The following is a 144,179-nucleotide window of genomic DNA, read 5'->3' on the forward strand; positions in this document are numbered from 1 at the left end:
TTAGTAAAAACTGAAGCTCACTGAATTGTCACACTCAAAAAGATTACAAAATAACAGAATGTATGACTTGAATCTCACATCTGGATTTTTTTTTCTTTTTTAACCACAGTCAAAGGGGAAAATAATCCTATTCTCTTCAGTTTTTCTTGGACATAAATTGAAATTCTAGGTTCTGTAAGGTAACATAAAAGATTAAGTAATAAAAACTTATTCTTTTCAAAGACAGTTTTACAATATCCATTCCATTTTAAACTGAAAATATTGTAAGTTTATGTGTATGCAGTAAAATATGTTCCAAAACATATATTTTGGGGAAAAGTTTAACCAAAAAAGAGTAAAAGTCAAATTATGGCTTTAGGACCTATGTCATTGCTCTGGTTTGCCAAAGGGTTTCACCAAAAATCACCAAAGCTGTGGATAATTCTCAAGTGGGAATATCATAATATAGGATGTTTAAATAGTGATTTTAGAGGGAGAAATAAGGTCAGTATCATCAAGCTCAGGGAACAAGAGAAATTTCAGTCCTGCTGCTTAAGAAAACAATGCAGATTTCAGCTCTAAGTTTCAGCAGGTGAAATGAAATACTTAAGTTCTTAAGACAAAAACTTGATTTATTTAATTTTATAATTTTCACAACTTGGAGATTTTTGTCTTAAGAACTTAAGTATTTCATTTCACCTGCGGAAAATTACAGCTGAAATCTACATTGTTTTCTTAAGCAGCAACAGATTAACTTTTGATCGTATTGTACACTTTATGCTCAGCATCTTAAACAATATGTTATTGGAAGGTTACACTCAGATCTTTACAAAAGTTGCTTCATCTTTTTCTGTTTATGAGAACCAATACTTCAAATGAAGTGCTATTTCAAATGAGAAGTGGGAGAATTTTTCCTTCTAAATCTTTATTTTCTAAATATTTTCCAAAATTAAGAATGATCATTTAGTTCTTTCTTTTTGGTAAATGTGCTTTTCTTGCACAAAAATTAGAAATAGGCAGTTTTCTTGCACGAAAGTTAGAAACAGAGAAGAAGAGGTAAAAGATGAAGCCAGTTTAAATTACAACCTATACAAATGTCTAAAACTTTGCCAAACAATTGGGCAGCCACTCACCACATGTGGCAGCTGGGCACTTGAATTGGGGCCAGTCTGAATTGACTTCAGTATGAAAAAAGAATGTAAAATATTTCATTTTTTTTATATTGATTACATGAAGAAATGACAATATTTTGGATATATTAGGTTAAATAAAATGTATTATTAAAATTAATTCTACCTGTTTTATTTTTTAATGTGGCTACTAGTAAATTTTAAATTACAAATTTGGCTCACATTATATTTCTGTTGGATGATACTGCCCTAAAATAAGAACGTCAACACTAGTCTGAAATCTGAAACTAGTTTAGGATGGAAACAGCCAGTCACTTGCATTCTACTAGAATTTGCTTTTACTCTTTAAGGACTCATCTGATTATTAAGATTAAATAATTCTAAGGAAAAATATGTTTATCTTAGGAAATTGTAGTTTACTTGTTTTGAACACAAAAGTTTATGGTACTGAGATAGTTAATGCTATAGCTATTTTGATAGAAAGGAAACTTTAATAGAAATACTTATATCTTTAAGTATTCTTTATACTTTTAGACAGTTGGACAATGTAAAGCGATAACATCATCTTTCCAATATTCCCTGTGGAATAAACCAACAGGGTAGATAGTTGGTAATGCTGTGCATACCTCTGTAGCTTTGGTGAGCACCACATGGAACCAGCCTAATCCAAACCTGCATTCCAGATCACAACGCATTAACAAGCACGCCAGTGTAAAGCTAAATGGCTAATTCATGGGAAGAAAAAATCTTACGGGGTAAATACATTTATGCATTTAACTTACCCAAAACAAAAATCTATTCAGAGAATGTTTTTTAAAAGTTTGATTACAGTTCATCTCCTCCAAGTGATGCCTACTAATGTACTTTTGATGTTATTGTAACTTTATTAACAGATGATGTAACTGTTATTTGGGTTATGCCGAGGTTTTCTTCTTTGTTTTGTGGGGTTTTGGGATTTTTCGTTTGGTTAGTTGGGTTTGGTCTTTTGGGAGAGTTTTTGTATTTTTAAATAATGAGGTGCTCTGCTGCAGTAGCTTGAACAGTTATCTCTCAGCCCTTCTTACTGTGTTAGGTGATTCTGAAGCAGTGAATGAATGCTGTCTTTTTTTTTTTTTGCTCTGTTTAACTATTGGTTTGCTCTGTTGCCTGTTCAGATGCTCTTACAGATGCAACTAATTCATGAAATTTCCAACTTAAAGAATTTAGTTAAGCATGCAGAAGTGTATAATCAAGATCTTGAGGTGAGCTTTTATGTTGATATTTCTGTTGATAAGGGACTAGAGCTATAAAATATACATCATATGTAATTGAACATGATTTCAGAAAAGAGAAGGAATTATATTTTTTAAGTATCAACTTTTAAATTTTACTGTCTAAACTATTAAATGTAAATTCTTTTTAATCCCTTAGAATTTAGATCCAATTAAATTGTGTTTCACTCTCCTTTGATTCTTTTAGAATGAACTAAGTTCAAAAGTAGAGCTGCTTAGAGAAAAGGAAGACCAGATTAAAAAGCTACAGAAATACATAGACACTCAAAAATCAGAAAATGTGAACATGGACTTGTCATACTCATCGGTAAAAATCAGGTTTATTTTGTTGTGTAATCATGTTGGCATTTATAGTGTACCATCACCATCATCATAGCAAATGCTTACGTTGAGCCTACTGTGTGCCGAGCGTTGTTGTAGTTGTTTTACATTTAGTATTTTATTTAATCCTATCAGTAACCCTATGGGAAAGGGACTGTTGGTATCATTGCCATTCTACAGATAAAGAATCGCTCAGAGAGTTGAGGACATCATTCTTTGAGTGCATGTAAGTAAGTTAGGAGTGAGCTTCCATTAAAAACCAGTAATTCAAAAAACATTTTAATTTTTTTCAATTGTTTTATACAAATGCATGAAGAAGTATGTAGTTGATCTCAGCCAAGATATCAGATCTTGGCATTAAGTAACATTTGAATCTCATGGTGAAATTGTTAAATTTTTTTATTTGCTTTCAATCCACCTGATTACTTCAAGAAAGTATCTGTTTGATTCTAGTTTTTAACACCCTTTTTTAAAAGGCAACAGTTTCTAGCTAGAATTTTTTTCTTTTTTTAAAGATTGGCACTTGAGCTCACATCTGTTGCCACTCGTCGTCATCATTTTTTTTTTCTTCTTCTTCTCCCCAAAGCCCCCCAGTACATAGTTGTATGTTCTAGTTGTGGGTCCTTCTGTCTGTGGCATGTGTGATGCTGCCTCAGCATGGCCTGATGAGTGATGCCATGTCCGCACCCAGGGTCCGAACCAGCAAAACCCCGGGCCACTGAAGTGGAGCTCGTGAACTTAACCACTCGGCCACGGGGCTGTCCACTAGCTAGAATTTTTTTAATCTTAGTTTCTGTTGTTCTTTTGTTTTCATTTGAACTTGTCAGAGTACTTTTTGTTACCTTCTATTAATCACAAATGATTCTTTTTAAAAGTGTTGTTACTGTTTGGAGGCCCTGGGAAGAAAGGTACTTTCATATAATCTTCGAGTGTCTACTGACAGAGTGGCAAGCAGAATTGCCCACTTTTTAAAAGTTGTTCTTTATTTCTTTCTCTTTATTCATTCATTCATTCATTCATGCATTAATGTTTTCCCAAGGACATATGGTTGAATTCATGTCAGCTAAAGTCATGTTAAAATGCTACTTCTCTTTAAAAATGACACAGTGGATCTTTTTATGTATTTATCAGTTATATTTTCTCTTCTGTGAGTTGCCTGTTCGTATCTTTTCTCTCTTTTTCTTTTGGATTGTTTGTCTTTTTTTTTTCAGTTTGTGATTTAATATTCTTAATTTTAACTATTAATTGCTCACCTGTCATGTTTTGGAGAGAATAATTTAAAAATACGTAGGAAACTTTAACAGGCTAGCTGAGCAACAATTGTGTTAATCTTTTTTAAACAATAACAGATTTCTTAAATTACAGTACTTCTATATATATAGTGCTTTTATAATTTGGAAAAAGATAACCAGAATTTTTAAAAATATTTTTATTTTCAAAAATGTCATTTCTTTTCATCTATCCTAAAAAAAATTTGGTGATTAACGTATTTTCACCATTTTTGATTTGTTAGGAATGACATCTGTGTGTGTGTTCTCTAAAGTCTTTTCCAACTCTAAGAAAGTTAGCTTTCAGGAAATCCTTTTTGTTGTGTGTATAGGAAAACATTCAAGACCTCAAACAGATGAAACAGACTCTGTTCGATGCTGAGGCTGTAGCCCTCGATGCCAAGAAAGAAGCAGCCTGTCTCAGGAGTGAAAATCTGGAGCTGAAAGAGAAAATGGTAAGTGATTTTTGTTATATTTATAATAAAGCAGTTGTAATGATCACTACATTTTTGTGAATTTGTATTGTTTCTCTCATAGAAAGAACTTGCAAGTGCATGCAAGCAAATGGAAAATGATATTCAGTTATATCAAAGGCAGTTGGAGGCAAAGAAGAAAATGCAAGTTGATCTGGAGAAAGAATTACAATCTTCTTTTAATGAAATAGCAAAACTCACCTGCCTTATAGATGGAAAAGTTCCAAAAGGTATTTTATAATTTCAGACTTACCTCTTTGCAAATCCAACTGCCTAAAGGATTTTGCACCTCCATTCCAATGATTAAAAGTCCATTGTTCTCTGATGTTTGTAAGTAGCCTAATATTAAATTTCAATATCATTTGGTGTCAGTATTTATAAGTGTTTCCATGGACTTCAAATTATAAAGGTTTAAGAATTATTTTTCAAATGAATTGGACCCGATCTTGAAAAAGGCGATTCAAGAACTTTTAACAATTGGATTACCTGTTGACCAACACTGGTTCTTTCTTTAATAAATTTTATATAATCTGATTAAGTAATCTAAGTTTGTATGTAATTTAAATTGTCCCAATAACTGCAAACTGTTTAATTTACCAAAAATATCCTAGATTTGCTCTGTAATTTGGAATCAGGAAGAAAGATTACTGATCTCCAGAAAGAACTGAATAAAGAAGTTGAAGAAAATGAAGCTTTGCATAAAGAAGTTAATTTGCTCTCAGAGTTGAAATCTTTACCCTCAGAAGTAGAAATGCTAAGGAAAGAGGTAAATATGTTTTTAAGCAAATAACTCTTACTTTGAAATAAAAACCCTTGCAATATTGCCTTAAATATTTTGCCATAGTTTGTTTTAAAGTAACAGTGAAGAGACTGTAAACATTTGACCCTGCTTGTTAGGAACATTTTCAAAGAATATGTAACAGTATACTTAGTAATGAGATCCATGTAGGGGCCATTTCTATAGTCCTCAGATGTAGTGCTTTTCAACAGAGATTGATGGCCCACCCTTAGTCTTTATCTTTTTTGGTGCTGTTGCTGTGGTCATATCACTATGTTGAATAAAGGAGAGTAAGGAGGTAAAGAGGGTGGCATTGATGAAGTTTTAGAGGTTGACGTAAATATTGCAGCCTAGTGAGCAATTCCGGAAACCTTCTGCCAGCCTTTCCTTTTTCTGCCTTTCTGAAAGAAATAAAAAGGACAAGAATTTGAGTACTTACTACATGGTGAGCATCATGCTAAACAACTTTAGCAACGTTATTTAGTCATCCTAAAAACTCTTTAAAGTACATGCTGTTTTTTAGCCCAACACATAGTTATGGATCTAAAAGCTGAGTTACACAGACCTGCCTCCTACCCTGAGCCTGTGGTTACAAGAGCTCTACTGTCTCGCTCCCTCTCCTTTGTCTCAACTTTGGCTCTCCTCTCTTTTTCCCACTTCCTTCTCCTTTATCTTTCACAATGATTAAACTATTTATAAGCTGGATATTGTTGGTTTAAATTAATTACTTAAATAATAGTTTCAATTTAAGTTATTTAAAATTTAAATTATTCATGGATTAAGTTTTTGGAAATCTGAGCTGCATTCAAAGCCTTTAGAAAGAAAATAATAAGTCAAATTCTAAGAAAAACCATAAGATGCCTGAAACACCATAAAGTTAGAAAACACTTTAGAATGATAGATAAGGAAATAAAGACATCCTAATTAAGTGTTTCTTCTCCACTCAATCCTTACTAGAACCCAAACAAAACTTTGATGGTAAAGTTAAGCAGGATAATATATTGTTATAAAGATGTGACAATAAAAATATTACCTTTCCTCAGTCAAATCTGTGCTTAATTTCAATGTCTTTTTTCTTTTTTGCAGATAAAGCTTTTCTTTTCCTGATAACTGCTGTAGTGGATCTTATATTGCTAACATAGCTAAATTTTATTTCTTTTCCGTAGATAAATGACAAATCTGAAGAGCTCTGTAAAATAACATCAGAAAAAGACAAATTGTTTTCTGAAGTAGTTCATAAAGAGAGTAGAATTCAAGATTTACTTGAAGAAGTTGGGAAAACTAAAAGTGACCTAGCAGCTAGCCAGTTGAATTATAAAAGAACTGATCAAGAATTCCAAGATTTTAAAAATCAACATGTTGAAACTGAGCAAAAGTATAAGATGGTCCTTGAGGAGAATGCAAGAATGAGTCAGAACATAGGAAATCTCTCTAAAGAAGCTCAAACACTTGGTTTAAGCTTGGATGCTTTGAACATGGAGGTTGGTACAACACACCCTCTATGGAAATGGTCTTTAGTTTTCTGGGGTTTGGCTTCTATATAGATGCCACAGAATGCTCTGCTTCTCACAGTAACTTTTTCTTATTTTAAAGCTTTCTTACAAAACCCAGGAACTTCAGCAGAAAACAGCTGAGAGTCAAGAAAGGTTAAATGAAGTGAAAGAGCTGAAGCAACAATTAGAAAGTAGAGATTCTAGGCTGCAAACTGTCGAAAGGGAGAAAGCACTGATTACTGAGAAACTTCAACAAACCTTAGCAGAAGTAAGAACCTTAACCCAAGAAAAAGATGGCCTGAAACAGCTCCAAGAGAGCCTGCAGATTGAGAGGGACCAGCTCAGAAGTGACATTCAGGACACTGTGACCATGGTGAGGCTTTGACAGAGTAAACTGAAAACTCAGAGCCTCTTCAAGACGTTCAGGAGCCATCAGTTATTATTTATGATCAAGCAGTAACTATAAAGTTATTTTCATTGTTTCACATTATTCTAATTGAAATTGTGTTCCCTTTCTCTGACAAAGAACATAGATACCCAAGAACAATTACGAAATGCTCTTGAGTCTTTAAAACAACACCAAGAAACAGTTAACACACTGAAAATGAAAATTTCTGAGGAAACTTCCAGGAATTTGCGTATAGAGGAAAACATAGGAGAAAATTCGGATGAATTTCAGGAAAAGGTAAAGGGTATTTCTGTTCGAGTTTTCATATACTATATGTGAGCTTTCTCCTTAACTTCAGACACTTAAGTACATAATGGTGACCTCAATCTTATTGATTATTCACAGTGAATAACTAACAACAGTTTACAAGATTAGCCCTAGTGTCTTTGAAATAACTTCAGATATAACTGCTTACAATCAGTTGGAAAAGGAAAAGGCAAAAATGTTAGTTCAAACTTTGAGCTGATATTTTCCGAGGCCTGGTGTATTTTAAACATCTTTAAAAGCCCCTCTGAATTCTAAGAATGTAAGAAAGATTGAGTGCTTATTATTACTTATGGGTAAAATATTTGTTTTATATCAGATTTTGTGTACTAGTTGAGAGTTCACTATCGATGTGTGTGTCGTGTTCATGTCTGTTTCTAGAGCTGTGCTGTGCTTAAATCTCAGCTTATTCTAGGCAGCATGGTTCGTTTTGTCCTGAAACCTGGGGAGAAGAGCTGCTTTGTTATTTAATTATATACAAGAAAGGCTAGGATGCTAATGATGATTTTTTAAAAGGGAGGTATATTAGTCTGCCATCACAAAATATCATAGACTAAGTAGCTTAAACAACAGAAATTTACTTTTTCCCAGTTGTAGAAGCTAGAGGTCCAAGGTTAAGGAGCTAGAAAATTCAGTTTCTTGTGAGCCCTCTTCCTATCATGCAGATGGCACCTCTCCTCACATGGCCCTTCTGTGTGTGAGCCGAGAGAGCTCTGGTTCTCTTCTGCTTCTGGAGTGGACACCAGTTCTATGGGGTTAGGGCCCCAGCCATATGATCTCATTTAACCCTAATTACTCTCCTTAAAGGCCCTCTCTCCAAATACAGTCATTTTGGGGCTTAGAGCTTCAACATGTGGATTTTGGGAGGACATAATTCAGTCCATAACGGGATTGCCTGTAATTTTATATAACTGATTTATTTACAATGCATTTCTACTTTTCAAAAATGCCTTTTATATGTCAGAATTTTTTATACTATTTTTCATTGTTATTATACTTAATACTATTTAATCCAGAATAATTACTACTGGGAATTTAAAACGTTCACCAATAGGAGAATGGTGAAATAATCTTTCATACATCCATAGCTTGGAGTAGTAGTCATTCATATATATATATATATATATATATATATATGTATAAATTTATTTTTGTTTGTTTTGTATCTTTAATTGTGGTAAAATATACATAGCATAAAATTTACCATCTTTATCATTTTTAAGCAAACAGTTCAGTAGTGTTAGGTACGTTCACGTTGTTGTGCCACCAATCTCCAGAATTCTTTTTATCTTGTGAAGCTGAAACTCTATACCCACTAAACAATTCCTCATTCCCTCCCTCCTCTAGCCCCTAGCAACCACTTTTCCACTTTCTATCTCTCTTAATTTGGCTACTCTAGGTACCTCACATAAGCGGAATCATGCAGTATGTTGTCTTTTTTTGACTGGCTTATTTCATTTAGCATAGTGTCCTCAAGGTTCCTCTATGTTGCAGCATACATCAGAAATTCCTTCCTTTTTAGGGCTGAATAATATTCCATTGTATGTATATACTACATTTTGTTTAACCATTCACCCATTAATGGGCACTGAAGATTGCTTTCACCTTTTTGCTGTTGGGAATAATGCTGCTATGAACATGGTGTACAAATATCTCTCTGAGACCCTGCTTTCAATTCTTTTGGATGTCAGATTTACTGGATCATGTTTTTTATCTTTTGAGGAACTGTCATACTGTTTTCCATCATGGCTGTACCATTTTACATTCCCACCAGCAGTGCATAAGGGTTCCAATTTCTCCAAGTTCTCACCAACACGTATTATTTTCTCCTTTTTTCACAGTAGCTATCCTAATAAGTGTGAGATGATATCTCATTGTGGTTTTTATTTGCATTTCCCTAATGACTAGTAATGTTGAGCATCTTTTCATGTGCTTGTAGGCTATTTGTATATCTTTACAGAAATGTCTGTTCAAGTCTTTACTCATTTTTAAATTGGATTGTTTGGTTTTTGTTGTTGAATTTTAGACATTCTTTATATAGTCTGGATATTAACCCTTTATCAATTGTGTGACTTGCATATATTTTCTCCCATTCCTAGGTTGCCTTTTCACTCTGTTGATTGTGTCCTTTGGTGCACAGAAATTTGTAGTTTTTATGTAGTCCAGTTTATCTCTTTTTGCTTTTGTTGTCTGTGCTTTTGGTGTCATATCCAAGAAATCATTGGCAAGATCCACTTTATGAAGTTTTTCTCCCATGTTTTCTTCTAAGCATCTTACAGTTTTAGTTCTTATGGTTAGGTCTTTGATCTACTTTGAGTTAACTTTTTTATATGATGTAAAGTAAGGGCCCAACTTCTTTCTTCTGCATGAGATATCCAGTTTTCCCAACACCATTTGTTGAAGATACCATCCTTTATGATTGAATGGTCTTGACATCCTTGTTAAAGATCATTTGACCATATGCAAAGGTTTATTTCTGGGCTCTGTTTTCTATTTCATTGGTCTATACATCTGTCTTTATGCCAGTACTGAGCTGTTTTGATTACTATAACTTTGTAGTAAGTTTTGAAATCAGGGTGTGTGAGACCCTCAGCTCTGTTCTTTTTTCAAGATTGTTTTGCCTGTTTGGAGTCCCTTGAGATTCCATATGAATTTCAGGGTGGATTTTTCTATTTCTGCAAAACACTATTAGGATTTTATAGGGATTGCATTAAATTTGTAGATCGCTTTGGGTAGCATTGACTTCTTAACAATATTAAGTCTTCCAATCTGTGAACATGAGACGTCTTTCCATTTATTTGTGTCTTTAATGTATTTCAGATACATTTTGTAGTTTTCATTGTACAAGCCTTTGCCATCTTGGTTAAGTTTATTCCTTAATATTTTATTCTTTTTGATGCTTTTGTAAATGGATTGTTTTCTCTATTTCCTTTTTTAATTGTTTATTGTTAATGTATAGAAATGTAATAGAGTTTTGTATAGTCATGGAATTTCTTTAAAGTAGACATTATCTACAATTGGAAAATTTCCAGGATACATTATTAAATAAAAACAGATACATACTAAAGAACAATTCAGTAAGATCCAACTTATGTAAAGAAACCTCTATATACCTTTATATACTATTACTCTATATAATGAGCTTCTTTTTTCCCATTTACTCTGGGGTACAATATTCCTGCCTTGGAAAAGGAGCTTTCTCTTCCTCTCTCCCTATGCTTCAGTCATTCTTTCCTAGAAAGCATTTTCACTTGCTCTATATCTTGTATTCTCAGTTTATCTATATTTTGGGTCAACTATGGGCCAAAGGCACTTGACCTTGATTTAAAATTTATAACTTCCACTTTTATAAGGGGAAAGGTTTTTCAATAGTTTTTTGAAAATAAATGCACAGTCAGTAGCCGCTTTTAAACAAATGCAAAATGCAGTCACAGGGCCCCATGAGAAGGAGCAGTAGAGGCGGAGTGAGGGAAAAGGAAAGTTACACTCACTGGACCAGCCAGTCTGTGGTATTAAGTTCATGCTGGAATCATCTGTGTTGATAAAAGGGTCTAACTGGAAATTCTCCTGGGCCATTCTGTTCATCAGGGTTTCTGAAATCTGGGATGCAATGCTGAGGTGAGCTTGGTCTTGTGAAATCGTGTTCATGCTGGAATCACCCATGAGGATAATGCAGTGGGTCTAGGGATTTCCAGATAAACCTGTTTATCAGAGCACCAGAGGGCAGCCTATGATAGCCTAGTAGGTCTATCATGAAGCCTCTAGGAGTGCCCGTTTTCAATCCTGCTTGATGTGTCTCTCTCTGGAAATGAGTTTCTCTAGTGTGTCTCAACAGAAATTTTAAACTTTGTGATTAGTAGGCTTATTCTCATATAAAGGACACAATTTTTTTCCTTATTTAATAATTAGACCTATTAGATTTGCTCATAACCATGGTAGCTGGAATACTTTCTAGGCTGAGTTCAGTTTTGCACTTTGTCTCAATCTGCTTTGTTTTGTGTACATTTCCATATTTAGGAGTAAAGATGCAAGATTCTGAATTATAGTAGCTGACTGACTAATCCCAAAGACTCTGTGTTCCTGCCTTAATTTCTCCTGTAGTTGTAGTTAGCTCTCTGCTCATCCTTGTAGAAGCTCATGCAGATTGCCAAAAAGAAGGGGCTAACCAAATGAAATATGGTTTGTCTGTATCCACTCTAGAGAATTGAGCAACTACTAAAAATTATAATTTGGAGATTATGTAACAGCATGGGAAAATGCATATCATCTAATCTAAGTGGGAAAGAAAAACTAAAAAGGATCTTATATGTAAAGTAGTCATAATTGCAATGTTAAAAAAATTCTTTTAATAGAAGAAACTCTGGAAGGAAATATTCCCAAATTCTAATAGTGGTTGTGTGAAGTTGGTGTCATTGGATGATTTTTTTTCTTTTTCTTTTTTTTCTAATTAAATATAGATTATTATAAAAACTTTTTAAACATCTGTGACCAATATTCAGCTGAGTGTTTTTACTGGGCTAGTATAGGATTATATGGTGATACCCTAATTTCATACTGGTAACATCAATCTTTGTCTCCTTTTACCAAGGAGTCCATGTATCAGGTTACCTTTGGTTAAGACTTATTTATGGATAAATGGATTTATATAACATGCTTTTCTTAAGCAGTATATGAAAAATATGAAAAGGTGAATTATGCTACTATAATATGAAATATGTTTCTAACAAAACTCTTTTGCCCTCTTATCTATAATAAAACTCTGAAAATAAAGATTTGTTAGTAGTAGGGCATAAGTTATGGTTTCCAGCTTTTGAAGGAAAGAAATAAAGAGGGAGAGTTTAAGCTGGCTTACTCCTTCATAAAGCCAGGTTAACCCATCGTACATGAAGATAGTTGTGAATTATCTATAGCTGTCCACATAGCTCTTACCAGTGAACAGGCACAAGAGCACGAGCTCTGGAACCAGACCACTTGGATTCAAAGTCTGATAACTTCTCTGAGTGACCTTGGGCAAGTGACCTACCCTCTCTGGGATTCAGTTTCCTTGCCTGTCAAACGGAGATAGTAATAGTGCCTACCTTGTAAGGTTATGGGGAAGATTAAATGTGTCACTGTGTGAAAATAGTGCCTGGTACATAATAAGTAATAGAAGTTTGGCTATTTTTATTATTAAAACTGTTACTAAGAAATTCTTCTCTAATGTATTAATATTTTAGATGGTTGGCATAGATAAAAAGCAGAGTTTGGAAGCCAAAAAAACCCAAGTGCTGATTGCAGATGTTGATAATGAGCTAACTGAACAACAGAGAAAGATATTTTCTTTAATACAGGAGAAAACAGCACTGCGACAAATGTTAGAGAGGGTTACTGCAGAAAAGGAGCAACTGAAGACTGACCTGAGGGACAGTATTGGAATGGTGAGATTCAGCAATGTGTTTTTGTCTTTGTATGTTTTAGATTTTTACAACTTTATTGAGGTATAATTTACATGCAATAAATGTATCTGAAGTGAGTGTCCAGTGTGATGACTTTTGACAAATGTCTCTACTTGTGTTCTCTCCACCCCAGCAAGTTCCCTCCCACCTCCACCCAGGCAATCCTGATCTCATCCTCTGCCCCACATAGTCACTGTCCTGATGTTTTCCACCTCAGCTCACTGTCTCTTCTAGAACTTCACACAAATAGAATCACACTGCATGTGCTCTTTTGTCTCACTTCTTTCTACACTCCTTTTTACTGCTTGGTAGTCTTCCAGTGTATGAATAGGCCACAATTTGTTTAGCCTTTCTCCTGTATTGATGGAAATTTGAGTTATCTCTACTATTTGGGTATTTTGAATAAAGCTGCTATAAACATTCTCATACAAATGTTTTTATGAACATATATTTTTTATTTCTCTAGAGTATGGATCTAAGTGAAATAGCTGGGTCATAGGGAGATGTATGTTTAGCTTGGTAAGAATTTACTAGGCTGATTTCCAAAGTATAGTTGCACCGTTTTACATTCTCATCAGCACATTAAGAGAATTCTGATGGCTCCACATCCCCACCAACACTTCATATTATTGGTGTTTTTAATTTTAGCCATTTCTATTGGGTGTAACCTTGTTTTGATTTGCCTTTCCCTAATGACTAAAGATGTTGAGCATCTTTTTATGTGCTTATTGTGTATCTTTCTATAAACTGTTCTCTCAGTGATGTGTTGTATAGATTTCAATGTACAGATCTTGGACATATTTTGTTAATTGGTTCCTAAGTGTTTCTATTTTATTTATGCTGTTGTAATTTTTCTTAAATTTCATGTTTAATTGTTAATGTTTGCCAATATTTTCAAACCTACTTTAGTTTTTGTTTCTATATGTGGGGGCAATCTAATGTGTAATAGATTGAAATTAATATTTTCAGAAGTTTGCTATGGATCACAGTAGACCCTGACCTTTTGTGTAATTTTCCATGTTTCTTAGGATTGTCTGTTTGGTCAAAGAGCTGAATGTAAATAAGAGTACAGACAAAAGTTGTATTTTCTTCTCGGTATCTGTCTTGTAATGTTTTTTGGTCTTGATACTTGAGAATGTCACTCTTTAAGCATAATAACTAAGATTAGTCCAATTCATGCTAGCAAAGGACGGCTGCTGTTTTGAGCTTGCTCAAAATCAAAGCCATCCCAGCATATGAAAAGCCTATAACCTGCAGTCTCATCGTCTATCGATGAAAGCTTAGAAACAGTCTCTTTTGGCTTCAGGGTAGAAAACAAGCAAACCTCTTATGATGGAATACTAAATCCAGTTCTAATTCTCGTGGTAGGAATGTAAGTTGAGCAATAAAGAAACAGCATAAGAAAGCAGATTCTTGGCATTTACATGATCAAAATAGACTCACTTTCTTTTTAAGTTAGTCTTTTCCAATATAGTTTGCCATGATTTCTCCATTTTCAGGCTGAGGTAAATGCTGATTTTTACCTGATTTCCTAAATGTAAGCTAGTGTCATTTAATCTCAACTTTTTAAAAATTCTAGACCATTGAAAACCAGGGAGAATTAAGAATTCTTAGAGGTGAACTTAAAAAGCAACAAGAGATAGTTGCACAAGAAAAGAACTGTACCATAAAGAAAGAGAAAGAGCTTTCTAGGACCTGTGAGAAACTGGCAGAAGTTGAAGAAAAGCTAAAGGAAAAGGTGAATTTTTAAAGTTATCTTCCTGGCCATATTTCCTGACTAAACTTTTTTTTTTTTGGTGATAAATTTTGGTTCTAATAGACCTAAATTCCAGAAATAGAATGTACCTCCCAAATGAACAGCTCTCAATGCTAATATTTTGGACAGTTTGAACTCACACTAGGATCTTAGCTAACCTCTTTTGTGTGTATTATATTATCCTAGAGTCTTTCAATGAGAGGGGGCCTTGGTTCATCTAAACTACTCATGATGTATTCATTCATTCATCAAATATTTATTGAGCATTACCGTGGGCCAGGCACTGTTCTGGGCACTTGATATACATTAGTCAGTAAAACAAAGCTCCTGCCCTTATATAGAGCTATATTAGTCATTCTCTAAACTCTAAGATTTGTCACTATTACCATCTCTTAGATGTTTGCAAGTTCCTGAATTATTTCTTTTTTAGAAGTAAGGTGCTGTTGTAATATAATTGTGTAAGAGCTAAGACTGTTAGAACAATTGTACTGCTCTAGTAATTCTAAAATGGACCCACTGATATCTTTCTGTTTATCCTAAGAACAGTGCTACATGCATTATAAATAGCGTAGTGTTTCCATTGTGCTTCTGTGGAATGTTTTTTTCCTAATATATGTTCTCTTAATTCTCATCCCTTTCACTATAACCTAATTGAATTTACTAAAACCTCCTGTCTATTTCATACTCCTCCCAAAGAGGTGATATCAATAGGCTTATGTAAAAGTTAATGCCTCAGTGTTTGTGTGGGCCATCCCCTAAAGACCTTATTGGAACTAAAAATAAATTATCCAAAAAGGTTTTAAGAGATGAGGAATTACAGTTTATTTGCCAGGTACATCTATATATTTAGTCAGTCTCTTTTCTTTTTAAATTTTTCGCATTTTTACTTTGCCTCCTTGATTAACCAAGTGACACTATGTTAGTTTCTTAGGACTTCTGTGTCAAATTATCATAAACTTGCTGGCATAAAAACAATGGAAATTTATTCTGTCACATTTCTAGATTCTCGAATTCCAAAATCATGGTGTCGGAGGACCATGCTTCTTCTGAAGGCTCTAGAGAAGAGTCCTTCCTTGCCTTGTGCTATCCGTGGCTCCCGCTGTCCTCGATAGTCCTTGTTCTGTAGCTGCATCACTTCAATCTCTGTCTCCATCTTCACAGGATCTTCTCTGTGTCTCTGTGCGTCCTTTCCCGTCTCTTATGAGGACATTCTCATTGGATTTAGGGCCCAACCCTAGTCCAGTAGGGTATCTTCTCAATCCTTAACTAATTACATCTGCAAAAACCCTCTTTCCAAATCGGATCACATTGAGGTTCTGGGTAGACTTGAATTTTGGGTGGGACCCTCTTCAGCCCAGTACAGACACTATGCCTAGAAGCTGCTTTACTTTCAGTGCTGCTTGTCTGTTTCCACTAGGGTAGTGTGCAGGGCTGTGATAATGATTCTCTCAGTTTGGCAAAGTACATTTTACATAAGAATTTTAAGATAATATGGCAAAATGGTAATAATAAAAACTTTATTTCTTAAGAGCCAACAACTCCAAGAAAAACAGCAACAACTTCTTAGTGTACAAGAAGAGATGAGTAAGATGCAGGAAAAGATGAATGACGTGGAGAATATAAAGAATGAATTAAGGAACCGAGAATTAACGTTGGAACGTATGAAAATGGAGAGGCTAGAGTTGGCTCAGAAACTCCGTGAAAATTATGAGGACATAAAATCCATAACCAAAGAAAGAAATGATCTACAGAAATTACAAGAGTCCTTTGAAGTAGAGAGAGAGAAACTTAAAGAATACATAAGAAGAATTGAAGTTAAGGTCAGTTAGACCCTTTTCTTCATCTGTTGTGTTTCCTTAAAACTGAGCCAATTGGGAAGGGGGGCAGTGTTGAGATGATGTTGTTAAAATATTCTTTAAACTTCACATGCTAATAAAGGGTCTGGAAACAAAAGAAGAACTCAAAATTGCTCACATGCATCTGAAAGAACACCAAGAAACTATTGATAAACTCAGAGAAGTTGTTTCAGAGAAGACAGATGAAATATTAAATATGCAAATACATTTAGAAAACACAAATACTGCCTTAAAAGCACAGGTATTTTTTTAAAGTTGTTATCTGAGTAGCTGAGAGTTTGAATCAGGTCTTTTGTGTAAAGAAACAAGATATGAGTTAGCCTAAAATTGGAGACAAGTAAAGATTTGCCTATTAATTTAGAAACTATTATTTAGCTTTTTATCAAATCTATCTATATCATAATTTATTGTATGCTTATCTCAAGATCCAAGAACTTCAGGAGAAAGAACATCAACTTCTTAAGGCAAAAAATGATCTCAAGGAAAATATGCATCAAACAGAGCAATTGAAGAAGCAATTAGAGGCCCAGAATTCAACTCTGGAAACTATAGAAACAGAGAAGTTCAAATTGACTCAGAAACATCTTGAGAACCTTGAAGAAATAAAACTTGTTGCTAAGGAAAGAGATGGCCTCAGAAGAGTGGAGGAAACCCTCAGAACGGAGCGAGAGCAGCTCAGGGAAAGCCTGCGAGAGACGGAAGCTACAGTAAGCGATACTCCTTCCCTCCCTCGTGAGGAAGCGTGGGCTTTGCTGACAGCAGTGAGCCCTGCTTTCACATGATGGTGCTGCTGGTGTGAGTGAACTGATAGAAACTTTTAGGCACGTAACTTGGTATTGTTCTTGAAAATTGTAAATTCTGTAAGCAATATTTTCTTCATAGACTTTATCCTACATGTATACTTAATCAATTGTTAAGATAAAGAAATATATATATATACATACACATATATACACCACAGTGTTGTTCATTGTAGCAATTTGTAATAAAAAATGGGATACAATCTGAATGTCCATCAGAAGGAAACTGGGTAAACAAGAGCAATATGTCAGAATACTATGCAACACCTAATAAAAAAATGGAATAGATTTGACCGTCCTAATATGGAAAGCCCAGAATGACTCTTAGGAGGAAAAGCAAGCTGTAGAATAGTGCACATATAACATGTTTGCCTCTGGAAAGTGGAAGCAGGCTGTGGGAGGTGGGGACAGGGAGGAAAAGCTTATCACTTTCTAACAACAAAAATACAGAGTAAGAAGTAATAGTTTTATTATTTTTACTAAGAAAATATGTTATTTTCATTAAAAAAATACTAACATTTTAACATTAAGATATGTCACTGTTCTCAAAATTTCTCTAATGATGAAGAATCTGGAAAAACAAGAGGAACTAAGAATTGCTCACATGCATCTGAAGGAGCACCAGGAAATTATTGATAAACTCAGAGGGATTGTTTCTGAGAAGACAGATGAAATATCAAATATGCAGATGGATTTAGAAAATTCAAACACTAAATTACAAGAAAAGGTATGGGGGGAGGGGAGGGTTATTTGATTGGCTGTCTGACTTATTTGTGCCTATAATCCTCTGGGGATATGAAATAGTTTAGCCACATTGGAAGACACGTTGGCAGTGTTTACTGACACTGAACATGTACATGCCTGTGGCCCAGCGATTATAGGTATGTACCTGAGAGAAAAGAACGCATACTTCCACATAAAGATATGTACAAGAATGTTCATAGCAGCTCTAATCATAATAGTGAAAAACTGAAAACAACTCAGATGCCTTTCACTGGGAGAATGGATTTACACCTTGTGGTTTATAAGTTCAAAAACAGGCAAAGTCACCTAAGATGACCAAGGTCATGATAGTGGTTGGCTGTAGTAAGGGGGCACACAGGAACTTTTTGGGGTGCTAGAAATGTTCTATATTTTAATCTGGGTTGTTATTACATAGATGTAAACATATGTCAAGAATAATTGAACTATACACTTAAGATTAGTGCACTTATGTGTATATGTACATGAGTGCATCTATATACATGTGTATATATGCACAAGTATATATATGTATATATATGTACACTTGTGTGTATATGTACATATGTACACACTTGTGTGTATATATATATACACTTACGTATATAATCTCAAAAGAAAATAAATTCTGTGTGGAATTATGCAGAATATTAATGAGTGACATTAGAAGCCTATTGTCTTAATCAATTTAGAAACTATTCTTTATACTTGTCTTAAAAACCATCTGTATCCTGACATGTTATTTTATGATTATCTTGATAAGATCCAAGAACTTAAGGCAAATGAACATCAGCTTTTTAAGTTAAAAGAAGATGTCAGTGAGACACAGAAAAAAATGTCCGAGATAGAGCGATTGAAGAAACAATTCAAGGCCCAAAGTTTAACTCTGGATAAAATAGAAACGGAAAACTTAAACTTGGCTCAGAAACTTCATGAAAATCTTGAAGAAATGAAATCTGTAATGAAAGAAAGAGATAATCTAAGAAAAGTGGAAGAGGCACTCAAACTGGAGAGAGACCAACTGAAGGCAAACCTACAAGAAACCATAGCTAGAGTGAGTTATACTCTTTCTTCCTGTCCAGCACACATATTTTTAATACAAGAAGCTTCCTTCTCTTTTAAATAAATGATACTGTTGGTGAAAAAGTAAATGTTATAGCCTTTTAGGGAGACAGTTTGACAATATCTTATTAAAAATTTATCAGCATATACGTTTGTTACAGCAATTCCATTCCTAGGAATTTATCCAACCAATATATTCACACATTTGGGCAGAAATACAACAGCATTCACTGCAGCATTGTTTGTGGTAAACAAAAGCTAAAAGCAATCCAAGTGTCCGCCATAAGGCACTGGCTAAGTGGGGTTTGTCTGTATAAGGGAACACTAAGCATAAGAATGGGACACTTTTTCTGTGACGTTGATCTAGAAGGGTGTCCAAGGGGTCTGAAAGGAGAAGAGCAAGCAGCCAGTTCAACAAGGAGCAGGACTAGGATGGGCGAGGTGAGGGACAGGGTCTGTACTCTCTATCCTTCCATACTGTTCTGATTTGGGGGTGGTGTGTTGGTGGTTTTTAACTGTGAGAATGCATTTTTTTACTTTAACTAGTTCATCATTAAGAAAAGATAATGTGCCTTTATATTATCATATTTCTCAATTTCTTCTAATAATAAAGGATCTGGAAACACAACAAGAACTGAAAATTGCTCGTATGCATTTGAAAGAACACCAGGAAACTATTGATAAATTCAGAGAGAGAGTTTCAGAAAAGACAACCCAGATTTCAAATATTCAAAAGGATTTAAATAAGGCAAAAGATGAATTACAGGAAAAGGTATTGTTGTTTTATTCTTTTGGGAGTAGTTGTGTCCAAAATTATTTGTAGACTCAGCAAGGAGATAGAAATAGATATATAGACATAGATATGTGCTTGTATGTAACAAATAGACTATTTTCCGTCCTTGAAGGAGTTCTGTTTGCATTCTAACTTGTTTTATAATTATCTCAAGATCCGAGAACTTCAGAAAAAAGAGCTTCAACTTCTTAAAGTGAAAGAAGATGTCAGTAAAACTCATTAAAAAATGAATGAAACGGAAGGATTGAAGAAGCAGTTTGAGGCCCAAAATTTATCTATGCAAAATGTGGAAATGGATAACTTACACTTGACTAAGAAACTTTATGAAAGCCTTGAAGAAATAAGAATTGTAGCTAAGGAGAGAGATGAGCTAAGGAGCATAAAAGTCTCTCAAAAATGGAAAGAGACCAATTCAGAGAAACCTTAAGAGAAATGATAGCTAGAGCGAGTTCAGAATCTACCCCTATCTAGTAACTATTTATAAGAAACAAGCTTTTTTGAAAAGGGTAGCAATGTTTTTACTTTTTTTTCCGGGAAATTTCTACAAACGGAGGATAATGGGAAAACTATTACTATAACTTTTCACACAAACAGGCAAGTACAGTTTTAAAAGAAGCTAAAATCTATTTCAGAAAATACCATTTTAATTCTTTATTTTTAAGAAAAAATTTGTTAAATAAGCAGACTATTTTCTTTAATGAAATTTTAAAAGAGTTTTTAAACCAAGAAATAGCATTATTCTCAATGGAGAAATAGTTGAAGGATTCGATTTACAAAAGATTAAATAGCCCATCTCTCTATCTCTACCTGATAGGGTTAGACGTGGGCTCTTGTTAGTGACATTAGAAGGGAAGAAGGCAAGATGAATACAAAAAAAGAAATTGAACTGAATCCTCTAAAAAGTAATGTAAACTTCAGATCAATAAGAAAGTTTATGAAATCTATAAAAATCTTTTTCATTCTCATATTTCAATAGTGAAGAAAGAATAAAGTGGAAAACAGTATCATTTGCAATCTCAATAGAAACATCAGACACTTGGGAATCATATTTATGTGGACCCTAACTAAATTTATAAAGAGATTTAATTCATTCAACCAATAATCATTGAACAATTAGTCTTCTGGGTACTGCAGTAAATAAGATAAACAAATGGGAGAAAATGTTTTGTTTTGTACTTGTAGTCAGAAATACAAAATGTAGGCAGGGTATGAATTTTCTGGTCCAAGGTGCTGGGAAGAATATATGAATGGAGCTTGGAGCACCATGGACAGTACAGACAGTCGTGCTAGCATGTTTAGTTGGCAATAATTATTCTAATGCAGAGATCTGGAAGAGTAGGAACCAGAGATAAATCTAAAACCTAATTTGCAGCTATGAAGGTTACAGGAACAGATTCTGTCTCCAAAAAATATGTGGTTCTCCCACTTTTTTCCCCAATGAGTTGAGGTTACTCACTAAAAGACTTCATGATACTATTATTCATTTTCTGACCATTTTTTACATTTTTTTCTGTTACAAGTATAATATTTCATTCCATTATTGAAATAATGTACAATGTGTAATTGAAAAAGTAAATGATTAGACATTATATATGAATGGAGTTATAGCTGAAGCCTTGTTTATTTCTTTCCATCCAAGCAGGACCAACAGAACATCAAAGAGGTATTAAAATATGAAAAAATGTTGCTATGTGATGGAAAACAGCACCTTACAGAAAGCCTGAGAGAAAAGTGCTTTAGGATAAAAGTAAGTGCCCCTGTTCAAATTACAAATAAATATTGGGGCCCTTCCAAAGGCCTGTGGAGTCACAGGCACCTCTATGGAATGAATAGATAATGCTCAGTATTCTTCTAAACTTCATAATCTAGTACAGATATGTGTGTGCATACATGCATACATACACAAACAAAACAGTGGGGTTTGGGGCCGGCCCTGGGGCCAAGTGGTTAAGTTTGTGCTCCCGCTTCGGCAGCCCAGGGTTTCCCCAGTTCAGATCCTGGGCACAGACATGGCACCGCTTGTCAGGCCACGCTGAGACAGCATCCCACATAGCAAAACCAGAGGCACTCACAACTAGAATATACAATTATGTACTGGGGAGGCTTTGGGGAGAAGAAGAAAAAAGATTGGCAACAGATGTTAGCTCAGGTGCCAATCTTTGAAAAAAAACAGTAGGGTTTATGACTTTGAGGCTTCACTGGAAAGGTGGTATTTCAGCAGATACCTGAAAGGAGTCAATGGTTGAGACATACAGGTATCTGGTGGAGAGCAGAACAGGCAGGGAGAACAGCAAGGACAGAGCTCCTGAAGCAGAAGCTGCCTAGTGGGCTCCAGCAACATCAACAAGGGGGAAAGCTAATGAGAAACGAGGTCAGAGTTAACAGGAGGAAGCAGGCTGTGGGGCTTTTAAAAGACTTTGGGTTTTACTCTGAACGAGATGTGGATCCACTGGAGAGTTTTGACCACAAGAGAGACATGGTCTGACTTACATTTTAAAGGGATAGCTCTGATTGTTGTGTTGAAAATTAAGTGATAGCAGGAAGACTATTTGAAAGACTAATTTCAGTAATCATGCGAAGATGGTGATGGCTTGGCCCAGAGAGGTAGTAGTGGAAGCAGTGAGAAGTGTGTGGATTCTGAACATGTAGTGAGGGTAAAGCCAACAGGATTTACTGTCACCCCTATTAGAACACAAGATCCCTAAAGACTTCTGTGTGTTGTTTATGGCTGCATCACTTAGCACAGTCCTGACAGAAGTCAGCCTTCAATATGTATTTATTAAAAGTACAAATGAATGACTAGACAGTGCTGCTCCAACCATAAGGTGATTCCTCCTAAGACCAAAGGCAAGAATCCCCTCTCCAACATCCCAGATTAATGAACATCTATCTAGGTTTTCCTTAAATTATTAAAAGGAGAGCTCATTATTGTCAGAAGCCCCTTACTCTATTGTTTAGCACCCTGAACTAAATATGTTAATACCCGATTGAATGTAAAGTGTTCTTCCACCTGTGCCCTGACCAGCTTGTCACCTGTCTGGTCTCTAGAAAGTTGAGCTGCTGGGCCTAGGCCTAATGGGTGTCTGCCATACACAAGGCACAAGACTGGGTGCTTTACCTCATGAGACAGAGTTTATTGTTCCATTTATAAACAAAGAAATTGAGGCCCAGGAGGAAGTTTAGTCATTGCCCAAGGTCACACAGCTGGTAAATTGGTAAAATTAGGATTTGAAACCAAGTCTAAGTTTAAAACTTGGGTATAGAAGCATTTCTACAAATGTAATTTTATTTCCTTTAATTTATAGTGTCTGTATGTATTTTATAGGTTATATTTAGATATTATCTAACATTTTACTTAATTCCCTAGAAAACTTTGTGGAAATTATTGTAGTCTTCATTTTGTAGTTGGGAGAATGGCTCAAGGATTTCCCCAGTCAGGAAGTGACAGGGCTAGAACCTGAACTCTAACTCTGATAAAAGGTGAGAAATCTCAGATTCTAGGCAGATAATAGAACGTAGGTCATGTGATTTGTTGTCACTCGTTTTGATGCTGGCTCAGTGAGCTGAGGAGTCGAAAGAAACATTTCTTGGACTCTCAAGGTCTGGCAGTAGTGCTCTTTTATTCAGGAAGTAGCATGGAGTAGCATGGGGACAGGACCTATGGGCAGTGAAGAGCTGCAAACATGGGTTGAGGGTAGGGCTAAATTTATAAGGCATAAGTATGTGAGTTGCTTCTTTACAAGACAAAGGAAAAATTAGGTAAAAAAAGTATCAGTGCAGGTGGAGTCTGGTTATCAGGTGGTCTTATAACTTTGGGTAAGAATCAGATTGAATGAGGTCAGGATGTCCCATGCTTCTGTGAGGATGATATAGATTGGTATGTAGGCCAGGAAGCCTTGGGCTTTTCTCCCTGAGGCATCCTTGATCCTCATCAGTTTTATCTGCTCACTCACACCACCTATTGTCAACAGAAGCTAGCATTCAGCCTTGAGCTACAATACATACTAGATTGAATTCATGCAAATTTCTCTTCCAACTTTGTAAATGTTCATTCAAATCATGGATGTTTAGAAGACTAAAAGAAAATGTATCAAAATGATAACAATGGTTGTTTCTGGTTTTCTTTGTTATAGCTGTTTTATAGAGGATTAGAATTGGCCACCCCAAGATATATCTCTTTGGCATGAAGATTATTTTGGGCTGGTTACTTTCAAAAACTGCAGACATGAGAGAAACTCTGAAAAGTAGAAGTTACCCTTTGTAAGAGACATTTCCATTTGTAAGGGAAATCTCCATCTGTAAAGATGTCTCCCTCTCTGTACCAGGAAGAAGGGGGATGACCTTACCTCTAGAAACTCTTATCAATGCGGAAGGCAAGGACTTAAATCTGCATAATAACCTTACTCTTGTTTACTGTACTTGTCTGGTAACCTCCCATACTGACTCCCCCTACCCACAACATCCTCCTTTGTCTTTAGCTGAAGATGATATTTAAGGTGAGAGCTTCCGCCATTTTGGTGAGTTGCTCAGTTTTCCTGGGTCTCTCCCATGTATACATGTTATAAAGCTTTGTTTAATTTTCTCCTGTTATTCTGTCTCATGTGAATTTAATTCGCTGTCCAGCCAGAAGGACCTAGAGCGTGTAGAGGAAATATCTTCCTCCCCTACAGTTTAAACTTCTTAAATTTCCACAATGATTATAATTATTTCTATAATCCAAAATCGACAATAACATTTTCTTTTTGTTTTTTATACACAAAAGTCTCAATTTATTTCTGCCCTATAGAAAGTGTTAAAGCATAAATTTTGTTACAATTCCAGAGCTAGGACTACTTATTGTTAAAGTAGAATGAATTATTAAATTGAATGAATTCTCACTGCCTTTAGGAGCTTCTGAAGAGATACACAGAGATGGATAGTCATTATGAGTGCTTAAATGGACTCTGCCTTGACTTGGAGAGGGAAATTGAAACCCAAAGAGAGCTTTCAATTAGAGTAAAAGCAAACCTCTCACTTCCACATCCACAAACCAGACAGATTCAGAAACTTCTCACTGTCAACCAGAGATGTTCCATGGAGTTCCACAGAGTCATGAAGAAACTCAAGGTACCACCTGTTTTAGTAATATCTTTGTAAATATTGCCATTAATTTCAGTTACAAACCAGTATATTTAAGTCCTGCTTTGGGAGTTGGTGTATTTGCTAATTAGTACATTTGCTACTGAATTAAAGATGGCATGGGTCTGAGAATAGCATGTGCAGGATCCTCAGTGCATCTAGGACCTGCTCATTCAACAAAACCTGAGCTCTGCCTTTGGCCTTAACAATGTGTCAGGGTGCTGGGGAGACAGAGATGAGCAACCGCTAAATCTCTCCTAGTCCAGTGGGTGAGGCAGACATTTGAACAGGTGAGAAGTGCAGTAGTGGACAATGTCCTGGAGAACAAGTTGAAGACAAGACTGGACTGGAAGCTGGGCTCAAGCAGTAAAGCTTAGAGTTCATTTTAGAGATGAGGAGGGGTCACTGGACAGTTATTTTAAGTGGTGGCAGTAATGTGATCGGGTTGCCATTGTAGAGACTTCACTACAGACAAAGAAGAAATGAGTCTGCAGGGGATGATAAGCCTGGTGGCAGAGAGAAGAGACAAGAGGCAGTTACAATTGTCCTGATGAGATGTGATGGGTGACAGTACTATGGGGGAAGGATTCATAGGGATGGAAAGGATGAAAGAAGTTAAAGAAATATTTGGCAGTTTACAATAGTAGGTCCATGTGCTTGACAGTGGAGGGAGGGGAGGGAAGTTCAGACTGAGCCCCAGGATTTGGGCTTAGCCGGGTTTGTGGATAGTGGTGCCATTAACTGATAGAAAGAAAAAACGAAAGGGAGAAGGCAGGTGAGGCAGGAGGAGAGATCTGGTGTTTAATTTGAGATGTTTTGAGATAGAAATACCTATAATGGAACATCCAGGAAGAGAAACCAAGTAGGCTTTTAGTTGTGAATCTGAGGTTTGTCAGGAGAAAAATCAGGACCACAGATAAAGATGTGGGATCCATCAGCATTTGGTGATAGATAGTACAACAGGTGTGAATGAGGCCACCCAGAAGCATAATAGAGTGAAGATAAAAGAGAACTCTGGAAAAGATCAGTTCTCAAGAGGCAGTAGCAGAAAAGAGAGCAACACATGAGTTTGAGGTTGGAAAAGTCAGAGAGATAAGAGAGAACTGAGCAAAAGTGCCATTGGTCAAGTCAGTGGAGGAGAGTGTGTCCAAGATGAAGTGGTCAAGAGTGGCAGATGCTTCAGACAGCCAGAACATGAATGAAGAGATCCCCTCAATTGTTGACAATAGAGCTTACTGGTGACCTTTGTCAGAGCAGTTTTAGTTGAGTGGTTAGGAAAGAGGCCAGATTGTAAATTGTTAAGGAATGGTGGAAGTTGAGGAAGTAGGAAGCGGTATCTTCCCTACCTAGGTAGATTGCCCCTCAGGCTCTAATAGTCTTCAAAAGCCTAACAATCAGATATCCAGAACTTATTCATGAGGTCCATAGAACCAGGGCATTCAAATTCTTGTCCCCTTTAAGCCACACTTGACAGGTAAGTCCTGAGGCAGGGCACACTCACGTTGGCCACCCAGCTGACATAGGCAGGAGAGGATGTTGAAATGAATCTCACTGGGAAAACTGCGTGATATAATTAACCAAAAGGAGGCAATAGAAAAAGGTGGGTTTATAGGGAAAGGCATCATGTTACATTGTAAACATATTGAATCTGAGGTAACTGTAGGACATCCCTGAGGTAGCTCCAGAAGGAAGTCAGAAATAAGAAACTAGAGGTCTGGAAGTCACTCTCCGAAGACGCTGAGAGTAGAAACTTGGGAATAGAGAGAGGTTCTTCCCTTCTTCCTCACTCCTCAGAGGATAGAGACAAACAAGACAAGCCGCCCCACCTCTTAGTCTTGAGAGTTTAGAACTTCCTCTAAACGTGATAAAAGTTTCATTTCCCAATTTGTTTCATGTTTTCCTGCAAGTATGTGTTAAGCTATGTTACAAAGATAAAGGAAGAACAACATGAATCCATCAGTAAACTTGAAATGGTTTTTATTGATGAAGTGGAAAAGCAAAATGAACTGCTAAGTAAAATGCAGCATCTTCAACAAGATGATGATGTACCATCCAGAGAATTAGGGGACCTCCAGTTGAGCCAGAAAATGGATCTACATATTGAGGTATGATTTATTTAAAATGGATTTAATTAGATTTTAAGTCTTTTTATCAAATAGAAAGGTACCTCTTCATGTGCTTAGAGTCATTTTCATTTATGAAATTAAAAACAGCTTGCAGAGGGGCCAGCCTGGTGGCGTAGCAAGTGGGTTCCTGTGCTCTGCTTTGGCAGCCTGGGGTTCACTGATTCAGATCCTAGGCGTGGACCTGGCACTGCTCGTCAGGCCATGCTGTGGCAGTGTCCCACAGAGAAGAACCAGAAGGACCTAGAACTAGGATATACAACTATGTACTACTGGGGCTTTGGGGAGAAAAAAAATAGGTTGCAGGATGACAGCTGGCCAGATGTAAAGAGTGCCAAGTCATAGACTAGCCTCCTTTCAGAACTACACAGATATAGAAAAGTAGACTTAATATCAGCAAGTAGGATTTCTTGGAAGGCCAGAATAAGTTTCCAAATGCCTTCTAAAACTTCCTAGATCTGTGACTGGGAGTCACAGACATTTGTATTGTAGCAACCCCACATGGAGTGTCCTGCTCTCACCCAGCAGTGTGAGGCCCCTGCAGTTCCCAGTATGCATGCAAGGCCTGCTGTATGCACAGAAAAGCTGCATCCAGAAGCACTTCAGACACTGTCACAGATTCATAGTTTCGAACAGGTTTTAAAAATGCCAAAAGGCAGAATTTGTAGATGTGCCTCTGTTACATAGCCTATACTGCCAAAATTTTATTATTTAAATTAGAATTATATTTCTAATATAATGAGGATAAATTAGAATTATGTTTACTTCAAAATATTAGAAGTGAAAGTTCAGTAAGGTTATTTTCCCCTTTTTATGATATTTGTCTGATATTTAGATAAAAACTTTCCTAAGATTCAGGAGATTCAATGCTTATTTTTCACACAGGAAATTCTCAAAGATTTTTCGGAATGTGACTTCCACAGCGTAAAGATGGAATTTCAACAAGTACTGAGTAATAGGAAAGAAATGACCCAGTTTTTGGAAGAGTGGTTGAATACTCATTTTGATATAGAAAAGCTTAAAAATGGCATCCAGAAAGAAAATGATAGGATTTGTGAAGTGAATATCTTTTATAATAAAAAGATAATTGTAAGTAGTACTTTTTTTGTGCTCATTCTTTTTTTTTGTTTGCTTTAATTTTTCTGCCTCATTCTTAAAAAGACTTAGAGCAACTTAATTTTAAGTATATTTTCTTTCATTTATTTGTATATGCTTCTTTATTTTTTTATTTGAAAAAGAGTGACTGTAAATGTGTTCTTCCTCTAACACATTTTGCTTCCTTAAGGTAATTAAATATATCAACTTGTAAAGAAGATAATAAAATGTTGCAGTATAACAATCCATTTCCACTGGTGAAACCTCAAATCTTGCCATTTTCCTCTGTCCTTTCTCGCTTCCGTAGGACCTGAGCTTTTTCCCCCAAGTATCCTCAAACAAGGTGAGATGCTAGCCTGTTTCAGGGCTGTGGGCAGCACCTGTGGTCAAGCCAAAGACAGCTCTAGTCCACTAATTAGTGAGGCCTTGTGCTTCTCACCTCGGTGCTGTTGCTATCATACGTGCTGATCCTTCAACTGTGAGGTTCAAACATGTGGTTTGTATCATTGTTCCCAAGGTGACCAGCCCTTGTGGACAGATTCATATGAACCAAGATTGCTTGAGATCAGTTTTATTAATTTGTTTTACTTTCCACTGATGAGAAAATTCATTCGGCTTTCTGAAGTAATCTCTACCTCATACACCTGGTAAAATTGTCATTAATCAGAAAGTTGCTTGTTATATAGGCAGTTGGAGCAAAGGGAGCTAGATTAATATTATAGCTCCTAAGATTGGTTTTATATTTCATTTGTTTGGGTAGTTCTTTCCTGACACTTTAATTTCATCTGGAAACTATACTTAAATCACATTGAAATGTAGATAACATTTTTAAAAAAGGTTTTCCTGTGGATAGTGAATCCCATTTGTCGAATACCCCAAGCTAGCAAAACAGTAAATGAGCTTTTAAAATAAAAAAAAATGGTCCACAATCAATGAAGAAAAGCATAAAACCAGTGTTTGGGATAAGATAATTTCCATATAATTCAGTGTTTTTCTCATAATATTGAGGGCTCACTTGTGGTTAGAAAGTAGAGATTTCTGCTCTGTGGATCAGCATGGATATGTGGCTTCTTCCACCATCTGAGCATAGCAATTGATAACTTGGTGTGGTGTGGGGTCAGTAGTCCAGAACCAAGGAGAGTCCAGGGTGCCAGCAAGAACACAACTAATTTAGGATCCGCATCTCACAGAACTACCATAAAGCCACAAAGAAAGATACAGGTAAGGCCAAGAAGGCATTCATGATGAGAGCAAAAAGTACATCCCATAAGAATAGGAAGTAAAAAGATGATAGAAGCAATTTCAGAGTGAGTCAGCCTTTGATGTAACGAGGGTATGGATTGGCTGTTACTCCCTGCACGGAAATAGAAGATTTTCAGATTACGAAAAGTCAGTAAATTTTTTTCCTTATAAACACTGAGGTTTGAAATGAAAGAGGAAAATAGATTGTTATTAAGTTTACTGGGTATGCTCTGCTATTAGATGTCAGTTAATGTTTATATATGACATTATATATGTCATAACATACATAATGATTTTAACCTGACCAGTTCTTCAGATTCCTCTTCATATGTCAGTGCTGATCTAATAGAATGAGATTATCATCTTGCAAATCAATATGAATCCTCTCTAGTCCTTATTCTTCTTTTATTCTCATAATCAATATCCAGCGTCTTCTGAAATGTCAGGAACTGGTGCAAGCCACAAAGAATGTTCACATTCTTTTAAAGTACTATTCTAGAATGTTCTGAATAATGAATTTCAACATATGCCTTGTCCTAGAACTCTAGTATTTTCCATAGTGGTTTTTTTAATACGTAATTCATTTTAGAAGCTATAGTGTTGTCTTTACTACTCAATAGGCTATAATAAATGAATCAACAGAGTTTGAGGAAAGAAATGTGACCATCACCAAAGAATGGGAACATGACCTGAAATCAGTGAAAGAGAAAAATGAAAAACTGTTGAAAAACTATCAAACTTTGAAGATCTCTCGAACATCTGGTGCCCTTGTTAATCCTACTACACAAGGCGATAAGAATCTTCATGTCACATCAAGAGCTACACAACTAACCACAGAGGTATGAGATTTCTTATAAGATGTTTTTCAATTTGCAGCTTCATTGTAGAGTTAAAGATGTATCATATGTAACATTTCAGAGCAAAATCACAGTATTGAAGGTATTAGGGAACATGCATGATGGACTTGTTTTTTAAATATAGTTCTATTGGGGCGCTCACTCAACTAATTATAAAGCTACATGTTACATAAGATCTTACCTTTGAATTATAAAATAGAAGTAACTCATGCCTTAATTTGATTAATAGGTATGTATACCACTTAAGGTGTTATTACCATACATTATAAGTTTTCTAAATCATGTGACTTTCTATTAAATTATAATCTATGTCTATAGTACCAAACTAGTTTAGAGAGAAAGAGCAATTTAGCTTTTCTCTAATTATCATCAGTGTCTTTAATATTGGTTAATGTGATCAAAACAAAAATGGAAGAGGCTAAAAGTATAATAAATTTCTTATACAGATTAACCTGTGCCCAAGAATCAGTACATTATTTGAATAATCCAATAACTGTATTAACTGCCCTTACTTGGGAATCTGTACAGCAAACACGCTGTTTTATTTTGTTAGCACACACGTCTTAGTGGGGAACCCGAGTGAATTACAACTTAGCATTTTTACCAAAATAAATATTTATAATAAAACATCAACTGCCAGTTTAATAATTATTACTAGTGGAAACTAGAAGATCACTAATATAGAGTTTATTGATTTGCTGATCACTACAGACCTCAGTCAGCTGTAGAGGTAAAAATAGTGGAAATATGAAACCCATCTTCCAAAGCAATAAGATAAACAAGCACAAGGAAATCCCATTTTCAATGACCCCAGGAAATACCCCATCAGATAATAAATCGTATGTTATTAGTTTGATAATTAGGCCAAATCAGAGTAGCACAGAGCAGGTCAGTGATGTGGAGGTAGAGCAGTGGGGCAGGCAGAGAGTTGGGCAGTCCACCCAAACAAGTAGGAGAATTCAGTGCATGACAGTAGGAGCAGTCAACTCAGGGGGGAAAGATAGTCTGCTTAATGTTTGAATCAGAACAACCAACTAGCCATCTTAGAAGAATAAGTCTGGACTCCTACCTCATTCATTAAACAAAAGTAAATTCCAGGTGGACCAAAAAGAAACGTTTTCCAGGAAAACCTGCATGTGTGTATATGTGAACAGTCTTATATTATGAACAAATTAAGATATTTTTGTACTTATAAAAAACTGGAAATAACCTAAATGTTCATTAGTAGGTGACAGGTTAACTAGTTTATAGTACCTCCATGAAATAGGATATATTTACCCATGAAAACAAAAATGCGAGAGATCTATGTGTTGATAATGAAAAGATCTGGAAAATATATTATCAAGTGAAAATAAAATTTTTAATTTTTTAAAAAGCAGGAGGCCAGCCCCATGGCATAGTGGTTAAGTTTGCATGCTCTACTTCGGCGGCCCAGTTCATGGTTCAGATCCCAGGCACGGACCTACACCACTCATTGGCAGCCATGATGTGGCAGCAATCCACATATAAAATGGAGGAAGATTGACATAGATATTAGCTCAGGGCTAATCTTCCTCAAGCAAAAAAAGAGGAAGTTAGCTCAGGGCTCATCTTCCTCAGCAATAAAAACCCACAAAAAACCAGAAGTATATATTTATTGTTGTTATGTGCTGTAGAGTCAGCTCTGATTCCTGGCAACTCTATGAATGAGTGATGTCCAATATCCTGTCCTCAAGAGCCCTACTCAGCTCCTGTAGACTCACGCCTATGGCTTCCTTTCTGGAATTACGCCATCTCGTATTTCGTCTTCCTCTTTTCCTGCTGCCTTTTACTTTTCATCATGTCCCCAAGGTAGGATAGTCTCAGTTTTACAATTTTTGCCTCCAGAGATAGGTCAGGCTTAATTTGCTCTTGGACCCACTTGTTCATTTTTCTGGCAGTCCAGGGTATCTGTAGAGCTCTCCTCCAACACCATATCTCAAATGAGTCCATTTTTTCCTGTCAGCCTTCTTCACTGTCCAGCTTTCGCACCCACACATAGTAATTGGGAATGCGAGGGTGTCGATAATCTTGGCCTTGGTCTCTAATGATACTCCCTTACTGTTGATGATCTTTCCTGATTCTTCCATCGCTGCCCTTCTGAGTCACAGTCTTCTCTTGATTTCTTGGCTGCGGTCTCCATTTAAACTGATGACTGAACCAAGGGAAACAAAACCTTTAACAATTTCAGTGTCTTCATGGTCTACATTAAAGTTGTATAGTTCTTCTGTAGTCATATCTGTCTTCTTCATGTTCGAATGCAGTCCTGCTTTGGCTCTTTCTTCTTTCACGCTATTCTGTGTGAACTTTCTTCTTACACACTATTGTGTGTGTGACTTACTGTTTTTGTAAACTGTATATTCACATGCGTAGATACATATAGAAAATTTCTAGAAGGATACACTTGAAAGAGTTTAGTAGTCATCGCTTTAGAGTCAGTGGGGGTTCTGAGATGGGGGAACTTAATCTTAATTATATGCCTTTGGATTTTTCCACATACTTGTATTTTTCAGCATAAAAACTAGGTAATAAAAATAAAGGGAAAGATATGTTACATGTATTCCTCTAAAGTGTCAATTAACAAATATACTTTCTGTAAGTAGTGTTAATTTAAAATGTAAGTGCCTATTTAATATGCTTAGCACCATGCTAACTAGTAAATAAAATAAGTACTAACCTTATATAAAATCTGGGCCTCTTTTAGTCCTAAATGATCAGCTTCTAAATGAAAAAAATAATACATGTATAAATTGAGTGACATTTGGAGTCTCCATCTATCCTATGTTGATGCAATCTGAAAGATTAATACCTATATATAATCTTTGTTTCATATAAACTGTGATTCTGTCTTCAAGGCACACCTTATATATGTGTGTTTTTTTTAATAGAAGATTCAAGAGCTGGAAACTTCACTACGTGAAGCTAAAGAAACTGCCATGCAAAAGGAAGACAAGATTATAAAGATGCAGAAAGAGCTTGAGATGACTAATGATATAATAGCAAAACTTCAATCACAAGTTAATGAATCAAATAAATGCCTTGAAAAAACAAAAGAAATGATCCAAGTACTTCAGGTAACTTAAAACTCATTTTATAAATAAAGGCATAATTTTATAAATTATGCATAATAAATATAAATAAATGCATACGTTTATTTTCATGCCAAATAATGATTGTTTTCATCTTCCTGTAAAAATTATTTTTAAAAAACATAAATATTCTTGACAGTTTACAATATATCTTATTTTTTTAATTTTTTTTAATTTTTTTACTTTTCAAAGTAAGGAAATTTTTTATTTTCACTTTAATTTCTGAATGCCAAAAATGTAGAGGATGTATGTTTGTATATCTCTAGTAGTATATTGAAACATTTTTTCATAAATATGTTTTTTTTTAATTTTTTATTATTGCAGTAACATTGGATTATAACATTATATAACTTTCAGGTGTACATCATAATATATTTCGAATTCTGTGTAGATTACATCATGTTCACCCCACAAAGACCAATTATCCATCACCACAAGTGTGTCTAATCACCCCTTTTGCCCTTCCCCCTCCTCCCTTCCCTTCTGGTAACCACCAATCCAGTCTCTCTTGCTCTGTGTTTGTTTGTCATTTTTATCTTCTACTTATGAGTGAGATCATATGGTATTTGACTTTCTCCCTCTGACTTATTTCACTTAGCATAATACCCTCAAGGTCCATCTATGTTGTCACAAATGGCCAGATTTCATCATTTCTTATGGCTGAGTAGTATTCCATTGTGTATATATACCACATCTTCCATTCGTCCCTTGATGGGCACCTAGGTTGTTTACAAGCCTTGGCTATTGTGAATAATGATGTGATGAACATAGGGGTGCATATATCTTTTATGCCTTTGTGTTTTCAAGTTCTTTGGATAAATACCCAGCAGTGGGATAGCTGGATCATATGGTAGATCTATTCTTAATTTTCTGAGGCATCTCCATACTGTTTTCCATAGTGGCTTCACCACTTTGCACTCCCACCAGCAATGTTTGAGGGTTCCTTTCTCTCCACATCCTCTCCAACACTTGTTGTTTCCTGTCTTGTTAATTATAGCCATTCTGACCAGAGGGAGGTGATATCTCCTTGTAGTTTTGATTTGCATTTCCCTGATAGCTAATGATGTTGAACATCTTTTCATGAGCCTGTTGGCCATCCATATATCTTCTTTGCAGAAATCTCTGTTCAGATCTTTTGCCCACTTTTTAATTGAGTTGTTGGTTTTTTTCTTGTTGAGACTTTCTTTTTATTTTTCAAAAAAATATGCTTCTTATCTAAATATTTAATACTCTGTTAGATAAGTACATTTTAAAATTATATTTTTTTCTACTTAATCCCCTGTTATTGAGTCCCACCTGGTAGCCTATGGGCTTAATCTAACCTGTTTTCTCTAGAAAGAGCAGAGTTGAAATGTTTTTGAGCTTGAATGCTGTTACACAAGTCGCACCCTCCTTCATCACAGCCTTCCTTCCTCGTCTGAGCCACAGCTACTTCTCACTCTTCTGCTACTTGGGTCGGATCCTAATAGGCATTTTGTTCACTGTTCCTGCTCCAGTATCTCTTCTCTTCATTCCAAAATTAGAAACAAGCCAAGAATGCCTACTCTTTTCATTATTTAACATTGTTCTAAAAATTCTGGTTATTTCAATGAGACATGAAACAGAGAGGCAAGAGAAAATAATCTTAATTTTTGTTTTTAGAAATTGTTAGTATAGCTAAAAACCAAGAAAATCAACTGTAAAGCTTTAAAATCTTTGAGAGTAATTTTTTAATACTTCAAATAACTAAATGATCACATTTTTATTCATTCAACAAGTATTTGTTGAATACCTACTATGTGTTGGTCATTGTTCTAGATGCCATGTGTACTGCAATGGAAAAAAAATAAAGCCTCCTTGAAGAGGCTTACATTCTGCTTCATGAAGTCAGAAAATAAACAAGTATATATGTTTGTTAAACGGTGAGAAGTGCAATGGAAAAATATTAAGCCAGACAGAGGTATATAGGTGCAGGGTGAGAGTGGGTGTGAGTAGGAGTGTGATTTTGTAAGGGGAGTTGAGGAGAGCCGCACAATTAAGATGACGAAGTGATGGTGTGAGCTGTCTGGTAGGAAAGGGCCTTCTAGGCAAAAGAAGTAGCAAATGCGAAGGCCGCAACACAGAAGTAGTTGAGATGTATTCAAGGAAACAGCAAGAAAGCCAGCGTCTCCTGAGCAGCGTGGGCAAGGATAGAAGGGGAAATAGGTGAGAAGTAGCAGAGAGCCAAATCATAAAGCATCTTGAAAGCTATTTGTAAGCACTTTGGGTTTTATTCTGGATGAGATGGGAAGTCATCAGAGGATTTTGGCAAAATGATATAGTCTGACTTAAATTTTTAAAGGCTGCCCTTTGAAAATAGAATCCAGGAAGGCGTGTTTGTTAGTGACGTGCCAGCTCCTACAACAAAGGGAACCACAAAATGCAATGGCTCAAACAAAACAGAAGCTTATTTCACACGTAAAAGTGTGGGTTCCAGCTTGGCAAGTGGCTCCTTTCCACATGGTCATTCAGAGGCCCCCGTTTCTCCCATCTTGTTTCTCCAGCACTTCCTTGGTGCTGTTTTCATCTGCATGGTTAAAGCCCAGTTGTAAGCTGTCCGTGCTCAGGCTCACAGAAAAGGGACAAGATGGAGAAGCTAAAAATTGTCTTAAAATCTGTACTCATAAAGGCTCTGGCCCAGAAGTGGCACATGTCTCTTCCTCTCATATTTCTTTTTTTTTGCAAAATATTTAGATTCAATTTATCAAAGAGAAAGCCAAACACGTACCTCTCGTATTTCTTGGAGTCAGAGATGATTCCAAAGTTTTTGGCCTGAGCAGCCAAGAAGATAGAGTTGCTACATACGGAAATGGGAAAGACTGCCAGAAGAGGAAGTTTGAAACCAGGAAAGTTCAGTTTTGGACATGCTGAATTGGAAATGCCCACTGGGGACACCCAAGTTGAGATATGACTTAGGCAATTGAATATCTGAGTCTGAGCAAGATATAGGCGAGAGGTTTAAGTTTGGGGAATCATCAGCATATAAAAATCATGAGACTGGACGAGGGCATAAGCATAATGGAGAGGAGATGTGGAGTAACCAAATGATACTGAGATGGAGCAGCCAGTGAGTGAAAAAGAAAAGGGGGTCTGGGCAACAGAGTGGTTCCAGTTTCTTCATATAAGTGAAGCTAGTGTTTCAAGAAAGAGGGAGTAAGCGACAAATTTCTCCACACTCAGTATAGATTGGTACAGGTGTCTATGGAGAGAGGAATATCTTTCCTGCATACTAAAAGTAACCATTTAGATAATATAATAGAGTATGCCATTGTACAGCATCCATGAGGAAAGAAAGCAAAGTATAGGGTATCCATAAAATCTTTATACAGTTTGAATTTTTAAGAATCTGTTTCTGTATTTTATATAAATATTCTATAAAATGCAACAGTATATTTAACTCGAGATTTGGCATAGTAAAATGCAAAGATATTAACTTTTAACCTATTCACCACTATTTTAATTCACCTGGATATAGCTGTCCAATATAATGTAGGGTTTATTAAGTGAATATAGAAGAAAGTAATTTGAACAAATGACTCATTAACAGTTTTGTTTAAATCTTGATACATTTCCTCTGTTGTATCTTTACAAATTATTTATATCAAGTAGCAGTAAATTTGTTAAAAATTCAAACTGTGCTAGTACTTTAGGGACATCCTGCACAGTGGGAAAAAAAGATCTTATTTATAACTGGCACAAAATATAAAATGCTCAAGTGACTAACCTTAACAAAAAATGAGACAACATATATGAAAAGAACAACAAAACTCTAAAAGGAAATATAGGAGAGCATGTGGTTTAAAATAAGAAATATGCCATTTCCTAGGTTGTAACCTAAATACTGTACAACCATCAGTTTTTCCCAAATTAATTTCTAAAGTTAATGTAATTCAAATCAGAATCTCAAAGGAATTCTTTTTCTGGTAGAGCAAAGAAAGTTTCTCAGCAGACTCCATCTAAAATAGGATGAGCAGGTGCTGTTCACTGAGAACACAGGCGCTCAGACTCCTCAGGAGGCTAGAGGATGTTTAAGGCTGTCAGCGCTTCTGAGTGCAGCTTGGGCACACGTCGTGTGTTTGAAATAAGGAATTCTCACTGTCTTTCATTTCTAAGAGAGTATTTCCAATTTCAATTTCTTTTACTCAAGAATTGTTTTAAAACTGTTATATATGACTAATTTATTTCATTATATTGTGGCAAAAAAATTACTGCAATTTCTCCATTTTTAGAATATATTGAAATTTTCTTTTAGGTGTCATAAATGAATAAATATTTTTAGAGTTCTTTGAACTTTTAAATCAAAATGTATACAAGTATATCAATGGAACAAAATAGAGAGCCCAGAAATATATACACACAAATATAGTCAGTTCATCTTTGACAAAAGAGCAAAGGCAATTCAATGGAAAAGGATAGTCTTATCAACTAGCGGTGCTGAACAACTGGACACCTTTCACAAAAATTAACTCAATTGATTGTAACCTAAATCTAAAACACAAAACTAGAAAATGCCTAGAAGATAACGTAGGAGAAAATCGAGGTGACCTTGGGTTTGGCATTGACTTTTTTTACATACAACACCAAAAGCATAATCTATGAAGGAAAAAAATTGATAAACTGGACTTCATTTAAATTAAAAATGTTTGCCCTATGAAAGACAAGCCACAGACTGGAAGAAAATCTTTGCAAAACACATATCTATCAAGAACTGTTATCCAAAATATACAAAGAACTCTTAAAACTCAATAATTAGAAAGCAAACAGCCTGATTTAAAAATAGGCAATGGATCTGAACAGACACTTCACCAGAGAAGATACACACATGGCAAATAAGCATATGAAAAGATGCTCCACATCATATGTCATTAGAAAATTGCAAATTAAAAAACAATGAGATACCACTGTACATCCACTGTATCTCAAAATATAATGGCCAAAATCCGGAACACTGACTACACTAAATGCTGGCAAGGAGTGGGGCCAGGAGCTCTTGCTCACTGCTGGTGGGAATGCAAGTGGTACAGTAGCCACTTTAGAAGAGAGTTTGGCAGTTTCTTACAAAACTGACACCACTCCAGCCAGTCATATGCTCAAGGAGTCCCTGATATCAGCATCTGGTCCAGAAAGCCAGGGTATTTTACTGGTGCCATGACTGAGCAAATACTGGGCTCCTCCCAGAATGGGCTTATCTGACCTAGTCAGCAACCTCCTTAAGCTGAGCATCTCAGCTTTGGAAGCTTGCATCTTTTTAGTCTTTGCTAACTACGTGTGTGTGCAAATGTTTTTATAGGCACTGGGGGTAACGCCTAGAGGAATGAAGAGCTCTCTGGGTCCCTATTTAGATGGGTTTATTTTTGTATTCAATATATAATAGTAATCCATAGTATGGCTGTGGTAACAGCAATAAAAGAAATGAATGATTTATTCAGCAATAATAAGAAATGAGCCATCAAGCCACAAAAGACATGGAGGAACCTTAAATGCACATTGCTAATTTTAAAAAGCCCATCTAAAAACACTGCATACTGTATGACATTCTGGAAGAGGCAAAACTAGGCGAACAGGAAAAGATCAATGATTACTAAGGGTTCTGGGGGAGGGTGGAGGGATGGATAAGTGGAGCACAGGAGATTTTTAGGGCAGTGAAACTATTCTGCATGATACAGTGATGATGAACACGTGTCATACATTTGTCAAAACCCATGGACTATACAATGCAAACAATAGACTCTAATGTAAACTGTGAACGTCAGTTAATAATGTATCGATATTGGCTCATCATTTGTAACAATCATACCACACTAAGATGTTAATAATAGGAGAAACTAGGGGAGGACACGGGTATTACCGGGACTCTATGTACTCTGCTCAATTTGTCTATAAACCTAAAATTGCTCTAAAAAGTTAAACCTATTTATTAAAAAAGATTTTTGTATATGTTTGTATGTATATATGACTGATTTTTTTTCTGAGTCGAAGTAGATGTATGGCTAGATTGAACCAACCTTGAGTACAGAATATCCCCAATAATGTTATATAATATTTTGTGCCTTGAATTCAGTTCTACTTTGATATTTATATTACTGTTCATCTCTTGTCTTATTTTCCTGATTTACCTTTATCTACCCATTTCATTCGTTTCAACCTTTCTGTTTCATTTTGTTTAAGTATATTGTTTTTTAATTGGGAAAAATATTTGTTTTAAGAAATAGAAGTCATAGGTTTTCTAATTACACATTAGCTTCCAATAGCTTCACATGTACTTCACATCAAATATCTATTTGTTACTCATTTTAGGGTTAAAATTTGTGCCTTTCCTCCTTTTCATATGTTTGGAGTTTGCTGTTTTAAAATGTTCCTACTATATTAGGTAGTTAACAAGTCTTTGAAACTGCTCTAAAATTACTTTATTTCTCTTTTCTCTAAAACCTTTAGGACAAAGTTGCTTTAGGAGCTAAGCCCTATAAAGAAGAAATTGAAGAGCTCAAAACAAAGCTGGTGAAAATAGACCTAGAGAAGATGAGAAATGCCAAGGAGTTTGAAAAGGAGTATGTCTTTGTCTTAATTGAATATGACTTTAGTAGCTTAAATTTCCTTTCTAAACTGTATAAATTTAAAATATATTAAGATATTGTTATTGCTTTTTATAAAATAAATACAAACATCTACAGATTTTAAAGTTATTAAATTCTCATTATGTATGCAAAGGTTTTGAAAACAAGCACAATTCTGATCAATTACTGACATACTATGTCGTTGGATACTTCTTGTTCAATCATATAGGAACAGCTTAAAAATGGCCTTTTTTGTTTGAAAGTGAATATTAAGAACGTGTGTGTGTTTTTAGCAGTTTGTCTAAGGTTTCTGTTGGTTCTCTTAATTTCATTTGTTCTTCCTATTGTATTTTTGTGTAAGGTTTTATTTCCTTTTAAATTGTAGTACTTAGTGCCCAAGAGCATATTCCCTTTTTATTGATTTATTTATGTATAGTACCATATACAATAGCATGCCTAAAGTTCTTTGTGGTATAGCATAATGAAAAGAACATTAAACAGAGAGTCAAGGAAACTGAATTAGAAATATAATGTTGCCACTTATTAATATGTCACCTCTGACTCCTCACACTTTTTATTCTTCCTGTAAATGTTTAATAAATGTTTAATGATGATATCTAATTTTGCCCAAAAAGTCGCACTCTGAATCTTCATGCATTCTAACCAGCCTTCTATTGATAGGACTGTTGGTTTTAGTGGAGCATCATTAAAAAGGCAATTTTAGTGGCCAGCCCAGCGGCACAGTGGTTAAGTTTGCACATTCCACTTCGGTGGCCCAGGGTTCACCATCCTAGGTGTGGACCTACACATCACCTGTCAAGCCATGCTGTGGTAGGCATCCCACATATAAAGTAGAGGAAGATGGGCACCGATGTTAGCTCAGGGCCAGTCCTCCTCAGCAAAAAGAGGATTGGTGGCAGATGTTAGCTCAGGGCTAATCTTCCTCAAAAGAAAAAAATTTTTTTAAATAAATGCAAAGCAATTTTATATAGAATAGAATCAGCAGATACTTTCAGTCTCTAAGAAAGGCAGAAAGTCTCATAATTTAGCATTGCCAATTAACACTCAAGCAAATAATTAACAGAATGTCTTTTTCTCCTGGGTGCAATGAGCAGACTGTGACCTCTGACTGTGTCACCTCAGATCAGAGCTGCAGTCGAATGTGCTTTCCTTACAGTGTATACAGAAGGTGCTTTTGGTTTTACGCTTTGGTAATTGTTGTACCTTCAAGAGGTTTCTAGGACCTCATGATAACAACCCAATTATTTGTTTTATGGTGCCCCTGAATGTAATTTTGCTCAATATCCAGTTAATAATACCTATTGGGCTTTCAGAAATTTTAAAAGAATTGGTTTCTCAATGTTAAAAAAAAATTGCCCCTGCAGCCAAACAGAACACTTCCAATTTGATGGTGTTATTTATGGCTATAAAGTGCATGATACCAGGGGGTATCGTGAGGGCTTACCTACTGCTGCTTATGCATATCATATCAATGTGATGTATCTTATCAGAAAATTCTTGACAGCAGTTCTGTTTATTCTTCCATTAAAAATTAGTTGCTGGCCTTTTACATATTTCTGTTGTTATTCTTAATAGAATTACTTGTACAAAAGCCACTGTAGAACATCAAAAAGAAGTTATAAGGCTATTGAGAGAAAACCTTAGACGAAATCAGCAGGCCCAAGATACTTCAAGTAAGTAGAAAATGCTGATATTTCCAGATCTTTTTCCATCTTACTTCTCAGTATACTTACACATTTTGAAGACTGCTATTATATATATGACAGTCAAGAATAAACCTGTTAATCACTAATTTATAAAGAACTATTTTTAAAATGAATTCATTGAGATCATATTTATCCTGTGATACCTCCTTAAGTTTCCTGTAATCTCAACTATTTATCCATTATAGATTCTTAAAAACTATGAATGTAACCTGTGCGCTATCAGATCTTTACATATTAGTGAAGATACCTTCAGTAGTATACAAGAATGACTTACCTGTCAAGGTAGACGTACCCTTCCCAATAAAACACAAGCATATCTTAATAGATTTTAACCATGTGCACTGTAAAAACATAGTCAGTATACAGTAAATATTATCCTACTTGTTGTTGGTACTGAAAATACAGACTTGATGCTTACTGGCAAACTCTTTGAAACTTATCTTAGATACAGTTTTCAAATCTAATCATCAAATTTCTGCATATACATTCCTCAAACTGTATCTTTTCCCATATTTCTGTCTCTTATGTTTCATTTGAAAAGAGAGAATGCTGAACAGTACTTGGGGCAGCTTTGTGTAGTGGGTCCAGCATTGAAATAACGTCACGAACAGTTCTCTAAGCTGACTGCCCTCACTTAACAGCCTGTGAAATCATGAGGAGAACGCCTGACCTTCTAGATTGGATATAGACTTGTAAGGATCAGGCTAAAAGTTGTGTGTGAAAGCACACTGAAAATTCTAAATGTCAGGCAAATGCAAGATGATGTTTGTGTGTATTATTGTCCACGCATTGTCTGGTGCTTGTTTAGTTTGAACTGCCCTAGTGTCCATTGCAGGATAATTGCAGCTCCTACCTGGAAAACTTCAAGGGGTAAAAATAGAACTTTTGTTGTTAGAGAAGGGTCAGGATGATTCCTTCTAATTTGTGACTTTCAGGTACGTGTTGTACCTGAATTCAGAATAATTCAAAAGGAAATGGACATTGAGTGTCTTCCCCACACTCATCTTGCCCCTCCCTTGTAAACAGTCAGTGACCCAGTGGATCATTCCACTTTCTAAGCACCTCACACTTTTATGCAATTTTACCTAAAATTTACAAAACAGTTCTTTACATTACTTGTACACATATGGTGTAAAATACTGAATAGTATATTCTTTAATAGCAGTCTAAGGTTTATTTAGTTAACAAATACGTGTTGAGTATTGGGAGCACATTGACTGCCTTGGGGTGGACCCCACACACGCTGTGTGGTGGAAGCAGCCCTCCAGGGGACCCCACTGGCGTCGAGAGTAGACAGTGAAGGGCAGCTCCGACTGCTGCCGTCACCGTGAGTGATCCTAGCAGGTGGTGGTGGTGGAGGTAGTGGGTGGAGAGAAGCAGGGGTTCCGCAGATACTTAGAATCCATGATGGAATTGGCATAGGAGGTGAGGGAAGAGGAGGAAGTCAAGGATGACGTTCAGGGAGATGGTGCTGAGATGTTTTGTTTTTTATAGTGATTTATTGAACTTACTAATGTTTGCTTTATTGTGAACTTTGGAGATAATTAAAATTATCACCTGTCTGTGTGTTTGCCTCCCACAGTGATATCAGAACATACTGATTCTCAGCCTTCAAGGAAACCCTTAACCTGTGGGGGTGGCAGCGGCATTGTACAACTCACAAAAGCTTTTATTTTGAAAAGTGAATATATATGGCTAGAAAAGGAAATTTCTAAGTTAAAGCAGCAAAATGAACAGTTAACAAAGCAAAGGAATGAACTGTTAAGGTAAGATCTGCTTACCTGATACAGGAATTATGCTTATGGTGGTACGTGTGGGAGAGGATGATGCCTACACATGCATATATATTTTTTGCAGTGGGCAACCCCTCACACATATAGGGGAAGTAATTTTTAGAGCTCATGTAATGTGTCTTTTTTAAAAGGAATGAGAATATGGTAGCACCATTCCAGAGGTTTGCTATCCATCAACTGACCTTTTTTTTTTCCTGAGGAAGATTCGCCCTGAGCTAACATGCCAATCTTCCTCTATTTTTAGTATGTGGGCTGCCAGCACAGCATGGCCACTAACAGAGTGATGTGGGTCCACACTCGAGAACCAAACCCAGGCTGCCAAAGTGGAGTGCCCGGAACTTAACCACTAGGCCACAGGGCTGGCCCATCAACTGATTTTAGCTAAGCCTGTTTTTAACTAAGCCAAGAACCAAAAAGTAAACCAAGATCTTTGAGGGGAGCTTAAATATGCCACAAATATGCCCAAGTCAGTGAGGCTTTACTCAAAGGAGAATCCCTGAGGTCCATTATTGTAGCCCATTAACCTTTATAAACAGTTGTAAAAAATTTAATTAATTGGCTTCTACCAAAGATTAGAATCTTGTGCTAATCTTTACTAATGATGCAATAGAAGAAAAATAGGCATTAAATAAATATGCAAATAGCTACTGTTCTGTGTGAGGCTATTAAACAACAAAAAAAGCAAACAGGACATTATGAAAGGGTCCAACAGAGGGATCAGACCTTATCTAGATGTGGGGAGGGGCGGTGATCAAGAAACTAATATGTAAGAGTAGATCTGAAAATGAGTAGCAGTTAGGCTTGATGACAGTAGAGATGGCTAAGCCTTCTAGGCTGAGGGAACAGCATGTGCACAGGCTTTGAGTCAAAGAGGAAAGTGGAACAGAAAGACATGCAGTGTGGCCAGAGCATACAGAATGAGGCAGAGTAAGTGCAAGATGCGATGCCAGAGGCCACTGGTCCAGATTACACATTGCAGGTCATTCTGAGGCAGCTGGGGTGGTCTCCTAAATGTAACGGGAGGATTACCACCACTGGAGGATTTTAAGCTGGGGCCTAATGAGCTCATACGGCGTCTCTAGCTGCTAGAGCAGAATGGGGGGGAACCCAAAAGTGTGAGGTTGTATCAACACACTTGGCTGACTGATCAAAGAAAGGAGAGCAGGGCCTAGGATTGCTTCCCAGGCTTCTCTGAAGGAGTGAATAAATGCAGGCAGCATTTCCTGTGGGAAGCAACACTATAAGTAATCCAGAAAAGCACAGTGTAATATATCTTTTAAAATAACAAAGGTACATTAAAGATTCATCCATCCAGAAGACTAACTTATCAAATTATTGCCACAGAGTATCAGTAGATAAACCATGCTGGACGACATCACTGATTCATTTGAAACCTAATATCATACTTTTCAAGATTCTGTGATCACGGAGATTTAGTACAATTTTTCAATTTATATTGACCTCATTTCATTTTCTGAACTGTGGAAATAATCCAAACTTAGGAAGCATTAGGTTGAAATTAAAATGTAAATATGATAAAATGGTAAATTATATGTCACATATATTTTACCACAATTAAGAAAAAAAATTTTATGTAAATATGAATATATTTCTGGAATTGAGCAGTCTTACAGTCTCTTTTATTTTTCCCCACATTTAAGCAATAATCATCATCTTTCCAATGAGGTCAAAATGTGGAAGGAGAGAACTCTTAAAAGAGAAGCTCACAAAGAAGTGACTTGTGAGAATTCTCCAAAGTCTCCTAAAGCGACCGGACCAGCTTCTCAAGAGAGACAGCATACGCCTTCTCAATGCAAGGAACGGAATTTACAAGATCCTGTGCCAAAGGACTCACCGAAATCTTGGTTTTTTGATGGCCGATCAAAGTCTTTCCCAGCACCTCACCCAGTTCGCTATTTTGATAACTCAAGTCTAGGCCTCCGCCCAGGTGGGTAAATATACTGGTTACTTGGGGATCGGGGATAACGGTTGGAACTCATTTGTCACCTGTGGCCCCAAAGGGCAAGTTTAGACAAGAGAAGATGTCATGGAGAAGCTGCACTGCAGAGATGTCATTTGCTGTCTCTGTGAGAAGTTTCTCCAAAGCACAGCACTGAAGTGAAATCACTTTTTACCCCGAGGGAAGTCTTATTCTGCCTCCTGAACCTTCAACTTTTCCCTCAGATAGACAAGCAGCTCTCGAGGACACAGAGAGACACCATCCTACAAACATAACTACTTTTACTGCAAAAGACCTTCTTATCAATTCAATGGGCCAGTATTTCCAGTAGCATTATATTCATTTTACACAAGCCAGATCATAGACTTATATCATTTACATATTCATTCAATGAACAGAAATTTTTGGTCTCCACCTATGTGTCACATATTGCACCCTGATGGTACATTGATAACCAAACCAGATATGGCCCCTGACTTCCTGGAGTTCACAGTCTAGTGCGTATAGACGGTGATCAAGTAGTCAAAAAAGGTACAGTTCTAGAGTTCAAAAGCCTATGAGTTTTTAATAGGTTGTTTTAGGAACATAAGGAAGTCTTCCTTGAAGAAGGGGACTGAGATCTAACAGGTTAAGGTGAGTTAGCTTAAGAAAGAGGGGAGGGGAAGGCGATTCAGGCAGAGGGAACAGGGTCGGCCCAGCTGGGAGAGACCGTAACCAGGGGAAGGGTTGGAAAACCACGTGTGGCCAGAGCGCAGTGCACACAGGTTCCTCTGGGTGAAGTCGGTGAAGCCAGAGAGAGAAGAGCCAGATGCGCAGGACTTTGTGGGTTGTGGAGAGGAATTTTTACTTCATCCTGGGAGCATGCTAGAGGAAGCTGTTAAAAGATGTTAAAGAACAGCAGGAGAACATAATGGGTTATCAATTTGAAAACATTACCTCAGCTGTAAGGTAAACTGTATATAAGCTGTATGTTGTGTTGCAACCAAACGTGTTTTTTAATAAGATGACTTTTGCTTTCCATTTTTTTCTCAGAAGAACAAACTGCTGGAGCAGAGAGTGTGGATCCTCAGCCAGGCCCTTGGCACGCCTCCTCAGGACAAGCTGTGCCCGAGTGCAAGACTCAGTAAACTCTGCTGTCACTTTTCTAGGGGCCTAGTGTTCCTTATTTAGAAATGACTGTATTTGTTACTTTATTTTTCTATCCCTGGCAATGATGTCACAGTCCAACTTAATTTCAATTCAGTTTGCACTTTGCCATTAGAAATTGAGGCATTCCAGTCATTTAGAATGGTGATAGACTGCCTTCTTCCTGAATGTGGTAATACTTTAGAAGTTGAATTGTTTTATTTATTTATATATTTTGTGAAGAATAAAGTTATTGAAGGAAATTTCCAGTCTTTCCGTGTATACATAAAATGTATACATTTTCATTAATCTCGTTATCCACATGTGACTTAGATAATACATAAATTAAAGCATCATTTAATTAACAAAATTCCTAAACCTGGGCTCCCCGCAACACATAAAGCATCTATGGATGGGCTTCACACAATCTGTAAAACCTCTGAAATTTTATCTTTTGTGTGTGGATTCAGTTTTCTAGGATACTAGGGTCCCTACTTTCTTATAACATACTCTCTGAGAGGTCTGTTACTCTATAAGAGGTTAAGAACTGTGGTTTTAGAGAGTATCTGATAGTACTTTTATATCATATGACTTTGAAAAACCATATAAAACAGCAAGTTGCATAAGGTTTAGAACAGAGTTAGTGATTTCAAGGCATTCTTGGCTCTTTGGTAAGAAGACTTATTCAAAGGGAGAGATTATTAATTGTATCATAGCCATCACTGTTAAAGTCTATGAATTGGTTATTTCCCTTACCTTAACACACTGTCACAGGTTCACTAGGGTGAAGTGAAACTGTGCCTTCCTATAACGCTGTCCCTCAGGCCTGTCCCTTGGGAGTTTGGTTTCTCCTCTGCACCCAAACCAGACATGATTACAGAGCTGCAGGTTGATTCTCTACGATGTTCACTCCTCCACTGAATAAGAGTATTGCAAAGTAGTAGGTATGTTCACCTGGGTAATAAAACGACTTTAAGGCCATTAAAAATATAATCAGTCTTAAAAATAGATGATGACATAAAGAGATGGAAAGAGATTCCACGCACATGGATTGGAAGAATAAACACGGTTAAAATGTCCATACTACCCAAAGCAATCTACAGATGTAATGCAATCCCAATCAGAATCCCAATGACATTCTTCATGGAAACAGAACAGAGAATCCTAAAATTCATATGGGGCAACCAAAGACGCCAAATTGCTAAAGCAATCCTGAGAAAAAAGAACAAAGCTGGAGGTACCACCATCCCTGACTTCAAAGTGTACTACAAAGCCATAGTGATCAAAATGACATGGTACTGGTACAAAAACAGACACACAGATCAGTGGAACAGAACTGAAAGCCCAGAAGGAAAACCACACATCTATGGACAGCTAATCTTTGACAAAGGAGCTGGGAACATACAATGGAGAAAGGAAAGTATTTTCAACAAATGGTGTTGGGAAAACTGGACAGCCACATGCAAAAGAATGAAAGTAGACCATTATCTCATGCCATACACAAAAATAAAATGGATCAAAGACTTGAAGATAAGTCCTGAAACCATAAAACTCCTAGAAGAAAATATAGGTAGTAGACTCACTGACATCAAACTTAAAAGGATCTTTTTGAATACCAGGTCTTCTCAGACAAGGGAAACAGAAGAAAAAAATAAGTGGGACTTCATCAGACTAAAGAGCTTCTGCAAGGCAAAAGAAACTAGGATCAAAACAAAAAGACAGCCCACCAAGTGGGAGAAAATATTTGCAAATCATATATCTGACAAGGAGTTAATCTCCATAATATATAAGGAATTCACACAACTGAACAACAAAAAGACAGCACAATCAAAAAATGATCAGGGGATAAGAACATTTTTCCAAAGAAGATATACAGATGGCCAAGAAACACATGAAAAGATGTTCAACATCACTAATCATCAGGGAAATGCAAATCAAAACTACACTAAGATACCACCTTACACCTGTTTAAATGGCTATAATCACTAAGACTAAAAATAACAAAAGTTGGAGAGGGTGTGGAGAAAAGGGAACCCTCATACACTGCTGGTGGGACTGCAAACTGGTATAGCCACTATGGAAAACAAGATGGAGGTTCCTCAGAAAACTAAAAATAGAAATACCATATCCAGTTATTCCATTACTGGGTATCTACCTAAACAACTTGCAATCAATAATCCAAAGAACATATGCACCCCTGTGTTGATAGCAGCACTATCCACAATAGCCAAGACCTGGAAGCAACCCAAGTGCCCATTGACCAATGATTGGATAAAGATGATGTGGTATATATACAATGGAATACTACTCAGCCATTAAAAGAAGACGGATCCATCCCATTTGCAACAACATGGAAGGACCTGGAGGGAATTATGCTAAGGGAAGTAAGACTGAAAAAGACAAACACCAGATGATTTCACTCACATGTGGAATATAAACAAACACATGGACAAAGAAAACAGTTCAGTGGTTACCAGGGGAAGGGGGGTGAGGGGTGGGCATAGGGGGTGAAGGAGAACACTTACGTGGTGACAGACAAGAAACAATGTACAACTGAAATTTCACAATGATGTCAACTCTTATGAACTCAATAGAAATTATATATATATATAAGATCAGTCTTCAGATATCCAGTCTAGTAGAATGTTGCTTAACTCTTGAATTTGGATATCTTTCATTCCTCAGATTTGGGAAGTTTTTGGCCATTATTTCCTCAAATAAATCTTTTGTCCCTTTCTCTTTCCTTCTGGAAGTTCCATGATGCATATATTGGTCCACTTGCTGATGTCCCATAAGTACCTTAGGCTCTCTTCACTTTTCTTTATTCTTTTTTCTTTTTTCTTCTCTAACTGAGTAATTTCATATGACCTGGTTTCAACTTATTGATTCTTCTGCTTGATCAAGTCTGCTATTGAACCCCTCTGTGAATTTTTCATTTTAGTTATTTGTATTCTTCAGCTCCAGAATTTCTGTTTGGTCCTTTTTTATAGTTTCCATCTCTTTAATATTCTCATTTTGTTTGTGCATCATTTTCCTGATTTCATTTAGCTGTCTATTGGTGTTCTCTTGTAGATCATTGAGCTTCCTTAAAACTATTATTTTCAAGTGTTTGTCAGGTATTTGTTCATAGGTCACCATTTCTTTGGAGTTGGTTTCTGGAGATTTAGTTTGTTTCTTTGATTGCATCGTGTTTCTCTGTTTCTTTGTGTGCCTTTTGATTTTTTTGCTGACTTTTATGCATTTGAAAAATAGCCACCTCTTCCAGTCTTTATGGGCTGCTTCATACAGGGGAAGACCTTCATCAGTCAGCCCAGTTATAGACTGTGGGCCCTCTGAAAGCTTTTGGGCAGATGTGACTCTCTAGGCTTGTGTGTGTGATTTGCCAATTAGAGAGGTTTGCCAGTTTCTTTTTCAGGAGCTCATAATCTCTTGCTCCCTCTAATATCTGTCTGTAGTACTGCAGCTTCTTTGGTGCTGCATCAGGAAGCCACCCCACTCTCCTTTGTTCTCATTGGCCCCCAGGCATCCAAATTACGTCAGCTCCCATCAGCACCCCAAATCAGGTGAGATAGAAACCAGTCCCAATGGCAGCCCTCCAAAACGCTGGCACATAAGACACACGCTCTGCTCTCCTCCCTCCCTCCCTCCCGAGGATGAAGCTTCGAGTTGGGCACCTACTCCTGATGGTGCTGAGCCACGCTAGGCTCTGTCTGGTGCCAGACCATGCCAGTTCCATCAGCAGTTCGGGTCAAGTGAGACAGAAACCAGTCCTTCAGGCAGCTCTCCAAAAAGACGGAACTGTGAATGAATTTTCCTCTCTTTTCTTTCCCCTGCTCCTCACGATGGAGGAGCTGTAAGCAGGGGTGAGCTGTGCTGGCTTGGGGGAGAGGTGGTCGCAGGGAAAATGAAAGGGCTCTTCTGCCTAGTTTCAGGGTGGAAGTTGTTAGCTTTGCCCTTACCCAGGGGACTGCAACTTCTTACCTGGCTTCTGAAGTTCTCACAAAGATACTTTGGTCCATGTATTGCTGTTAAGACAGTGTCTCTGTCAGGGAAGAAGAGCTGGGACTTTGTATTCCTCCATCTTGCTGATGTCTCCCTCAGAATGTTGCTTAACTCTTATGACCTGAGTTTCAGTGTCATGATGAAAGATTGTGAAGGAACAATGATGAAAGTTAGCAATGGAAACTTGCGAGAATGTTAAAAAGCAGTAAGATGGTCAGACGACGCTAAAATCTGAAAAGTCAAGTCAGGACCAGAGAAGACAAAATACAGTATTGTTCATAGGAAACATTTTCTTGAGAGCCTAGCAGAATCATGTTCAGGAAACTTATTGAGAGCCTGCCATTCATACTCAAATATTTAACTACCTTCTACTGTGTGCTGATCACTGGTCTAGGCACCGAAAGGCACTGCCTTTGTGGGACTCATGTTGTAGCTGGAAAACAAATAACTCATACTTTTAATATGAGCTGATCACAATGTAAGGGTGAAAAAGATATGGTCCCTAACCTTAAACAAATTTAGTCCACTGACTATACAGGGGGTAAGCAAATATCTGCAATACCATGTGACTTAGGCGGTCGTAGAGTAAGCATAATTGTTGAAGATCTGTGAATAAAGGGAGGCTGAAGACAGCTGCATCGAGAAAGAGGTACCTGAGTTGGCCTTGATTAGGGAACTCTCATATTCATAAAAAGTCTATTCCAAAATCCTCAAAAGTCAAAGGAAAGGTATTGGCGCTGGCCCCATGGCCAAGTGGTTAAGTTCGCATGTTCTGCTTTGGTGGCGTGGGGCTCACTGGTTCAGATCCTGAGCGTGGACCTACCACCGCTCATCAAGCCATGCTGTAGCAGTGTCTCACATAGAAGAGCTAAAATGACCTACAACTAGGATATACACCTATGTACTGGAGCTTTGGGGAGGAAAAAAAAAAAAGGAAGATTGGTAACATGTTAACTCAGGGCCAGTCTTCCTGACCAAAAAAAAAGCATAAAAAAAAAAGAAAGGAAAGATGTTGTTAGGAACACAAGGAGCACAGCTGCGTGTGATTACAGTCATTAGACCCAGTGTTAGAAGCTACAGTGGGGCAATGAGAGACAGTTTTACCAAAGACCTTATGTGAACACAAGCAGAAACTAGGGCAGGGTTTTAAAAAATCTTTAAGGGTAATTTTTACCATCCATTATAATTGAATTTCTAATAATCATTCACATTTTTAAGTACAAATGTAACAACTATTGTACATGCCAAGTCCTTCCTCCTCACAACATCCCTGAGGTAGGTGCTATGCCTACCTTCATTTTACAGATGTGAAACAGGTTTGGTCAGCTGGGTAACTTACTCACTTAGCTGGTGAGGGAAAGATGTGGGACTTACCTGCATCTTTCTGACTCCACAGTCTGTTCTTAACCACTGTGACTGTTACGGATACACTTAGCTCCAAGAACAAAAAACCTGAAAAGTGACTAAAGTTTATTTTTCTCACATAAGAAGTCCAGAGGAGTTACTTTAGGGATTTTGTCTTAAGCCTGTCTTCAAAGAACTAGGTTCCTTTTCTTCCCTATTGTCCTTAGTGTGTGCCTCTGACCTCAGACCAAGTCACAAAATGGCTGCTAGGTCCCAAGGCATCATATCCACGTTCCAGGACCGCCCCCCCCCCAAAAAAGGAAGGAGCAAAAGCCAAAGGCCTTTCTATCCAAGAAGAAAGGCCTCCTCAGAAACTCCAGCCCACATTTCATTGGCCAACCCTAGCAGCAAAGGAAGCTGGCAATTTGAGAGTTTTGTTTTCAGCCCCTTGACACAAATAATCCACATCAATCTACAAATCAAAATTGGGGTGAATTTATTATGAGTCAGGTCTGAGGACTAGCCTGGGGCCTTCCTCCCCCAAGGAAGGAAGGGCACCAAAGAAGTGGGGTGTACCGAGTGGTTATACACAGTCTTGGAACAAAGAGCATCCATCATATATGGCAGGAATATCCCTTTTACAATTATCGTGAGATGCTTTGCTGGCCCAGCAGGTCAGAGGTCAGTAGGTCAGTGGTCACAAGGTGGGTGGTCACACAGTGAGCACAGCAGGTCCATAATTAATCCTTAGTTTAGGGAGAGATGCATATTAAAGGAAATGCCGATGTGGGGGGAAGCTACCTCCTTATCTTTAAGGGCATTGTTCTTGTCTTTGGGACATTGTAAGCGTTTAAAGCAGATGTACAATGCATGCTCAACAGACCTTTCTGGAAAAACAAGGTCAGGTCAAATTAGTTTCAAACCAAATGGCTTCCTCATATCCTCCAATATAGCCTACTGCTTGTCATTTATTTATCACCCTTACAGTGTAGGAGGCAGGGGAAAGTGAGTTGGGTGGGTGCTGAGTGAACCCACTTAAACAGCACGTGCACAAACAACCTACACACTCACTCTGCTCAGTTACCTGCCTGAGAAAGTTGGAGTTACGAAGCCTAGTGTAGAGGGCTCACGTGACCCAGTCCTTTCTTTTCCTTCTTGTGTCTCTGTTCTCTTCAGCCAGACTTGGCTTTTTGCTCTTACCCAGCATGTTCTTTCCTTGAAGCCTCCACACTCCCACTGAGGCTCAACCTGCTCCCTGACGCCACCGCCAGTGCAGTCAGGACGCCTGCATTCCGCCACTAAGCGTGTATTAGTGTTAGAAGAGACGGCGCGTCACAAGAGAACCACAACCATACCTTCAACGCGAGAGAACGTGTGCTGCCCTCTCAGCAATCATGTCAAGGGCCAGGAGAGAAGGCTCTAGTATCTTCAGTGACCTGGGCTCCTTCTGTTTCGCGGCTCTGCCGTCTTCCACATGCGACTTCTGCCTCATTCCATCTTGAACACCGCAGAACGGCACGTAGTAGACACAAACGACGGGGACTGAGAGGGGTCAAAGCCAAGGGAGTGGTTTCCAGTCCTGAGCATGCTGCGGGGGCTTTTTCCGCTTTTCACCGTTTACTCGGAGTTAGCAGTTCGACCTGAGCTCCACTAGACGGCAGCACGTACACACATTGAGTATACCAATGTGCGAATCCTTAAAAACTCAAGGAAACAGAACCAGCAAACTCGGAAGAAACCTGAACTACACATCCCAGCATTCATCATTAAGCGCCTGACTTGTCTGCACGAAGGTCGGTCTCCGTTTGCCGCTCGCGCAGTGACCTGGAGGACGCCATCCACCTGCTGCTACTCTAAAGTAAGATTTCCTGGTATTTTTTCAATGAAACTTTAAATGGACTGGGAAAAGGAAATGTTTAATTTTTATGTGTTGCTTTGCTCTGCACGTTACTTATTTCAGGAAATCTTAGCAGTTAGATCAGGATTAGGGTGCATTTGGAAGTCTGGTATCTTAAGTTTTTCAAAATAACCAAAGAAGAGAGGATTTTTCAGTGAACATTTTTCTTCCGGGTTCATGAAGACAGAATTCCCGAAAATGCTCTGCCTCTGATAACGAAAAATTAACACTTTGATTCCAGTGTTTACAGTAAGAAAGCCATCACGTTTGCTTTTCATGTTGGAATTTACCATTTCAGGCCATGTTTGCAACTCATTTTCCCAAAAACTCTGTTTTAGCGTGGCAGTGCAGTTGACCTAACAGTAAACCTTCGGCTCCAAACTCCGGGCCCAGAAAGGCGGGGAGGCCGCCCGGAGCCCGGCGCCCAGAGCCGCGGGGCGCACGGGCTCAAGTCACAGCGTTTGATCCGCACGCTCAGGACTGGGGGTGGGTAAAGGTTCCTGGAGTCTCTCATTCCTAAAGTACATATTGAAAATATCTCAACTCTCCCCAAGTTTAAAGTGAGTATGAACCTCTCGTGTAAGAAGGGGGAAAACCAGTGAAAATTTCGTTGCCTCAGAGTGGCTGGGCTTCTTGGTGGCTGGCGAGGGCGGCCGCGGTCGGAGCGCCTCGGGCAGCGGCGAGCTGGTCCCGGAGTCGGGCGCCGGCAGCTCGGGGCAGCGCTGGGAGCAGAGGGAGCGAGCGCCAGGGCAGGGGCGGGGACGGCGGGGCACCCCCTGGAACGCCCGCCTCCTGTCCGCGCGTGGACGCCGCGGGCCCCGGGCGGCCGAGGGCTGGACGGCAGGGGTCCGGGCGACACGAGGCCCGCTGGGCCGGCTGGTGGGAGACCCGGGTGCGACGCCGGCTGGGACGCGGGAAGGAGCGCGCGAGACCGGGCCACACCTCGGGCCTTCGCCCCGCGCCCCGCCTCCCCCGGCGCGCCCGCCCCCGCCTGCCTGACGCCCCCCGGCGCGCCCGCCCCCGCCTGCCCGACGCCCCCCCACCCCCACCCCGCCCCGCCCCCCCCCGGGCGCGCCCGCCCCCGCCTGCCTGACGCCCCCCCGCCCCGCCCCCCTGGCGCGCCCGCCCCCGCCTGCCTGACACCCCCCCCGCGCGTCCGCCCACGCCTTCCTGACGCCCCCCGCCCCCGCTTGCCTGACGCCTGCCCGCGTGAGCGCCCCCGGCGGGCGGAGCCGCGCCTGGCTGAGGAGCACGGAGTGGGGCTCGGGAGGAAAGGGCTTAGGGGCCCAGGCCGGAGAAGCCGCCTGCGCCTTCTCGGGCGCGGTGTGTGTGCGCGCGTGCTGCTTGAGTGCGTTCGCTCAACGCCCTCCCAGCTCGTTTCCCTGCCTTTCCCATCCTGAGGGGGGAAGACGGCGCCCCCACATGCCGGCCCCCGCGGCTGCTAGGGCTGGCGGGTGAAACGTGGACCGGGGTTCTGAGCAGGCCTTCCTTCTTGGGTAGAAAGACCTTTGGCTTTTGCTCCTTCCCTTGGTGTTTTTTGGCGCGGATGCGGATATGGTGCCTTGGGACATAGCAGCCATGTTGTGACTTGGCGCGAGGTCAGAGGCACACGTTGAGAACAGCAGGATGGGGGAGAGAGCCTGGCTCCTTGAAGACCACCTCATTTGATCATCGTTTGACTCCTCGCCACCCCGACCTCAGCACTAGCCGTTCCGCGCGCCCTGCAGTCGGCACTGGTCAGACCTGATGCATGCCACCTTTCCCCCGGTCACAGTGTCTCAGTCCTGCCTGTCAGAAGTGACTGACTGTGGCTGTTAAAGCGTTAACTCCCGCCGGCTTAAGCTTGAGAAGAGGATCGGCAGCGTTATGGGGAGGCCTGCGTTTCGTCTGTCTCTCTCACCTGGACCAGGCCACATCAGTTTCCTCATCTGTAAAATGGGGGTATTGGACATGATTTGATTTTCCGGTTCTTTTGTTCAGTGACTTTCTGAGGCCGATGGTGAAATCTTTCCAAGGGACAAGGAAAAACCACAGATGAGAGCCAGCCCTGATGGCTTAGTGGTTAAAGTTTGGTGCACTCCACTTCAGCCTCCTGGTTCAATGTTAGCTTAGGGCGAATCTTCCCCTGCAAAAATAAGAATATAAATAAACAAACTAGAAATGATTGATGGTGCAAACCCAACGGAAGTTTACAGGACAGAAAGCAGGAAGGACATGCCCAGTGGCATAGCAGTGCGTGCGGGCACAGCGGGGAGGATGGGGAGGGGAGGACTCCACCCCTTCTGGATCAGCATTGGGTTCTCAAAAAACCGAAAGGTGGGTCAAGTCCAATGTCTGTCTCTTACTGAGTATCAGTTGAGTGGGCTGTGCCAAATGGTTTTGATGTACAAAGCTAGGTATCTAGAGTGGGCGCTCTTGGAGAATTCTCATGGTGGGAATATTTGTGCTGAGGTGCCATCTTCAGGTTCTTAAAGGAGTACATTGAACCATTCATTCTAGATGTTACTGCATAGGACCATGTCTACAGTGCATGCCATTAAATACACGTGTCTGTAGATTAAACCGCAGGTTCCGTTATGGGTCGACTTGATGGGAAGGTCATCGTCCTGACAGCTGCTGCTCAGGGGATCGGCCGGGCCACTGCCATAGTAAGTTACTATCTCTGTTTGCTTCCTGCCTTTGGAGGTGTTGAATCACGTGGACAGATCCCATGGCTGTTTAATTCTGCTCTACTTTTTTTTATTGGCTTTTGTGCTTCTGTTGTCTTAAGTTACAAAAATAAAAGTTGCTACTCCTGATCCCAGGCGGATGAAGCAAGGCTTACCTCACATATTTATTATGTGACATCTCATAACTTTTGACTCTGAGAACTTATTTCTTTGCCTCAGTTTCTCTGCACTGTAATAAATATATTACAGGGGGCCTAAAGGAGTGCATAGCCCTCTGAAATCATGTCAGTTCAGACATAGGACTCCAGAGTTCTAAGACTATCAGGTTACCGTTACCTTTACCTTGTAATTTATAGCAGCTTCTTGCACATTATATTCCTCACCTGAGCTAATAATGCAGCTTAACTGTAACGGTAGGATATAGTTTGATATTTGTGAAAACACTAGTATACTCTTAGGAGGAAAAGTGTTGAAATAACCCATTTTTTTCATTATTTGGGGTTTAGTCACCTCAGAAATGGAATAAAGGCTATCAAATCACAGAATAGTAGTATTTTGAGAGGTGTTAATAACAGAATCCTAGTTTTTTAAAAACACTATTGTATTTGATGTTACTAAAAGGGACAAAGTCAGATGACAAGCACAATGTATGTCATGTTGTACTAATTAATGATAAAAATAACAAAGGGAAGGGCGAAGCGAGACTAGATAGTTTGAAATTCCACCCATGAATAAGGAAAACAATGAAAATAAGATAAAGGGAGAAAAGGCTAAAGGATTTTCTATTCATGAGAGCAGCTTAACCAAGTAAACAAAGGATTCATTTGTGTGTTGTCTTCCAGGCTTTTGCAAGAGAAGGTGCCCAAGTCATAGCCACAGATATCAATGAGTCCAAACTTCAAGAACTGGAAAAGTACCCGGGTAAGCAACTCAGCAGCTTGAACTTGGGATTCAGAGTCCATAAGGTATTATAAAAAACAGTACTCGTCTGCTGAAAGAAAATTACTTGGCTGGTCAGCTCCACCGGCCTTCTTCTTAGAGCCTGATTCTTTGATATCAAATCTATATTCTGTGAACCTACAGACAAAAATCTGTATACTTAAATATATAAAAGTTGTATACTTAAAATTTTTTTTATCCAGCATGTTGAAGGATTCAGTACCTAATTACAAAGTTGTATGTGAAATTTAACAGTTGTTGCGTTAACTTTTAATGACAACTTTCACTTCTGTGCCCTACTCAGCACAGTGCTGTCCAGTAGGAAAATGATGTGAACCACGTGTGTGATTTAAATTTCCTGTGGCTACATTTAAAAAGTAAAAAGAAACAGATGAAAATTAATTTTAGTAATGTATTTTATTTAACTAAATATATCTAAAATACCATTTTAACATACTCAATATAAAAAAAATTTATGGAATATTTTACATTCTTTTTTCATACTAAATCTTTTAAATTCACGTGTGTTGTACACTTACAGCGCATTTCAGTTCTGACTAGCTGCATTTCAAGTGCTTAGTAGCCACATGTGCCTGGTGGCTACCATATTGGAGACAGCTCAGCCCTAAAGTCACATATGATCAGAAACCCTAAGAGAGTATGCAAATTATTTCGCTGTGTATCACCCCTTACTGCACCACACTGAACTCAACTCCAGCATCAAAGGACTTCAACTAGAGTTCCTCTGAAAGAAATCAGAACAGACAGCTCATTTGAAAGTTAATTCTTCCAGCAAAATAGAACAGGTTATATAATCAAATGCAAATTAGCACATTGAATTCATGAACGGAATTAGACTATGCTATTTTAATTATTGGATTGTTTATTTATTATTGGAAAATTATTTAATTTTAATAATAGGGAATTTTAACTCCAAGTCAGAAAAACGCTGTTGTACTGAAAAAGTACTAAGGGAAGAAAGTCCTCCCAAAACTTTCTCCCCTTTCTCTCCTTTTCTATGTTTATAATCTTTTCTTTCTATATCTATAAAAGAATAATAAACCATATTTTTTTTAAAAACATTAAAATAGTGACTTTCTTTTATTAGAGAATGTTTGGGGTTTTTTACTAACTATTACAGTGTGTCTCTGAGATCCAATGCTGGATCTCTCATGTCTAGCTTTCAAGTGTTTCATCCCTTCTCCTGGCCCCTCATTTCTTCTCCTTGCAATTTAGTGCAGAAATAAGTGATTATACCCTTGACTGACAAAGTTGTTTCCAATAAATAATGGAATTGACATGAAGGTAAAGTGCACAAATGGAAACAGTCTCCTGTCTCACTGCCCTGCCCTTCCCTACCCCTCACTCAGATAGGATTCAGTGTTCCTGGGGCAGTGACTCACCTCTGGGGAAAGAGCAAGCCTGCGCTCTGTTATTACTGCTGGCTCACTGAGAAGCATCTAATATAGATCATACTTCACTGTAAAGTCTTTTCTCAGAAAAGGCCTTTAGTATTCAATTTAGAGAGTGAAGAGAAAGGGAGGGAAAGAGAGGTGTGTTATTGGGAGTTCAGGATGGGGAGGATTTTAAGATTTTTATTAATGAGATTCTTAAGATTCTTAAGACCCTACCAATGGTCAACAATCCTATGAAGGCAAAATGGACAGATACTGTAATCTTTGTACTTCAAAGCAGCTACATCTACAAGACTAAACATTTTTTATGGGTATAAGTAAATAGTTTCCCTTGTTTTATGTTTCAGGTATTCAGACTGGAGTCCTGGATGTCACAAAAAAAAAAACAAATTGATGAGTTTGCCAATGAAATTGAGAGAGTTGACATTCTCTTTAATGTTGCTGGGTAATTCATAACTTTTTAATTTCATTCTCCTCACAGAAAGTTTTCTATGTCTTTTATTAAAAGAAATTTGATAATATGGCCAAATTATTCTTTGTGAACCCTAATATATTCCTTAGGAAATAAAGCTGGATTTTGGACAGAATTTTTGTTACAAGTAAGATTCAGCAAGTAAAACAGCCATAGAAGTTGACATGTGCTTGGGGCCTAAAGGCACTTAAGGATACTCAAGACAACTGCTACCAATCCAACGCTGTTGATCTACCTAAGGCTGGGGACAGGCTCACACCAGTGGACTTGTCACTGATGTTCCACTAAGACTTATAAAATAAAATTAAAAACTGTTTTCCAGGAGTGTCTTTAAGGCAAAGTATATCTGCCAAAAACTGAGTACTCAGTTTATTGAAATGCGAATGTTCCCCATTTGTTGGCACAACATTCTGGCAAGTTCTTTCTACCTCCCAAGCGCAGCATTTCTTATTAGGACAATTAATCCCAGCAAAAGAAGTTTCACTCTGTTGCTTTATATACAGCACAAAGAGAATGGCTTAATTGAACTTGATAGAGTAGTACCAAACTTGCTGAACCATGCTTGAAGGATGAGAGACTGGAGCTGGAGCAGCCCCATGTGGAGCAGCTAGTGCTTGTGCTCACTCTCCCTTTTCAGGCATGACAGTAGAGATGAGGACAGTTGAGGCTTACGCAGGACTAAGTAGATAGAGTCTGATGTTCCACTTTTCTTGTGTGGTGTTAACGTTTATACTGTGGCATTGATAGAAAAATCCTAGAGCCTTCTTATGTATTTTTATGATTCTTCCTAATCATGTTTCAGTATGAAAAAAGTCTGTCTATTCATAGTTTATCATGTGTTACAATGTATGGAAATTAAAGCAACAATTTATGATTATCTATTTTATAAATAATCTGCTCATCTTTCATAGAAGAATATATTCAGAACCATGAAAAAATCAACTAGCAAAATTATTTTTTGAGCATCTATTAAATTTTCAGCAAAGTAAGGGATATAGAAATATAGCATGTGGTTCTTGCTGTCATTTGATTGAACTGGAAGTACAGTGGTACATGGGAATCACAACTGACAATATTTTATAAGTAATTACATAATCTTGGTCCAGGGGACAGTGAAATCAATTAGGACCCCATTGTTATAAAGCTTCCTTGAGGAAATGTGACTTGGAAAATAGCAAAGGCTATTTTGAGGGTTTTCTTTTGTTCTGCTTTGTTTACTCAGTATGTCAGAACTGTACAGTAGCGATATTACTTTGCTGCCCTGAGATGGTGAGATACTTGTTTTCCCTGCAACTTTGATTTCCCTTGAGAATGATAAGTTCTTGCCACCTGAGGGCACTGCTGCTCTTGAAATCAGAGTCCACTGGGGCAAGTGTCCTCAGTTGTTTGTAATGGCGTTGATATTTCCTGTGCATTTGGTATAGAGCTTCTTATGTTTGGGGGCTCCAGACACTTGCCGCCTTCTTTTAAAAGAAGGATCTTGTTTTCAAATAACAAATTTTTTACCTTAAGTTGTTGAGACACTTACTTACCTAATGTACCAAGTGATACTATGTTTGAATTGTTAAAAGTCTTGGTTAGGGAAGGGACAATGGTCTAAGTCAATAAATGAAAATAAAAATGAAAAGGAAGTGGAATAGAAATCGTTTTTAATGATAATTTTTCCCCATTGTTTAATTACTCTTCCAGTTTTGTTCATCATGGAACCATCCTGGACTGTGAGGAGAAAGACTGGGACTTCTCAATGAATCTTAACGTCCGCAGCATGTACCTGATGATCAAGGCCTTTCTTCCTAAAGTAAGGTGACCACCACCAGGATGACCACCACGTTAGTCTCCAGGTCTCCATCCTGGGCATCCAGAAAGAATCCTCACATGTGCTGAAGAGTAATGGTAGTTAACGTAATGACTAACATGTAGTGAACATAAATACCAAGGCATTTAGTATAAATTAATTCGTCTGACCTTCCAGTTCATCCATTCAAAGAATATTTATTAAGCACTTTCTACATGCCAGGCTCCATTCTAGGTGCAGAAGACAAATCAGAGAACTAAACAAAGTCCCTTCTGTCAGGGAACTTCCATTTTGGAGAGGTGAGACAGGATAATATGTAATCAAATAAACATATAACATGTGAGGTAGTTATAAGTACTATGAAGAGAAAAAAAGCTCAGTTATTAGAGAGGTCCCAGAGGGCCTCACTGATAAGGTGAGATTTTCATAGAGGCTGAATGGAGCAACGGAGCTAACCATTCAGGTGTTTGGGGAGAAGCTTCCAGGGAGAGGGACAGCAGGAGGCCTGTGGGACCAGAACAATCCGATGAGGTAGGTACTACTTTGTCCCATTCACTGTACAGAGAAAGAAACTAGGAGGTTAAGTAACTTGCCCAAATCACATAACTAGCAAGTGGTTAGAGCTAAGATTAGGCACACGCTCTCAGGATGGATGTACCCCACTGCTTTTCTGTACCTTGAGTACCCTCCTTACTCTCCTGTCTTTAGCTGAGCCACTGAAGTTCCAGAGAGGTGAGAGACAGCATGTGCTGAAGAGAGAGTATTCCTCCTGAGTCTGCCACCCTTGAATTCTCCAGCCTTCACACAGCTCATCAATGTTTTTCATTTTGTTATACAAATAAGCTTTAAGTACCTTTTGATACAAAGCACCACACCAGGTGCTCTAGGGGAGACAGGTGTAAATATGAAAAATGTTGACTTCAAATGAGCTTGTAAGCCAGCAGTAGCAGACAGCACGGGCTCAGACAATGGACGGGTTGACTGTGTACAGAACCAGCTCAGTTCAAGGTTGTAAATTAAATCCTAGTGAAATGCAGAAGAGCCATTCTTTCCATCCATCCCTGCTGGATGAGATGACTGGAGTACTGAATGCTGCCCTGTGCGGGACAGGAGAAGAGCTTTTTAATGGCGCAGCAGGACTGATACTTTGCTCTGAACATTCAACCTAACGTCAAGAAGGATGCAGATGAATGCTAAAAGGAAAGTTAGAGAAATTGACTTAGTAACAAAGGAATTTGTTTTTAATCTATTTGTTTAGTGCCTAGAAGGGATCTTTGGGTGGGCCCACAGATTGTTGAACTAGCAAATTTTTTAAAAATATAAATTGCCTTTTTTACCTATCTGGAGGTGATGAAAATCTGTTATTTGGAACTTGGATGCATTTTTTGAAGGCTGGTCCTTAACACAGGATTTGGGGAGAAGCAGAGGCTGTGGTAAAAGGGGAGAGCGTCCGTCACAGCTGGTGAGACGTGTGAGACTCATTTGTAAAATGAGCTTGTTCGTGTCTGCAGTGCTTCACGAGTATCAGTGAGGAACGTAGGTGTGAGGCACAGTGGAGCTGAAATTTACACTTGTAAGTGTTAACTTTTAAAATATCGAACAATAACTTGCAAATTAGTGAGTTTGCCTGTGATTTAAAGCACCTTAACAATAATCCATATGAAACAATGACACTCGTTTGTAAAAAACGAAAAGAAAAAAATCCCCCAAAATATTAACCAGTGGGATGGGGAATCAAAAGGAGTCAGTGCCACTTGTTAAGGTGACCCTAACCAACCTGACCCCAAGGTCAGACTCTGGTGTCAAAAAACCTTCGGCACAGCCTGAGCTCTGCCCCTAATTCGCCAGGTGCCCTAGGAGATGGTACTTAGGCTCTCTCAGCATCTGTTTCTTCTATTTATTTATTTACTTTTTTTTTTCTAAGATTTTATTTTTACTTTTTCTCCTCAAAGCCCCCTGGTACATAGTTGTGTACTTTTAGTTGTGGGTCCTTCTAGTTGTGGCATGTGGGATGCCACCTCAGTGTGACTTGATGAGCAGTGCCATGTCCACACCCAGGATTCAAACCAGCAAAAGCCTGGGCCACCGAAGCGGAGTACGCAAACTTAACCACTCAACCGCAGGGCCAGCCCCATGTTTCTTCTGTTTAAAATGAGGGTGATAGATTACACAATCCCTTCCAGCAGTAATTGTCTAGGATCCTCTTGTGTTCGTTAACCATGACACACATATACCCAGTTAGAACTTTCCAGAGGAAGCCAGGATTTGGAGTCCAAGCAGATCTGCAAGGTCAGGTGGTCAAAATATAGGAACACTTGTAGGAAATTTCTGTTCATGGATAGACATTCCAAGACTGAAAGATCGGTCAAAAGGCAGAGGACAAATTGAAGATTCTGTAAGAGGTCAGTGCAGAATCCAAGGTCCACTAGAAAAGAAGATCCATTACGGCAAGGATCTGGGGAGGGCTTGGATGTTTGGGGATTTTTCCTCCTTTGCTGTATTGTAGAAGAGTCCCTAGCACACGGAAGTGCTTAGCAAATGTTGGTTGAATGAGTAAGTGAATCTAGGTTATCAGTCCAGGTTGGGGTCAGGCATAGAATCACTGAAGACCCAAGGAGCCAAGGTCTGCCAAGTTTAGGAGCTGAGTTCTGGTTGATGGGGACAGAAGAGCTGAGTCAGAGTGGGACTGACTAGATACAGCTAGAGGAGATCTTTAGAGACCTTTGTAGCCCTGCCTGAGCTTCTGGAAGATCAGTCCTATGTGGCCTTACTATGTACAGACACTCCACTTTATGGGCCACAGAGGGCTGCTGCTTGGCAGGCAGAGGGAGCATCACACGGGACAGCAGGTTCTGAGCTGGGGGTAGGAAGGCAGCATGGAGGGAGGCAAGGACTTTGGGCTGGAGAATCAGCAGACAGGCCCAGCCGAATGTATGGTACCAGTGTTGGGGCAGCAGTAGCATCTCTAGGCGTGAAATTCTAGTTTGCCTGAGAGATTATTGCATTTCAGAAGATTGGAGACTGAACTCACTTAATAGCCCATTTTTATATATTAAGTTGGGCTGTATGTATTAAAAATGGATTATGTATGTTAATTATATTTCAATAAAACTGGAACAATAAAGTAAAATGGGTTATTTGCTAAAATGGATAAGAAAGAATAATTTTAAGGCTTAGTTTTCAACACCATTCTACTCTACTAATTTTCCTAGTGTTTTTTATGAGGACCCCATTTCATTATGATTCTCTTTATTTTATAGACACACAAGTTGAGTTAAATATATTCTCCCCTCCATCTTCCTTGACTTGGTGGGTCACCTCAGCCTCTCCCGGTGTCCTTCGCTGTCTCCAGCACCATGCCATAGGCTGGTTTCAGACTCTCTGCTTTTAGTATGATTGGTAGCTAAGTATCAAAACGGAAAGTAGGAAGATGACCATAAAGAGATGTATAATCTTGGCAGCCTCATCCCTGATCCATTCGATCATTCACCGTCTCCATTCCTGCCTCTGTCTGAAAGCTACTGGAGAAACTCACCCCAACGGAAGTGACTTTTTTCTCTAGACCCTTTACACTGCCTCTCAAGACTCTGCTCTTTTAGAAACTTCACTTGATTTTCATGATAGAGTATATCCTGGTTTTCCTTCCTCTGTTCTCTAGTTGATATTCTCCCTTTTCCTCCTGGCAGTTATTTGAACTCTTCCCCACTCTCTCGTGGCCACCATCTCCCCTTGTTCTCTATAGTCATCCTCCCAGCCTCTGACTTCCATGAAAAGTTAGTGCCCATTAGGCCCATTCTCTCAACCTCTTGCTTCTTCCTCCAAAACGTTTATGAGTACCCATGCCCTTGCATGTACATAATATTATCTTGAAAACATACGTATATGTTATAATTAATAAAGTGTAAGTTCATTGAAAACAAAACATTTTTTAAGTCATAGCAGCCTGTTTCATTATATATTCTTTTAGGTCTGGGGCAGGGCCCAGTAATCTGCACTTTAAACTAGCACCTCAGGAGATCTTAATTCATCAAAACGTATTGACCGCCTACTGTGCCCCTTGTCTAGGAGGACAACACAGCCCCAGACCCTCCTCTCTCAAAGTTCACAATTGAGTGGGGAAATCCTGCAGGACGTATTTTTAGGAAACACTGCCCTTGACAGGAGGCTGCCATCAGTGCATGTGGCCATGGACTGAGCTCTGCCTGCTGTGTCTGCTTTTACCACTCCTTTCCCGAACCACTACTGCAGCTTCCAGTCGTCTCCAGCATAGGCTGCCAGAGGAACCTGTAATCCCCGGATCTAGACATACCGCTCCTCCTCTGCACTAAGGCCTGCCTTATCTTCAGGGGAAATCCCAAATTCCTAAATTTAGTCCCTGTTGGCCTCTAAGGCCTCTTTCCTCCCAGGGCCTGCCTTCCAGCCAGACCCATCCCTTCCCCCCAGTTCCATAATAGAACCTTTATACCTATGGTTCTCATTCCTTAAAACACGCTTCTCTTTTGTTTTTCTGACTGTTACTCCACAAAAATGGGGTTCTCCTACCCAATGCACGTAGAAAAAAAACAATTAATTACAGCATCAGATTTGGGGAAAGAAAAAAGCTTTATTGCTAGCTTGATCTGCAAAGAGACAGGAGGCGTATTCTCTCAGATCTGTCTCCCTGATCAAGGACTTGGGGCAAAATTTATGGGATGAAGGGCAGGGTGGTCTGAAGGGTGGAGACGGATACTTGGAGGTGAGAAATGAGGTGAGTGATGATCTGTGCAAGTGCAGTCAGCTCCATGGCTCTTCATAGGACGCATATTCACAGAATGGTGATGTTGGCATGATCTGAGGGTGGAGTTTTCAGCCCTTTGATGTCAAAAAGATTACTTAACAGGCATTTGCGCAGGCCCACTTGATGGAATGGTGGTCTTACCTGGCCTGAACTGGACAAGGGGGGACTCTCAGTTCCTGAAAACCCACTCTTATTACTCTGTTGGTAAGACGGGGTCAGTTGAACTGGTCCTGGAGGGCCCACGGTTACACTAATACTCTAGTTTTCAAAAATCGACCCATATATTTCCTCCTAGGAGCCCTCCTCTGAGTGTCCAACAGTGGATTGGCCCCTTCCTACCACCCACCACCTGTTCTCTGTGAAGGCCCATGCTGTCTCTGGATGCTGATTATGTCAGCCACCCAGTCAGACTGGCAGCTCTCCATAGGCAGGGACTGTGTCACTTATCTTTGAATCTCCTGGACCTACACAATACCCAGCCACTGTAGGTATTCATCAAATAATGTGTTCACTGGAGTAAGAGTTTTCTAACATCAGGAACACAGTAAATATGAACATTCATTTGCACTGGCTTAGAGTTCATCCTCGGTCTTGCTGATACTCTTGTGACAGGGAAGGTGGTAATCCCCCTGGGAGATGTTCTTGCCAGTGAGAGTGTACTCTGCCATCAGTTCCCAGCAGTGATGAGGAGGTTGTTAAGACTGCTTAATAGTACTTCATGTTAACAGCTAATAAGATGGTTCTGCAAACCCAGAGTAAATGCAGATCTTTTAAAGAGGTAGTATTTTTAGCCTGCAGAGTGGCATTTTTTTTTATTATTTGTTTTATTTTGGCAGATGCTCACAAATCTGGCAATATTATCAACATGTCCTCTGTGGCTTCCAGCATCAAAGGTAAGTCTGTTTTCCTCTGGGGGTTGTGATGAACATACTCATAATCTTCACAAGCTAAGGGTTTTGGAAACAAGCATAGCAGATATGATAAAACTTACCCATAACTTCAAAACTGCTCTTTTAAAATTAGTATTAAGTTCCTTGTCTACCAGTCCTTTCACCTTACATGTGATCCAGTGACATTAAATGAAAGTTTGTTTTTTGTGCTCTCCCGTTTAGTTCTTCTAATGGATATGGCAGTGGAGATCAAAGTGGGAGAAGGAAACATTTATTCATTTGATTAATCAAAAATGTATTGAACACCTACTGTGTGCCCCTGCCCCCAGAGAGTTCACAGTCCAAAACGGGGAGTGGGGAGAGGCTCAGGCAAACACACGTCTTCCACCATGTGATAGTTCCACTAAAGCGGAACACGCGCACTTAACCACTGAGCCACCAGGCTGGCCCCAGCTATTTCATTTTAAACTTGAAAATCCATGTGTGCCAGACTGTGCCCTTATCTCCATCTTGCACTGCAATCCTGGCCCTTCAACTTGACTTCTCGTTTAGGGCCCAGATCAACTGTCTTTGTGAAGCACCCCCCCAAGCCCACAGGCAGAGTTACTTCCCGTATTGTCACAGCACTTCATACAAAGCTCTGTTACAAAAAAAAAACAAAAAAAGAAATAGCCACTGCTGAGAGAACATTCCTTCTCTTTGCGAGGATACACACATTAAGCCTGCATGAGAGAGAAATGCAAAGAAATGCCTAAGCTTCTTGGTCTTTTGTTTTGCTTTGCTTTACCCTAATTTTCTTTTCTTTTCTTTCTTTTTTTTTTTTTTGAGGAAGATTAGCCCTCAGCTAACATCTGCCGCCAATCCTCCTCTTTTTGCTGAGGAAAGCTGGCCCTGAGCTAACATCCATGTCCATCTTCCTCTACTTTATATGTGGGACACCTGCCACAGCATGGCTTGATAAGCGGTGCTGTGTCCGCACCCGGGATCCAAACCGGCGAACCCCAGGCTGCCAAAGCAGAACGTGCAAACTTAACCACTGCGCCAGTTTTCTTTTTTTATCTTTTTTATTTTATTGAGGTCATAATAGTTTATAACACTGTGAAGTTTCAGTTGTGCATTATTATTTTTCAGTCACCATATGTTGCCCGCAGCCGCAAAGGGCAAGGAATGACAGGCACCGCCAAGGCTATTTGGTTGTTTCAGCAATCAAAGGTTTTGGATAAAGGGAAACAGAACAAGGAGTGGGCATAAGGGAGAACAACAAATCGGTACTTACAACATCCACACCACAATCAGCTGGGGAAGTCCCAATAGTTTGTACGGCGGGTGGGAGTGCCGATTGTCCGGGTCTGAGGCAAGGTGTCCTTTCCTCAGTGAGACTCCCAATTGTTCTATGCCTGTGACTCCCTTTTACCCTAAGGTTTCTCTGGGTTCTGACTCAGGGTTTTAGACATTTGGATATTTTGAGTTATTTCTTCTTGTTCCCACAGATGGGGTGCTTCTATCTTTTTCGTTCCCATGGATAGGATGTTTCTAAAGTCCTGTCAGGTGCCCGTCAGGGTGGCCAGCCCAGACAAGGAACATGACACAGGACTCATTCTTTGTAACTTGTGCCTTAGAGTCAGGGCCGAAGTGGCCCTGAGCCCAGACACATTCCTTTGTGTAGGGCCCAGGCCCAGTATCCTTGGAAGGTGGGGAGGTCAATGAACTCTGTGCACCTTATAAATGGTGCCTCTTCACCCCTTGTGCCCACACCCTAACCCCCTTCCCCCTGGTAACCACTAAACTGTTTTCTTTGTCCATGTGTTAGTTTTTCTTCCACATATGAGTGAAATCATATGGTGTTTGTCTTTCTCTATCTGGCCTATTTTGCTTAGCATATTACCCTCCAGGTCCATCCATGTTGTGGTGAATGGGACAATTTTGTCTTTTTTATGGCTGAGTAGTATTCCGTTGTATATATACCACATCTTTATCCATTCATCAGTCGGTGGACTCTTGGGTTGCTTCCACATCTTGGCTATTGTGAATAATGCTGCAGTGAACATAGGGGTGCATATATCTTTACACATTCATGTTTTCATGATCTTTGGATAAATACTCAGTAGTGGAATAGGTGGGTGGTATGGTTATTTCTATTTTTAACTTTCTGAGGAATCTCCATACTGTTTTCCATGGTGGCTACACCAGTTTGCATTCCCACCAGCAGTGGATGAGGCTTCCCTTTTCTCCACATCCTCTGCAACATTTTTTGGTTTTTCTCTTGGTAATTATAGCCATTTTAACAGGTAAAAGGTGATATCTCATTGTATTTTTGATTTGCATTTCCCTAATAATTAGTGATGTTGAACATCTTTTCATGTGCCTGTTGGCCATCTATATATCTTCTTTGGAAAAATGTCTGTTCGTGTCCTCTGCCCATTTTTGGATCAGCTTGTTTGTTGTTGAGATGTATGAGTTCTTTGTCTATTTTGGAAATTAACACCTTGTTGGATTTATGATTTGCAAATATTTTCTCTCAGTTGGTGGGTTGTCTTTTTGTTTTGTTCCTGGTTTCCTTTGCCTTGCAGAAGCTCTTTAGTCCAATGAAGTCCCATTTGTTTATTTTTTTCTTTTGTTTCCCTTGTCCAAGTAAAAATGGTATTCGAAAAGATACTGCTAAGACTGATATCCAAGAGTGTACTGCTTATATTTTCTTCTGGGAGTTTTATGGTTTCACATCTTAGCTTCAAGTCTTTAATCTGTTTTGAGTTAATTTTTGTGTGTGGCAAAAGATAATGGTCTAACTTCATTCTTTTGCATATTTCTGTCCAGTTTTCCCAGCACCATTTATTGAAGAGACTTTCCGTTCTCCATTGTATGTTCTTGCCTCCTTTGTCGAAGATTAACTGTCCGTAGATGTGTGGGTTTATTTCTGGGCTTTCAGTGCTGTTCCATTGATCTGTGTGCTTGTTCTTGTACCAGTACCATGTTGTTTTGATTACTACAGCTTTGTAGTATATTTTGAAGTCAGGGATTGTGATGTGTCCAGCTTCATTCTTTTTTCTCAAGATTGTTTTGGCTATTCGGGGCCTTTTGTTGCCCCATGTAAATTTTAGGATTCTTTGTTCTATTTCCACATCATTGGGATTCTGATTGGGATTGCATTGAATCTGTAGGTTGCTTTAGGTAGTATGCAAGTTTTAACTATGTTTATTCTTCCAGTCCATGAGCCTGGAATATCTTTCCATTTCTTTATGTCATCATCAATTTCTTTCATTTAACGTCTTAAAGTTTTCATTGTGTAAGTCTTTCACCTCCTTGGTTAAATTTATTCCTAGATATTTTATTCTTTTTGTTGGGATTGTATATGGGATTGTATTCTTAAGTTCTCTTTCTGTTAGTTTGTTATTAGAGTATAGAAATGCAACTGACTTTTGTAAGCTGACTTTGTACCCTGCAACTTTGCTGTAGTTGTTGCTTGTTTCTAATAGTTTTCCTATGGATTCTTTAGGGTTTTATATATATAAAATCATATCATCTGAAAACAGCAAGAGTTTGACTTCTTCCTTGCCAATTTGGATTCCTTTTCTTTCTTTCTCTTGCCTAATTGCTCTGGCCAAAACCTCCAGGACTACGTGGAATAAGAGTGGTGAGAGTGGGCACCATTGTCTCGTTCCTGTTCTCAGAGGAATGTCTTTCAGTTTTTCCCCATTGAGTATGATGTTGGCTGTGGGTTTGTCATATATGGCCTTTATTATGTTGAGGTACTTTCCTTCACTACCCATTTTATTGAGAGTTTTTATCATAAATGGATGTTGGCTCTAGTTAAATGCTTTCTCTGCATCTCTTGAGATGATCATGTGGTTTTTATTCCTCATTTTGTATCATATTGATTGATTTGCAGGTGTTGAACCATCCCTGCATCCCTGGAATAAATCCCACTTGATCATGTTGTATTATCCTTTTAATGTGATGCTGTATTTGGTTTACCAATGTTTTGTTGAGGATTCTTCGTCTATGTTCATCAGCAATATTGGCCTGTAATTTTCCTTCTTTGTGTTGTCTTTGTCTGGCTTTGGGATCAGGGTGATATTGGCCTCATAAAATGTGTTAGGAAGTATTTCATCATCTTCAATTTTTTGGAATAGTTTGAGAAGGATAGGTATTAAATCTTCTTTGAGTGTTTGGTAGAATTCTCCAGAGAAGCCATCTGGTCCTGGACTTTTATTTTTTGGAAGACTTTTGATTACTGTTTCAATCTCTTTACTTGTGATTGGTATATTCAGATTCTCTGTTTCTTCTTGGTTCAGTTTGGGAGGTTGTATGAGTCTAAGAATTTATCCATTTCTTCCAGATTGTCCAATTTGTTGGCATATGGTTTTTCATAGTATTCTCTTATAATTCTTTGTATTTCTGTGGTATCCATTGTAATTTCTCCTCTTTCACTTCTAATTTTATTTGAGCCTTCTCTCTTTTTTTTAAATTAGTGAGTCTGGCCAAGGGTTTGTCAATTTTGTTTTTCTTCTCAAAGAACTAGGTCTTAGTTTCATTGATCCTGTCTACTGTTTTTTTGGTTTCAATTCATTTATTTCTGCTCTAATTTTTATTATTTCCCTCCTTTTGCTGACTTTGGGCCTTTTTTGTTCTTCTTTTTCTAATTCTGTTAGGCGTAATTTGATTGCTTATTTGAGATTTTTCTTATTGGTTAAGGTGGGCCTATATTGCCATGAATTTCCCTCTCAGGACCACTTTTGCTGCATTCCATGTGAGTTGGTATCGTGTATTTTCATTTTTATTTGTCTCCAGTTGTTTTTTGATTTCTCCTTTAATTTCTTCAATGATCCATTGGTTGCTCAGTAGGTTGTTGTTTAGTCTCTGCATGTTTATCTCTTTCCCAGCTTTTTTCTTGTAGTTGATTTCTAGTTTTATAGTATTATGGTTGGAAAAGATGCTTGATATGATTTCGATCTTCTTAAATTTATTGAGGCTTGCCTTATTTCCCAACATGTGGTCCTTCTTTGAGAATGTTCCACGTGCACCTGAGAAGAATGTGTATTCTGCTGGCTTTTGGGTGGAGTGTTCTATATATATCTATTAAGTCTGTCTGGTCTGTAATTCATTTAGTTCCACTATTTCCTTGTTGAGCTTCTCTCTGGATGGTCTATCCATTGATGAAAGTGGGGTGTTAACATCACCTGCTATTACTGTGTTGCTGTTAATGTCTCCTTTTAGGTCAGTTAATAGGTGCTTTATGTACTTTGGTGCTCCTGGGTTACATACACATATGTGTTAAATCCTTTTGGTGGAGTGTCCCTTTTGTTGTTATATACTGCCCTTCTTTGTCTCCCATTGCCTTTTTTTTTTTTTGGGTGAGGAAGATTGGCCCTGAGCTAATGTCCATGCCAGTCTTCCTCTTTTGTATATGGGATGCCACCATATCATGGCTTGATGGGCAATGTGTAGGTCCACGCCCAAGATCTGAACCCATGAACCCTAGGCCTCCAAATCAGAGCATGTGAACTTAACCACTACATTACCAGGCTGGCCCCATCTCATTGTCTTTTTTATCTTGAAGTCTACTTTGTCTGCTGTAAATATGGCAACACCTGCTTTCTTTTGTTTGCCATTGGTTTGGAGTATTGTCTTCCATCCTTTTACTCTAAGCTTGTTTGTCTTTAGAACTGAGACGTGTTTCCTGGAGGCAGCATATTGTTGGGTCTTGTTTTCTAATTCATCCAGCTATTCTATGTCTTTTGATTGGGGAATTTAATCCATTTGCATTTAGAGTGATTACTGATATATGAGGGCTTAATGCTGCCATTTTATCACTTGTTTCCCAGTTGTTCTGTATTTCCCTTTTTCTTATCCCGTGTATTTCAGACGGATGATTCAGTTTGGTGGCTCTCTATGATGGTTTTCTCAGTTTTCTGCTTATTTATCATTTGTGTCTCAGTTGTGATTTTTTTAGTGGTTAACCTGCACTTTGTGTACAAGATCTCATAGATGAGATAGTCCATTTCTGATAGACTCTTATCTCTTTTGACTAAGCAGTTTCCATCCCTTTCCCCTTCGCCTTCTGCATTATTGTTGTCACAACTTGTTCCATTTTGTATTGTGAGTTTGTGGTTAAAATGATGAGACTATATTTATTCTTGATATTTTCCTTCCCTTCATCTTTAATGTTATGCTAATCTGTTCTGATAAAGAGTTGCAGTTTTCTGATTTTGTCTGCCTGTTTATCTCCTTGCTGAAGGCTGTGTAAACCCTTTCTTCTTCTTTTCAGGTATGAAGGCCTTCTTGATCAAATCTTGTAGGGGGCCTTGTGGCAATGAACTCCCTGAGCTTTTGTTTATCTGGGAAAGATTTTATTTCTCCATGATATCTGAAGGATATGTTTGCTGGATAGAGTATTCTTGGCTTAGAGTTTTTGTCTTTCAGAATTTTTAATATATCATTCCAGTCTCTCCTAGCCTGTAAGGTTTCTGCTGAGAAATCCAATTAAAGCCTGGTGGGGTTTCCTTTGTAGGTGATTTTCTTCTGCTTTACTGTCCTTAGTATTTTTTCCGTGCCATTAAGTTTTGCCAGTTTTACTAATCCATGCCTTGGAGAAAGTCTTTTTACATTGATGCAATTAGGAGTTCTCTTAGCTTCTTTTACTTCTAATTCCAGCTCTTTCCCCAGGGTTGGGAAGTTTTCAGCTATTATTTCTTTGAACAAGTTTTGTGCTCCATTCTCCTTCTCTTCTCCCTCTGGAATACCTGTATTTCTGTTCACTAAATTGCTAATTTTATCCTCCGTAATATCAGCTCTGTCATTCAAGGTCTCCAAATTTTTCTTTATCTCATTTATTGTGTTTTCATCTCCAACATTTCTGATCGTTTTTTTCTTTATAGTTTCAATCTCTTTTGTGAAGAATTCTCTCCGTTCATTAATTTTGTTCCTGATTTCATTGAACGGTCTTTCTGAGTTCTCATAACTTATTGAGTTTTTTATGATGGCCATTTTGAATTCTCTGTCATTTAGATTGTAGACTTCTGTGCCTTCAGGATTGCTTTCTGAGTATTTGTCTTTTTCCTTCTGGTCAGGAGTATTAATATACTTCATACCATTCAATGGGGTGGATTTGTGCATTTGCATACTGATAGTATCTGGTCATACATTCCACCTGCCACCACTGGAGAGGGGGCAGCACCTGTGTAATCTGAGCCCACCGTGATCCCTGTCAGCCCTGCTTGTCCGAGCCTGGGCCACTTGTTGGGACTGCAGAGGCCCTGTGGGCTCTCCCACCAGACAAGAAAGCGATTATGCAGGAGCTCAGGGCTGCTGCCTGCTCCCACAGTCCCACTGAGTTGCAGTCCACCCCTTGGGGCTGCAGTGGTACTATGGGCATTCAAGGCAGCTGGGAATTTGTTTGCCTGGGTGCACAGCTCCACTGCCATCTGCTCCTAGGTCACACCAGCCATTAGTGCTTTGTGGGCAGGGCCTCCCCACTGGGTCTGAGCCTAGCCATTCCCTGGGACTGCAGTGGCTCTGGGCTCTCCCACCAGACGAGAAAGCGATCGTGTGGGGGCTCAGGGCTGCCATCACCTGTTCCTGTGGTCACGCCGAGGCACGCTCCCACCCTTGGGGCTGCAGCAGTACTATGGGCCTCCAGCTGGGAGAGCAGCTGCATGCGTGTACAGGTCTGCTGGGGGACCAGAAGAGTACTCACCTATCTCCACCACCTCTCCAGGGGTAGTCCATCCCCCTTCAAATGTATAGCTGCGCAGGTCTCTCAGGCATCCTGAGGTGCTGTGTGGGTATCTTCTGCTGATCAATGAATGACCATTTAGTTGTAGTTCGAAGAGGGAGAGACAAAGGGAACAGCTCACTCCACCATGATGCCGATGTCACTCCAAATTTTCTTTTGGAATCTGCCTAAGGTTTCTCCCAGCTGATGATGAAAAACTAAAACCACTTGTCATTTAAGTGCAGCATCTCAACACCTGAGTCTCAGTTGAGTTGTGCCGATAATGATACTATTTTCCTAAATTCAGAAACTCACCCTATTAAGGGAGAAAACCTGATATCAATTTTTAAAAAACAGTGGGGTGAGAGGAAGCATGACACTGGTTACTGGGGACACTAATTTGTGTTCCCTTTCTAGAGGAGACTGTGTTTTTCATTCCTTCACTTGTCGAACCTTCTCTTCATCCTCAGGAGTTGTGAACAGATGTGTCTACAGCACAACCAAGGCAGCCGTGATTGGCCTCACAAAGTCCGTGGCTGCAGACTTCATCCAGCAGGGGATCAGGTGCAACTGTGTGTGTCCAGGTGAGTTAGGCTCCACAGGGCTATGAAATTGTCCTTTGTGACATCCCACTTGCCACTGTGAGAGAGATCTCCATAAGCTTGTTTACTACCTGTTACTGTGGCCTGTCATTGGGACAAGTTCAAAAGGGAAAGAGTCCCATCCTGTTAAGGTAACAGTCTAACAGTCAGTTGGGAGAGAGATCCTAAGTCATCAGGAATAAGCCACTGAGGCAAACAGTTTACATGCTGCTCATGCACGTGGCGGCAATTCTAAACCACTGGGTTAAGAGACATGAGTCACCAGGGCTTACTGTTTTGGAAGCAGACCAGGGATGACTGTGTCGGGGGGAAGATGAAAAGTAGCCCATGCTCACAGGACAGCGGAAGAAAGTAAGAGGAGCCTCCCAGAACACAGGGGCTCTGCCGTGGAAATCACCTGGGTTGGCCCAGGGATAAAAAGGAGGGATTAATACCTTCCTTGATGCTATACAAAGTGAGTCAGCAAACTATGGCCTGCAGGCCAAATCCAGCCCACCGCCTATTTTGTAAATATAGTTTTATTGGAACACATCCACACCCAGTTTGCTTCTTGTATTGGCAATGACTGCTTTCATCCTACAACAGCAGAGTTGAAAACAAATGGTTCTTAACACCAAGAATATTTACTGTTTGGCTCTTCACCCAAATGTGCTGACCGCTCATAAAAGAAAGGAGAAAAGCAGAACTTATTAGTAGCAAGGACATTCAATATGTCCAAACTAAAGCATTCAATAACCTATTTCTTAGGAATGACTTCTCATTTTCTTAATATCTGTAGGTGTGTCTATTAATTAGATATGCCCTTTCACCTGGTTCCACTGACCAAAATGAATATAGGCTACCTAAGAAGAATTACTAACTTCCTCTCTGGAAAGAAATGAAATGAACATCCAGGATCCAGGTTTTTCTCAGTAGTTCACAGCTGGTGTGGGGATTGAGGAGGGGAAGCATTGCAGTTCCCTGTGGGACCTTTCACGACCTGGAGGGTATGCTAGGATCTGGGGGGGAGTTGACGGGGAATAGGCTGGACAGCCCCACAGGAGATTCTGATGTAATCCAGCCTGGTCTCCCCTCAGGTTGAAAACCACTGATTTATTAAAGAGGGAAGACGACTATATACCTTTTGTTGACACAGAATAACCAATAACCATTTTATAGATAAGAAAGATAAGGTGCGTTTTACTTGAATCAGGCAGTCTCTACAAAGGAAGAAAGCGTTCCAGAGAGGCATGGTTTTCAGTACAGTTTTATACCTTTTTAGAACACAGAACATCCATAAAACACACCCAGGATACATATTCATCAAAGTTTCAGAGAGATACTCAGTTGCAAATTAGCAAGCAGGTCAACATGACCCTGATGTCAGGAAGGGGAACTTATCTTTAAAGAGTTCTGATACTGGTGGGCACAGGAGGGGAAGTGTGCATCCTTATCTTCAAAGAGTGCCTTCTTTTACTTTGAGATAATGCATAATGCCCTCTTTAATGGTTAAGGCAGATGTTTGATAGGCTATAAGTCAGGTGTCTTTAGTTCAAGCCAAATCAGTTTTAAACCAAAATAGCTACCCCATATACCTCAATATGTGAAAATTTCTTGTCACTTTCAAGCTACAGCATTCCCCTTATGGAGGTGTTGTGTATAATTTTTCTTGGACTAAAAAGGTAAACATCGGTAACACTAAGAAACAGGAGGATACAGAAGAGACAGTTTCACTTGGTTTTAACATACAAACTGGTGATACCTGAGCCTAGCTGTTCTTGGTACCATTTACCCGGTGGAATAAATGGCAAAATGATTTGGAAAATGTGATTGTTTTAGCAGCTAGCCTTTTCAGAAGATTGGAAAATATGTTATCAAATTCTCTGGGACAAGGAACTAGCTGTGACTCACTGAGCCAGTCCCAGAAGGAAACATGATGGGGAATGAGTGTGTGTGGGATGGTGCTGATGGCTGTAGAGTCACAGCTGGTCAGCACGACTTGGGTAGACAGTAGCATGGTGTGTCAGCCTGTGCCATGGACACAGCAGAGTCAGGTGACAGTGGAATGAAGCAGAAGGCATAGGCTTGATCCACAGCTCTCATTTAATGGCCATTCATACTGGCCACATGTAAGATGTGACGCTCATTTTCCTCAGTGGGAGGAAGCTGTAGAAGCTGTAAGGATTTTGAGGAGAGTGTTAGAGAAGCTCAAGGCATCTTGAGCACACTGCTGGTGAAATTTTGGACTTTAAGGAGGCTGTTGATGAGAGAAGTAAGCAAAATGTTGTCTGAGGGGCTGGCCCCGTGGCCGAGTGGTTAAGTTCGCGAGCTCCGCTGCAGGCGGCCCAGTGTTTCGTTGGTTCGAATCCTGGGCACGGACATGGCACTGCTCATCAGACCACGCTGAGGCAGCGTCCCACATACCACAACTAGAAGGACCCACAACGAAGAATATACAACTATGTACCGGGGGGCTTTGGGGAGGAATAAGGAAAAAAATAAAATCTTTAAAAAAAAAAATGTTGTCTGAAACTGGATACAAGGGGGTCTTTGTTATGTGGTTTCAGAAATTTTATCAGCACTATTGGCTGCAGTGACATGGAAGGTATAAAATGTTTCTAATGAACCAGGCAATGTAGCGAAGGCAATTTCATCCCAGAGTGGGGAGAGTGCCGCCCCTCCGAGTAAAATGTGAGAGGAGAAAGAAGCTAAAGAAAGGGTTCTTAGACAGAAAAGTGTCAGAAAGTGCAAATTTTGAAGCTTCCCAGCCTCTCCAGAGAAATGGCAAATGGTCATAAATTTAAGGAATTATTTCTGAGCAGACCTCAAATCTGCAGTGCTGTGAGGAGCCCGCTCTAAAGATGGACCTGAAGGATGACTGCAGATCATTTTCCGTGACCGTAGGAAGACCGTGTGGCCTCCTGGAGTACTGTCAGTCAGAAAGAGGCTTCCTGAGAATTTACAGGTTACATACGTTAACAAAAAAAGTCTGGGGAACTTGCTCTGTAGGAAGGTGAACTAAGTGGGGTTGTAAAAATTTTAGTGTCATTCTTATTTTTCTTTTTTTAAGTAAAATATTGTAAATTATATTTTTCAATGAAAAACATGAAACAATGTTAAAATAGGAATTTGAAGCCAATGAAAACTGGCAAGATAATGAGGAAAATTTAGAACCAAGGACTGTGACAAGCATGGAGCTGTCCCTGAGGATTCAGAGTGAACGTGACAGCAAAGAATGGTTTTGAGATCATTGAGACAATGTGGGTCCTTGTACTGGTAAAGAATTGTGTGATATTACCTAGCCCTCAGGGTTGTTGTGAGGATTACTGAGATAATACCTGTAAAACTGCATACAGTCCATAAAGTATCATGTCAGTGTAATGCGACTAAAATGCTGGTGTTTCACTCAGAGTCCCTGCCTAGTGTCATAGTGAATTGTAGTCTGTGCTTTTAAAAATCATGGAAATGCTGTTAAAGAAGTTATAAGCCTATGAAATAAAAGGGCAGGCAGAAGAGGTGAAATTGCTGTTCCAAGTTATGGACAGGATTTCTCTGGTACCTGTATCCTACGGAAAGGAAGTTTAAAGTTGAGTTGCCAATTTCTTTTTCAGTCTAAGTAAGTAACCAAGCTGAATGTCACCCTTTGATTTAGGAACCGTTGATACCCCATCTCTGCAAGAAAGAATACAAGCCAGACCAAACCCTGAAGAGGTATGTCTCCTATTTTAAATGTGTTTAAATCTTTTAGTTAAAAAAAATGCCCTCTTCCTTACGCAGAGTAGACAAATGCATAGAGACAGAAAGTAGAAGGGTAGTAGCCGGGCCTGGGGGAGGGGCCTGGGGAGTTAGTGTTTAGTAGGCATAGAGTTTCAGCTTTGCAAGATGAAGAGACTTCTGGAGATTGGTTGCACAACAGTGTGAATGCACTTCATGCTACTGAACTGTACACTTAAAAATGGTTAAGATGATAAATTTTATATTATGTATATTTCACCACATTTTCAGAAAAATTTAAAAACCCTCTACTTTAAGATTAACTTCCTGATCTGTCACAGTGTCTGTAGGTTTTAGTATAACACAAATAGTTTGAGCAGCGTAGGAGTCACCATAGTCCTGCGTGGCCCACAGTTAATAATATTAATGATACTCTCATGTATCATGCGTGAATAATCGAGGCAGCAGGCCAGTGGCCTCTGTAGATCTCTCTTGGTTTGCCTCCTGAAGGAGCTGCCAGTGAGTTCATACTTTAGCTCACACCACTGATGTCTGGTGTGGTGTCTGGTCACAGGCACGGAGCGACTTCCTGAAGAGACAGAGGACGGGAAGATTTGCAACCGCAGAAGAAATAGCCCTGCTCTGCGTGTACCTGGCTTCTGATGAAGTAAGCGCTATTCTTCCCAGGGAGGTCATTATTCTCAATCACATTGGCCCGCTATTTTTGCTCATCAAGTAATGTCATTTTACAGAGTTACAGCATATGATCGTTAAGTTGCTGCATTTACGAGGTAGGGATAAGTTCTGATTTAATTTGCTCAAAGAAAGACCACTTTGATCTGAGCCACTAACTCTTCCTCATTCAAGTTTATATGTCACCAAATCTTGTAGCAAATAAAATGGAGGATGGAAAAAAATTAAATCACTCAATTTTATGAGAAACAGTTACTTTCAAAAATTACAGTTGGGGAAGCCTTGATTAAGTGTAAATCAAACGAACCTCCAAAATCATGAGAGCTTCAGGTGAAATGGGGAGAGAGTTAACCAGATATAATTGTGTCCAGGAGACACAGAATTGGCATCTGGTGTTCTTAGTTTTACTGGAAACTTATTTAGAAGAATCCCACTGACTCTTTTCCTATGAATTTTTACTGTTTGTCATCATATATGGAAATTCCTAATTCTGTCTCTTTCCACTTTGCATCTATTTAGTAACCAGTTTCTTCCTTTTTTTTTTTTTGAGGAAGATTAGCCCTGAGCTAACTACTGCCAGTCCTTCTGTTTTTTGCTGAGGAAGCCTGGCCCTGAGCTAACATCCGTGCCCATCTTCCTCTACTTTATATATGTGGGACACCTGCCACAGCATGGCATGCCAAGCGGTACCATGTCCACACCCAGGATTCAAACCAGCGAATCCCGGGCCGCTGAGAAGCGGAATGTGCGAACTTAACCACTGTGCCACCGGGCCAGCCCCCCAGTTTCTTCCTTAATGGCTATTGTATATTTTTAAATGGCTTACAACTGTGAAGGCAGAAACTACATTTATAAGGAATAGAGCACAAGAATATCCCCCTATGTTATGTCTTGAAATGTTACATGCCCTGGAAACTAACGTGTGAGCAGAAAGAAGGAAAAGGGAGCAGGCAGGAGAGAGGTGTGTCACTGGCCACTTAGCTCCTCTTTACAGTGATTTGGTGCACATGAGGTGGTTGATGAATGTGGCAGATAGAAGGGTTGAAATGTTTTAGTGACAGAGCAGTTACTACTTGTCAGAACTATTACAACAGCTGTTAATAGCTGGGGAAATTGCTAGGCATTTGATTAATGGAGCATACATTGGCTTTTGTGATTTCTCTGAATCTATATCTTCAGAAGAGCTCACTTGATTTTGAGGAACTGCTGATAAGCTAAATTGTCCTTGTTTAGCCAGAACTTAAGTTACCAAATATTTAGAAATGTTCTGGCTTGAAATGTGCAACAAAAGGACCATTGGCCTTTTAGAGGAGACCAGAGGAGTCCATATATAAAACAGAGAACTTGCCTTTTTAAAAAAACTTGAGGGAATTGGGGTTGTTTCTTGATAAACTGATTTATCTGCTTTATATGATCCGTTTTCATATATTGAACTTGGGGCCAGTCTGGTGGCGCAGCAGTTAAGTTTGCAGTCTGCACTTTGGTGGCTAGGGGTTCACTGGTTTGGATCCCAGGTGTGGACCTATGCACCGCTTGTCAAGCCATGCTATGGCAGGCATCCCACATATAAAGTAGAAGAAGATGGGCATGGATGTTAGCTCAGGGCCAGTCTTCCTCAGCAAAAAAAAAAAAAAAAAGAGGACGATTGGCAGTAGATCTTAGCATAGGGCTACTCTTCCTTAAAAAAAAAAAATTCTGTTCTTCTATTATGATGTCTTTCCTTCTTGCCTCTTCCATTGTCTCAGGCTTTAGATGAGTCTAAAACTAAGAACACAAATTTGAGTCTTTATTATCCATGTTTAAGTTAAAAGACTGTTAAACCTCTACCACAAGGATCACTTCACCTTGAATTCTTTAGAAAATGAAAAATTCTGTGGGGAAAAAACAGTAATATTTTTAACTCCTTTAGTTTTACACAGATTTAGATGTCTGAAGTTAGTATAGAATATTTTTTTGTAGTTCAATAGATAATTATTAGTATTCACATAAATTTTAAAAACACATTTAGCATGCTCCAGTTCGTGGAATTACCTGTGTATGTTGACCAACTAAATATACACCATCTTTTAAAACAATTCTATTTGTAAATTGACACCACCACTTTATGACTGACACACTTGATTATGTTCAAAAGTTTATTAGTGGCATAAAACTCAGCTAGTTTAGAATAGTTCTGAGTCTCAAAATTAAAGTGTACTATTTTAGCCTCGACTTTATCCTAATTTGGAGAATGGGTATATATCACCAAACTGCTTAATTTTCTGATTCTGAGACCAAATACCTAATAGCCCCTGCGTAGAATGTGATACATGCTCAAACACCAGCTAGAGGCCACTTAGCTCTGGATCACAAGAACACTCAGAAGTTTTAAATCACCCGAAACTTAATTCTAATTTTCCTAAATTCTGTTTGTTAAGTGAAGTTTCCTGTTACCAGGAGAGTAAATTGTTTAGTTATCTCAGTCATACAAAAATTGAAGAAACACAACCTGTGTTAAACCTGGCTAATTATTGGGTCTCCTTGTGTTTATCACTACAGTCTGCCTACATCACAGGTAATCCTGTCATCATTGATGGAGGCTGGAGCTTGTGATTCAGGATCTCCTTGCTGGGAAGGCAGGCCCTTCCTATACACTGTAAACCCGGCTATGAAGAAAACTCACTCATCATCTCTTTCCTATTAATGGAATATTAATGAAAACAAGCCCTTTTTAAGGATGTCATTGTTCACAAGAATTTGATTCTTTAAATATATTAATCTCTTTTGAAATCATTGTAGCTTAATAACATCACTGCAAAAGAATAGTTTTTAAAATAAGCCTCAATTTGTAAGCATATAAAATTAAAATATGAAGGAAAAAAGTAAGTTTTTTAAAAGAAAAGTGTATTCATTTCTATTTCCCAATATTCAGATGTTTTTGTTCAGGTCTGCATTGGTCTGTATGTGGATACTAATTTAAAATTTTTACACCGTTATAAATGAACAGCAAAGGTAGGAAGGAGTTTGGCTTCACTAACTTATGTTAAAAGAACTATAGACTATTCAGAACTATATGTTGGTCTGTTATATAAAATAAAAATAATCATCAGGTGTTTATACTTAATGGATGTTAGCACTTGGAATTAAGTACTATTTTCTTAGTCTAACTAAAAGATCTTTATTAAAATAAACAATGACATTTGACATGAGCCTAAGAAACATAATAGTTAACTAACGCAGTGATGCAGGCTTGGCGAGCCGAGGAGTCAAAAGAAAGATTTCTTGGACTCTCGAGGTCTGGCAGAAGTGCTCTTTTATTAAGAGAATAGCATGGAGTAGCATGGGGACAGGACCCATGGACAGTGAAGAGCTGCAGGCATGGGGACAGGACCCAGGGGCGGTGAAGAGCTGCAGCATGGGGACAGGACCCAGGGGCGGTGAAGGGCTGCAATGGGTTGAGGGTAGGGCTAAATTTATAAGGCATAGGTATGTGAGTTATTTCTTTACAAGACAAAGGAAAGATCATGAAAAAAATGTTAAAATGGTGTCTTTGCAGGTGGCGTCTGGTTATTGGGTGGTCCTAGAACTTTGGGTAAGAATCAGATCAATGAGGTCAGGATGTCCTGTGCTTCCCGGAGGATGATGTAGATCGGTATGTAGGCCAGGACGCCTTGGGCTTCTCTCCAGCGGGCAGCCTTGATCTGCATCAGCAGTATCATCAGTTTGAGGGATATTTTTTAGATTAAGTATAGATTTCTTCACCAAATTCCAGGATAACAGACAGGAGGATATAAAACTTAGAAATAGTCTCTGGATAAATAAATATAAATGAATCATATAACAGGAAACAAAACTAAAGAAAATAAAAGTTCCAAGAAAAAGTTCAAGTAAATTCATGTATGAGAGAGTACTAGGAAGTTTTTTCTTGTTCTTTTAGTTTTAGCGTTTTGTGTTTGTTTTTTATTTGTAGCTACCTCAAAAGACCAAATGGTATGATGCACATATAGATAATAAATGAGCAGTCTTTTCTCTTAGAATGTTAATTAATATTAACAAGGAAATTTTTAATGGACAATGAAAGGATAACATTTTGTTATAATAATTGCAGTGGATTCTAACATTAACTCATGACCCTCAGGGTCAGTTCTCTCAGAGCTAACTGTGAACTATAAAACAGTGTCAACAATAAAAGTAAACTGGAGCCCAAAAGTTCATGTTCTCTAAAGTAAGGTTAATTAATCAGGTTGATGGATCAATGAGGAGCATATGACTGAAAGAAAAGGAAAAATACATTTCACTCCTGTGGTAAGAGGAAGCTGGATGTCACCAGAAGCCTTTCAAGCTTTAGGGAGGAAGAGTCAGTGTAGGAAAATAACCATTGTAGACGGCCTGAGCCAGGTCATGGGACGGGACTTGGGTTCCTCCATCCTGTCCACAAAGGAGCACCTGAGAGACGAGGAGGAGCGGCTCCTGTCTGCTGGGGATGGTCCTGGACACTGTCTGTCTCGCCTGAACAGCGGTGATTAAAACTGGCAGTTGCTTAAAGGAGTAAAAAACAGGCAAGAAATTCTTTATTTCTGAAGGACATGGAAATGCCCCGGAAGGGGCGCGCGCCCAGGCTCACACTCGGGTGGCGGGGTCGATCAGGGAAGGCAGACCCGAAGCGGAAGGGAGGGGAGGGGAGGGGAGGGACGCGGGCTGCCGCCGGCACCGCAGCATCCACGCGGGCCAGCGGGAGGCTCGAGCCAACACGCGGCCGAGGGGACGAGCCGCCCGCCACGCCGCTCGCTGCAAGGGTCCTGTTCTCGCGGCGCCTCGGAGAAGACGCGCCGCGGTGCGCCCGGAGCGCGCGACGGCCCGGCCCGGGAACCGGGCTCCCCGCCGCGGGCTGCCGGCCCGCCCTCCCCGCGCGGCCTCGCCCGACCCTTCCCGCCGGCTCCCCGCCCGCACAGCGCCTAAGGCCGCCAGCGCCGCGCCGCCGAGCCCTGGACCCGTGGAGGCCGCGGGCCCGCCCGGGTCTCCCGCGCCGAGAGGGCGGGGCGCCGCCTGGGGCGATGCGTGCGGGCGCCCGCCCGGCCGTCCCTGGGCCGCGGCGCAGCCGGGTCCCCCGCGGGCCCGCCCGTCCCTGAGCCGCGGCGCAGCCGGGCCCCCCGCGGGCCGCCAGCTGGGCCCCCGAGACACCAGGGTAAGCGGAACCGGCGGGGCCTCAGGGCTTGCGGGCCGGGGGCGCGGAGGCGGGCGCGGCCCTGGGGTGCGTGGCTGTGTGCGCGCTCACTTGTTAGTTGTTGCTGCCGTGGGTTTCTCTCGTTTATTTTAGTTCTTAAAACAACCGGAGGGTGTGGCTCCTGTGGGCCGAGGTGCCGCTGCGCCCAGACGCCGCCGCTGGAGCCGGCACCACTGTCGAGTTGGGGGCGGCCGTGCTGCCCGGGCCTCCCACGGGGGCGTCAGCGGCCCTGCAGCCGGCGGTGCGGGCTCTGCCGCCGGGGCTGCGTGAGCGCTGCGGGGCGCGGAGAGATGCTCCTCTGCCTTCTGGCTCTTCTGGCCGCTCTATGATCAGATCGCCACGAGAGACTCTAACGGGAGAAGGAAAGCCTAATAGCGTGTGTACACGAGAGAAACCCAGGAAAACAAGTAACTTGCCAAAATGGCCGAGGCCCTCGCCTTAAATGCCATCCTCAGCTGAAGACAAAAGATGTTGGGGGTGGGGAGAGCCAGGGGCTTCAGAGGGTAGGAAGGCAGTTCACAGGTAGGAGAAAAGGAGCAAACATTTGGAAAACAAGTGTTTGGCCACGCAGAAACAGAAGACAGAGGGGAGCCCAGCAAACAGGCTTTTCTAGGCTCCTCCCGCTCTACTGCCTCGTTCTTGTCACACCAAGGTGACATAGCTCGCTTCCTGAGACAGGTTTTTGTATCACTTTTAGGCGCTTAAAGTGAAGGTAACAAGAAAAACCTCTGAGTCTTTTTTTCTTACAAATAATCCTAAAATAATGTTCATGTTGAAAGAACACATTTTGGGGTCACACATTTTGTTCCGCTTCAGTACACTCTGATGCTTGCACAACAAAATTGCCCGAGAACGCATTTCTCAGAACTATCAACATGTCAAGTGACTGTACTTCCCAGGCAGCAGCCTGTTATCTCACCCTAGAAGCTGGTGTACTTGTTGCCCTAGAAGATTAACAGCAGGAAGCCGCATTTCCTTTAGCCTCCGGTCAAGAAATGGATAACATGAGTGGATAGAGAGAGGCAGATACCCTACTGAGACAAGTCAACCTCTGTTTCCACTGAAAGACTAAAAGCCCTTTTCAACCCCACTCCATCTCTCTAATGGGGCCTCCGCCTGAAGTTATTGCTGCTACAAAGTGCTCTCGTGAAATTCTAGTTTACTGTTTCTCTCCAAGTCAAGAATGTAACGTTTCAATTCAGCAAGTACCCGTGTGTCTTCTCTGGGCCACGCAGGCATGGGGACAGGAGATACAAATATGAATTAAATAAAGTTTCTGCCATTCAGTAACTCAAAATCCAATGGATCAGAATATACCTAACAAAAAATTAGGTAGTGGATTCATGGTATGCTAATGATGTGAGCAAAGTGACTGAATCGCATAATATATTTTCCAGCATATTTTGCCTGTATTTTTATTTTTTAATTTTTTCCTTTTTTTAGGATTTCCCTAGAAGGCATTGTAGAATAAGTGGGAAAAGGTCGATGATGTAGGTCTGAGCCCTGGGGCCTACACCAAAAGTTGCTATCCTGGATGTGGAAGTTTGGCCCTCACATCCATTCCTGCTTGCTTCTTGTATGCCTCTTTGTACAGGCGAAACTGGAAAGCTAAAGTATTTCCTAGACTCCCTCGCAGGTAGAGTTCTGGATGTAAAATTAGCGTCTGGCAAGTAGATGACTTGCCTGAGATTTCGAAGGCAGGGATGAGGCAGAGGCATCTCCCTGCTATTTTTGGCGAATTTCTGTTGACAAGGACGGTGCAGGAGATGCGAGTGTCCAGTCTCCAGAACTGTGGGTGTTGGGAGGGCCTTACAGCAGCAGGGACAGCCAGGTCAGCGTTGTCGTGTTGAAGCACCAGCTCTCTGGCTGTCCGGAGGTGGTTGAGGGAGGTGGGAAACATCTTCTGTGTTCTCTGTCCAGGCAGCTTCCAGATCCCAGCCTCTCTGGGTCTCAGCTACAGTGTTGTTCTTGAACGCTGTAGTCCCTGTGGGGTCTCCTGATTGAGGCAAAAATAGTACATTCCCCAGTGGTTCAGTTACTAGTGTTCTAGAAGTCCTTCCTGGAGGCCCAGCGTAGACCCTGCTCTCTAGCCCTTTCAACAGTTCACTCAATTCCCTGTAGAATCTCTTTCTGCTTAAAATACCTGGAGTGGTTTCTATTTTCTGCGCTGACTCATTAATATGTTTGCTCTGTAGCCTCCAAGAGTCATCTAAACCTAATCTCTTCAGTTTCTTTTGATGGGAAGTGAAGACATGAGATGAGGCCCAGGGGCCTGCAGTGATCTGATGCCTTCAGCTGGGCTGTGCCCTCACCGGGTGCTGCAGACCCCACATTGAGTTTATCCCTGAAGGTATTTGAGTTTGTTACGCATAGACTAGATTATCTCTGACATCTCTTGCTGTACAAATATAATGTAAACGCCTTCTTCATTTAAAACATTTACAGAATGTATTCTGTAACAAGAAATTGTTGAGTATCTGGTTCATGCCCAACTGTTTCCTAGTCCTATTGATAATTGATAGGCTGCTCACAGACCCCAATGATAGAACAGATGTTTCCTCTAGGGGAAAGGGTTTACATCTTTTGCACACAAAGCCTAGGAACACAGTATGTGGGGAATGGAGCTGCCTGTATATGCACTCGTGTGAGGCGGTGGTGTTCTCAGTGTTTTTAGAGTCATGTATCCTGCATGTTAAAGAAAGCACAATTATGATAAGTTCTAAAGAGTTTTTAACAGCTTTATAAAGTTATTAAAGATATCTTGTTGATATCATAAAAGCTCTTTGCCTTTTTCGAAATCCATTCCTTTATTTTTCTGTGGTTTACATGAAGGACTGAAAGGTTTGAATTTACCAGTGTCCCTTCAGCACATGTATGCTTTCTTCTCAGGGAAAATCCTATAAAAGGAGGAGAAAGCATTGAGGGGACTATTTTGGGACTGCATGATGTACTTAGTACTTTTTTAAGATTTTCTGTGACATAGGCATTTTCACCATTTTACTGATGAAGAAACTTATCTGTACTGGTTAAGTAACTTGCCCCAAATGGCCCAACTAGGAGGCAGTGACACAGGATTTACAGTAAGGATTAATCCCATTGTCCTCTAACCACTCCGCATCTTGCCGTTTATGGTGTAGTTGATGCAGATATACACAGAGTTCCCTACAGACACATTCTCTTTCACCTCTCATCCTTTAATCCTGTGGTTTCTCTGCCTGTACTGGTCTTTATTTTCTTCACAAGAGTGGGTCCTCTTTCAAGGCTTGACCCCAGCCAAGTAGGCAATACCTCCTTTCTCCGTTTAACTATGTGACTGTACTTCTCACATCACAATTAAATTACCTTGAGGTAACACTAGCTGCTATAACAGATAAACTCAAGATCTCAGTAACAACACAGAGGCAGCTTATTTCTCCCTCATGGAAAGTTCAATCAGGTGTTCAGCTAGTGGCCTTCTACTCAGTGATTCAGGAACCCACACTCTTTTTATATTATGGCTGTGCCATCCCCTAAGACCGTCGAGTCCTTAGTTTCCAGGCAATGGACAGGAAAAGAGAGGGTATGTGGAAGACTGCATGAGAGGTTTCTTACAAGTGAAGAGTAGAAGTAGCAGACATTGTTCATGCCCACGTCCTGTGGCCAGAGCTCAGTAACATGCCACACTGACTTGCAAGAGAGGCTAGGAAATGTCAAATACCTGTGTGCGCAGGCAGCAGGGGAAACTGGTTTGATGAACACATATCAGTCTCTGTGCCTCCCTTAAAGAATAGAGACTGCATCTCAGTCATCTTGGTATCTTATCCAGTGAAAGTCTGATGAACGTCACTGATTTTGAAGTGATGGGGTTGCTGTCTTATGTGCCCCAAATTGAAACTTACTACATTCTATTATGGTTGCTTAAGGAATGATCTGTCATTCTCTGATTAGGTTTTAACCTCTGAGTAGAGGAACTATGTCAGACTGTTTACTTTTGAATCCCCAGCACAAGGACTAGAACATAGCAAGAGCTTAATAGATGTTTGTCAAATAAGTGAGTGAGTCCTCAGAGAGAAGAAAGAGGGACAGAGCTAGTCTATGTGGAGTTAGGAAATACTAATTGAGAAGGTGACTTGTAAGTTAAATGTTGAATGACTGATAGAATTTTACCAAGTAGAGAGAGCAAAAAGGAAGTGCAGGCAGGGATGGTAGTGGTGTTGTGTTACTGTTTTGTTTGTTTCATGGGTAGAAATTTAGAAAACAATCACATGTTTATAAGCCCAATTTTTTTTAATTCGATATTCAAATATTACAAATGAACTTCAGGGATGGGGAGGGAAAATATACAACTTTACAATGTATATGATCTCTATTGACTAAAAGGGTGGTCCTAAAAACCTTGGTATTGGTCTTTAGCTACTAAAATTGTTATTTTCGGTTTATTTGTTGAGATATATCAATACAAAGGCAGTGTTCTGGTTGTGTGTCCTCTGAAGATTTTGCACCATGTCAAGAAGCTAGGGAGATAGATATGTGTGAGCCAAAGGTCCCTCATCACTGCTCCTCATCAGAACTTCTCAGAGCTGGCTCTGCGTCAGAATCACCTGTTGGATTGGTTAGGGTGCTTTTGGCTGCAAGTAACAGGATATTTGGCCAAAATTACTTTCAAAAATACAGGTTTAATTTTTCCCACACAACAAGATGTCTGAAGGTAAGCGCGTCCAGGGTTTGTTCGGTCCCCAGTGATATCAGGCTCTAGGTCACTTTCTATGAGCCAATCTTGCCTTTTTCTTCATGGGTGAATGATGGCTGCTAGAGTTCCAAGAAACATAGTGCCCCTCCACAGCTCCATTTCCACACACACACACACACACACACACACACAATTTAAAGGCACAAAGAGGAGAGGGTTCTCTTGCTTCCCTGTCTTTTTATTAGGAGTCTTACCCAGTGGCCTCCAATAGCCTTGCTCACAAACTTCATTGGACAGAGTGAATTACGCTCAGCTCTGAACCACCAGCCGGCAGAGAGGAATGGTGTTAGAGAGATTGATTTAGCCCAGTCGTGATTTACCCCTTGGGGTGGAGGAGGGCCCCACCGGCATGCCTGAGCAGTGGTTTTAGGTAGTTAGTAAGTCCTGTCTGCCACACTTGGGGGGTTCAGTCTCTGGAGATTCTGATTGTAGTAGGCCTAGAAATAATATTTTAAACTTTCAATTAAATGCTTTTTTCCTAGGTGAGGAGAGAGATTACAAAGGAGAAAAGCAAGTACTGGGTCCTTTCTTACCTAGGGATAATTTCCTTTCATTCATATCTCATTATACAGTGTTTTACTTTACGTGTCTGTATCAGTTAACCAAACAGCAGAGCAGTTGTTTTTCTCTGATAACTTGGTCCCATGTGGTTGGCACGCTAACACTTTCAGATGAGGTCGTTCTTGTTCAGGGAAACATTCTCAGTCGTTTCAGTACTTATTTATCAAGGACATTTTAAGCCCTACTCTTCACTTGATCTGAATTCGTCACGGCTGGGCAGTGCTCCTTTTGGAAAATGAGCCTTAGATCAGAGTTGGTTAGCAGGACCCAGGAACTGGAAGGTTTCTGTATGTTCTATATAGAAGTACTGCGTGAGACTGAGAACCCCCCCTTTCAACACGTGAATGGATAAACCCCGAAGGTAGGTGATGTTTATCATTGTAATCATTATAGAAGGCTTCATGAACAGTCCTGGAGATGCTCCTTCAAATGTACGAATACAGCACATATTGTACTCCAGCAATATATGTAAATTCTCAATAAGAACATCCCAGTAAATGTTGGACAGTCCATATCACAGACAACAAACAACAGGAATAATCAGCCTTTATCCATGTAATGATCTTTTAGCAGTAATTCAGTCGATAGCAGTAAGCCTTTGGACATTTGCAAATCATAGTTCTTTTATTTCCTCTGAAATATTACTGAAAGCACTTTTTTTTTTTTTAAGGAAGATCAGCCCTGAGCTAACATCTGCCTCCAGTCCTCCTCTTTTTGCTGAGGAAGGCTGGCCCTGAGCTAACATCCATGCCCATCTTCCTCTACTTTATATGTGGGACGCCTGCCACAGCATGGCTTGACAAGTGGCATGTCGGTCCGCACCTGGGATCCGAACTGGGGAACTTTAGGCCACCGAAGTGGAACGTGTGAACTTAACCACTGTGCCACCAGGCCAGCCCGCAGAAAGCACCTTTAAACATTTAGATTAATAAGATAACCTGAAAAAGAGAAGGCTGATTTAAGAAACATCTCCTCTATGTGAAAGCGTGTTTACAAAAGGGTTTTAATTGTGCTTCACTTGCCAGAAGGAGCAGGGCAAGTGATAGGCTCCTTCAGCTCCACCTTTTCTCTGTCCCATTTGTTGGGTTTCAGGAAAAGGTTTCATTTGGTGAAAGATTTTTGGCTTAAGAAATATTTGAAAACTGCTGTAGAAGATTCTAGGCAGTTCTCCATTTTCTTAACCACAAAAACAAAAATGACCTTAAATTGTAGCGGGTGGGATTAAGTTACCTAAAGTCAAATGACGAGATTCTATCTCTGAAAAATAGTGTTACCAAGGAAAGCTGTATTCCTTTTTTCTAAAGCTTTAAGAATTGCATAAATTTTTTCAGTGTATTTTAAATTGCGTAAGAAAGTCTTCTTGTAAAAATCCTAACAGTACAGAAATATAGAGAATGAAAATGAAATTTCAACCTCTTCAATTCCATTTTCCACCCCAAAGGCAACTACTATTAACAGACCTTTTTTCTCTATTTACATCCATACTCATATACAGAACTGCTCATCTTCTTGATGTGCAGTTTTCTCTCAGGTTTGGAGGAAAGACTAAGGAAACTGTTCAGGTCCACAGCTCTATGATTTTGGTGGCATATATCCATAATACTGGAAAGCAAAGCTCAAATTGAGCCAAGATTGTTTCTAAGTGTTTGGGTCAGTCCTGTAGGAAATTCTGTATACTAAGAATGCTAGAGAGTCAGCAGCCGTTGGCGTGTGTATGCAGGTGACACATGACCTACTGACCTACATGCAAGTGGACAGGCAGATGGTCTTAGCAGCCACGTCCCTGGGCTCAGGTCAAACCTCCTTCTTCTATTGAAATCTGTATTTGAGTCACAGAATTTGATTAAATTCATGTTATTTACTGAATTTATGAAATCTATAAAATTTCACCATTTGACGCAGGATAGGTTTTTTTTCCTAATATAGTGTACAGGTTGTGATATCAGTCTGAATAAGGCACTACCTTGATGGAGAAGCAGAAAAAAACTTGTTTCTGTGTATAGGCGCTTTTATCTAAAATATCTTCCGAGTTCTCAGTGTAATTTTCTGATAAACAAAAATCTCTCAAAGCCTCTCAGCTTAACTGGATTTTTTTAAAAGAAAACCTCCTTAATTCTTAGAATCTTAAGACATGGTTAAGTGGCAAGGTGTCAGCCAGTTAACTATTAATTGAGAATATGTAAATAATATTTGTCATGAGAATAGGACAAAAGTTCTTGTTCCATTCATTTTGTCACCGATGTTGTACAACCATTTAGGTTAGTACAATTTTTTATTCATAATAAACTCTATTAACATTTCTAACAATGGGAAAGAGTAAAGCTGAACATAATACAAGGTAGAAAATAAAAATATTTGTATTTGCTTGTAGAAGATGTTTTCAAACTTCTTGTGGAATGTGTTTTCAAACTTAGAATTAACTATGAGTATATATGAGTGGGATTTTAAATAAAATATTATAGCAAAAATGTAAAAATATAATGTAGTGATTTGGTAGAGATGCATGAAGTCAATGATACAGATTAAAGAACCAACTCATTTCACAAGTTTTTTCACGGTTTTACTGTGAGGCTTGGCTGACATTGGCTATTAGTTGAAAAAGTTACTTAGCTTCTCTAGGCAGTAGTTTTCTCATTTGAATGTTAAAGAGATTAGACTAGGATATTTCTAAAGACCTTTCCAACTTTTTTTATACCATTACCCTGTGATTCTTAATTTCTTGGAAACCACCTAGTTTCTCTGAATTTCCCCACTTTTTCATTTTTCCATCCCAGATACTCAGCATCTCAGATGCTTAACAGCTCTCTTAAACCTTCCCTGGGACTGAGGACTTCAAAAGTCTTCCGTGAACACAATGAAAAAATAATTAAGGTCCATTAACTAGAGTATTTTATTTAACCAACATTGTTTAAAAAAAGAGCATTTCACTTAAATTTATTTTTTGGATAACTGACACCTATTTTATTGAATACCAGATTTTTGCTTATTTTAACATTCTCTTTAAAGAAAATCTCTAAATTGTATTATATATTTTAATGCCTTTAATAACAGAAAATATCTCCACATCATTTTCTTTTCTTTTCTTTTCTTTTTCTTGGAGATGTAGAATCACCTTTCTAAACATCTCTTATAATACTGGGGATCTTTCAGGGCAGTTCAGGTATGAAGGTTCTTATGAAGGATGCATTTGGTGGCAAGTGACAGGAACCCAGCTCGAACTGGTGAGGAATTAATTGGCTCATCTAACTGAAAGGAGCTGCTTCTAGGTGTACCAACAATATGAGTATTAATCTGGAGCTCTCTCTCTCTCTCTCTCTTTGCATATTCAGAATCTGCTTTGCTCTATGATCATTCTTTGGAAGGCTTTTCTTATATGTCACAAAGATTGTCAACAGCAAGTCTGGGCTTAGCAACTCTAAAAGAAAGCAAGCTCTTTCCCAGTGATTCCAGGAAACACCATAAAGCTGACTCTCATTAGCCAGGTATGAGTCACTTGCTCATGCCTAGAACAGTCAGTGTGACCAGGGAAGGAGCTCCTCATTGTCTAGGCCTGTCCCCCTCTCTGGAACATTGGTGCAGTAGGGGGTTGGGGAGGTGAGGATGACGTGAGCCTCACATGAACCATGGATGGAGACTAGGGGAGCTGTGGATTCCACAAGAGAAAATTAGTGTGCTGTTGCCAAAAAAGGAGGGGAAGAGACACTTGGCAGGACAAAACTGTAAATACTCCTGTGGAAAAGACATTTATCCCCACGTTTTGTACACCTAGATTGCTCTTTTCCATCTCTTTCACTGTCAGCTGTCACTCGTGCTGTTGTCAGTTTGCTTCTTTACAATCTCTTCATTCGTTTGTTTTAATTTATAACGTCTTATCTTCTGAGGGTTTGGAAACCAGATGAGCAGAGTCATTAGAGTTGTTTTCAAAATAAGAGTTAATGGGCTCTGAATGAGGACTGGAGAGCCTCTCTCTGAGTAAGGGGTATAAACTTTCTACTTTTTAATGGATTTCATCACATTTCTTTTGGCCCTTCAAAAGTCATTTCTGGGGGCCAGCCCTGTGGCCGAGTGGTTAAGTTCACACGCTCTGCTTCGGCGGCCCAGGGTTTCGCTGGTTCAGATCCTGGGTGCAGACATGGCACCGCTCATCAGGCCACGCTGAGGCAGCGTCCCACATGCTGCAACTAGAAGGACCCACAACTAAAATATACAACTGTATACTGGGGGGAATCTGGGGAGTTAAAAAGCAGAAAAAAAAAAAAGATTGGCAACAGTTGGTAGCTCAGGTGCCAGTCTTTAAAAAAAAGTCATTTCTGCATATTTTCTGATTTCTTTGCCAAAACTGCTTTCTTAATAGGTGATATACTATTGTAATTTTAAGATCCAATGACTATGAACAGTAAATGCCATGAACACGGTTGCTTTAAGTAAAAGTTACATTTTTGTGATTTTTCTAAATTTAAGTGGGTTTCTGACGATAGCTTACGTGTTCTTTTGGAAATGAAAACAGCAGAGAATAAACAGAGCTGAGCAGCTGTAAGTTGCTTTACTGGACTTACTAAAAGACTGGCATTTTATTTTACCTTTCCTCTTTGTAATACTGCTCTGATTGCAGATAAGTAGTTTAGCATTCATGGTGGAGTTTAGGGGAGAATAGGGAAATTTTTTTGAAACACAAAACTATGTATTTCCACAAATATCATATACTGTGCAACACACCAAGTTTTGATCATTTATGTTAAAAAGGACCAGAATAACATTAATAAAATAAATTCTCAAAGGCTTCATTTTAGTCAATAGTTTATCTCTACTAGAAATAATCAGTTGTACTTGTTGGCTGTTTAAAAATACTCTTCATAAGTAGCATAATTGGCTGATTTTGAGAATTTGGTGGAGGTAGTTCTAGTGGCGCTGCCCAAGAGTTTCTATGTAATTCTACTAAAGAAAAAGGTGAAGAAATGACAGTGGTGAGTGTTACATCCACCTAATCAAGAAGCTGGCCTTGACAGAAAGAAGTAAAAAATATGGTCAAAGAAAATCAATGGGCTTAAGTAATAAATTCTTCAAGGTTAATAGGAAAAGCAGAAGGATTCTTAGAGATTTATGATAATTAGAGAGAAGGAATATGAGTGGCTTATAACCAACACTGTTGGATGCTTATCGTGTGCATGGTTGTAACTACTCTTGTCTCCATTTTGTAGATAAGGAATTAGTTAGAAAGAGGCTAAGCGATTTGGTATATGATGGAGCTGAACTTCAGACCCAGGTTTGTCCAACTCCAGAGCCAGCAGACCTGGTCACTTACTCTGAGATGAAGGGTCATTCTCTACAGAGGGTAAAGGCCAAGCCCCATGGTTTTGGACGTGATATTCCAAATCTCTACCCTCCTCCCCCGTTACTCTCAGCCTCCTCCTACATGCAAAGTGGGAGCAGCAAAGTTTCCCTCACACCCCACTGGCTTTCATGCTTCTATGCCCTTAAGACAAGGGTTTTCTGAGCCCAACATTTTCCTGTCAAAATGCTGTTCTTTCTCATTATGAGTCTAAATTTTGGAGTAAGTTTTTTAATTCAAAAAATTATATATACATATATATAATATGTCATCATATATGCATATGTTTATTATACATAATAAAAATCAAGCTGAAGGTTCTTTGAGATGCCTTTCTGGCTAACACTGTGTTTTGTAAGGAAGAAAAATGGTGGTGGTGATGGTGGTCGTGGTGGAAAGGATATAATTTTCTTTGAAATTTTAAATTCAAACATCTTGGCACTTTGTTAAACAGAAAATGATTCCTTGAGGCAGGAGTCCTGTCTAATTAATCTTTGTCTTTATGGCCTAGCATAGTGCCTGGCACATATTAGGCACTTAAATATGTGTTGAATTAGATTTTCCCTTATCTTACATAATTTTTCCTTTGGTCCTACCTAGGTTTGTAGTTTGTACCTCTACTATAATATTCATCATACATGTTGCATTAGGAATAACTTTGGTTACTAGTAAAAAGAAAACTTGACTAATAGTGGTTTAAACCATTACCTCAAAGCTTGGCAGCCCAAGACTGATGCAGCAACTCAAGGATGTCATCAGGGAACCCACTCCACTTCTGTACTCTCTTTGGTATAAGGCTTTTTATTCTCTTGGTGGAAAGAGGGCTGCTGTCCCCCAGGTAGTGTATCTACATCCAAGGAAGGAGAAAGGGAAATGTTAGAGGTGAAAAGTAAACAGTATGATTCTCAAAAGTCCTTCCCTTATTATTTGGGAATGAAAGCCCTTCCCAGGGACTCCCACTTATGTCTCATTACATAGAGCTGGGACACATGGCTACCTCTAGCTGCAAACATGGCTAAGAATTGGATTATGTGGCTTTTCAGCCTCTATAGCCTGGGCAGCCAGGGGAGAAAAGGTTGAAGTGGGTGTTTACGAAGCCAACCTTGTAGGTCTGCCCTACAAGTTTTTAGTTACTTGGTATAAGTTTATGTTTCCTGGCATACCATAAGCCTATGGAAAACAAAGAATGTGTTTTGGCAATCTTTGAGTTACCCATAATAACCAGCAGGAGACTACCATAGCACTTATAGTGTCTAAGACATTGTGGCTACTCAATCAATGTTGTATTTTTTTACTTTAATTCAGAAATAAGAGCCGGGCAGGAATTAGTGACTCTGGTTTCTCTGAAAATGATGGAGTCCATAGATTTCTCTTTGGTGACTCATTTCCTCTATCAACATTGGAAAATTACCTGGAGCTTTCCTGCTTCATCAAGTTGGCCCATTACAGAGGACAATTTAACAGTAATATTGCCTGGAATGTGTAAAGTATAACTCAAAAAACAGGATGGGAGAGAAATCATGAACATATGATGGTCAACAAGGGCTTTTTTAAGAGAGATAAAAAGGTAGATAAGCAATAGGATAATATATTGTAATCAAAGAAAAGATTAGCAATTGAAAGTTAAGAATAATCTAAAATATCTTAGCCATTCAGAGTTCTAAGGGGAAAAATAAGTACAATTCATTCCTTTAAATGGCTCAAATTGCTGTCTGATTCATTTATTTAAATCCCAAATTGCTATTCTATATCTATACTGTTTCTCCTTCAGAACAGATCTTGTTCCTTTTCCCTCTATCATCTTACTCTTAATTATCAATCATGGAGAATGAAGATAAGACAATTGAACATGAAGATTTGGCACCATCCACAGAGATGAATAACATAGCCTCTACGGATCAAGAAACCCAGGTAAATCTGTGATCAAGTGTAGACCGTCTCAACCATTTCCTTAAGGAAGGGACTTCCAAATCTATGATAGCAACGTGTCCTCTTCGTTCTCTGTCACTCAGTTAACAATTCTCCCATTCTTAATCCCCAAGCTTGTACAGTAGGTGTGACTACCAATTTTCCCAGTCATTTTAGCAGCTAGCCCTACATAAAACTGCAGAAATAGAGAGCCTGTGAAATGCTTTGTGTTCGCAGCCTAAACCCTAGAATGCTTCTGGTTTCTTCCCTCTCTGTTTTTATTGCTTAAATTTAAGTAGATGAATGAATGTGAATTGTTTTTCATCACAGATAGTTATTTTTTTTCTGAACCACTTTGATATATTTACCAACTATTGCTTTGAATCATATCTTAAATAGGCTAATTTTTAAACAGTATTGCAAATGTAATGACATTGTATGTGACTCAGGCATTTATAATGCTACAATAGTGACTCAGTGGTAAACACCCCTAAGAGAGTTCTTGTTCCAAGCAGTAGCTGATTAGCTAGAAATGAAGCTGTATATTTCCCCTATGAACTGTTACCCTTAATTCTAAAAATGGAAATTTTATTCGTGATGTGGTGGCTCAGTGAGTATAAAAATGGACAGCAAATATACAGTTTTAAGTATTTTTTTAATTGCTTTAAACACAGGAGGAGACAGTTATGAACCTCAAAGGTACAGAGGGAAATGAACCAACAGAAGGAAGTAACCTATTGAGTAGCAGTGAAAAAAGGCTGCAGGAAACACCAACTGAATCAACTCATTTGCAAAGACTGAGACAAACATTTGCTTGCCTCCACATGGTTTACTGGATAGAGTGATAACAAATGGTATGTAAATGGTACGGGTGAATTCAGAAAGATGGTAAAAGATGAAGTTGTCATATAATGAAAGATTTCAAATAACATGGTTTAAAGGACAAAAAGAAGTTTATTTCTCTCACACATAAAAACTACTAGGTGGGGTCAGCCAGGTGGTGTACTGGTTAAGTTCACATGCTCCCTTTCAGCAGCCCAGGGTTTCACCATTCGGATCGTGGGTGCAGACGTAGCACCCCTCATCCAGCCATGCTGAGGCAGCGTCCCACACAGCAGAACTAGAAAGATCTTCAACTAGGATATACAACTACGTACTGGGGCTTTGAGGAGGAAAAAAACAAGAAAAAAGAGGAAGATTGGCAACAGATGGTAGCTCAGGGCCAATCTTTCTCACCAAAAAAAGGATACCTTAAAACCATATTTAAAAAAAAAAGAGGGGTCGGCCCCATGGCCGAGAGGTTAAGTTGGCAAGCCCCACTTTGGTGGCCCAGGGTTTCACCAGTTCAGATCCTGGGCGCAGACATGGCACCACTCATCAAGCCACACTGAGCGGCGTCCCACATGCCACAATTAGAAGGACCTACAACTAAAAATACACAACTATGTACCAGGAGGCTTTGGGGAGAAAAAGGAAAAATAAAATCTTAAAGAAAAAAAGGGGAGAGTAGAAACGGGTGGGCTTCCCTTCTGAAAAGAAAAAAAAAAGTTACTGGGTGAACAATTCACAATGGTATGTGTCTTTATTCCACACAGTCACTAGGGGCCCAGGCTGAAAAGCTCCACCATCTTCAACATGGAGGGCTTCCAAGAGCACTGTGGTCACCACCATTCCAGCTGTCAGAAAGAGGAAAAGAGCAGAGATCAAGGACCTTTTCCTCTTCTGCGTCAGAGTAATCTCACAGGATTATGTTAGACCTCCAATGAGAAAAGTGATTGAGAAATCAGTTGTAAACAGAAAAGCATTACATAAATGTTGGTTGTTATTACTGTTAAGTAATGCAACTAAGGTTTAAGCCAACACAGCTACACTTCCAAATGTCACATCATTTTACAAGGAAGAATCCTCGTTTGCAATTCAATTTATTCCCATAGAGCTGCTATTACTTAAAACATTTGGGAGGAGTGACGTCAGCAATATGGCTGAGTGAGCTAGTCCCTTCCTCGCTCTCCCTTTTGAGTTATAAGTAAATGGACACTTACTGACCAACAGAGGAAACCCACACAGCACAACAGGATGCCTGAGAGACACACGCAGCTATAAATCTGAGGGTGGGTGGACTGGCCCCCCAGGAAGTGATGGAGACAGGTGAGCACACCCTGTTCTCCCCGCTAACCCTGTGCATGCAACACGAACACTCCAACCTGGTGCAAGCACCTGGAAAGTGGGAACACGCAGCAGGGCAACCATAAGAGGAGGCGGCGGTAACCCTTAGCCTGCACTCGTGGTTGATCTCCCAGTGGAGAGAGGGAGCCCACCACACCCCTGTGCGGTAAAGGAGCAGCCATAGCCCAGGTCCCAGCAGGGAAGCCCTGACCACCAAGCTCAGCAGCCCCACGGACTGCAGATCGTAAACAGGGACCTCAGCAGATTTCCAAGCTGGGGCAAATACTTCGCAGGTGTGCATGAATGCTCACAGTGCAGCTGTGCTCCCAAAGAGGTAACCAGTCCAGGCAACTGTGGGAATAGGTGTGGCAGCTTTGAACCCACATGCACTTACTTTCCTGGCGGGGAGGGGGAGCCCACCATGCCCCAGGGCTGTCAAGGAGCAGCCATAGCTCAGGTCTCTGCCTGGAAGCCCTGCCCACCAAGCTCAGTAGCACCACGGACTGTGGATCATAAGGGACCTCAGCAGATTTTTGTGCTGGGACAAACACTTCCAGGCACACATGAGTGCTCCCAAAGAGGGAACATGTCCCAGGCAGCTGTGGGAATAGGTGAGGTAGCTTTGAGCCCACTGGTGATCACTTTCCGGTGGAGAGGGGGAGCTCAGAGTGCCCCTGAGGCACCAAAGAGTGGCCCTAGCCTAGTGAGGAAGCCCCGCCTGACAAGGACAGTCCACACAAGTGCCTGAATGCATCCCAGGCTGGGGCAAGCACCCATAATACCCCCACAGCTTCCAGCAGATGGGGTACGGCCAGAAACACTACTCCTGCTCCCCGCTAGCGGTAACAGGGGGAATCTGCATCCTAAGAATACCACAAATGCCACAACAAAAGATTAGTTCATCAAACACCATGAGAAACTGCAGCAACAATTCAGACCAGGAGGAAAATGACAATTCTCCAGAAACCAACATGGAAGATACAGAAATATACAAGCTAAATGACCGAGAATTCAAAATAGCCATCATAAGGAAACTCAACGATTTACAAGAAAACACAGAAAGACAGTTCAAGGAGCCCAGCAACAAAATGGATCTCTTCACCAAAGAGATTAAAACTATAAAAAAAATCAAGCAGAAATTCTGGATATGAAAAACACAAATAATAATCTAGAATCATTAAGAAATAGAATTGATCTTATGGAGGAAAGAATTAGTCTTCTTGAGGATAAAAATGTAAAAATTCTACAGGTGGAGGAGGAGACAGAACTAAGATTTTTTCAAAATGAAGGAATTCTTCAAGAAATATCTGACTCAATTAGGAAAAGCAACATAAGGATTATAGGTATCCCAGAGGGAGAAGGGAGGGAGAAAGAAGCAGAGAGCTTATTCAAAGAAATAATTGCTGAGAACTTCCCAAACATGGGGATGGTTTCAGATTTACAGATAAACGAAGTTAATCGTATGCGCAACTTTATCAATGTGAAAAGACCCTCTCCAAGGCATATAATAGTAAAAACGGCAAAAGTTTGGGATAAACAAAGAATATTAGGAGCAGCAAGGTACAAGAAGATAACCTACAGAGGAAGCCCCGTCAGGCTTTCAGCAGATTTCTCAGCAGAAACCTCACAGGCTAGGAGAGAATGGAATAATATATTCAAAATACTGAAAGACAAAAACTTTCAGCCAAGAATACTCTATCCAGCAAAACTTTTCCTCAGATACAATAGAGAAGTGAAAGATTTCCCGGATGAACAAAAGCTGAGGGAGTTCACTGCCACCAGACCTCCCCTACAAGAAATAATTAAAGATGCCCTCACACTGGCAACAAAAAGGCGAAGGTCTACAAAGCTCTGAGCAAGAAGGTAAATAGACAGACATGATCAGAAACCTGCAGCTCTCTACCAGAATAGGAAGGTAAAGACTCAATTACAACTTAAAAGAGAAAGGGAAAGAAAGCATCAGAAGCAATGATAAACACTTCAACTTAGCCACAAACTCAGGAAATTAAAAACAGAGCATTGTGTAACAGCAATTACCCAGAAGGGGAGAGGAAATGGAAGGAACTTGCTTAGGTTAATGGCGATAAGAGGCTATGAGAAAATGGACTGTCTCATCTCCAATATCTTTGATACAATCCTCACGGTAACCACTAAACAAAAAAATCAGAGCAAAACCACAATTCACAAAGAGAGAGAACTGAGAAATCCCTCTTGGAAAACCAACAAAATGAAATGGCAGTCAGAAATGCAAAGGAAGAGAAACAGTGGAAACATAGAACAACTAGAAAACGAGATAAAATGGCAGCATTAAGCCCTCATATAACAATAATCTCTCTAAATGTAAATAGACTGAACTCTCCAATCAAAAGACATAGAGTAGCTGGATGGATTAAAAAACAAGACCCAACAATATGCTGCCTCCAGGAAACGCACCTCAGCTACAAAGACAAAAATAGGCTTAGAGTGAAGGGATGGAAGACAATACTTCAAGCTAATGGCCAACAAAAGAAAGCAGGGGTTGCCATACTTTTTATCAGACAAGGCAGACTTCAAGTTAAAAAAGACAATGAGAGACAAGGAGGGGCAGTATTTAACGATAAAAGGGAAATTCCATCGAGAGGACATAACACTTATTAATATATATGCACCTAGCACAGGGTCACCAAAGTACATAAAGCGATTATTAACAGACCTACAGGGAGAAATTAAGAGCAACACAATCACAGTAGGGGACCGCAGCACCACACTTACTTCAAGGGACAGATCATCCAGACAGAAATTCAACAAGGAAATTGCAGATTTAAATGAAACACTTGACCAGATGGAGTTAATGGACATATATAGAGCATTCCATCCAAAAACAGCAGAATATACGTTCTTCTCAAGTGCCCATGGAACATTCTCAAAGATAGACCATATGTTGGATAACAAGGCCAGCCTCAATAAATTCAAGAAGATTGAAATCATCCCAACCATCTTTTCTGACCACAATGCTAGGAAGCTAGAAATCAACCACAAGAACAAAACTGGGAAAGTCGGAAATATGTGGACATGCTATTGAACAACCATTGGATCATTGAAGAAATCAAAGAGGAAATTAAAAAATAACTGGAGACAAATGAAAATGAAAATACAACATACCAATTCTTATGGGATGCAGCAAAAGCAGTCATGAGAGGGAAATTCATAGCAACACAGGCCCACTTCAACAAGCAAGAAAAATCTCAAATAAGTAATCTTAACATACAGCTAACAGAGCTAGAAAAAGAAGAACAGATAAAGCCCAAAGTCAGCAGAAGGAGGGAAATAATAAACATCAAAGCAGAAATAAATGAAATATAGACTAAAAAAGCAGTAAAAAGGATTGATGAATCTAACAGCTGGTTCTTTGAGCAGATAAACAAAATTGACAGAACCTTAGCCAGACTCAACAAGAAAAAAAGAGAGAAGGCTCAAATAAATAAAATTAGAAATGAAAGAGAAATTACAACAGATACGGAAGAAATACAAAGGATTATAAGAGACTATTGTGAAAAACTGTATGCCCACAAATTTGATAACCTAGAAGAAATGGATGGATTCCTATACTCATATAACCTCCCAAAACTGAATCAATAAGAAACAGAATCTGAACAGACCAATCACAAGTACAGAGCTTGAAAGAGTAATCATAAACTTCCCAAAAAACAAAAGTCCAAGACCAGATGGCTTCTCTGGAGAATTGTACCAAACATTCAAAGAAGATTTAGTACCTATTCTCCTCAAACTATTCTGAAAAATTGAAGAAGAGGGAACATTTCCTAACACATTCTGTGAGGCCAACATTACCCTGATACCAAAACCAGACAAAGACAACACGAAGAAGGAAAACTACATGCCAATATCACTGATGAACTTAGATGCAAAAATCCTCAACAAAATATTGGCAAACTGAATACAGCAATACATTAAAAGAATCATACACCATGATCAAGTGGGATTCATTCCAGGGATGCAGGGATGCTTCAACATCCATGAATCAATCAGTGTGATACACCACATTAACAAAATGAGGAATAAAAATCACATGATCATCTCAATAGATGCAGAGAAAGCATTTCACAAGAGCCAACATCCATTTATGATAAAAACTCTCAATAAAATGGGTATTAAAGGAAATTACCTCAACATAATAAAGGCCATATATGACAAACCCACAGCCAACATCATACTCAATGGGGAAAAACTGAAAGACATTCCTCTGAGAACAGGAACGAGACAATGGTGCCCACTCTCACCACTCTTATTCCACATATTACTGGAGGTTTTGGCCAGAGCAGTTAGGCAAGAAAAAGAAAAGGAATCCAAATTGGAAAGGAAGAAGTGAAACTTTCACTATTTGTAGATGATGTGATTCTATATATAGAAAACCCTAAAGAATCCACCAGAAAACTCCTAGAAATAATCAACAACTACAGCAAAGTTGCAGGGTACAAAATCAATTTTAAAAAATCAGTTGCATTCCTATACGCTAACAATGAACTAGCAGGAAAAGAAATCAAGAATACAATCCCATTTACAGCTGCAAGAAAAAGAATAAAATACCTAGAAATAAACTTAACCAAGTAGGTGAAAGATGTGTACACTGAAAACTATAAGTCATTACTGAAAGAAATTGAGGAAGATGTAAAGAAATGGAAAGATTTTCCATGCACATGGGTTGGAAGAAGAAACATAGTCAAAATGTCCATACTACCTAAAGCAATCTACAGATTCAGTGCAATCCCAATCAGAATCCCAATGACATTCTTCACAAAAATAGAACAAAGAATTCAAAAATTTATATGAAACAACAAAAGACCCCAAATAGCCAAAGCAATCCTGAGAAAAAAGAACAAAGCTGGAGGTATCACAACCCTGACTTTAAAACATACTACAAAGCTACAGTAATCAAAACAGCGTGGTAGTGGCACCAAAACAAACAGATCAATGGATCAAAATTGAAAGCCCAGAAATAAAACCACACATCTATGGACAGTTAATCTTTGACAAAGGAGCAAAGAATGGAGAAAGGAAAGTCTCTTCAATAAATGGCGTTGGGAAAACTGGACAGCTACATGCAAGAGAATGAAAGTAGACCATTATCTTTCACCACACACAAAAATTAACTCCAAATGGATTAAAGATTTGAATGTAAGAACTGAAACCGTAAAACCCCTACAAGAGAAAACAGGCAGTACACTCTTTGACTTTGGTCTTAGCCACATCTTTTTGAATACCGTGTCTACTCGGGTAAGGGGAACAAAAGAAAAAGGTAACAAATGGGACTACATCAGACTAAAAAGCTTCTACAAAGCAAAGGAAACCATCAACAAAATGAAAAGACAACCCACCAACTAGGAGAAAATATTTGCAAATCATTTATCAAACAAGGGGTTGATATCCAAAGTACATAAAGAACTCACACACCTCAACAAAAAAAAACAAACAACCCGATCAAAAAGTGGGCAGAGGATATGAACAGACATTTTCAAAGGTAGATATACAGATGGCCAACAGGCACGTGAAAAGACGCTCAACATCACTAATTGTTAGGGAAATACAAATCAAAACTACAATGAGATATCTCCTTACACCAGTCAGAATGGCTGTAATTGCCAAGACCAAAAACAACAAATGTTGGACAGGATGTAGAGAAAAGGGAACCCTCATCCACTGCTGGCGGGAATGCAAACTGGTGCAGCCACTATGCAAGACAGTATGGAGATTCCTCAAAAAACTAAAAATAGAACTACCATGTGACCCAGCTATGCCACTACTGGGTATCTACCCAAACAACTTGAAATCAACAATCCAAAGTAACATATGCACCCTTGTGTTCATTGCAGCGCTATGCACAATAGCCAAACATGGAAACAATCCAAGTACGCAACGACCAATGACTGGATAAAGAAGATGTGGTACATATATACAATGGAATACTACTAAGCCATAAAAAGACAAAATCTTCCCATTTGCAACAACATGGATGGACCTGCAGGGTATTATTTGCTAAGCGAAATAAGCCAGACTAAGAAAGACAAACACCATATGATTTCACTTATATGCAGAACATAAACAAACACATGGACAAAGAAAATAGTTCAGTGGTTACCAGGGGAAGGGGGCTGGAGGGTGGGCACGAGATGAAGGGAAGCACTTATGTGGTGACAGACAAGAAATAATGTACAACTGAAATTTCACAATGATGCAAACTATTATGAATCTCAATTTAAAAAAAAAAAATATTTGGAAGATTTTTCCTTGAGAATTTATCTCAGCACAATTTTGGATATTGTTAGAGTTGGGGTATATTTGTCTTTTAGGAATGGATTTGGTCTTTGGAGGCAGCCAAACATTAAGCTGATATCAATTTGATTAATAAATGGATGTTCAGATTCAGTAATGCTGTTTTTTGTTCAAAAAAGAAGTGTGTGAATGTACCTGTGTGTGTATGTACGCTCTGAAGCTCACGAAATGAAAATGAAAGACATTTTACCATTCTCAACTGGAACAATGGTATGTTATACTTTAGACTCTGGATATGTTTTTACTGAAATTAGTTAATTTTCTAAACTAGCATGAGAAAAAAATCTCAAACTTTATTTAAAACACATGGAGAAAACCAGGTTCCAAAATGTACACTAGTTCATAAGGCAACAGATAATTTAATACCTTTTCTGTCCTTTTTATTATTTTTTTAAACTTTTACCCTTCAAATTATGGCACATTTCTAGTTAAAACATTTACAGGAAAACTGATACAGATTGACATAGGAAAGGTGTAAATGAACGATGTGGTCTGGAGACTCACTGTTTTGAGTTCTGTAATCGTTGTCCATCAGCTGCCTGAGAAGTGGACTCACGTGTGTGAGCACCTCTTCTCTTGTTTTCTGTACTTCTGTTCCTGAGGCTCACAAGAGGGCTTTCTCCTATACTCCTTCCTGTGCCCATTCAGAATACATAAGTATTTGTCTTAAGAAGTCAATCTTACATGTGAAAAAATGATTTTCCAAAATCATAAATGAGAAGTAAATTATTAACTAAATTAAAGATGATTTAGAGAAACCTTATACACATATATTTACTGTGTATTTAGAACTGAATTTTGAGTATGGGAGAGGAAAGGAAAATTAGAGATTTTTTTTAAAAGTGGTCTTGAAGTAGAAAACTACCTTGCTGAATTTAGTATAAAATCAGGTTCATGCTGTGATACAGTAAAATTTAGTAGCTGGTAATTCCTACTTTCCCATTATACCTTCAATACTGTATAGAAATTTCAGCCCCTATAGCCAACTGGAAAATACTGAAGGCCTTAAGTTATTTATTTCATTGTAACATCATCATAAGCCTAGAAAATCAGGAAGAATTCTGTGAGGATGTAAAAACTGGGGCATTAGATTCAGTCTCTAGCAGTATGGTAGACAAGATTCAGTGAACAATTCTCTCACTTATGCCAAGATGAAAACAGTATTTTAAGTCTTTTTAAATGTACCTTTTTTCTGTGAAGAAAACAGGAAGTCATTGGACACCAAAACCAAACTGAGCAGAGGAGATAAATATGCACTCAAGCTGGCCTTCACCCTGGAGGCTTCTGCAAAACACCTGTGAGCTTGAGAGTCATTCTGAGGCCCTGAGAGCATAGGGGGCTGCGCTGGAGCTGGTCCAGGTGGGCAGAAGTCTCAGGAGCATTCATCCTCCCTCACCCACACAAAGCTGGAGCCCAGCGTGGCAGCTGCAGATGGGGCCTGCACCCACACCTATCTCAACTATGGTGCTGGCTGGGGGAGAGGAGCGTCCCACTAAAAATGTGTAACTCTATGCTGATCTGTGCTCCAAATTCACATAAAAAACACAAGCTGAAAATATATCTAAAAGTGATCCCAGATTGGAAGCTTCTAAGCACATGGTAGAAGCAAATGCAGATCCGATCCAGGAAAACTCACATTCAACCTAAGGCTCCAACAATCCCCAAAGGTAAAGTTCCAAGGAAGAGGTCACTGTCACAACAAATTTTAAAAGATCACAACATGCACAAGGAAACAGAGATTTCAAAAATTTGCATTATCAGAAAATAGAAAATATTTTTGGTATCTGTAAAGAAATTAAAGAGGAGATAGCAAATATAAGTACAAAACAAGGAACTATTTTTAAAAAATAAACAAACATTTTGCTAACGACCAAGTCGAATTTCTAGAAATGAAAGATATAGTACAGTAATTGAAATGTAAAACTCAGTGGATAGATGAAGCAGTGGGTTAAGTGACAAGAGAATTGGTGAACTAGTAAGAGATCTGAAGAGATTATCTAGAATGCAGTTCACACAAAGATGGAAAATGTGAAAATGAGGGATAGCAACATGGAGAAGAGTATGACTGTCTGATCTTAGTTCCAGAAAAAGAGAATAGAGAATGGAGAAGAGGAAATATTTGAAGAAATGAAGACTGAGAATTTTCCAGAATTAGTGAAAAACTTAAATCCCAAGCAAACCGAAAGGAAGTCATACCTAAATACATCAAACTGAAATTGCAGAAAACCAAAGAAAAGGAAAAAATCTTAAAAACAGCCAAAGAAAAAGAATTCCCTAAAAAAGCAGAAATTAGACGTAAAAGCAGCAATGAAAGCCAGAAAGCCAAAGAGTAATATTTTCAAGGACCTGAGAGAAAGTAACTCTCAACCTAGAATTGTATATGCAGAAAAACTCTGTCTTAAGAATGAAAATGAAGATAATTTCAGACAAAACTAAGACTTTACTACCAACAGAGCCTTATGAGAAACATAACATGCTTTGCTACAGAGAGTTTCTGTACCATCAATTAGCTCTTATGCGATGGTAAATAGGGAATTGTGTGAGTGCCAGATGGAATTTGCATTTTTGTACATAATTTTTCCTGTCACCTTAGTATTTTTCATCATCAAGCAATAGCAAGTGAATACAAAGTGAATTGAAAACAAAAATCAGATAGATGTTTTCTTACAATTAAAGATAAAGCCTTATCAACTTGAGGACCTTTTAAAAAGCTGAAATCTCTGTGAAAGTGCGTTCTTTTTGGGCAGTTAGTTGCTGGTTTAGGGGCTTCAAAGACTTTTTAAACTTCCCACAATGTTAAGCTATCTAATGAAACCACACGTGGATGAAGAAGCTGACAGTACAGGTGAAGAAGCTGCCAACACTTTTCCCTCAGTTAAAAACAAACAAACCTTTGTTTGATGAATAAGCTACAATCTGCATAAGATTTTGATGGAGCTGCTCTCTATTTAAAGCAAATGCCCTCAAGATTCTACATCTCGGGAAAAAGGAAGTGTGGTTCCAGGGTTTAAGTCTGCAAAGAAGAGACTGACTTTAGATGCGATGTCAGTAGAGATTTAACTGTGCTGATACTGTATTAGAATTGTTACTGTTTTTTAGTGCTTTGGTCACAAGTTTTGAGTTTTGAGTTTTGGGTCGTCTGCTCCAACTCTGTTTTTCCCATAAGTCTTTTTGTTTTCAGTGTCTGATTTTGTAGAACACAAGGTTTTTGAAACAGGGAAACATATTTTGCATTCTAACAGAAATGCCTCTACTAAAGCAAATACTTCAGGTAACCAGATGATTGTCCCAGAGGAAAGGTTTGAGGTGCCACAATGAATGATGGCCCCCCCAAAAAGGTAAGTATCTGAGTAATTCTAAACAAACGTCAACATAGAAGAGAAACAATGCTAATGTTTAATTCAAGGCAGAGCTAAAATAGGGGAGTGTGGTTGTTCAAGTATTCTCATGCTCCTGTGAAGAGGTTAAAGATAGTGATTGTTTCTCTTTTTATTAACTACTGATATATTTATAGTAAAATTAAAAAGAATAATAAGGGAATGGTAAAAAGAAAAAAAGTTCAAGGTAGTAGTTGTAGCAGTGTGGAAGGCGATGGGGGATGGGATTAAGAGGAACACAGAGGTGCCTTCAAGGCACTGGTAGTATCCTATTTCTTCAGATGGTTGGTAATTACCCAGTTGTTCATATCACTGGTGTTCTTCAAAACTTACACATGGTTGTAAATATTTGTATGTGTATTCAGTATTTATTTTTAAAAACTTTTAGATTATATCAAAACCGACATATGACAACTTATTGATAGAAGTTTTCCTGGTTTATTTCAGTTACCATCCTTGTTCTTCTGTGGGCTGTAGTGTGGTCAATTACTGGCAGTGAATGTCTTCCTGGAGGAAACCTATTTGGAATTATAATCCTGTTCTATTGTGCCATCTTTGGAGGGAAACTTTTGGGGCTCATTAAGTTACCTACGTTGCCTCCACTGCCTCCTCTTCTTGGTAAGTACCAAACACTTCCTGTGTCCTTCAGAGTAAATCATATTTTTAAAATAGTAGTTTGGGAAATAAAGGAATAAACTATTTCTGTATTTGCTGTGCTGGCCCTTAAAGCTGATTGTTAAATTGTGATGAGTTTTATGAGCCAGTTGGTAAACAGCAATTTGAAAATTAAATTATATATACTTACAATTAAATAACTTGCATTAAACACAAGAGCAATACTCAAAACCAATCACTTCTTAATTATTTTACTACATTTTCCTCTTATCTCTCCTCTTGAGATTATGGAAATACTATATCACGGTGTGTCACTGCCCATCTGTTCCCAGCTCCACGTTCAATGACGTCAGGTTGGTAGGTTAACATCAGCCCTGGTAGAAGTATCTGTAATACAGAAATCAGCAAATGCTGCAGCCCAGGGCTTAATATGTTGTCAGTCACTCACATCATTGACAAACGAGTGAAGTTCCAACATGTATTACAAAACTATTCTTCCAGAGGCCATGAGAACTGTGCAGATACGACACGTAAAAATTAGTCTTAAAACTAGGTATTATATCTTTAATGTTTCTTTTAAAAATTCCATATTACAAAATTTCAGTGTACTACTTTCAGTATACCACAAAAGACATTTTGTGTCCCTTTCTCACAGATTTATAAATCATTAAGTTTTATTTAAAAACCATGTACCTTTTACACATGCATATTTGCACACATCTCCTTTTTTTATTTCAAAAGATTGGCCCTCGGCTAACATCTGTTGCCAATCTTCTTTTTTTTTTATTTCTTCTTCTCCTCAAGGCCCCCCAGTACATAGTTGTATATTCCAGTTGTCGGTTCTTCCAGTTCCTCTATGTGGGACACCACCTCAGCATGGCCTGATGAGCGGTGCTAGGTCAGTGCACAGGATGCGAACCAGTGAGACCCTGGGCTGCCAAAGCAGAGTGCATGAACTTAACCACTCAGCCACAGGGCCAGACCCCCCCCCACACACACATTTCCTAAGTAAAAATTTTTTTCTATTAGTGAGGACCTCAGGATTGGTTAACATAGACCAAAATTATTTTCTTGTGAATTTGTGGTGAGCAATTGAAACTAAATGTAAAAAGAAGTAGAATTATTTACATCTTACTCTACACTGTTTCTCAATATATTTTTCAATTTAGGTAAAATTCAAGTTATTTCACTTAATTCATATTGTTTATCATGGGTGCTTTTTGTTAAAGTTTTTAATTGAATTATTATGACAATGGGTTGTTTCTAGGCCAGCCCGGTGGTGTAGTGGTTGAGTTCCGTGCACTCTGCTTCAGTGGCCCAGGTTCGTGGGTTCCGGTCCTGGCTGTGGACTACACCCTTGTCAGCTATGCTGTGGTGGCGTCCCACATACAAAATAGGGGAAGCTTGGCACAGATGTTAGCTCAGGGCAAATCTTCCTCACCAAAAAACAAAAGGGGGGCTGTTTCTAAATATGCCTGTGTGCTATGATAAAGGGTTGGCAAACCATCTCTTCTTGTAAATAAGATCTTATTGGAGCACACTCATGCTCATTCATTTACATATTGTCTGTGGCTGCTTTTATACTACAGTGGCAGGGCTGAGAACTTATAACAGACACCATGTGGCCCACAAAGCCTGCAGTGTTTCTTGTATGGCCCTTTACAGAAAATGTTTACTAACCCCTGCATCTAAGTCAGAGCTTCTCACACTTTATTATCCAGAGAATGACCTTGGATCTTGTTAAAATGCAGGCTCTAATTCAGTAGGTCTGGGGTGAGGCCTGAGATTCTGCCTTTCTAATAAGCTCAAAGACCACACTTTCCACAGAAAAATCATAAGTTTTCAAACCTGGCTGCACGTAGGAATCATCTGGGAAATTTTTTAAAAAGCTGATGCCTGGGACCCACCCCAGAGATTCTGAACTAATTGAATGGAGTAGCCCTGGGTATCAGAATTTTTAAAAGCTCCCCAGGTGATTCTAATATGCAACCTAAGTTGAGGACTACTGTTCTAGACGCCATGAAAAGGCCCTTTACACCTCATCCTTCTCTTTTCCACTCCATGCCTGTTATTGCAACAAGCAAAATACACATGTTGCAAAATGATAAATCCTTGGGCTTTGTGATTACATGAAATCTCCTGAGGTCACTGAAATCATTCTTAAAAGTCACGTACGTAATGTGTCTTACCATCCCTTTCTATAGTGGTACGCTTGTGACAGAAGTTTACTGGCTCTTAGCGTATTAGGGCCAGTATCTAAAACTGAAACATTATCTGAATCCATAAAGAAGACTTGTTAAGGCAGACATGTGTGGTGATTGCCTATTCCATATTTTTAAAAATTCATTGAAATAATTGCCAGAGATGGAGGATGAAGGAGCATTTTTTATTCCAAAAATGAATGTGAAAACAACTTTCCTAGGACACTGTTTCCTTTGCTGATGGTCTGGGTTGCTGGAAATTTTTTTCAATAATGATTTGCTTCAAAATAACTTGAGAGTAGATGAAATAAGATTGGCCATGTATTGATAATTTTTGCATGTTTTAAAAAATTTCCGTAATAGAAATTAAGGAGGAAAGAAGAATACTCCTTATCAAAGAAGGTATTCTTTTCTCCACACCCAAGGGAAAGGCCCCCCCAGGGGCTCAGAGGCCAGAGGGGGCGCCTTCCTAATCACAGTCAGGTGGCCACATCAACGGAGGCCATCGGCAAACAGAACTGTCTCAGGGAAATTGTTTGTACATTCATCTCAGAAATGAAAAATGCTCCTTCATCCCCTCCAAAACTCCAAAAGAAACTCCTACATATTTGTGAGTTCTTATTAGACTATTATTCCTTTTGATTTCAGGTAGTTGTATGCTATAATCAATTTAGGGTTGGTTTAGATTCACATTTTAAGTTTCAGTAAAGAACTGTTGACAAATTAATGAAATGTAAGGTTAGTGCAGCATTTTTGGCTGGTAATTCATTAATATCTATAAAAATGATATACACTGTACCCTGGAGCCTAACATTTCCACTGCTAAGAATTATCCTATGGATATACTTGCACAAACCTACAAATATGTAAGCTCTATGTGGACAAGGCCCATGTTGGTGTAGCTCGCCTCTGCATTACCAGGGTAGAGTAAGGCTCTGGCATGCAGTTAATAAATACTGTGCTCATTTCAGCACTGTTTGTAATGAAAAGTCTGGAAAGTTCCTTCAAGTCCCTTACTTAGTCCAAAAATTATGGTACTTCCACACAACGAGAAACTATTCCAACTATTAAAAAAAACAAGGCAAATATATATGTGCATCATTGGGAATATGTCCACGATATATTGTTAAGTGGAAAAGAAACAGATTATACAATGGTATTTAAACATGCTCTCATTTGTGTCCAGTGCAAAAGAGCACACGTACACACACACAGAGAAGCATGCTTTAATAGGTAGAGAAACTTTCTGGAAGGGCACAGAAAACTCTGGACAGTGGAAACCTTTGGGGAATGAAGCTGGAAAGTTGCACTTGGGGTAGGACATGTACTGGTCACTTTACATTGTCTGTCATGGTTTAATTTTATCATGAGCAAATATATTATTATTCTTTTAAAAACAGCTATTGTAGGCTGGTTCTTACTTTCAAAAATTCTAGAAAGATCATGACTGCAGAATTCATAACTTCTTCTAGATTAAATGGCAGCAATGAGAAATGCCTGGAAGAGATGCTTCCTTGCCTAATGGTGTCTGGAACAAGTCACAAAAAGCTATACTTGTAATTCATCTCTATTCTCATAGCTTACATATAAAACAACCCAAAGTTAGTAAATTTATTTAGTCCTTTGAAGTGTGGTCCATATAAGGACGTGGTAAGAAAAGAGTCCTGCTGGAGAAGAACGGAGTGTGGACGGCTTGCAGTCTCTGAGGAGAAATCCTTCCCCTATCTGGGCATGTGGTATCAGGGAGGGCAGGATTCTCTGACAAACTACCCGGCTTCCTCAGGCACACTCAACTACTTGCAGTTCCCAGAATGTGTCACACTTTCCCTTCATACCTTGGAAGAAACTGTTATTTCTCCCAGAAACTTCTCAACTTCTCCAGCCCCTTCTTCATTCCCCTTCCCCTTCTTTGGCCCCTGCTGACTCACCCTTCCTTGTCTCAGCTTGTATAAGGCCTCCTCATGCTTCCATAAAATTGAGGTTGCCCCCATAGACTGAAAGCTTGTTGAGGGATAGTACTGAGCCTTTGTTCATTGCAATATCTCTAATACCTACTATAGTGTCGAAAGTACCGAAGGCATTTGATAAATGTTGAATGGCTGAAGGAAAGAAGAGTCACCAGCTGACATGACAGAACAATGTCTATTTCATGATAACTCACTTCTAAGCCTTTGCAAAGCAGGTTATATGTTTTTTATTAAATTATCTGGTTTGAAAATAGGTAAAATAGAGCCCATATAGGTATTGATATTTCAAGTAATCTGGCATGGTAAATAATTTTAGAATCTTTCTGCTGTTTGCATACAAAGAGATGACTGAATTGGGCCTTGTATTAAAACATTTTATATTCAGAATTTGATCATACTTTCTACCCAAATACTACATCCTGTTTCTCTCTTTCAGGTTCAATTATTAATGAATTATTAATTATTCTAATCTTTCATTTTTATCTGCATATTAAAGCCTTTTCTTAGCTCCTGTAATTTTTTTTTTCATTAAAAGTTTGACATAATTTCATCTAAGGACTAAGCATAAAAGAAGTGGTTCCTGGGATTATAATCCTGGGATAGTCTCTTCTACATCTAAAGTACTGAAAATATTTTCTGTATTTGAAAACTAAAGATTTGTTTGATTTCTCCATCCCAGGCATGCTGCTTGCTGGGTTTCTCATCAGAAATATCCCTGTCATCAATGATAACGTACAGATCAAGCAGAAGTGGTCTTCCGCTTTGAGAAGCATAGCACTATCTGTCATATTGGTTCGTGCTGGCCTTGGGCTTGATCCACAGGTATTGAAGTATAAATTTCTAATTATTGACTTGGAATTTTGTTCTTCCAATATTGCAAGTATTTAGAATGACTGAGCTTTAGGAAATGGATGTGGACACTTTGCACAGCATTCAGAACGACAGAATGAAATTTATTTCATACAGGACTGTCCCCAAAAGATGTTCCCATACTCTCTCTTGGAGAAAGGTGGAGTTACTGTCTATCTAGGGACAGCACCAAGAATAAAGGCTCCCCTTTTCTCTGACAGAGATACAGGCCGTAGTTATAAATAAGGGTTGTGAGAGAGAAGACATCATATTTTTGGTGTGGAAAGCCCTATACGAGTGTTTAGGACTAACTATGCTGGCTCAGAAAACTGCCTAGCATACAGAATGAGTCTCAAAGTGTGCTTTTTTCGTGTTTGCTTTTGAAAGCAGGAATGAATGTTCTTGAGGATTGCCTTTACATCAGGTTCATTCTGGGGCCACAAATTATACATATGGCCAACACCGAGACGGTTAGATCAGCTAGTGTGGAGGTTATGAGCACAGACTCTGAAAGCAGCCTGGCCGAGCTCAAACCAAGCTCCACCACTCACTAATTTCATGATCTTGGAGAACAGCTTTAACTTGTGCCTTTTTGGATGAGAAAATCTAAACAATGATGATAATATTATCCCCTGTGTCATAGGTTGCTATGAGGACTAATAAGCCAACTCTAAAACACTTAGAACACTGAAATGTTTGTTAAATAAAACTCATTACCTGGAAAATTCATGATGGATGATCCAGACAGTCTGAACACTGAAGAAAAAGCATTTAATGTCATTCTCTCTGTGTGTCTTTAGAGGGTTATTTCGTATGTCTATTTTTATATTTCAGGCCCTGAGGAAGCTGAAGGGTGTCTGTGTAAGATTAGCCATGGGTCCCTGTCTTGTGGAGGCATGCTCATCTGCTCTTCTTGCCCACTTCCTAATGGGTTTGCCGTGGCAATGGGGATTTATACTGGGGTAATGATTTTTCTTTGTCGTATGAAAATACACACGGACATTTAGGACTTTCTCTGACGCTATACAAGTGAATGCATAATATTTTCGTAAGGACATCAGAAAATACAATACAGATATTCCAGCATAATATTATGACTATTAATATACCAGCATATAAACATTATAACTTCAAAATATAGTGTATGTCTTTGTAGGTGCTAACTTTGACAGTTTTATAATAATTTAAACTATTGAGGAAGTAATAGACTTTTATTATGCCTGATTCCATGCCAGTGAGAGATGCCAGATCTCTCCTCAAAGTCCATACAAAGGATAACGAATGCTCAACGGTGATCCACACCTAGCATAGGCCTCCTCCTCCTTTCACCAGGCTCTTATGATTATCTGTTCTGCTGTATTTTCCTCCTGCTGTTAGTTCTTTCTTCTTCTTCTTCTTCTTCTTCTTCTTTTTTTTTTTGGTGAGGAAGATTGGCCCTGAGCTAACATCTGTTCCCAAGCTTCCTCTTTTCTTTTTTTTCTCCCCAAAGGCCCAGTATATAGTTGTATATCCTAGTTGTAAATCCTTCTAGTTCTTCTATGTGGGATGCCACCACAGCATGGCTTGATGAGCAGTATATAGGTCCACACCAGGATATGAACCAGCAAACTCTGGGCCGCCGAAGCAGAGCACATGAACTTAACCACTATGCCACTGGGACAGCCCCCGGTTCCTACTTCTAAGATTTAAGAGCCATAAGAAGTAAATAAATATGAAAGTACTTGGTAAGAATTTGGTGTTGGGGCCAGCCCCACGGCTCATGTTGAGGTGGCATTGGCGTCCCATATAGCACAGCCTGAGGCACTCACAACTACAGTCTACAACTATGTACTGGGGGGCTTTGGGGAGAAAAAAGAAAAGATTGGCAACAGATGTTAGCACAGGTGCCAATCTTTAAAAAAAATAATAATAATTTGGTGCTGATAAGTAGGCAAGAAGTAAGAACTACTTACTTCTCACGGTTAACACTCTCGAGCTATACTGCCTAGATTCAAATCTCGGCTCTGACTTTCCAGTATGTGATCTTCGGCAAATTACCTAATCTCTTTGTGCCTCCATTTCCTCATTTGCAAAACAAAGATAATGATTGTAGCTACCTCATAGGGTGGTTGTGAGGATTAAATTAGTTAATATATGTGAAGTGCTTAAAATGGTGTTAGGTACATAGTGAGCTTCATAAATGCTTTCTGCTATCCTACTGCTGCCGTTATCAGTGTCACTGTTACTGTCACTATGGCCTTCCTCTTCTAATCTGTTGTCTGATTTTTACATGCCAGGTCCTGATAGAAGGCCTCGCATCACTGGATTCCAATCCAAAAAGTCCATGGCCGTGTTTTTCAAACCTCATGCCGTGGATGTTTTGTTTAGATAGAAGGCAGATTCCTGGGGCCTCACCCCATTAGGTCTCCCAGACCAGCCGTAAATACAGATTTCAGACAGGCTGCGTAGTCCCAACGCAAGTTGTCCATGGCCACGCTCAGAAGAAGTGTTCTGTAGAACTTGTAGCTGTGCGTGTGTTTCTGTTTGGGACTTCACTGCCTTTGAAAGACTGTAATTGTCTAAAGTGTAACCTCTGAAAGAGTGGAGGTTATTATAATTTCACTAATAATAGTAATAATGAAGAAGATGCTATCATAAATATTTAAAGTGCTGCCTGCTTAGTTTTGTCTTAGGTGCTGTGTCTCCAGCTGTGGTGGTGCCTTCAATGCTCCTTTTGCAGGAAGGGGGCTATGGTGTTGAAAAAGGTGTCCCGACCTTACTCATGGCTGCTGGCAGCTTTGATGACATTCTGGCCACCACTGGCTTCAACACGTGCTTGGGCATGGCCTTTTCCACAGGTAAACTGATCAGTTCATGTGTGCTGTTCTCTTATGCTCTAGCGACATAGATATGATGTTGTGAGTGTGGCATATTTCCTTGATAATTGATTAAGGCAAATTAAAATAGAAAAAGCAACTCCAAGAGTTAGTTCTATACCTAAGGAGAAACCAGTGGCTTCTTGTCTTTACTCCCTTCACCCTCTAAATATAAAATGCTCAAGTACTGTGGTAGGTGCGTGAGGGGGCTTCAAAAGAGCAAAGTCGAAAGAAGGAGAACAGCTTCTGCATGCAGCCACCCGGGAGGGTCAGCCTTCGAGACTGCGCACAGAGGGTGAGCAGGTGTTTCAGTGAGCACAAAGGACAAAGTAGTCCAAGTGGGAGGGACAGTTTCTGTTCTCTCGTCTTTAACATTTTAGGGGAAATAATTATTTTAATGTGTATCTTATTAATACTTAATAACTGTCTGATACAGACATATTTTGTTTTAAGTAGTAATAAAACAGGAACTTAAGGCATTTTTTCCCTACTGTTATTCAACACCTTTATTATCCTTTGGGACAGCACACATTTAAGTTCACTTTTTAATCTGTTTCCAAGACTGGAAGATAAGATTTGCAATTTCATATTATTGACAAAATGTAATTGTGGGCTAAGTTTAGCTTCAGATTATTTAGTGGGAACACACCTTAGAAAGTCTTGTGTTCTCAGTCTCTCTGCCCCATGGTTATCCTCCCATTTTATGACTATATTTGACGTATGCCAATTACCTAGTACTTCACCTCTTCCCACACCCTGAAGTTGCCTTACGTCTAGTCCCCACCGTGTATCACTGGTGAATTAATCTTCTCAAAGCATTGTTTTGATAGTCTTACTTTCTTGTTCAAGCACCAGCAAGGATTCTCTATTACCAATTAGGTCGAATCTACACCCTTGTCTCTATTTTAACTCTACTGTACCTGTCCAATCGTACATTCTCCCTGCTTCCTGGTATACACCTTTAAAACAATAGTTCTCAGCCTCAGCTGCACACTATAATTACCTGGGAACTTTTTAAAAATACTCATATGTGGGCCCTACCTTAGGCCACTTAAATCATAATCTTTGGGAATGGAAACCACAGCTTTAGAGCAACAGAGTTTGCATTAAAATCACACAGGAGCAGGGTAGGGAGGGCCGTGGGGAGCGGCTGCTGGGGTTTTCATAATCTGAGGGGTGGGGGTGGGGGTGGGGCTAGCCTGAAGAACCTTCCTACTTGACAATACTCTGTACCCTCTGCCCTGCCCTACTAAATGCAGTCCTTAGACCATCTGGATAGGAGCTACCTGGAGCCTCTTTAAAATGTGGATCCCAGGCCCGGCCAGACTTACTGCATCAGAATTTTCAGAGGTGGGGCCCAAGAAGTCTTTTTTTCTTTTAAACAATCTTACTATACGGGAGACTGAAAGTGGTTAGTTACTTTCTACACATTTATAGTAAATTATTTACTGTAATATCTTGCAACGTATACTATTATCACAGATAAATGTTTTTGACAGTCACACTATTACCTAATAGAGAGCTGTCCTAGCTAAATAAAACTACTACAGAGGTAATCATTTTTTTAAATACAAGAGATAATTGAAACTGTAGGGGAGGAAAAACCGTTTCCCACACCAGGTTCGTTGACTGGGGCCCTGTAATCAGACTGACAAGAGACAGACTAACAAGAGAAAAACAGTTTATTAACGTGTGCATTGTGCTTACACAAGACCTCAAAGATGAGTAAGTCAAAGGAGCGGTCAGAATTTGGGCTTGTTCAGCATTTTAGCAAAGAACAATAATTATGTGGAGAAGCACAAGATAAAGGAGCTTTGAGCTTCTAGAGGCAGCAAATTGTGGGAAAAGAAACATATGGGGACCTAACGGTAGATAAGGGCTTGTTTTAGCAAAGTTTGTGATGTGAATTCCTCTGGTGCTGTCTTGGGGCTGATAAGGGCCCATAAGTGTCCCAAGTTGTCTCAGTGATTAACTTCTGTCCTTCCTGGTAAAAAGGAGAGGGGACACCTTTATGAATGTATGTCCTGCTTTTGGGCAAATAGTGAGAGGGCAGAGAGCTTTTCTTATATCTGCTTCTTCTCAATTGCCTTCAACTCAGAATAATCCTTATGCCCCAGTGGCATATTTGGGGTGACATATTGTGTACTCTAAACCACAATGACAAAAACCCACAATAACTAGTTAGTACATTTTTTCTTAGAATAGTGTGTGAAGAAGGGCTTTATGTGTTGAACAACTTCTTTTTTTTTTTGAGGAAGATTAGCCCTGAGCTAACATCTGCTGCCAATCCCCTTTTTTGCTGAGGAAGGCTGGCCCTGAGCTAACATCCTTGCCCATCTTCCTCTACTTTATATGTGGGACGCCTACCACAGCATGGCTTGCCAAGTGGTGCCATGTCTGCACCCGGGATCCAAACTGCCAAACCCTAGCCGCCAAAGCGTAATGTGTGAACTTAACCATTGCACCACTGGGCCGGCCCCTTTGAGCAACTTTAATATAATTTTCTGCACAATGTGTTCACAAAGTTTTTTTAATTAAAGTTTCCTAAGTTCTGTATGATATGGGGGAAAATATTGGTTCTACTTACCTCTCTATTATTTCAAAGAAGCTGAGTAAGAAATAAAGATTCTTCTAAGAGCAATTTCAAAAATAATTTGTTTTCAGTTTGCTTTTAGAATAAACATTCAAGAAGGAATGAGTCCTTTACACTCATCATAGTAAGAAAAGATTCTTGATTTTAATTCTCAAATTAAGTTCCTGTATTCTATACATATCAAACCTACTAAAATCAGTGTACATTTGTTATTTTAAAATCAGGCTCGTAGGGCCAGCCCTGTGGGGTAATGGTTTAAGTTCGTGTGCTCTGCCTTAGTGGCCCAGGATTCGTGGGTTCAGATCCCAGGCACGGACATAGCGCTGCTCTTCAAGCCATGCTGTGGCGGTGTCCCACATAAAATAGAGGAAGACTGGCACAGATGTTAGCTCGGCGACAATCTTCCTCAAGTAAAAAGAGGAAGATTGGCAACGGATGTTAGGTCAGGGTCAACCTTCCTCACACAAAAAAAAATCAGGCTATTAAATGGCTGTTTGAAAACTAGATCAGTCTACTCACCCAGCCTATGCATATCATACCAATTAGCTCTGAATCATGAATTTTATCTTTCATATTTTCTTAGGCCCTTTAGGTAAAGTTTTTTGAAGTAAATGTACAAAAAAGTGCACAAATCATAGTTTATGCCTATTTTGAAGTTTATCTCTAATAATGCATACCTTTCTTATAAGATAGGCCCATTTTATTAGACACTTTAAGTCACATATATTTAAGACTGTGGAGAGCAGGAAATATCTGTAAACTTTTCCTTCTGTGTAATCAGATGCTTTGTGTGATGATTGAAGTAAAGTCTTTGTATTTATGGATTTAGAGTTCTGACTGAAGATTTTTTTTTATGTGTGTCTAAGGTTCCACGGTTTTTAATGTCCTCAGAGGCATTTTGGAGGTAGTAATTGGTGTGGCAGCTGGGGCTCTTCTTGGATTTTTTATTCAGTACTTCCCAAGCAGTGACCAGGTAAAGGAAACCATCTGTGGGAAAGTCGTGCTCTAAAATGTCACGGGAAAACATTCTGGAACACTCCCTCAGAGCCATGTGAAGGACGTGATTTAGCAAATGACCCCCATTTTAAAACTGCTTGCTGCTCTGTCAGTGCTGTCTGTGAGGCTTAGGAAGACAGCTAAACCTTGAAGATGTTAATGCAGTCCTGGGATTTTCTTCTCCTATTTATATTCTGTACACTTCAGCTTGCACTGTAAAACAAATAACATGAATTCCAAACTAATAGGATATGCAAGTCTTATTTTTATTTTCATTTTTTTGAGGAAAGATTAGCCCTGAGCTAACATCTGCTGCCAATCCTCCTCTTTTTGCTGAGGAACACTGGCCCTGAGCTAACATCCGTACCCATCTTCCTCTACTTTATATGTGGGACGCCTGCCACAGCATGGCTAGACAAGCAGTGCATAGGTTGCACCTGGGATCCGAACTGGCCAACCATGGGCCGCCAAAGTGGAACGTGCGAGCTTAACCACTGCGCCACCCAGCCAGCCCCGCAAGTCTTATTTTTTTAATTAATTTATTTTTTATTTTTATTATTATTCATAATACTCAACTAAATCAAGATATAAAATGGTTCTTTGGGCCCACGGTTTTAGTGTCAAAATACCTTAGATTCTAATACTATCAAATAGATAGACCTTAACATTTCATTAAAATATAGTCTCTTTCTCACCGAGTAGATTGAAGTTCTTTACTGTACATAGTGATTCTTAATGAGAAACAAAGGCTTGTTTGTTTTCCTTTACCCTCTTTAGTCTCTTCTGATAGGTAAACATATAAAAATCTTTTCTTTTCTAAAAGAATTGGTGTTATTTTGAGATTTCAGAGCATTTTGAATGGAATTCAAATCTTAACTGAAGTAAAACTTTAATTAAGAAAATTAATGTTTGCATTATCAGAATGTATGTTGATTTGAATTTTTATTGTGCTGCAAAAAAACTCCAAGTAAAATAGTCTGTAAAAGATTTTATGAATGCATAAAAGAAAATTCAAGGATTTTCTAATTATGCAACAAAGTACAAAGAAAAATGATGGCTTACATTTTGTTGCTTACTGTGTATAAAATGACAGGTGAGTTGAGTAAAGTCCCGCTGTGCTCATCAGGGCAGCGACTATCTACATGCAGCTCCAGCAGACACAGGACATTTCCAGAGACAGTACAGACATAGAAATTTCCAGCATCACTGATCGTTCTGTTGGGAAGCGCTGATCTAGTGCAATCCACACAATAACCCATGAAGAGAATACCTTTAATATGACCATTTCACTGCTGAGGCTCAGGGAGAGATGACTTAAACAAGGTCACGTAGCTAGAACGCCGTAGAGCTGGGTATGAACTCAGTTCATCCACTGCCAGGGCCTGTGCGCTTCCAGTCGAACCCTTCTAAGGACCTGCTGCCTTCTAAAGCAATCAAGAAGTTTAAAGGCTGAACAGGGACAAGTAACGAAAGAGAGGAGCACATTGCTTAGATTTTAAAAATCAACACCACAGACTCCTCTCAGTCTACAGCCACCTAGAGTTTCTTGGTATTCAAAGATTTAGAAAGAAGAACTGGAGAGCATCACATTAAAGAGTAAATAGAGAACCTAAAAATAATAGAGATATCATATCTTTAAGCTTCACAAAAACCCCATGATGTAACTGCTTTCAAGGAGGAGGAAACAAAGCTTGGAGAGGCTAAGTAATATGGCCACTGCATAGCCAATGGTGGGAAAGAGCTTGCATTTTAACCCTAATTTGTCCACTTCCAAAGCCCACACACTCTTTTCTGCTGCTCCGTTCAGCCCTGCGGACTTCTGCGTCAATGACTTCAGAGGAGGCTCACTGAGGTTCCTGAACGGGGAAGCTGCGTTTGTACACATGCTAACTCTACTTTTGTTAAGGAAAAGAAAGTAAATGTTATGTCATGCATTTATGTGCACAGATACAGACATTTTTATTTTCTACTAAGTCCTGAATATGGAAAAATCAATAATTAAAAATCAGTTCTATGAAATAATTGAGCTAATCCACGTTTTTTCTCCTCAAGGACAAACTTGTATGGAAGCGGGCGTGCCTTGTTTTGGGGCTGTCTGTGCTGTCGGTGTTCAGCAGTGTGTATCTTGGTTTCCCTGGGTCAGGAGGACTGTGTACGTTGCTCATGGCTTTCCTTGCAGGCATGGGATGGAGCAGTGAAAAGGTGAATTTCATTTTAAGTTCTTCTTCTCATGACTACTTTCTGATTAGATTAGTTTTTTTCCAGATACTTTCATAATATCAAGTTAATAAAATTAATCATAAGAGCTATTTTCTGTACATATACAAACGTATGCCCAAATGCACACATACACTTCCTTTTTTCCTGTTACATACCAATCTATAACTTGATGTTTTTACTTAAAATGTATCATGGTCATATTTCCATGATGCCTCCCTTATTCTTTGTAAGGGTTGCAGAGTATTGCATTGTATAGCTGTACTGTACTTTATTTAACCAGTTTCCTGCCTAAATTTAATTTAACAGACATTTAAATTGTTTCTAATTTTCTGCCAAGACAAAAAGTGCATCAATAAAATATCCTTGCATATACCACTAAGACACTATCAAGTCTAAGAAGCACCATTATTTTACATGCCACCAAGAGAGAAAAAGAATGCTGCCAATTAAACTATGACATCACTTCCTAATTTCAGAAATGAAAAAGTGTGTTTCTTAAAATCAACAAAATATAGCATATCTTTGAGTGTATCTATAGGATTAATTTCTAGAAATAGGATTTCTCTATGAAAGAGTATGCACATTGATACTTTTGATAGTATCAATTTGCCCTTTTTTTAACGTATGCTTTTTAAAAATTTTTTGGTGAGGAAGATTGGCCCTGAGCTAACAGCTATTGCCAATCTTCCTCTTTTTTTCCTCCCCAAAGCCCCAGTACGTAGTTGTATATCCTAGTTGTAGGTCATTCTAGTTCTTCTATGTGGGACGCCGCCACAACATGGCCTGACAAGCGGTGTGTAGTAGGTCTGTGCCCAGGATCCAAACTGGTGAACCCAGGCCGCCAAAGCAGAGTGCACGAACTTAACCACTCAGCCATGCAGCCAGCCCCTTGAGTTGCCCTCTTAAACAGCAGTACCAATTTATATTCCCACCAACAGTTTGTGAAAGGATCTGTTTTTCTGATCTGTGTACTTTCAATCTTTAGATATTTTGCTAATCTGACAGGTGAAAAATGTTTCTCATTATTGATCTGATTTGTATTTCTTTACAAGTGGAGCTAATCATCTTGTCATATATTTACTAGCCAGTTTATTCAAAAGCCTGTGCCCATTTTTTATGATTGTCTGTTTTTCTTACTGACTTTCAAGATCATTAAAATTATTCATTTCCTTTATGTGTATTATGGAAATTAGCTGGTTGCCATTTATTTAATTTCAAGGTACATTTTTATGGATTTGAACTTGAGAGGATCATATACTATTCTGCTTCATGAAGAAATTAGATGTGGGTGACCTAAACTAAATACACATATATCATTTGGGAAAACCAAAGACAACTGTTGAAAATAATTCAGCTTAAAATAATACTACATGAAAAATATATGTTGATTATCAGTCCTGAGGTTGGGTGTGCAGTGCCCTGCAGGTGAGCGGTCTCTGCAGAGGTCTGTAGAGGCAGGGCTTCACTGTGGGCACATGGCACTCCGTTGGAGGCTTTCACTCTCGGGAGGCAAGACATGTGCAGTTGGGCATCCCTTTGCTGTAGAGGAGGGTGGATTGGTGGGGCTGCCTGGAGCCTTGTGTAGATAAGGGACTGAGGCCCCAGGAAAGCAGGCCGCAGTGGATTGGGCTTTGCAGGCAAGGAGCAAGGCTCTGCAGAGCCCTGCTGCAGGCACTGCATGGGCCCAGGGCTGCTGCGTCCTCCTGGGGAGGCTTGGCTGTAAGGCTTATTTCAGGTCTACTTTTTTTTCCTTAGCAGCACCCGTATTATTAAATTCTCCTTTGTGATTTCACGTAACTTAACATCTGACAAGAGGAAAGCTAAAACATAAACTTCCCAGTATAAATTGGGTCCTCTTATCATCCCTCATCTCTTGTAAACATTTGCTCTTGTCAAAATTTGCTTTTCCGTGGCTTCACTTTCCTTGCAGGCCGAGGCAGGTGATCACACATTGCTGTTCAGTCTCGGGTCTGATCTCAGCTCCCTGGCTCCTCGCTGAGCGCTCACTGCTGAGTGCCTTCCATCCTGCCTGGGCTGCTGACCAGCGCACTGCTCTCGGAGCACTCTGGCCCCCTTGTCCGGGACAGAGCTCGCAGTCTTCACTCCGTGAAGGCATGCCACTGTGTGTGCACTGTGACCCTTGTCGAGCATCTGGGAGCTTGCCTGACATTAGCATTTTACAAACTGTCCCTTCACTTTTGAATGGTAACCTTTTTTAGCATTTAAAAAAATAAATTACCAAAGAGAATATTGTTTAGAATAAAGTTTATTTGATTTCTGAGTATGAAAGCGGTATATGCTTATTGTAGAACTTTGAAAAATTTTTTAAAAGTCAGATAAAAGGAAAGAAAAAATGATTTGTAATTTCTCCACCTAAAGCCAACAGCTCTGTAAACTATTTTGGTTTATTTCCTTTCATTTATTCAACAGGAAAATTCTCAAATATGCTTGTAGTAAGTTTCTTCAAATTGAATTTTATAGGTAAATGCTTTCTGTTGTCACTTGTTTAAAAGTCTTCAAAAATTACAACCAACTCATTATATTATACTGTCATGGGTGAAAAGAGGGAAGAGAATTAATCAATTTTTATTGCCACTCCGTATGGCCCTGTGCTAGCCAGTGAGGGGATATTCTCATTTATTCTCATCAAAAATCCTTTGAAAAAATATTACCATTTACATTTTATAGAGACTGTAAGTCAGAAGGACTTAAATAACATGTCCAAGGTCACAAAATTAGAAAGTGGCACTGGGATTTAACTCAGGTTTATCGACTCCAAAGTGACCAGAATATACCATCATTGTGCAGGGCACGTTTTTATGTTTCGACATCTATTCGAATAACATATAGCAAGTGTATTAAAAACATTATACTTCCAAACTTTGCAATTTCAGATTGTTTGTAAATTAATAAATGATAGGATAAAAAATAAACAGTGAAAAGGAACCATATCATTTGGAATAGAACATAAAAGAGTAGTTTTAGCAACAGACGTCGAGGGGAAGACGGGTGCCCACCGCAAGTGGACGTGAGCCACTCGCGCAGAAGACAAGGGAGGGGGCCCGGCCAGTTCCGGTTACACGATTCTTCAGAAAACGAGGATGTGAGTCATGTAGAAAAGACCGTTATAAACCAAACAAATCATCTGTTTTTCTGCATTTGCCATAACTTTGCCTGAATTGCCAGCAGCCTGGCTGATTACATAGAAGATCAATGTAATCCCAAAACCCGGAGAGAGAACTGACAGCTTTTTTTTTCATATTTACCTCTGGTTAATCTCCTATGTATGTCTCTTTACACACACACACACACACACACACACACACACGTGGATGCACCATAAGCTTTTTAAAACCAGTCTCTGCTATTTTAAATTATGCTGAAATCCAATATCGTTTCCTTAGGGCAGATTCTTAATGCTAAATTTTTTGGGTCAAATAACATGAACATTTTTAGGTTTTTGACACGTATTACCAAACTGGTTGCTTTCTAGAGTTGTATCCATTTACTTTTCCACCAGTAATATGTGAGGTACCTATATCATTACATCGTCATCAGCTTAGAATAATGTTTATCCAACTTTAGCACCACCTGGAAGTCTTGTTAAATTGGACTTGTGGACCCCACTCCCGAATTTCTGATTTAGTTAGACTACGGTGGGGCCTGAGAATGTGTACTTCTGATCAGTTACCAGGTGATGCTGATGCTGCTTCCCTGGGGACCACACTTTGTGAAACACTGCCTTAGAATATTATTGTTTTTAATTTTTATCCTTACTGATAGTCAAAAGTGGTATCTTTTTTTGTTTTATGCCTCCTTGCTTAACAATAAAATTGAATGCTTTTTCATATATTTAGCTATTTGTATTTTTTCTTTTTCTTTGATAGGTTTTTTGTCCATTATCTCCTAAAGTTGAATGTACTGATTATATATATGATATTAGCCCTTTGTGCCTTTTTTTATTGTTCATTTTTAACACACAAATATCTTATAGTTTCACGTGGTCCGATCTATCAATCTCTTATTATGACCTTTCCTCAGTTTATTTTTTCTTAAAGATTCCTTTCCTAGTGAAATCTTACCTATGTTATCTCATTTATTCTTTGCAATAACCTTGAGAGGTAGATACGAGACCCATTTTACAAATGAGGATACCAAGGCCTAGAGATAGTAGATAGAGTGCCTAAGGTCACCAAGCTAATAAGTGGCAGAGCCAGGATGAAAACACACTGTTTGAGTATATGAAAATGATTTCCTAAAGACAGGGTAAAAAAACCTTCATTGAATCACTTATATGGCAGACACTCTCCATATCTTTTCTAATTTAGTACTCAGGCAAGTCCCTACTTCTGGAGGCACCAAATCAATGAGTCCAGGTTTTGGACTGCTTTTCCTCCTTGTTCCATGGTGTAGCATAGGGTCTGAGCACTCAGACTTCCTGGATTAAGCTCAGCCCTACACCTGAGTAGCTGTATGCCCATGTACAAAGTATCTGACTTCTCAGTCTTCGATTTCCATATCTCTCAAGTGGGGAATGATAATAGCAACAACTTCATAGAGTGGAGGATTAAGTGAAATAATCTATATAAGGCAAAGTGCTTAGTCAGAACACACTAATAATTTTTATGACTATCTCTGAGCAGCACAATGTAATAAAAAGAGCATAAAATTTAATCTATGGAAATTGGGATTCCAGTCCCAGAGATTCTACTGTCTAGATGTGTAATCCCAAGCAAGTCACTTACCTTCTCTAATACTCAGTTTCCTCAACTGTACACTGAGAAAAATAATAATAATCACTAAAGAATTATTGTGGCTATTATGTGGGAAAATGGAAATAAAACACTTGTAAACTCAGTGCTGTAGCTATATTGTTGTTGAATTATGCTTTGACAAGCTACAATATTTTATAAAATTTTGTTTGCGCCTGTAGTTTTCTGACATTATCTCATACTTTCCTGCTTGGTTTTCCTTGTAATCTTGCCATTATTGTATTCAAATGCACTCACTTTTTTAAGGCCTTTTTCATCTATATTTTTCATCTGTTTTCAAATGCAGTGCTTCTTCTGATGACTTTAACAGCTACAGGATGTTTTTCTTGATATATTTTCAATCTTCTGAATCTTGAAATCTTCTCTCTAAGAAGAGAAGTGTCAGCTTAAGTAGATATTTAACTCATGATGAAACTTCTGTTTCTCTTAACTTTCTCTTTTTGTCCATAATGGAAAGTGATTTCCATTGTTGAAGATTCTTACTAATGGTGCATACAGATAGGTAAAGTGGCCTTAACTTTCAGTGGACACCACAGTCTTCATTCCTCTGAACTCATGTCTTCTTTTGTACTTAGCCTATTTGATGACTCCTTTTTCTTTCTTTTTTTTTTCCTGAGGAAGATTCACCCTGAGCTAATATCCATTGCCAATCTTCTTTTTATTTTTGCTTGGGGAAGATTGTCACTGAGCTAACATCTGCACCAGTCTTCCTCTACTTTGTATGTGGGTCACCACCACAGCATGGCTGATGAATGGTGTAGGTCCACGCCTGGGATCTGAACCTGCAAACCTGGGCCACCAAAGTGGAGTGTACCAAACTTAACTACCACACCACGGGGCCAGCCCCTCTATTTTCTTTATAAACAGATTCATTTTAGTTTTGAAGTTACAAAAAAACCCACAAGAAGGTACATTGTGGCTCCTCTCTCATCTTTAAGTTTTACAATATATAGGGCCATGTCTGATATTAAATTAGTCTACAGTATTACAATCAAAAACCAAATCGTGGGGCCAGCCCTGGTGGTCTAGTGATTAAGTTCAGCATGCTCCGCTTTGGTGGTCTGGGTTCAGTTCCCAGGCGCAGATGTACACCACTTGTCTATCAGTGGCCATGCTGTGACAGCAGCTCACATACAAAATAGAGGAAGACTGGCAACTGATGTTGGCTCAGGGCGAATCTTCCTCAGCGAGAAAAAAAAAAAAAACCAAATTGTGGCCTTTGTCCAAGTTTAGAAATAAAAACAATTTGATAGAGAAAACTCAAAATGCCTCTGCTTTCATTGGAGTTCTCAGTACATGAAATACTTTCGAGGACTTCTGTTAAGCCATTAGTCATGGCAACAGAAGGCTAAGTAACCTAAAATTAATGGAGTTGATTTTTGTTCTTTACAACTATGGATATCAGCTAAAGTCTGAACTTTAGCTATGATATACTCTAAAAACTAAATTAAAAAGTAAAATTTAAAGATATGTAGAAGGGTGGCATCTGGACCTTAGTTTGGCAGACGATTCACTGTCATTAAGTGATAAAGGATCTTGGACGTTATCTAATGTAAACCTCTCATTTTACAAATGAGGAAAATTAGGTGCTGAGAGGCGAGTGGCTTGCAGTTGGTGTGTGGCAGAATTTGAACCTCAGTCATGATCTGATTCCTTACGATGTGAAAACATAACTTTATAATGATATAGGAATAGAACTATATAAATAAATCAACCAACCCCTCATATACGGTGTCTTTAAACATTTATAAACTAAGAGGAAATAGAATCTTCACCTTAATAAACATACCAGAAATAACAAAAATTAAGAAAATAGGGAAACGAGGTAATCCTCCTTTGTCAAACTGCTGAGTACGTAAATGAAAGTATAGATCCTTAGATGTGTAAAAATGGTAAAAAAATGTTAAAATGTCGTTCAAAAACATAGATTCTTATTAGTTGATTGAAAAAATCTGTTAAATGTAAATTCTTAGACACTGTTAAGGGTACTGCTAAATTGCCCTACAAAAAAAGCATTATCAATTTGCTCTCCTACCAATTGCTGAGTTTCCTTACAGTCTTATAAATACTAGACATTATTAAAACTTTTTAGTGTTTTTTTCCAATATGATGGCTCCCCCCCCAAAAAAAATATATGGTATATCATTTTAATTTGTGTTTCTCTGATTACTGAGTTTTAGTATCTCATGTTTTTTGGCCCTTGTGTTTCTTCTGGTACAAATTACTTGTGCGTATGCCTTGCCCATTTTTCGATTAGGTTCTATGTCTGTTTCTTATTGATTGGATATTGCTCCTTATTCTGTTACACATAGTACAGATATTTTCCCCTGGTTTGTCACCTATCCTTTTTTATGGTTTCTTTTGCCACAAAATATTTTCGTTTTATTCTAGTCAATTATGTCAATCTTTTCCAAGGGTTTTTGTATTGTGTGTCATAAAGTTAGTACTTATATCAATTAGGGTCTTAGAAGGAATGAGAAACCATATAGTAACTGGAATAGGGAAAGCTTATTATTAACCATACTAGGGATTGTCTTGTAAGATGTAAAGAGGCCCCTAAAGAATATAGGAATAGCAGCTATAAACCCCTAGGGCTGAGATGCAGCATCCGCTTCCACCTCCCCACCCCACCCCACCTACTTCGGCACCCAGGGCTGAGAATCCAAGCCTTGTTAGAGCCTTGGTTCACTGGATGGCAGAGAAGTCACCATGGTACCCTGCCTGCAGAAGTTGCTGGAAATCTACCCTCTAAAGGTGTATGGGGTGGTATGTTGCCCAGGGCAGTTGGCTATGAAATCACCCGAGGAGGAGGCTGGGGGCAGCTGCTGACCGCTGAGTGCTGCTGGCCGCCATACACCCTAGGAGCCTGGCTCTGGAGAAGCCACCCGGGCTGCAGGACCCGGTGCGGAAGCATCCTGCTAGGAGGAGCCACCGAACCAGACGAGCGCCTTCCTCTTGGAGTAGCTCTTGGGCGCCCTCTAGTGGCAAAATTTAATATGGTCCAGCTAGCAAAGGGGAAAGACTTAAAAGGGTCCAGCTCCATCTTCTTTTTTTTTTTTTTGAGATTTTATTTTTCCCAAGCCCCCCGGTACATAGTTGTGTGTTTTTAGTTGTGGGTCCTTCCAGTTGTGGCATGCGGGATGCCACCCCAGCATGGCTTGTTGAGCAGCGCCACGTCCACATCCAGAAATCGAACTGGCGAAACCCGCGGCCGCCAAAGCAGAGCGCGTGAACTTAACTACTCGGCCACTGGGCCAGCCCCTGGCTCCATCTTCTGCAGAGCAACAATTGAAAGGAGGATTTGGAGCCGAGGGGCAGTAAGTTAATAACTGGCACAGCACTTCACTATACCGGAATTTTATTTTTGTGCATGATTTGAGATAGTCATAAACAGTATTCTTTTATAATAAAATAAAATTGGAAACAACTTAAAGGTCTATTAATAAAGAAATGGTTGAATAAACTATGGTACTTCCATATCATACATTATTATGCAGCAATAAGGTGCATTTCTAGATATATGTATAAATATTACAAGATCTTTTAATCATATTGTTGAGTGAAAATTAACTATAAAGTAATACTAAGTATTATGGACACACACATCATGTATTCAGAAGTCGAAGTCCTCCTGAGATGACTTGATGAGATTCTTTATAGTTAACATCCTTTTGCAAACCAACACCAACGCACCTTATGTAATACCTTAACTGTTAGAAGTATCTTTATGCAATTTTTTGCTGTATTCTAGCTACCTTCTTATTTATAGATGCCACATAGATAAAGCCTATCTCAGGTCAAATTGACTCAGATTTCAAATTAGTAAAATTCTTAGATCTTCTAACTTCACATAATAAAAATCCCTGTATGTGTATGTGTGTTTCTTTTAGGCAGAGGTTGAAAAGATTATTGCAGTGGCCTGGGATATCTTCCAGCCCCTTCTCTTTGGACTGATTGGAGCAGAGGTATCTATTGCATCTCTCAGACCAGAAACTGTGGGTGAGAATTTCAAAGTAGTGTTTTTGCTAAAATCAACTTTTTATATTCAGTTGTAGTATCTGTAGTAGGTTTATATTTGGTGGTTCCCATTGTCACAATTATATAAAAAGTTAATACTGATCTTTTAAGCAGTTGGTTAGAAAAGAATGTTTGTCAATCTAAGACAGTAAATTTTATGCCTTAAATATTGTTGCTTGTAAAGAAAAGTGTCGCTCTTAACTACTATCAAGAAAATGCAGGCCTTAAAATTTTTTTCCAACGATAAGAATGTTCATCTAGGCTTGTCCTGATCAAGGGCCAGAATTTTAAAGATAATTAGGCAGTTCTATAATATGTATCCATGGGATAGAAATGTTTGTTCATTCATTCTTTTATTCATTCATACATTCAAAAGCCATCATATTAAAACTGTTGACTTTTAGTACCATACTCAAAAATTAATTTGTACACGTATACAGATGGTCCCCGACTGACGATGGTTTGACTTAGGATTTTTTGACTTTACCATGGTATGAAAGTGATATGCAGTCATTAGAAACCATACTTCGAATTTTGAATTTTGATCTTTTCCCCGGCTAGCGATATGCCATATGATCCTTTCTCGAGATGCTGGGCAGCCGCCAGTGAGCTGCAGCTCTAGTCACCACAGGATCATGAGGGCAAACGACCCATACACTTCTACCCTTTCTGTTTCTCAGTTTCAGTAAGTATTCAAGAAATTACATAAGATAGTGAACATTTTATTATCAAATAGGCTTTGTATTGGATGATTGCCTAACTGTAGGCTAATGTAAGTGTTCCTAGTACATTTAAGGTAGGCTAGGCTAAGGTATGATATTTGGTAGGTTAGGTGTATTAAATGCATTTTTTTCTTTTTCTTTCTTTCTTTCTTTCTTTTGGTGAGGAAGATTGGCCCTGAGCTAACATCTGTTGCCAATCTTCCTCTTTTTGCTTGAGGAAGATTGTCGCTGAGCTAACACCTGTGCCAGTCTTCTTCTAATTTGTATGTGGGATACCGCCACGGCATGACTTGAGAGCGGTGCTAGGTCCACACCTGGGATCCAAGCCTGGGAACCCTGGGCTGCTGAAGCGGCAGGTGCGAACTTAACCACTATGCCACCAGGCCAGCCCAAAGTGTATTTTTGACTTACAATATTTTGACTTAAAGTTGACTTTCAACTTATGATTGGTTTATCAGGATGTAACCCCATCGTACATCAAGAAAGACCTGTACTCATTATTTCCTTCTTTTCTTGCATCACAGTATTATTCCGTCCATACTAGGGATCCCATCCCTGCCACCTCCTTCTAGATCTCACACAGAGTCTCCCCTTTTTCTGACACATCTTCAGATATCCTTGTCACAGCTTTCTCTTCTGCAGAATTGAAACAGATTTTAATCTCTCCTATCTTAAAATAGTATCTTTCTATTCTGACGCATGTGACAACATAGATGAACCTGAGGACATTACACTGGGTAAGATAAGCCAGTTACAGAAAGACAAATCCCGCATGATCCCACTCCTGTGAGGCATCCAGAGGAGTCAAATTCATAAGGACAGAAAGGAGAGCGGTGGCTGCCAGGGTTTAGGCGGGGAAATGGGGACTTGCTGTTTAATGGGTGTAGAGTTTCAGCTTTGCAAGATGAAAATGTTCTGGAGATTGGTTGCACAAAAATGTGAGTGTTTAACTTAATGCTGCTGAACTGTACACTTAAAAATTGTTAAGATGGTAAATTTTACGTGTATTTTACCACAGTCAAAATTTGAATAAATATATATACATATATATATATATATATCCCTTCTTCATTTCACTTCCCCCCTCACCTACCACTCTCTCTCTCTCTTCCTCTTTTCAAACTTTTCTAAAGAGGTAACTGTGTCCCCCTTTTCCATTTCAACTCTCATGCCCTCCCTCAGAACATTTCAGCCCAGCTTCTGCCCCATTCCACAACCAGCCCCGCCCTCACCACGGTCGTATTGCTGGATACACGAAATACGTGTTAGTCTTGACTTGACTTGATCTCTCAGCAGCATTGGACGCTATTGACCTCTTTACAACACTTTTTACGTTGAATTTTTACATTTTCCAGTGCCCTCTGAGTCTTCCTTTACACTATATATGGCTTAAGTGCTGCTCTTCCTCCAAGTTCTTTCAAAAGATTTCTACACTTCACGCTGGGTATCATTTCTCTGAGCTCAGCTACACTCAGTGGCTTCGATTATAAACTATGTAATTGCAAAATCTTTATCTCGAATTCAACATAGCCAGTTGCTGCTTGGACATCACCACTTGTAAATCCCACAAAACTTGAGGCTCAGTGTGTCCAAGGCTTCCTCATCATCCTCCCCAGACTGCTCCCTCCTGGGAATGGGATCGTCCCTTTTGTATCTTGTACTTAAGGCAACAAATACTTTTGAAAATCTACCACGCTGGGAAAAATACCCTCCAATAAAGAGCCACAGAACCTTTTCATAAAGAAACCATGTTGCAGATTCACAATAGAGCATCAAGCAATGTCTGTCTGGTGTTTTACCAGCCTCTTGAACTTGAGAAAGTTATTTATCCTTTCTGATCTTCATTTTTTTTCAACTGTAAAGTGAGAATAATTACTCCACAGGTTGTAAAGATTAAGTAAAGAGATGCATTTAAAGCTTAATACAGAACCTAGCACAGAGCAAGCACTCAACAAATGTTACTTTTTCAAAAACCACCCTATTACCTAGTACTCACCTTAGCTTTGCCTTTCTCAGGTCCGGTAGCTTGCCTTGCCCTAGTCACAATCTCTTATTTTGCAAATCAGAATGAACTTACCTTTATCAGCAAAGGATTCTGAAGGACTGAACGAAGTAGCTGTACACATCAGCCAGGGTGATGGGCAGTCAGTGCACACACCAGTATGGGGAAACAGGTGTAGAAGCCAGTGTCTATTCTGACTGGTCAGTGCCCAGCCAGCTCTCTTCTGACTGCCTGATTGCCTCCATACTTGCTGATAAATATTTTGAATATCACCTCTGGTCTTATCCTCTGTAAAGAATTCTCAACCACTTTGATGAAAATATTAAGTTTTTTCTCTTCTTCGCCCTCTTACCGGTATATTTACACTGCACTCACCTTTTGGTTCTTTATGTTTCTGTCTTCCTCTGACTTTGGAGTTCATGGAGGCAAAGTCTGTACGTTATGCGTGTTTGGGTATCAGAACCTAGTCCAAATTCTGTTATGCGTAGTTATAGTTTAATAAATTCTTGTTAAATAAACACATGGGAAAAAGTGTGGTTCTTGCTATAAAGCATAAGATAAATAACATTCAAATCTCCTTTGTGGAAATTCAAATATATTTAGTTAATTTCTGGCTTTAATTTAGGGCAAATACCTTCTTTTAAACAAATGGTCTGATTGATCCTTAATATTGATGTTTTGACAAATTATGCCTAATCATTTTTGTCTTTTTAATTTTTTAATGTTTTTAGATTATTTCTGTTGATAGAATTTTGAATCAATAATCAGGAGATTCCATTTCTTCCCCAGTATTTCGTTATGTCTAAAAATTGAGTATTTCTTACAGGCCTTTGTGTTGCCACCCTGGGTATTGCAGTACTGATACGAATTTTGACTACATTTCTGATGGTGTGTTTTGCTGGTTTTAACATAAAGGAAAAGATATTTATTTCATTTGCATGGCTTCCAAAGGCCACAGTCCAGGTAATGATGGATCTTAACTCCTATTTCAATATGATCCCTTAAAATTTTGAATAAGAGGGCTTGTCCAAATTTGGTGAACAAAAGTAACTAAAGTTTGATTTATGAAAAGAATTTTTACTAATCTACTCTAAAAGTTTTATTTTTGGTATGCTGATTCCTTTAATATGATGGCTCATTTAAATTTCTTTAGATCTCCAGGGTACAACTGAAAATCCAATAAATCCCTATGTTACTAGAAAGCAGTAGTAGAGGGAGGGAAGAGTTTGAATTTTCATCAGTCAGAGCTCTCTGAATCACCTAGAGATTTTTCGTTTTGATGTCTTCTAAGAAGAGAGTGAAACAGAAATAGCGCGGCCCATGTTAGTGTTTGGAAATACTTCACTGTCAATATGATTGATGATCAGTTATGCTCAACCTCGGTCTTTATATATAATGGAGAAAGATTTATTGAGAAACAACTCAGAAAATGCTTTATTGATTTCCTAGATTATTAGTTAATATTAAATTTTTCAAACTAGCTGTACTTCCTGTCAGTTGTCTCAATCACATGACCCAAAATTTGTGCACTCTAACAAGGCACTAACAGGTGCTTGAAATTATTGACCATGCATTTGGTAGAATACCTATAATTGCTAATTAAATTAGAACTGTATAGATTATCATTTGTTGCAAATAGCCCTGATTGTATTGTATATTTTCAGACTAATTATAGCAAACAAGATTTAACTGTTGCATCCTTGATTATTTTGCAATTATTTAAATATGTAAATTTCTATTTCATGAGATGAAAATCAGATATTTTTAATTTAGGAAACTTTGAGGGTTGTGTATGCTCTGTAACTATATGCCAGATTTGGTGTGGCTATAGGTTTGGGCATTATCCCAGAGAAGTTTTTTTTTCATCAGACTTTGAAAGATGTCTGGGACATAATGGCTAAGAATACTGTGAGGTTTATATGGTACAATAAGTGGAATAGTTTCTCCCTCAGTGTCTCCAGCTTCTACACTACTTCTGGTAACTTTATTAGGTAACTATCAAAATAATTACTCTAGTAGCTTTGGTTTGAAAGATTTGTTTCTAAAGGTTAAAATTTGAAAGACAGCACTTTCCTGCTGTCAAAGCAAATTTATAATAAGGAGAAATTATCTTGGATGTGGTGAATAATGTATGTACTGTGAAGCAAGTATTGTATGGAATTTTCTTTTTTCTTCTTTTGCCACTGCCTAAGAAACAAGACTTTCTTGTATGTTTTTTTCCATATTAGTGTTCTTCAAACTTTTTGGTCCATGACCTGCTGTAAGAAATATATTTTAAATCACAATATATTTTAAATCAGCATACCTACAAACCTCAAAACATACACACACAACGGAGAACTGAAAGAGAAATATACATTGTAATGAGTGCAGTTCTTGCCAAGAATTCTTGAAATGTTGAATTAGTTATGGTACAAGGAACCTGAAATAACAAAGAGCCCTCACATACAGGGACTAAGTGAGATAGATTTTTCCTTCTCTCCCACCAGCAGTCCAGCATGGACACTCCAGAGCTGGCAGGGTGACACTGTCCTCAGCATGTGCCTTCCATCAGTTCACCATTTCTCATCAGGGGGAAGGGGAAAAAGAATGATGTGCAAGTGTCCATTTCTCTTCAGGGAACAATCCAAAAGTAGCATTTATCACTTCTGCTCACCTCTCAGTGGCCAGAACTTAGATATATAGCTTCATCTAGTTGCAAAGAAGGATGAAAAAAAGTCTTGGTTTGGACAGCAATGTGACCAGCTAACACTCAGGAGTTCTAGTTTAGAAGGGAAAAGGGGCATTCAGATATTTGTGGGCAATTAGTAGTCTCTGCCATTGTGTCTCATCCACACCAGCATTCTCTCTTCTGATTCATTGTCCTAGAGGACAACATTGTTGTGTTTTGTGGAATAAGGGAATAACCAGATTGATTAATATATTATTTTCCCAAGTGCACTAATATGGCATTTTGCCTCTAAAAGAAAATGAAGGTTTTCATAATACTTCCCAGTAGACAAATTTTAAATAAAACATTTCACCAAGACCTAAGGCAAAGAGTTCACCAAATACCTAATAAGATTACCTTCAAGTTTTGACAGTGCCTACCACTTTCAGGTTTCTTTATGTTTAACAATTAGTTTAGCTCTATAGCAATACATATTCTTATGTTTTTTCATTTAAAACTTTGCCATCTTCCAGTAAGTATCACTACACTTTTTTTAAAAGATTGGTATCTGAGCTAACATCTGCTGCCAATCTTCTTTTTTCTTCTTCTTCTTCTCCCCAAAGCCCCTCAGTACACAGTTGTACATTCTAGTTGTGAGTGCCTCTGGTTGCGCTATGTGGGACGCCACCTCAGCATGGCCTGATGAGCGGTACCATGTCCACCCCCAAACTAGCAAAACTCTCAGCCGCTGAAGTGGAATATGCAAACTTAACCACTCGGCCACAGGGCTCACTGCACTTTTTCATCTTGTTCTTTTTTAATTCCAGATTCCTGAAGATAAAAGAGTGAGATGACCAGTGACTTTCTTTACTCATAAGGAATTTAGCATACAGAATCGTCTTATAGTCAATTATATCATGAGGCTGTATTTACCTTGTGTTTTGAAATATATTTGCCTGATATTTTTGTAACCCTGCCTTCTGCAACTAAGTACATATGAATCACCATCCCTTCCCCATGCCAGGGCAGGAGAATTTTCAGAATACCAAAACCAATTGCAGTACACTTTGAAAGAAAGAACTTTCTTAGTTGAACAAAAGAACAAGCAGTTTGTTTTTGCAAATGATAAAATAATTCACCTTTTTTCTATGTGCCTGTCTTATATGCCTGTGTCCAACTTTACCATTAAACTTTTACAGGCTGCAATAGGATCCGTGGCCTTGGACACAGCAAGGTCACATGGAGAGAAACAATTAGAAGAATATGGAATGGATGTGTTGACAGTGGCATTTTTGTCCATCCTCATCACAGCCCCAATTGGAAGTCTCCTCATTGGTTTGCTGGGCCCCAGGCTTCTCCAGAAAGCTGCACATCAAAATAATGATGGAGAAGTTCGAGGAGAGCCCTCTGAAGAAGTTTAGAGGTGAAAAGAGAGAATGCTAAATATATGATTAGAAAGCTGTACCAGAGGCTGCTTTTATCAAGATAGATATTGAAATATATAATATTTAAGCTTAAAATGTAACAGAACTTAAAGTGTGGTTATTTCTTTAAACAGCATTTTCAGCCATTACCCTTTCCATGTAGGTGGTAATGTTCTACATTTCTAGCCTGATTTCTCTATCTTCTTCTTTTTGCTTCAAACACTCCATCATTATCTTAATCTGTGTGGGGAGAAATACTCTTTAATGTACTACCACGATATCAGATTAACAGGGGAAAGACCGAGTTCGGTGTGGCGTTCTGCTGGCCAACAGCTCGCTCTGAGTGACTGTTGCCGCCACAGTTTTATGATGCGTGGCCACCTAGCCTCTCATGCCTTGAGTTGTTTTTGGATCCTCTTTTCTTTTTAAATACATTGTAATCTCTCATCAGTTTCTCCCCTCGCTTTCCCTGTTAATCTGCCTCTTCTCCATTTCTGCCCCTCTTACTACCTTTCTGTGAAGTATTGTAACTGATTGGCCCCACCAAAATTTTTATGTACACAAAGTATCTTCATTGGCTCTTCCTCTTGCACCTATTTGGATGACAAAAGCCCTCATTCAACTTCCTGCCTGGCTCCACAGAGTCCCCCACTTCAGTGGCCCCTCTGAGTTTGCCTCCCGCTAAGACGTGCCCTGGTCTAGCCCTTTCTTAGTTGTTTCTTGTGACCCACGTCTTCAGGCTCTTCCTGTTCTCTAGGTGACAGAGAGCCAATTTTCAAATCTATGCCACTCTCAAGAATATCATATTAATCAGGGTAAGTTAAGCTGCTATAATGAAGAAACAAGAAATACAGTACTTAAAAGAAAATGGAAATTTATTTACCTCTCATGAAACTGGCTGCCTGGTCGATGCTGACAGGGTTACTCTGCTCATGAGGTCTACTGAGATTTGTGTCCTTTTTTTTTCGGAGGAAGATTAGCTAACATCTGCTGCCAATCCTACTCTTTTTGCTGAGGAAGGCTGGCCCTGAGCTAACATCTGTGCCCATCTTCCTCTACTTTATATGTGGGACGCCTGCCACAGCATGGCTTGCCAAGTGGTGCCATGTCCGCACCCAGGATCCGAACCAGCGAACCCTGGGGCCGCCAAAGTGGAATGTGCGAACTTAACCGCTGCGTCACCAGGCCAGCCCCGATTTGTGTCCTTCTGTCTTGATGTTCCGCCACGCCCTAGCTTAGGACACAGGTTGGAAGTAGATCTCTCCCATGTCTCCTTTCTAGCCTTCAGGAAGAAGGAAAAAAGAAAGTCCAAGGCAAGCAATTTATTTTTAAGAAAGTTGTGAGGAAGTTAGACACATCTCTTCTCTTACCTTCTATTGGTGATAACCACACCCAGCTATGAGGAAGCTGAGAAGTGTCTGTCAATAAACATTCACATTCCTATGAAGATGGAAAGATCAGATTTGGGAGTCAGAGGTACCATTGTATTGGGTGTTACCATCACTTAGTAGCATGTTCTTGCATGTTAACAAGGGCTTTCTAAAGATAGTACCTTTGACCAAAAAACTGACTTCTGTGGCAGGAATTTCAGACGTTGTGACATGACAACAGAGATGATATTAGAAGAAAGGCTTATCTGCATAGGTCGTATTTTATCCCACTTATTCAACAGACCATCTTGGCTTTTGTGTATCACCCGTAAGTTTCTCTTTAGTCTAGGTCAACTCCTGCCTAGTTTGCTAGAATAATCACGTTTAAATACAGTTTACACCTTTTATCATGCTGTATACCTGAAGCATTTATTACTTATCACTTCCCATCTAAACTCTTTAATCTAGAATTTGAAGTTGAAGCTAATCTTGAAGGAGATATTAAATACGTATTAAATGAATGAATTAGAATCTTCTGATCCCACCAAGCTGATCTGCATATGGCCTGTCCACTCCTCTCGTCATTAGACTACCATTCCAGCCACTGCCACCATGACTTTCACCCCTGTCCAAAACTAGCTTAATTCTTATTAAGCTAACACAATATGAAGCCTTAACAGGCTTAATTTTTATGTCAGCCTGACACTGGTTACTCCATGGTAATATATTCCCTTAGTGTTTGTGCTGTCAGTTTGGACTGGGTTAATTCATGCCGAAGTTCAGACAGATGTTTCAAACTGCACTTCGTTGGTTAGGTGCCCCTTGGTGGTACCATAAACCGAATGCTCATCTGGTCCTCCACTTTCACAGACTCTGAAACTAGATCCATTCAACAAATACTTACTAAAGGGCTTTGGTGACCCAGGCACATTATTAAGACTAATATTGTTCGTGTCCTTAAGGATCTGACAGTCTGATAGAAGAGAGAGACAATTAAACAAGAGATTGAAGAATGGTGTGATAAGTGCTGTGAGGCAAGAAGTACAGGAGTGCTAGGGAGCTCGCAGCAGGAGCCCCCAGCTAATCCAGGGGGTGGCCTCGGCTGGGACATGGGGGACGATGAGGACCTGGACAGCAAAGGGCACGTGAGACCGAAGGGCGCAGCAGTTAGCGCTCGTTCCCACCTTCACCAGTAGTTTAAGTACCAGGCTTTGAATACTTACTAACTTATACAAAGTACAGTTAGTATAAGTAAATGAGAATGTTATTATAAATATCCAAGTCCCCAAAGAAGTATCAGAAATGGAACTTCAGTGTGAAGAAATAGTTGAAGAGCCCACTAAGCCCCTGCCGATAGCGTGTTCCATTTTGCACAGCAGGCAGCAAGCTCTTTCCTCCCTCTCCTCGGTGGATGGCCACTGTCTAAATCTCTGTGACTCTGTCCAGTACTGGCCTCTGCAGGGCTCACCGTGTGAAGTCTCAGGTTCATCACCACATCCTAAGTCACAGCTCTTGACTTGGTTGGTGAACTCAGAGTTAACTTGATACAGAGTGTTGACTCCCACCAAGCTAATTTACTCCACCCCAACCACAGATAGAAAGGGTTACTTTAACCTCTGGGTGCCTGAAAGAAGGCTGTATGTACCCTACACACACTTCTGTCAGAGGACTTAGAACCTTTTTTCAGTTTTTTTTTTTTTTTTACAGGTTTGTCTCCTATTAAATCAGCCCCTTAGGGGTGGGAGCCTTGCCTTGGTCATCTTTGAATCCTCAGCACTTTGCACAGGGCATGGAACACAGTAGGCATTTAATAAATGTTTGTTGACCAAATCAGGAGATCCTCTTCCAGTATCAGAAAACTCCTTGCCACTTAAGAGTTCAGATCTTAGACTGCTTCATCTGTCTCAGTCAGCGCGGGCTACTACAGCAAAACACCATAGACGGAGGGGCTTAAACAGCAGACGTTGACTTTCTCACAGTTCTAGACACTTGAAGTCCAACAGGAGGGTGCCAGCACGATTAAGCTCTGATGAGGGCTCTCTTCCTGGCTTGCCGATAGCCTCCTCTCCCTGTGTCCTCACATGGTGGGGAAATAGAGGGGTTTGGGGCAGAGTGTGCAGCCTCTCTGGTCTCTTCTTATAAGACACTAATCCCATCATGAGAGCCCCACCCTCAAGACTCGTCTAAACCTAGTCACCTCCCAAAGGCCCTACCTCTAAATACCATCACACTGGAGGTTAGAATTTGCTGCGACACAATTCAGTCCACAGCAGGGGTGTCAGAGTTCCAAGGATGGTGCTAGATAAACAGAATAAATTCTTGTTCTTCAGTGCCCTTTTCTCCTAGGGCTGGTGTCATCCATCTTCCCTCTGAGAAGCTCTTTTTTTTTTTAAGCAAAGTTTCAGCTCTTTAAGTATTAACTCCAAATAACCCTGATGAGATTTGAGTGTCCTCAAAATTTCCTCAGCCATAGATTTGCAAATGATCTCATCCATTACATTCTTTAAAAATAATATTATTTTTTCTGATTACAAAATAATATATTTCCATTGCAGAAAATTTAGAACACAGAAAAGTGCAAAGAAGAAAACTGAAACTACTCTTAATGTAAACACCCATTTTATGATTCTTTTAAATTTTGCTCTTACAGTTTTGGGAGGTGTCTTATTTTCAGAAAGATATATCATCCACTGAATTAGTTGGGTGAAAGGTAACATAAATACTTTATATTTGAGTTCCGTGAAGATATATAGATTGAAGAATTTTTGTTGTCTATAATGAATGCTAAGCTTTCCAAAAAAATCATTTATTCACCTGGTAATATTCAAATATTCACTTTGCAATGAATAAAACAGACAAATCCCTGCCTTCATGGAGCTTATGTTTTAAAATCCATTCATTCACTCACTCGAAATATTCTCATAACATGCCTACTATGTGCCAGGCATTATGGTTGCTGGGGAATACAGTGATGAACATGATAGTCAAGGGCTCTGTTTGGTGGAACTTGTATTCTAGTTGGGAGATTGACCCTGTGGGGAATACAAATATGAATGAGACATGATACTTGCCTCCAAGAACCTTACAAGAAAATAAAATATGTACAAATAGCTGTAATCCAAAGGAAGGATTCAGAGTCTGAGTGAGGGGAACTTCTTAAAGGAGATGACACTTGAATTGGACCTTCAAGGGTGGCTATGGTTTGCATTGGTGGGTTAATATTAGGGAGTAAGGTGAAGAAAGGATTAAGTAGGTGGAGGGCCAGTATATTAGCAAAGTTTAAAAACAGTAAAGCTTAGGATATAGTAAATGATTGACACTTAAGGTTGATAGAATTAGTGAGAGGTAAGACTGGAAGAGAAGATTGGCACTTAATTCATACCAAATATATCATTAGCCAAATTTCTATTTTTATTGAAGTGCTTTCAGAAGTACAGAACCATTTATATAGAAGATATTTTAAAAACTATTTTTGGGGCCGGCCCCGTGGCTGAGTGGTTAAGTTTGCGTGCTCTGCTGCGGTGGCCCAGGGTTTCGCTGGTTTGGATCCTGGGCGCAGACATGGCACTGCTCGTCAGGCCACATTGAGGCGGCGTCTCAAACTCCACAACTAGAAGGACCTGCAACTAAGATATACACCTATGTACCAGGGGGGATTTGGGGAGATAAAGCAGGGGAAAAAAAAAAAAAAAAGATAGGCAACAGTTGTTAGCTCAGGTGCCAATCTTTAAAAAAAGAAAAACTATTTTCATCATATTAAATTTATTGAAAACTGCTGTCATGAATAAGGTTCTCCTTGTTCCTCAGAAGTTTTTTGCTTTCAATGGCATTGATGCTAAT

At 39.2% G+C, this 144,179-nt stretch overlaps 2 protein-coding genes, 1 long non-coding RNA gene and 2 pseudogenes across 3 annotated transcripts; 4 read left to right on the plus strand and 1 right to left on the minus strand.

Annotated features, from left to right (window-relative positions):
* Positions 1-2,544: 2,544 nt before the first annotated feature.
* Positions 2,545-7,098, plus strand: LOC139043164 (centromere-associated protein E-like). Its single transcript, XM_070503448.1, has 6 exons — positions 2,545-2,687; positions 4,302-4,424; positions 4,507-4,672; positions 5,054-5,208; positions 6,387-6,701; positions 6,814-7,098. Exons 1-6 carry the CDS (start codon positions 2,667-2,669, stop codon positions 7,096-7,098), a joined length of 1,065 nt encoding a protein of 354 aa, XP_070359549.1. The 5' UTR covers positions 2,545-2,666.
* A 106-nt stretch (positions 7,099-7,204) lies between these two features.
* On the plus strand, positions 7,205-46,850 carry LOC139043181 (centromere-associated protein E-like). Its single transcript, XM_070503473.1, has 20 exons — positions 7,205-7,398; positions 12,642-12,842; positions 14,440-14,598; positions 16,146-16,436; positions 16,555-16,713; positions 16,898-17,179; positions 17,841-17,999; positions 18,777-19,067; positions 19,689-19,847; positions 21,511-21,615; positions 24,756-24,974; positions 26,894-27,091; positions 27,995-28,198; positions 30,067-30,285; positions 33,210-33,395; positions 39,864-39,976; positions 41,579-41,676; positions 43,292-43,475; positions 45,164-45,450; positions 46,495-46,850. The coding sequence occupies exons 1-20, from the start codon at positions 7,318-7,320 to the stop codon at positions 46,587-46,589; spliced, it is 3,690 nt and encodes a 1,229-aa protein (XP_070359574.1). The 5' UTR covers positions 7,205-7,317; the 3' UTR covers positions 46,590-46,850.
* LOC139043185 (uncharacterized) lies at positions 46,002-53,640 on the minus strand. Its single transcript, XR_011500260.1, has 3 exons — positions 53,289-53,640; positions 47,344-47,541; positions 46,002-46,336 (listed from the first exon to the last, which is right to left on the minus strand). It is a non-coding gene; the product is annotated as an uncharacterized lncRNA (long non-coding RNA).
* A 1,405-nt stretch (positions 53,641-55,045) lies between these two features.
* LOC139043184 (dehydrogenase/reductase SDR family member 6-like) lies at positions 55,046-79,715 on the plus strand (annotated as a pseudogene).
* A 17,279-nt stretch (positions 79,716-96,994) lies between these two features.
* On the plus strand, positions 96,995-139,075 carry LOC139043182 (sodium/hydrogen exchanger 9B2-like; annotated as a pseudogene).
* The last annotated feature ends 5,104 nt before the right edge of the window (positions 139,076-144,179 follow it).

Source organism: Equus asinus, unplaced genomic scaffold (assembly GCF_041296235.1).
Source record: "Equus asinus isolate D_3611 breed Donkey unplaced genomic scaffold, EquAss-T2T_v2 contig_193, whole genome shotgun sequence".
NCBI classification, from domain to species: Eukaryota; Metazoa; Chordata; class Mammalia; order Perissodactyla; family Equidae; genus Equus; species Equus asinus.

What these genes read in the sequence shown, in the direction of transcription:
- LOC139043164 (XM_070503448.1), top strand. Translation starts at nt 2,667, where the DNA reads ATGGACTTGTCATACTCATCG. An exon ending in TGGACTTGTCATACTCATCG is followed by an intron (nt 2,688 to 4,301) that starts GTAAAAATCAGG and finishes TTGTGTGTATAG; the next exon opens with GAAAACATTCAAGACCTCAA. An exon ending in AGATGGAAAAGTTCCAAAAG is followed by an intron (nt 4,673 to 5,053) that starts GTATTTTATAAT and finishes AAAATATCCTAG; the next exon opens with ATTTGCTCTGTAATTTGGAA.
- LOC139043181 (XM_070503473.1), top strand. Translation starts at nt 7,318, where the DNA reads ATGAAAATTTCTGAGGAAACTTCCAGGAATTTGCGTATAGAGGAAAAC. An exon ending in AAATGATCCAAGTACTTCAG is followed by an intron (nt 33,396 to 39,863) that starts GTAACTTAAAAC and finishes TAAAACCTTTAG; the next exon opens with GACAAAGTTGCTTTAGGAGC. An exon ending in GCAGGCCCAAGATACTTCAA is followed by an intron (nt 41,677 to 43,291) that starts GTAAGTAGAAAA and finishes TGCCTCCCACAG; the next exon opens with TGATATCAGAACATACTGAT.